Source organism: Thalia democratica, chromosome 4 (assembly GCF_965202585.1).
Source record: "Thalia democratica chromosome 4, ktThaDemo2.hap1.1, whole genome shotgun sequence".
NCBI classification, from domain to species: domain Eukaryota; kingdom Metazoa; phylum Chordata; class Thaliacea; order Salpida; family Salpidae; genus Thalia; species Thalia democratica.
The window spans coordinates 70182007-70326185 of record NC_139168.1 but is presented as its reverse complement, the minus strand read 5'-3'; the positions used below and the strand labels follow the sequence as shown (position 1 = coordinate 70326185).

Below are 144179 nucleotides of genomic sequence, written 5' to 3'. Positions count from 1 at the left end.
GTCTTATACAGTATTTTCTGTAGTGGATAAAAGCAAATATTAACAAAATGTAAAATTGTTAATATAAAAAGTTATCAAGTAATTAAAAAAATAATGCAAAAGCAAAATATTTTGTCAAAAACTTTCCAAAGTCTCAGAAATTGACTGTATAAAAGTTTTTAACTAGTCTAAAGTATATAAAGCCTTAATTTTTTAAAATCTCATATTAGTGGAAGCTAAATTTGATGTTCTCGCCGCAAGTTCGTCGTTTTGAAACAAGCAAAATATACTTTAGTACAAAAAACTTAATTTAATAAAACATGCTTGTGATATAAAGCATATATGTCTGTCATTAAATAAGTAAACAGTATACATGCACACCTTTCAATTATTATTTTTAAATCTTTAGAGGAGGCCAAATACCATGTTCCCGATACAAAGAAAAAATCATGATTTAACAATAGAAAATGATGGCATAGAACTCGGAAGAATTACGCCTGCTCAAGCAACTGACCAGAGATCGAGTCATGGAAGAATTCAGGTTAGAAACTTTTAATTTTTTTTAATCTATAGTTTTCCCTCAATTACTTTTATGTTTTTTTATTCAACGATTTTATATGTAAAAAAATTATTTCAAAAAGTTAAATAACAACAAGTAAATAAAATTATGGTTTTTTTAGTAGTTGATTACAAAAAGACTGACTAAATATATATAAAATATAAGTAAACAAAAGTGAAAACAATATTAAAAATATATAAAAGATATTAAAAAAATAATTGTGACTTAACCGTTAAACAAATACTAGAAATAAAATGCTAAAAAGTTTAAGCTATAACTCAAATTATTTTCTAACAAACTGACTAAAACTTAAATACGTGACTGTAAAAAGTTGTGTTATTAGTTTCAAGTGTATTTAAATTTTATTTAAAAAGTTCCTTTTAAAGACCCAACGATTCATTTTCGCCCGATGGATACCGAAGCAGGTATGACGTAACACAAGATGACGTCATTGAAACTCCCCCTCCTCGAATCGCTAACATGGGATGGGAGCAACACGACAGGAGACCAATCAGAATTTCCACACCACCTGCCTACCAAAGCAGAATGCAAGAGGACAGCACAAGAGGAAGAGAAACTGCCCACCGTCAAACTGGAAACCAGAGGTGGTGGCAGAGAAATGAGGATATGGTGAGTGACTTTTTACTGCATAAAAAATGTTTTGTTTATATTTCAAATGTTTTATTTGGTACAAACTGTTTTATTTGATGTGTGTAACTTTTATATTAAAATAATTATTTTAGAGAGCGTACAATAGTCAAGAACGTAACAAGAGTCAGCAGAGAGAGGCGAGAAGACAAGATAGATGGTGAAAGATGGAAAGTAATAGTTTCTAAGTTTTAAATATCATATATAGTGTTAGGGTTGGTTTTTTTTTCAGTTTTGTGATGAACTTTTACTAGGTAACTTTCTTTGTTCAAATTTGATAATACAAAATTCTTTAAAATGAATATTAATAAACATTAATAAATTCTTAAAAAGATTTTTTACAACTTTAACTTTTATGTTTTAGATAATGAACAGTTTATGAAATATATTTTTTTTATAATTTAAGTTATATGAATAAAAATAATAGTTTGTAAAATTTCACTGTCATAAAGTATTTGAGTAGCTTACTCTATTTTTTGATGAAATTAAATTTTACTAGGTGATTTTATTTGTTTACAAATGATAAGACTAAATGTTTAAAAATTTGTACATGAATTTAAGTTTTTCTAACTTTAACAGTGAAATAAAACCCCAAAAGTTTGAATTTGCTCTTTTACAAAAATAAAACTTAAGTTAAATTAATTTTTTTTTTGAATTATCTAAAAGTATAAGTTTGTAGAGACTAATACTTGTTTTCCTTTAGTAGGTTAAAATACTTTTACTCAAAGTTTCTTTAAAACAAGATATAAACACTAGAAGATTTAGTACAACAAAAAGTATGCTTACATTAGATTTTGAAAAAAAGTTACTGTTTTGTGAATCGATGAAAATAAATTAGTATTGTGATATTATATACTAAAAAAGTAGTGTCTTTTATTTTCTTATTAAGGTTTTTGAAAAGAATTGTAAAGTAGGTTACAAATAATATAATAAATAATATATAAAGTTTTATTTTAACAGCTTAACTTTATGTCTAGATTGTCTAACTATATTTGTGTCCAAGTGACGTTGAGGTTAAAAATTTTTTTTTTCGTCCTTTTTACTTTTTGCAAGTTTTTTAAGTTTGTAAAAAAAAAAAACATGAAATGATGGTTTTTGCTTTTAATTTCAAAATGAAGTTTCTAGAAGAATTCAGTTTTAGAGTAAAGCTTGTTTTACGACTTAGTTTGAAAATATAAAATATTCTTCAACTAAAATAGTTAAGTTTAAGATCTATAACGTATAACATTTTAAAAATATTGTTTACAATATCTAAAACTAATAAACTTAAAAAAGTTCTAACTGTAACTATAGCTTTTGTTAAGAGTAATGTAGCTAATAGTTATAAAGTTTCTTTGTTAAAATGGTTTTTAAAATATCAATTGGTATAAAGTTTTATATTTACTTATGTGAGTAAGTATTTCACTGATTATAAAATTATATCTATAAGACAGAATCTAAAATAATACATTTGACAATTTTCGGCATGTTTTCGTTTAAATAACATTTGTCAATTCACTAATATCCAAATTTGAATCTTTTTAAAGAAGAGCCGATAAAGAATATACTTTCTTGTACCTAGCTGTTTAAGTTTATTTTCACTATGTTTTCAACGATGTTAACTAAATATTAGTCTTAAAACTATCTTATCAAGGCATTTTAACTTTGTGTGAGTGCTTAGAAATTGTTTTACATAAAACTAAATTGTTTTTATTAACAAGTATTAAATCATGATAAAAAATCATTTGGTCGTTTATGAAATATTTCTTCATGAAAAAAAACTTCATTTTATTCTGTAAGTATTAGTTACAACCAGGGACGACGCGTGATGCCGTCATAGGGGCTTCTCATCATACTTAAACTACCTAAGTGTTGTTTTACTTTAAATGCAGTTTAAATTAAGTATTAAACCGTTCAGTTTACATCAAGGCAAAAGTATTAAAACAGAGTATTTAGGCATGAGGGCTTATGACGTAAATAAAGTTTTACTGCTAGCCTTTGACGTCATAACGCGTCGCAACTGATTACAACTTAAAAAACCCTACTTGTTAATTTTATGCTAAATCCATAAAATACTTCGCTTAAAGTCTTATTTTTGCTACGCTAAACCGATTGTAAAAGTTGTATTTATTTATAATTAGGTAAATTTTCGGCACTACCTTTTAAACAAAATTCGTCAATTCACTAAGCTTCAAATTTGAATTTTTTTATCAAAGCAGAACCGATATAGAACAATTTTTTTTGTACCTAGTAGTTGAAGTTTTTTTTTCACTATGTTTGTCAATAACGCATTAACTAAGATTTAATTTCTAAAAAAATAATCGTTTTGAATGCTGGTTAAAAAATCTAATTATTGTAACTATATCCCTAAAAATTTTTTTGTATAGAAAAGTTTCACGTGTTCGTTTTACAGCTTTTATGGTTTTAGGTAATTCCCTAATTACAACATTGCTAATAAATAAACATCTGTATGTTTATTTGCCTTTAGTTCGCAAAATTAATTGAATGAAGGTCAAGTTAAGAAAATTAAACCTTTACAAACGGTGTAACTTAACTTGTTTTATGAAGAAAATACCGTCCGAACCTAAATTGTCACAATTTGACTTAAGCTTTTTTGAGAATTTAACTTTCTTGTTTTACAGCTTTGCCATCCAAATGAATCACTCTCGTAATTACATCTATCATTATTAGAAATCGAGGTGTTAAGTATAACAAGTGAAAACTCGTCACTTTTGTATGATTTTTTTCCATGACAATAAGTTAGTTTAGTTTGTTTATGTTTAAAAAAAAAGTTATGCGTTTTTATACCCGAAAAAAATTCTTTTAAAGTGAATCTTAAATCATAACATCTTGTAACTATATTTTTAAATCAAGCGTAAAATTATTTAATTTTAAGTTTAAAAGACTACATATTCACTCAAATGTTTGTTTTATAAGCTATTTGTTTTGCATTTAAAAGTTTGTTTATATGTTATATATACATAAGCGTAAATCGTTTGTGTCAAAAGTTTTAAAAAACTCTTATATTCTTTAATCGCAGACTTAAAATAAAAAATATTTAATTATTGTACCTTTACTACTTAAATACCCATTTAACTTTTCTCGTATTTAGTAGTTATTGCCCCTGATATCATAAATCTGCCATAAAGAATTAATTTTTTACACTTTTAGAAGGTCTAAGATTTAACTAGAACTAAAACATAATAGTAGTATAAATGACAAGCGAAATTTGAAAATGCATTGTATTAACAAGCTTCTTCTGTTTTACACATAACTATTCAATGTCACAACCAAGAATAATTTTTGGTACTTTAATGAATTGATAATTTTCAAGTGTATGAATCGTTACGCTTTGTTTTATAAACCAAGTATTATTTTAACAAAACGTTGAGTTAATTTAGTTCACGTTTTTTAACCATACAGGTGAATTATTACCTAACGCATCGAAGTAAAAAACAATTATAACTCGTAGGCGACTTGAATTTAAAGGAGAAAATAATATCCTTGTTTTATATAAAACAATAAATAATAAGTGTAATAAATAAACTAAACAAATATTTCAGTCTTATCATGTTATAGATGTTGGTACTGTAAATCAACCTAATAAACCTTTATAAGTAACTAATATAGATATAAGAAACTAATAAATAAAAATTTCAGTATTAAAACTTTTCTCTTCAAAATAAGCTTAACTAAACTTTAGTATTAAACTCAACCATAATACTTAATAATTTCTCTAATCAATAATTTTAAAGTTGATCTCCATTAAGTATTTTTAACTTTACTCCATCTTAAACTTTTAAAAGTCAAAAACACTTTTGTTGCACAACTAAGCTACATAACTTACATTTCTCGCACAATAAAAAGTATAGAAACAAAATTGTATAGTTTTCTATATTACTGAGAAACAGTAGTTTTTAAAAAACAAAAGAAACGAACAAAAGTTTATATACTTACAAGAAAATTATATATTTATGATGTTACCAAAAATGTATGCTATTTGTATGTAAAATAAGATCATATTATCAATTTGTTGCTTTCTCTCAATACTTGTTTTTACTTTGCTACTAACACTTAATTTACAAACATTTTTAATTTTCTACTAATTGATATGTGTTTTTTTTATTAACTGATTTTGTTTAACTGATTGTTTTATTACTAAAAACTTAAATATTTAAATAATAGAAATAAAGTCTAATGACTAGTAAGAAATTTTATAAGTATGTGGTGTACGACTCGATAACGAAAGGTTCCTCTGTACACCAGGTCCTTAGATCAAACTTTTTGAGCGCTTTTTATTCATTAAGTAGTAAAAGTTTAACTTTTTTTTCAAATTAGCTTAAAGCATTTGAAATTTACAGAAGCAAATAAGTTTTCCCAAACGCTTATCGACATTTTAAATACTTTTTTTGAAAATTACGTCAATTTTGGTTATAATAAAACTAAATCATAAGTTGTCGGTTTTGATTTGTACCTTAAAATTTACTTTTTCTTATAACAATATAATCTAATCTTGAACCATTCATGAACTAATTTTTCTAATTTAGAAAACAAAACCAACAAATTTAAAAAAGTAGTCATATAGTTTTGTTTTATTTCGTTTTTTATAATTTTATATAAATGTAATTGGAAAAAAATATAACTGTTAGTCGTAGCTACTTAAAAGTACGGTAATTTTATTTTTTGTAAATCTCGATATCCACCGAAACAAAAATATAAATAGACTTTTTAATACAGTAGTGTAAAATAAGTTTTTCAAACTATCTACTAAAATCGTAAAGTAAATTTGTTACAGTAAATTGTTTTTTAAACAAATAGCTAGATTTGGTGCTGCCTTTATTTATTTGAAACGTGGTGGATATATTTAAAAAATTGAGTTTTAACGCAAACTTAAAGATAAGATGACGAATGATAATGTCAGAGAAAATAATTATACGTTTTCGATCTTCGAGCTTAAGTAATTTTAGATAAGTTGACTGTTTTTTGTAGATGTTGTTTAAGTAAATAAAAGTTAAATAAACATTTATTTAAAAAGTTTGTTTTTGTTACAAAAATAAAGTGCTTATATTTTAAAACGTATTTATATCGATATTAATTCACAGAATTACACTTAATAACAAAATTAGATTTAAATTAGAACAAATAATAGTATTTTTTTTTCTTTCTCGATAGTTTGCTTGCACGAACTACAAAATATTTTAAACAGATTATACATTTAAAACCAATAATAATTATTTATTTTATCTTGAGTCTGAATTTAAACTAAATGTAAACGCTAATCATTGAAAGTTATATTTAGATGCAGTTTTTTTTTTTTATTATTCAAGCTATTAATGTGAATTATTTAGATACATAAAGTTTTTATTTTATATTTATTACAAAACTAATTTTAATAAACGGCCTTTAAAGTAATAATTGTTTTTTTGAACTTTTCTTTTAAGTATAAATCAAAAAACAAAAAAAAGCTATAAGAGTATATAAATATCGCAATTCTGTTTCAGTTTTATATTTTGACTTATTTTTTATTGTTTCAATTGAATCGACTTGGATAATATTCGATTGAAAATTTTAAATGGTGAACATCAAGAACTTTGAATCAGTTCTCTAGAGAACAGCTACATGGTAAATAAATAACTAAACAAACAATAAATTGTTAAACAAATAATACTAGTTAATAAAAACTTAATTAATTAGTTTATTTATACATTATATAACAATTATTTTTATGTTGAATAGCACACTTATGTATGTATCAAATGAAGAATCTAAAGAATTAGAATTAGTTTATAACAGCTTTTTAGAAAATAATTCAAAGTAATCAATTAATAAAGTGTATGCGATATGAAGTAAAATCTATTCCTTATGAAATTAATTAAAGTGTTTTTATATATGTTATTTGAAGAGTTAGTTTAAAAAGATTAATAAAAAGACAACTTTGTCAAATGACTGAACTGCAATGCAACCCATATAAAAAAACCTATATTGTTAATTTTTATATGTTTTTTTTTATATTTCACTATACCACTTAGTGCTCTGACATTATTTAAATAGTATTTTTACTACTGATAATTCAAATAGTGATGTTGATTGTTTTAATTAAAAATGACTATTAAAGTAAGTGTTTTTTACAATATAGTTTTTAAAACTGTGTTCATAAATTTGAGGTTGCTTTGTTTTTAGTTTTTTAAAACTTGTTTACTTACATCTAAATAATTTTTTTACTAAGTTTTTGAAACATTGAAAAATTGATTTATGATTTAAAATTGGTGATGGCGTTCTCTTACTTAAAACAGAATTAAATACTACTAACATTACCACCGAAACAACAAAATACAGTATTAAATTACTACCCTCAAAAATTATAGTTTTATATTTAACAATATATTCATTCCTGGGTTTCCTAAATTATTTTTGATAATTCATTTATTGAAAGAATTTTAAACCATGAATACCTTTTTATTGGAAATCGCTTCTTTAACATTAGATTACTGATTTATTTTTTCTCATGGCAGTTAGTTTACCACTTAAGTCATACAAACTGTTTTAAATGTAGTTAAATGTAATTTCTTGTTTTAACACATATCTATATAATTCTCTAAATCTTTAAACATCTAGAATAAGTTTTAAATTAGTTCACTAGTTTGTTTTTATTCAAGTCAACTAATTCAAAAATCAGAGCTTGATTGGAAAATAAGTATAATTTGATAGTACTGTTAACATTTAAAAGACTAATAATATTAAAACATTCTACTTAAAACAGGTTTCTAATTTTTATTTTTATTCTGGCTGCTGTTATCATACAAACTTGTATATATCAGTTATTGTTGTCAATATAAAACATATATCCAAAAACTTGGTTTTACTCTCTATAAAAACACGTCTTTTTCTACGATGTCGCTATTTTTTAGTGTTGTCTTTTGTTATATAATTCAAAATTAATTACACTATATTCAAAAATATTTAATCAACTTATTTATGAAGTTTTTTATAAGTTGTTAGATAATTGGAATAATATATAAGTTTACAAACCAGCACTAATAAATTTTAATATCCATAAATTTTAAGTATTTAATAAGTTTGAAATATTAATAATTTAACAGAATTTTGTATATGTTGTAGGATAGTAATGTCAGTCTTTTCAAAATTATTATGATATGGTATCAGTATGAGTTAAGCTTAAAGTTATTTACTTCTATTAATATCAAATATCACTTTAACAAAATTAGTTTCAAAATTTAAGTTTATATATGATATTAACATTCGCTATAAAACGAGTGCACAAATCTCAATTTTTGAAATTTAAGTTTCGATTTTTTTACGATATTTTAAAATTTGAACAATCCTTTGTAAGTATTTTTTTCAATATTTCATACAAATAAACAAGAATTAGTAGACCTTTTGGTGCATTGTTTTTTTTTTCAGTTTCAAAAAATATTTTAAAGCACAAATTGCAAATTTTTTTATAAAATTACGTTTACTTACAAAATTTATTTAATTTTTCTTTTAGGCACTTTCTTTTAAATTTAATTATTTCCACATAATGAAATTATTTAAAAGATCTTCTTGTACCTTTTAAAGTTTTTGATTTTAAAAGTTTTATTATATAAGAATTTCAGTTATTGAATTAGAGTTGTCATGTTACTTATGAAACATATCGCTTAAAACGTTGCTTATACCGTAAATTTATTATTTTTCTTCGTATTTATATTTATTCAATGATATCTATTGAATTAAGATTTCAATACGAAATTATCAACAACTAAGATAAATTCCTAACTAAAAGGCTACTCAGTTATTTCTACATATACTACAGTATTGAATTTTACAGTATTTTTTTACATATGTCAAGATAAATTGTTTTTGTGTTCAATACAGGGTTTCCAAAAACCTGCAATCCTAGAAAAACCTAGAATTTGACAGTTAATGCTAAAAAAACCTGGAATAACCTAGAGTTTTAAGCAGTTTTACATTAAATGTAATAAAATCTTGATTTTACACAAAAAATCTATCATATAATCTTTTTGTTATTATTATTTTTTCATTAAAAAACGCATTTGAAGTAGCTTTACAGTATATTTTCAATGTTTTTATAGTATTTAAAGTATTTAGTTTTACTTAAATTTAGTTTTATAATAAATATGAACATTTAAACTTTAACCTTTAAGAGGTTTAGAAAACTTTGAAGAAATTTTCTCAAAAGTCAAAGACAATCTTTTCATTAAATTACAGACATCTTGCTAATAAAACTAGAGAAACTTTTAAATGCAAAACCAATCAATAATACTGTTCAGATTTAAATTGCTTTTAAATAAATTAGAAAATCTATGCGGAAACACTCGTTTAAGTTTTTAAATAAAAGAAATTTCTTAATGAATTTTAACTTTTATAAATTAAGTGTTGCATATATTATGAAATGTTTTATAAAGTTTGAGCACAAATTAATAAATGAGAAAAAAACGTGATTGTTAACATAAACATTTAAGTCATAAGGATATGGTAAAAGGTTTTTATGTTACAAAAATTAAAACTAGATTTGTTATAAAAATAGATGTATTACATATGATTCTTAAACCTCAGTATAGTTTTTGCACTAAAATTACTTATTTTTTCTCAAAATTGTATTTTTATCAAGTTCTTTTGTTATCATTTTGGTATATAAGCTTAACTTGTAGATTTTAATTTTATTTTACTTCAAATAGTTATACCTTTTAAATTTTTCATAATCTAAGACTACTTTTTGATTACTAAGCACCTCCTTTTTTTCCTTTAAAGAGTGGTAACCCTCTTACTACCACTAAAAACATAATTGCAATCAAGAACTATCAAAGTTCGAATTGTTAAAGTTTGATTTGTTTCCTTTCTACTAAATTACTCATGATGAAACTTGATTGTTGATAATACCTATTATTATAGAAAAAAGTTTAAAAGCTGTTGTTTTTTAACTAAAAAAACATGCTTGAAACAGCCATACACATGAATGTAAAACTAGTAAAGGTTAAAACGTTACCAGCTTCTGAACAACATAATCAACTTTGTTTAATTTTTCATTAATTTTTTATTCAAACTATTATAGAGAACTTTTTCCAAGTCAAATGTTTTAAATAATTTGCTTCAGAAAGAGATAGTTTTTTTTTAATTTACTATTGTTTACAGTGATTTTGGTAAATAAGCCTAATTTTGTGTAAAGAGTTTCTTTAAAGTATATAAACTTAAAAACTTTACTGATTTACTAAAAATGAAGTTTCAATAATAATAATAAAATAATAATAATAACATTTAGATACGTAAACTAAAAAAATCAAGAATGTAAAAATATCCAAAAGTTTTAAAATGTTTCCTGGATTATTTTAAACATATAAATAGCCGGAGTAACTTCACAGTTGTGTTTGAGGTTTCGAATAAATTAAAAAAAGAAAAAAATTGAAAAGTTTTTTTTTTTCATAAGTGTGTAGTCTTTTTTCTTAACATTTTACATTCAACAATTTTTTTTTCTTTAAGATTTTTTTGTTCTGTTCATTTTAATAAATCATTTCACAGAGTATTTCATATTAAAAACTTTTATACCTGATTTGTTTTTGTTTGTTTACACCAGCTTCAGGTGTCCGATTTTTATTGACATAGCTTTTTTTCTGTTATAGGGTATTTTTAATTGAGCAATCTTAATCTTTGCGCAAATTCTTATAGCTATTTCGCATTGGCATTTTAATTTAAACTAAAATGCACATAATTCTCTAAATTTATTCTTGAACAAAATGGTGACATTCTAAATTGAAAATTTATAAAGAAAGCAACATAAAAAAAAATATTTGTTAGGTGGAGCAGCTGCTTTAATGCACCACTCCATAAGTCGCCTTTGTTAAACAGTAGCATTATCTTAATATTTTAACATTTAATATCAGTTTAAATGCCATATAATCATTTAGTTTATGACGTGAAAAATATCGAATTATATAGTCTTATGTAAAAATTGTTTAGATTGTCATTTATGGGAAAAAAAGTACTTATAAAAAAAATTAGTAAGTTTTAAGATAACATTAGACTATAAAAAAGACGACTCAACAAAGCAATATAAGTATTTAGTTCCGTTTAATTATTTGTGTTTCATATAAAAGCAAAGTAGTTGTAAAACTTTTATAGTTTTAGTAAAAATATTTAATTTCTTCTATAAGAAAACACTAAAAGTTAATAAAAGAATGCTCATTTAAAAATTAGAAAATTTCTTTTGATAACCTTCATTCACAAAACAAAATGCATTTTTTTGTTTACTATACCTGTGAACATATAAAACAAATTCAAACTGATGAGTTTTTTGAAAGCTAAATAGTTCATCTTTTTTATTTACCTTCAGGATATTTTGACTTTTTTAATTCAGGATGACTCAGGAAAATTTTAATTATTTTTATAGATCTCAGGACAGTTCTAAGTTTTTTTTTTTTAAATCTTAGGACAGATTTATTTCTAGATATACGATGAGACTTAATTGATCCAGTTTTGATATTTTGTTATATTTTATAACCAAACTTTTGAAGAATATGACGTTTGTTGATTTTGAAACGCTAATTGAAAATTATTTAATTCTTTTTGCTAGTTCTTCACTATTCTTAAAAACAATATCGTAGTTTTCATTTTAATTCTTACTTAAATTATTTTATTTTATTTTAACATGTTAAATTTAAATTCATTAAAGTTAATACATATGTATTCAAGTGAAAATTTATTTTATGTGGTATGATTAAACTTAATCAATTAAAATGTCAAAATAAGGTTCATTATTTTCTATTATAAATAATGTTAGCTAACATGGGTACATAATGTTATCAAAAACTATTGTTTTTAATATCAATTGATAAAAACTATTAATTTAAAAGTTTTAAAAACAGTATTTATTATAAGTTTAGTAAACATCTAATACAGAATCATACACATAAACTTTCCTTTTGACTAATAATAGAAAACGATTATGAGGTATAAGTAGTTTCCTCCAAATGCAAAATATATTTTAAAGAAAAAGATATTCGGGACAACTTAAGGCAGTTTTTGATTTCTCGGGAAAGTTTATAGTCTCTAATACTGCTTTTTGGACTCAAAGAATGGTAATCTCTCTGAGCGTAAAGTGTTCTTGCATATAATAATGACGATATGATATTTATGCTAAATATAAAACTTTAATTTCCTTATAAGCAGTTATGTTTTTTTTTTCTAAGTAAAACTTTGTAATGTTAAAGTAAGTTCTATTCTAAGTTTATTGTCAGGTTGTACAAACTTTTCAACTCAAAAATTATCAACCAGTTTTAATTAAATGATATTTTGCTTTTTGCGATCTTTTACACTAGCTTGTTAAAATATTGTAATCTGTTATAAAACAAAGTTGTTTTAGAGTAAATTACGCTATATTTTATGAGACAAAAATGTTATTTACCTAGTTTTTAATGACAGTTAAAACTTTAAAATTATGAAAACTAAACGTGGAAGTTTTCATAATTTAATTTTTGTAAATCTAGCTGTTTTTTTTTTTGTATTTTAAACTTAGTGGATACAGGACAGGACATGTGTCTAGTTTAGAAAAAGTATAAGTTATATAGTTTTTTTAATTAAAACAACTGTTACCTAAAAACATATATAAAAATGTAGCCCATTTGCATTTTACTCCAATATATACTTCAAGTAATATTATCAAATAAAGTTCAAAAACAAAAGTCTATATAATATTAAAGCAAAATAATTTGTCATAATTTACTTAAGTCACTATTTTGGTTGACACAACTTTTTTTTGTTTGATATATGCGTAACAGGTTAATAACTTGCAATATTTCAAAAACTTAAATACAAATAAAAAAATTTGATTCTTTTAAAGAAGTATAGTTTCTTGTCTGTTTTTTATTTTATTATTTGTTTCAATCTTTGTCTGTTTTTCAATAATCAACTACAATTTGTTTTAGAAAAACTATAAAAAGTAATGACTAATTATTAAAAAAATACACATTTTCAATTTTTCTTGCTAATTTGGTGACGGCGATCACCCTTAAAAATTTCAATTATCAGTCTTTTTTTCTTAATGCAACGTTCTTTGGACAGTTATTTATATTAAAAGTTTTTTGTTACTCTAGTAATTTTTTAGATAAGATATTTAAAAGTTACACGATGGCTCGTAGAAAAACAGCCGCAAAAAAGAAGGCTGCAAATAAAAGGAGAGCAGCCAAGAGGAAGGTGACAAACAAGAAAAAGTCACGAGTAAGCATTTATTTTGTTTTAAGTTTTATCATTTTAGATTTTATAAAAAAAAATATTTAAAACACAGTCAACTTTAAAAAAGGTTTTTCGTATTTTATTTACGTAAATAACAACTTTGTAAAAAATCTGTTAAATAACCATCTCATCAATATTTACCAAGTATATCTTAAGACGTGAGTTTGTTATGTGAAACACTTTTCTAAACTTTTTTTTTTAATTTTTATTGCCTTTTCATTTTCAAAATTACCCTTAAGAGAAAGATATTGCCCAAAAATTGGAAACCCTGGTTTAGATGTTTAAGATAAATGCTTAAATGATCAAAATTGTTTTAGTTTTCCGATTATATTAGTTTCTTTGACTACACTGTTTCTGTCAAAAACTTTTTAGTTTAAATACACATTTAAATATTTTATTAATGTTCAGTTTTCATTTGTTATGAGTATACAGTTTTTAATTATTGCTTTATTTGTCTGGATTTTTTTTCTTATCAACATTACACTTATTTTTATAATTACTAGTCAGACTTGTTTCATAGAAGACTTTAAGCATAACTTTGTATCAAAGCTTTTTCGGTACTCTCATTATTTTTTAATTCATATAAAATTTTTAGTTTCGAATCTTATTTTTTAATTAATGACTATTCCGATTGTAACAATCCAGTGTTTCCCCTAATATGTTTGATGTTTAAGCATTTTTTTAAGGATTTTTTTTTATACCTTTATCCGTGACTCACCTAACTCAAACATATTAAAACTAAATCAAAAATTCAGTTTTATTAAGTAAAATTAAGAATAACAAAACAAAAAAGATTTTTTTGCTCACTCAGCTAATATTAAGGGAAACACCGGAGTATTTCAACACGATTTTTATTAATTTATATACCATTTGCAACTTAATATCAATAGATTATTCATTTTGCTTTTTATATTTTATTGCATCTAGTTTTAATTTGGTTACTTTTTGGTAAAGTTTTTCAAAACTTCTTAACTCTTTTAATTGTATACCTTCACATGCTGACCTTCCTATAATAGTACTTATGAAAAGAATTGCAAAATGTTACTCAAAAAAACAAAATGAATAATCTATTGATATTAAGTTGAGTTAGCAATTTAAAAAGTAAATTTGTACTTCACGTTAATTTTAAAGCTTTTCAGTTTATTTAGTTTTATGTAGAATTTAACTTTGCTAGAAAATCAGAAGCAAGACAAGCAGAAGCGAGACAAGCAGGAGCAAGTCGAGCAAAAGTAAGGCAAGCTGAGTCTAGACACGTACCAGAATCAATAAACAATCGCAACAATGGTGTCAATAGCAGTGCCAAGGTACCGGATGCCACCATTAACTTGGTGTCATCGGAGGATGAAGGAGAAATTCGACCACCGGCAAAACACAAAAAATCTAATTCCGGCTCTCAAAGGGTAAGTATAGTTTTTTTTTTGATTTTATTAACTTTCAAACTATAATTTAGGGTTTTATTTAGTTTACGTATAACTATTTGTTGATTGTATTAAACCTAACACTATTCTAGAGGCAACGAAGTGAAGGTACGTCGAAGCTTTTGCAAAGTCAAGTTCAACAAATAAACCAGATCGGTTCTGGATCGGAAAAGGTTAGATTTTCTTACTTATATTTTTTACTTGCAAATTAGTTTTTTTATTACAGTATATTTTTTTTATTACATTTCTTAGTGTGTACATCAGATATAACTCTGTTCTTATTAATTAAATTTTATTTTTTTGATTTTATTTGTTAATTTGATAGAATATGACAACTAATTTTTATTTAGTATTACAGTAGACTAGAACGCATGGTTTTTTTATTAAGCACTCTCTTACAAAATATTGTTGTAATGAATAAAAGTCGGCAAATTGTTTTTTTTTTTTACATTTTTAAATCAATTTAATAGTTGCCTACCAATAGAAGATCAACGTTTCTTTCGTCAACGCCATCACAGCAAGCGATTGGAAACGGAAGAGCCTTCTTTGGGTCAATGAGGGTTGGTAACTTTTCCAATTGTGTTATTTGAAGTAGAGTTTGCGCTTAAGTATGTATATAATGTTTAATTCAGTATGTATTATATATATGTATGTTTATATACATACATATATAGAAAATAAGGTGATTTTATAAATTCGAACTTTTTCCACAGAGCCCACTTGAAGAGTTTTTAAATAAATCCAGAACATATGTTTCATAAAGCTAAATGAAATAATCATTACATAGTACGATATATATATCATAAATACTTATAAGTTTTTTGTCAAATTGTGAAAAGAAAACTTGACTTTTTGATTTCTTAATTAAAAAAAAAACCGTAAAGAAAACTTTATAAGTTAGGAAAAACATCACGAAATTGTTTCGAAACAAGCACAAGATTTCACAGTGCAAAGTTTTAATTGTTTTCGCAACGTATAAAGTAAAAAAGGATTTAGTGTCTGTAAAAAATTTGTTTAATTAGTGGAAAGTGTACATGCAAGCAAACCATATAAGACGTTATTTTTTAAATCCTAATTTTAGGGGAGGCCAAGCACCACGTTCACGCCACACGCTCGCCACAGCGGAACCCAACAAACAGCAGGTTATGACGTAAGAGATGACATCATGCAAACTTTTCCTCCTCAATTCGCTAACCGGGAATGGGAGCTCCGCGGTAGGAGACCAATCAGAATTTCCACACCACCAGCCTACCAAAGCAGGGTTCAACGAAGGTTCGAAGCAACAGCAGCTGATGACGTCACACAAAGAGGACAAACCGCCCGCCGTCAAACCGGAAACCAGAGATGGGAGGACAGAAGAGAAGAGATGGTGAGACACTTTATACTTTATAAAGTTTTTTTTTAATTTTCATTATTTTTGTAGTGTATATTGTTTCGCTTAATGTGTGTAACTTTTATCATGAAATTCTAGAGAGATCACGGCAACTTGAGAGGCTACAACAGAAGTCAAACCGAAAACCAGAGATCGGAGCAAAGAAGAGAAGAGACGGTGAGACACTTTAAGTTTCATAAAATTTTGTTTTTGTTTATATTTTCATCATTTTAAGGGTATATATATATATTACTTATTAAGTGTAATTTTTATAATCAAAAAAACAATTTTAGAGAGGACACAGCAATTGGAGAGGACAGGAAAGTTCGAGAGGACACGAAAATTGGAGAGGGCACGAATACTGGAGAGAGCACGACAGAAGAACGTAAGAAGAAAAATGGAAAAAAAAACTGTTACGTCATCTTCGTATAATATTTAACTTTTTAGTACTACATATCTTGTACAGAAATCTAAAACAAAATTCATTCAAAAACATCTTTATTAAAGCAACAAACATTATTTTTGAAACAAATTTATTTTATTTTTAATGTTGCTTATCTTAGTTAAATTACTGATAAACTGTTTTATATATGCATTTATGAATTGTGAATGTCTAATTAATTTTGCTCAATTATGCTAATTAGTGTTAATTGATTTTTCTGATGTAACCTCTAACTATTTGTATAATATTACAATATAATTAAGTAGATTTTTGATAAAACACTAAATAACTTTTATAAATTAATAAATTTTTTCTAAAACATATATGCTAGAAACATTAGCTTGTTGACAGTTAATAATATTGCCTATATAGTTCTTAATGTATTTTTACTTCTTAGTTTTTGACTTAATGAATTTTTACTAAATAATTTTGTTTGGATGAAGTTTGATAATGTTTAATGACTAAAAAGACTATATTCAGATATAACTTTTGCTTCTTTAGTATTAAAGTATAGTGTAAAGAGTTTTATATACTAATTTACAAAAATTACTTAAAATAGTTTTACCTTTAGCTGTTGAGTTATCTAAAACGGTTAGGAAAAAGTAACTAACAACTGACATCTTTTACTAGCTTAATCTTTTTCAACGCAAAGTTTTCTTTAAATTAAATATAAACACTTAAAGATTTATTATAACAAAAGTTATGATTGCATTCGATTTTGAAAAAGAAATATTGTTTTGTAATTCGGTTAGAAAATTAAATGAATATGCTATAAAATACTAAAAAAGGTGTTTCTGTTATTTTTTGAATAAAGTATTTTTAAAAAATCATTGATCTTTTATATGCTTTAAATGTATGTCTTTTATTTTTTATTTAAGGTTTTTGATTAAAGTTGTAAAGACTAAACTTAAAACTACTAAAAATTAAAATCTTTTATTTAATAACATAAATTTATATCTAGATTGTCCAATTGATCTTGACATAAAACTAAATTTTGCACATATTTATACTTAATTTGCTGCAAGTTTCTAAAGTTAGTATAAAGTTAATGATGAGTTTATTGTTTTTCGCTTTAAGTTTTTTAAGAAGTTTCTAAAAGATTAGCTTAAAAGTAATTTTGTTTAAAAATTTACTTTGGAAAAATAATACATCTTTAACTTAAAATTAAGACATTTAGGACCTTTGACATAGAGTAGTTTTACAATGATTTTGTCGAAAGTTGATAAGTTTTTTTTTTAATCTGACTGTTAATAAAGCGATTGCTAAAGTACCGAAGCTTATAGGAAGCTTATGAAAATTTGTAAAACTTGTGATATTTGTTAATAAGCTGGTGGTTACTGTTTCAGTATTTTTGTTGAAATAGTGTTTGAAACATCAATTGGTATGAAACATGAGCTCTACTCGTATGAAAAACTATTTAACTGATTTTAAAAGTTTGAAGTTAAAACTTAGAGCTTTTTTTAAGACAAAAAATAAAACAATAAAATTGACACTGTGGCTAAAAAGACAAGTTTTGCAAGATCTTAAATCGAAACTGAGTTCTTAAATTTTGTCATCAAAACATTTTAAAATTAATTGACTTTTATAAATCGTTGTTTAAGAAGTACAGTTCATGCAAAAAATAGTTTAACTGTTCATAAAAATTACAATTTCTTTATAATTACAGCCGGGGGCGACGCTTTATGACGTCGTAGAGGATCTTGATGACGTCATAGGTGATATTGATGACGTAATAGGGGTTCTGCAGTTCTGGTTAAACATTAAACCTTTCAGTTTACAGGTAAATATTTTAAAGCAGAATATTTAACCACGAGAGATATGAGGTAAACAAAGTTTATCTGCGACCCTATGACGTCACAATGCGTCACCACTGATCACAACTGAAAAAGTTGTCACCTACCTAGTGAAAAACAGTGTGTTTAGTTTAAAAAAATCCCCGAAAGTAGAACTTAATTAGTTTAAGTTGTACTAGCGGGGATCTTTTGATATTAAACACAATGTGCTTGATAAATTCTCAAACTATTAGTTTTAAAGATCTATGCTAATTATTTTTGTTTAACCCCGCCTTAAATTTTTAAACGCGTAAGACCTTTCATTCGAGAACCTACATAACTTACATTTTTGCACAACAAAAAAGTAAACAGACAAAACGGGTATGATTTTTTATGTTACTGAGAAAAAGTTGTTAAAGTAATAAAAAATAATAGAATTGCAAAAATTCATAAACTTGAAATAAATTTGAAAACCTAAGATGAGTTTTTAAAGGAGTTTATTTTTTTTTAAGCTTACATAATTGAATTAGTCAAAAAGTTTTTATGCTTTATTTTCAAGTGCCGACAACAAAACTCATTATTAATAGAATTTCACAAAAAACCGCAAAACTTGATCAAAACACACAGTAAGTTAGAGAGTTAATAAAAAAAGTTGACTTTGTGCAAAATACACGTAAGATTTTACTCAATTTAGAGTATTTGCGCTTGAAGATGTTTTAAAGCCTGTTTCTGTTTTCAGTAATATTTGATAGATTTTCAGTTTTATTTTTTGTAGTAGTAAATTTGGTTGCAATAATCTAATTTTGTTTGTTAGATCATAATTTGTAAAGCCTACACAAATAAAAAGTGACAAAAAAAGGATTATCTTAAACATACTTGTAGTAAAGATAAAACTTAGCTAACAAAAGAAAAAAAATGGGTAAAAACAATGATCGTTTTATAAACTTGTAAATCCTTTTACATTAACAAAGCTTATAGCTTATAAAACTTATAAACATAACTTTTTATTTTTGAAAAATGTAAATAGCCGGTGATAACTAAGTGACTTTTTTTAGTTAGTATGAGTTTTTAAACGTATATAATACTCATCAGTACCTAACTAAGCTTTTTGTTTAAACTCAAAAACTACACATCTTTAAAGTTTTGGAGCTTTTTAAAAATACAAGTTTTATTTAAAACAACTATATTACATCTAGTTAGTCAAAATTTACATTGGTTTAAGTGATTTTTGTAGTAAAATTTGTGCAGATATAGAAAAGACTTTGTGAGCACTGTTTGTAGTTAATTTTCATTGTTTTTTATTTTTAAACAAATAACAATTTTTTTTTTGGTTTTAAGTCAATTATTTATTTGTTTGATTAATTGCTGTTTCATCTAGTAGATAAGATGAATCAGTTAAATGTAAATTAGCTAAAAAACAAGCTTATTTGAATAAAAAAATAATGTTGTAGTAACTTCAAAGCACTTAACTTATTTATTATTTTACCTACAAGGTATGCTAGTAAATAGTTGTTCGTAAAAAAATAAAAATTATACAAAATGTAGTAAATTAAATTATGAGTTAGAACATTGTTTTGTTTATTTATTTTTGTATTTCTACTTTTCAAAGCAGTAATTATTTTTACTTTTAAATTTAAAAAGGTCCTACACGTTATGCTAGTAAATAAGTTATAATAAAAGTTTTGAAAGTTGAATAAATATTAACAAGTTAAACTACTGACATAAACTTTTTTTTAATTATTTTTATAATTACTTGTATTACTTGTTTGTTGATAAGAATGGTAAAGTATTTTTGATTTTACTTATTTTTATGCTATTTTTTTCGGAAGCAAAACAGTTTTTTTTTAAAGTAGAAATTGTTTTGAAAAATCTTGGTCTTTATTTAAATTTTAAAATCAGTATTCTTGTTAAGGGAGCTATATATTAAACTATTTTAAAAATATACAAGTTTAGAGGTAACTTCTTAAATAGTGTTTTTTAAAAACTAATGTTTGTTATACAGAGCATTTTAAAAGTACAATAAAATAAAATCCCGTGTGATTCACAAAGTATAGTTTCAAAACACAATAAAACATGTATATAAATGAAATATGCTTTATAGTGAATAAGTTAGATTAAATTAAAATTAGTATACTACGAAAGTATAAGCTAAATTTGCTAATTAGGATATGATAATACATACTAACTATATCTGATTTATACTATGCAAAATTTTATTTTTTAATTTTAGTTTGAGTTTAATTTTAGCTACGTAACAAAGCATTTTTACTTTTTTATGGTTCATTTTTTAAGAAAGTTTTTGGTTAAAAGAGTTTGCGAAAAATATGTTAGTATGTGTATTACTTATACACAAAACTGATGAAAAGTATTTGTCTGAGAAGTGCACTTAATTATGAATTCTTCTATCTGAAATATTCTTATAAAGTATTTTTTCACGACAAAAAGCCTCAAGCAAAATTAAGTCAAAATTTAAAAAAAAGATCGTTTTTATGAAAAAAGTTATTAATTTTGTACTTCTCAAGCTTAGAAAATAAAATTGCTTGTTTTGTTTTAATAAAATGAAAAAAATAGGTTTTTTTGTTTAAAGTAACTTAAAAATAAGTTTAGAAGAAAAAAAATTGATTAATATAAAAATTTATTTGTGATAGAACACCTAGTTTTAAAATTACTATCTACTTTTGATATTTCTAAAAGTAAAATAATATATAGCTGATTTTTTTAACTTTCGGAAAACACTTTGAAAATAAAATTTTATTAAAAAAATATATTTATTAGTCTAAACTAGCATATTTTTAATTTAGTTTGTTAAAATAAACATAAAGTAACTACTCATGTAATATTAAAACGGTCACTATATGTTTTTTTCTATAACTTAAAATTAATTTTACTGTAGAATGTTTTTAAACTTATAGTTCAAAAATTAGTATGCTAATCATCATTTAAAAAACTTTATAGAAGTATTCATTATATTTTGCTACATTAAAAATTTTAATCTAGTGAGTTTAAATACAGTTAGATCTGATTAGCGACTTTAAGCAGCAAATTTGTGTTAATACTTTAATTTGTTGAATTTTGTTTGTAGCCGTTCTTTTTTTATTCATTCTAACTTCAATTTGTTTCTAGTGTCTTACTAACTTTGTTTGTAAACTCGTTTATTTTGTTCGATTTAAAGATTATGTTTTTTAAATAGTTTATGTTCAACCTATTTTCATTTTTCAACATAGAACTTGTTTTAGTAGTAGTTGAGTTGAGAAAGTAGTTTTCTTTTTAAAATCTATTTAATTTTTTTTTTTAATCGGTTTAAATTTTTAAGTACATACTTAAGTTTTTTATCGCTTATGTTTTTTAAACGCTTATGTTTCTTGTTTTTCTTTTTTATCAAGTTTGAAATCGTGTTGTCATTTTTTTTTGTTGAAAGTCACAATTCACTGTTCATTGTATAAGTAAAACCAGTCAACTTTCAGAATCTAGGTTATTTATAGTATAAGTATATGTAATTTGAAAAAATATTTTAGCCATATAATTATCTGTGTGTACTGCGCTTAAAAAAATTATAACGAATTTTTACGTCTTTTAAGAATTTGTCAAGTTTTAAAAAGATTTAGATTAAAAAAAAATGATAGGATTTCTTCAGTTTTAGTGATTTCCTTAGTTTGATAAGATTTCAACTTTATTTTTAGCACAAATTTAGCTAAATAGTACGAAATTTGGATAATTTTAATAGACTTTGATAGATTAATATATATTTTATATTAAAACTAAACTTTTCTAAAATATATTTTCAACTATTATAAAAAATACTTTCAAATTACTATAATTAAAGATTTTGAAAGTTTTAAACGTTAAAACTGTATTGTTTTTTTATTAAAATTTGTGAAGATTCTAATGAATTATACATACTTAACAGTAATAAAAAAAATTACAATGACAAATGAGAACAACCATTATTCTCGAGAAAGTTTTAAATTACTTAGGCAAGCAGAAACATATCATCAATTTGGAGAAAACAGATCTTATTTAAACCAGATTCATAAAGTACAAGAAAGATTTCTTCATAAAAAAACTAAAAAGATCAGAAAAACAATCAGGAATATTGGAGTAAGTTTGCAGTCCACTTAATTGATTAATGCCAGATGAAGTTCCAAAGTCATCTAAAAGCTGTTTTGTTTACTTAATTTTAACCATATTAGACAATTTTTTATATTAGGTTTTCGTTTTTATGTGTGGTTTAATCAAACTTCACTACCTAAGTATCCAACTGTTTATAACTATGTTTTTTATAAAGTTTACCTCGATTTGTTTAATCCATTTTAAACCTACTAAAAGAAAAAAAATACAGAGCTTTCTCAAAATAACGAATTAATATGATTTTTTTCCTAGCAAGTTTGCGCTACAATAACTTTATTTTAAACTATTAAAAAAACGATTTTTTTCGTATATTCTACTAAAAATGTGTTTACTATTAGTAAACATTTAAAAATCGTTAAATACAATATATAACGAGAAATTCATAAGTCTATTCATAAACTATACTTAAACATTTTTCAAGTAATATATATCTAGTTGTTTATTGTATTATTTAGTAATATCACCAACTTTTTACAGATAACAGCTGCAGCTTTTTCTCTGATGTTGTTTATCGAAGGTATCCTGGGTCTAGTGTATCTGGAAAAGTACCTCAGCGACAAATCGGAATGGTACAAGTATTGGTTTTCAAGAAGATACATGCCGTACTTGTTGCCAATACCCGATGGTAACGGAATCTGGTGTTCCTTAGTTGTAAGTTAAAATATTTTCTTCAATAAACTATTAATAAAAATGCTTATTATATTTTTAAAAACTACCCATTGGTAAAATAAATTCAAAGCATGAGATCTAATTTTTTTTCTTAAATATTTTTCAGCTACAAAAAAAAAAACAAAAGTATAGCAAAAAAGTTACTTATCTAAACATTTTATAACTATATAACTAGATGACTACTGAAATCATTTAACGATATTACAATAGCATTATAAGTGATATTTCTTTTTCATCTACTATTTAAGTGCAAAAAATGTTGGTATATAACTTAATTAGGTTCTTTCTGTCATAACTTACGAACTTAAATGCTTAATAGTAGTTGTTTTTAGTTTACTTAAACTATCTGAAAAATAATTTAATGCAAGTTAATTACTTCTTTATTTATTTTTGCAGCCGTTTATAGCTGGATGCCTTGCTGTTAAGATTGGCTGTCAAACTGATTTGAACAAGAGCAACGTTAGTTTTGAAATATTATTATAATATAAACTGTCATTTATAACAAAATTTTACTATAAAGTTAACTTTTCTGTTTTCGTATTATATTTTTACTATTTATATACCATTGTTATTTGCTAGCTTTTATTTTTTTTAAACTAAAAAGATTTTTATTGAACAAGTTCTTAAAAATAGACAAAAACTATGAGCTCTTTATTATGAAGTTGTTTATCAAAAATAAACAACAAATACACTAAGTTTTAAAAAGTTGAATCTAGACGTTTAAGTAAATTTTGACGAACAAAAAGTTTAACATACTAATTATGATTGTTAAAAACTTGAAGTATTTTTAATGAGTATTTATTTTTTTGATTTTATTCTTTTATTTATTAAGATTGTGTTAATTTTTTCAGGTCAAAAGGTTGCTAATTACAAATGGAATTGGACTTTTATTTTCAATCACACTATTAAATCTGCAATTGTACGTAGTTAGAAGATTGCTACTTTTTCAAGTTAGATTATTATGTATATATTTAACAACTTTCTTTTGATTTTAAAAGTAGTTATTGTTGAAAAGTATTTTTTTTGTAAAAAATGGCCTGAGACTTGTAACCAATCAGAATATGAAAATTTTAACACTTAATATAATGAATGATTTAGTTAGTTATTTCATAAAGTTAAACTCTTGATCTGGACAACTTGTTTAAATTCATCAGTAAACAATTTCCCAGCATTAATAGCAGTAAAAACCTTTGTTTATCTAATTTAAAAGCACGTATTTTTACTTTTACTTTGATATGAAACCACTAAAAAGTATTCATTTTTCAACAACTTTGTGATGCTAAGTTTAATTAAAAACTATTAAAAAATTTTCAAATAATATGAAAATTTTTCCAATTTTAAATTTGACATTGTTAAACTTGATGCAAATAAAGTCTTGTTTCTATTTTATTCATGCTTAAAATACTAAGTGAAACAACTTTTTTTTTCGAGTGTTTTATTTGTACAAATAATGTACTAATAACTTCAAATTTTGTTTAATTTTTACTTTTTAATTACGTAAAAAAACATCATTTAAAACTTTTATGTCAACTTTTAAAACTTTAAAATTGCGATATTAAACTGTTGTTTACAGAGTTTAATGTATGTAACGAAATATACATCAGTATAACATAGCGTAGTATATTAAAAACTACGTGATTTATCCGTAAATGCTTTAAGTGAGCTTGTCCCACAGCATACGAAAGTCTAGGTCCTGTAGACTTTTGTCGACGTTTTGTTGACTAAACGTTTAAATATTAAAAAATGGGTTTATAGATTTAAATAAAGTTCATTTCAAAAGGACGATTCAACTTCCGATCTTAGACACTGCTTCATGTCTCCGGACTTGTACGAGTATATAAACGTCGACAAATTAGTGATTGAATGCGCGGTTCTGTTGAAGAGTTTACTGAACATCATACTGTTGACCGTTTTGCTTTTCAAAACTTTAAAGCTCGGCAACAAGATTTGTGTGAGTTTTATTTAAATTAATTATTTACAAAAAGAAAGTTTTGAATTTTTACAAATTATTTATTGTGCAAATAAGTTTTTCTGCCCAGACTGACTACAAATTTCACTGAGCTTTCACTTCAGTTAATTTTAATTCTATAAGCTTCGCTTTTAGTATACTCGTGTATTTGCTTATTGAACAAAATTGAAGTACATTTTATTTTGTATTTGAAAATTTCATTAAAAGTAACGAAACAAATCTTTTAGTTTGTATTAAATAACACATTTAAACAGAGCTACTCGGGAATTGAGAAAAGTTTTGTTTACATCCCAGTGGCAAGTAGTAATGACCAAAATGAATTTATTCAAGGTAATTAAAGTAAAAACTAGCAGTTAAATAAAACATATATATATAAGTTTATGAGCTATAAAAAACCTTTAATACAATACATGTTTAAGTTGTTTAACAAGGTTTATGATAGTTAAAGTAACTTTTTAGAACAGTCAGTTTTGCACGAGAGTAGTAAACAATTACAATGATAAAAAATAAAAGATAAATAAACAAAAAAAATAACTACATTATTATAAAAAAGATAACAATAGTAAACAAAAAAGATTACCAACCAGGAGTAAAGGTTAAAGGTAACAGTAAAAGTAAAAAATTATTAATATTAAAATAAATTAACAACATTTTAAACCGGTTCTAAAACCACGCCGTGCAAAACTGTCTTCGTGAAAAAGGTCCCTTTGTGCATTTTTGACACCTATTCAACTTTTTTTAAAACTAGTATTACAGACTACTTAACAACCAACTACTTCTATTATGTTGAACTCCAGTTTATTTTCTAACATATAATTACAATATACAAAAATTCTTCACAAATAAAAACCTATAGGTTGTTATTCTATTGATAAGTAGCTTTAACTTGTAAACTAAATAAGCTTGCTTAACTTAATTTCAACCCAAATAAATATCTACAGATTGTGAAGCGAGCCGTGACATTGCACCTAGCGCTCCTGTCCAAGAACCAAACAACCAAGAAATATCTGGAATAATAGAGCTAGAACCTGGATTCAATGAAACAGAACCTGAGTTTACTGATGCAGAAAGTTTAATCAACGATGCAGAACGTGAATTCAATGATGCGGAACGAACTCGTTCGCCACCACCACCGTATCGATCTACATTGCATTTAAACAATTAAAAACTATAACTCAACAAACATTTAAACTATCTTCTACTTTCTGTAAACGTTGAACAATTTAAACTTGCAATTTACTCGTAACAGATGTAAATTACATCAACTGTTAATGTTAAAAACAATAAACACGTTTGGTTTGTAGAGATTGATTTTAAACAACATATGAAACAACAGTGAATTAAACATAACTTTTTAAGTTTTAAAATGTACCATAGGTTACGTTCTTGTTTGATTTCAATCTTAGATCTATGAATTTAACAAAAACCAGTTTTGTTTGTACTATTTATGTTGTAATTGTTAATTAAGATTTTCAAAGTAGTATTATTCTTTTTTTTTAACAAAACTTCTGTAGTTGTTTCTCTTCTAATCTCAATAATTTTAATCAAGAAACTAAGTTTTTTTTTAATAATTTTTTAAATGAAACTTAAAAACGTTTACAGCATTTTATTTACAAAATTGTTCTTGTGTTTACTAAATTTGACACTTGTTAACTTTTTTTGTATATTTTAAGCAAATAGTTTTAAAATTTGTTTTAAAAGTCAAAACAGTTTTACTTACCGTATATAAAAGTTCAACGTTACTTAAAATTTAATATAATTGCAAGTATATTTTTTTTTAATTCTGATACTAGTCTTATATTTCTTAATCAAACATGTATTATAAACGTTATCCATTTATATTAAGATAATTAATTAGAAAAGCTGAGAAACGCTTTTTATTCTAACTTAATCAAAGCATTTTTGACGGCTAAAACCAAGCATAAATATTTTAGTAGTTTAAAAGTTTCATTAAAATTAAATATCAAAAATGTTTAGTTTTTTTTTTCTTTTTATTACCTGTAACCATGTCAAGTATAAACTCTTAATTTTAAAAGTAGCTCAGATATATTTTCTTAAATTTATTTTTACCATAAATGAATGTTGAAAAATGAGCTTCAGACGTGAAAACCAACGCTTGGCTAGCAATCGAAACAATATCGAGTTGTTAGAAAGACCGCAGCAACAGCAACTAGATGAAAACAGACTCCACTTAAATGATCTTCACAGGGACAGAAAGATTTTTCTATTACAAAAAACTGTGGAAATCAAAAAAGTTATCAGCAATGTTGGGGTTAGTAAAATTTAATGAAATACAAAAAAGTACAATTACAAAAAGAACTTTTTTTTGTATATTATTTATTTCAATTACTTTTAAGAATATGTGAGTATTTTATTTACGTCAGAATTTCTGGTATTGAAATTCTTCATAAATCTAAAATACTTTTTAACTAGTATCGTTTTGTAGTAAAAACATTACGGCTAAAAATAAAAAGACAATAAAAGTTTATGAATTTTTTTTTGCTTACTTGTTTTCACAGTGATAAATTTTCAGCTTATAAACGAAAAAATTAACCTACTACGCTTCTTTTTGAAGTAAAATTGTTTTGATAATTTAAACTAGTATATAATCATACATTCAGATGGCAGTTGCAATTTGCTCTTTTTTGTCGTTCATTGGAGGAATTCTTGGAGTAACATTAAGTCATAAAGTCATAAAGATCATAAAGTCTTTAAATAACAGATACCCACCCAGTTTCATATACGTGCCAGGTGGTAATGGTATTTGGTGTTCGATGTTTGTTAGTTTTTAATATTTTTTTGAATAAATACTGAGTACTTCAACATTAAAAGTGACAATTACTACTTCTAAATATATTATTCTAGTGTGAAGTAAAATGAAATCGTACATTTACTAACAAAATAATTTTGCATATGAATTTAAGATACAAATTATTTTTTAGCCTTTCATAGCGGGATACTTAGCAATAAAACTCGGCAGTGTATCTGTGAATCTCACCAAGAAAAAAGTTTGTTTGTTCAATTGTTTTAATGTGAAAATTTATGTTAAAAATGTATACTTAGTACTGCTTTTACTTCATAACTATGATAGTAAACGATATTTTGTCAACTAATTTTTATGCATTGTTATTGTAATTTTCTTGATTTAATCTAATTAAGTAAACTATTTGAGCATGTTAAATACATTTCAAATGTGTTCTTACCATTATCTCAATAAATTATATAAATATAGTGTTTTTCAAATTTATTTTACTGTCTGATTATTCTAATTTTTCTAAAATTCTACTAGGAATTTATTTTACAAAAGTGGTAAATTTTAAATATAGCATAAATCCTGAAAAGCATTGTTTTTAATTACTTTTTTATTAATGGCTAAATTTTAAGCTTAATGTTAGTTAAAAATTTTTTTTGGTAAATAAATTAAGTTTTAGATTAAAGACTTGGGAATCATAAGCACGATCGGTGTGCTTTTCTCAATCACGCTCACAAATTTGCAGTCATTTCTAATAAGAAGATGGTTACCGTTCGCAGTAAGTTAACTTTGTTTTGTGTACAAAAAGTATGCTAAGTTTTGAGTTTTTTAAACTAGTTTGCAGTTTACTGAACGACAGAAAATACGCTCAAAATATTTAATCCTAGGACCTGGTGCATGAACAAACCTTTTGGTTATCGAGTCGCACACCGCGGATACCTTTTAACGTCTTGTCTAGGACAGACGGTAATCTGTAACTAAATACTAGTTACAGATTAACGTAATTTTTTTTCAAAAACTAACAACGAAAATATATATGTTTTTTTTTTCATTTTATAAAAAGCACAATAAAATGGTACATCTTGACGAGACGTTACACTGTGTACAAATAGTGTTCGACTAGGTAACCGAAAGGTTTTTTGTGGACCAGGTCTTGAAACCAACTATTTTTAGCGCTTTTTTTGCCGTTCAATAAACTGTAACTAATTTTATAACTAAACTGTACAAGAAAAACAAGGTATTTTAAAATCTGAAAAAGTTCAATAAACAAAAACAAACTTGAGCAAAAAGTAATACGCTTATTTGATATTGATTCTTTGATGCTAATTATTTCTTTAAAATTAATATTTTATTAAAACCCGAAAGTCATAAATGTCAAATAAAGTAAACATTTCAACTGGCTTTAAAATCCAGATGTATTTGCGACAAAAGCTGCCTTTTAAACACAACATTTTATAATTTTTTCTTTTAACACTTAAAACTAATACAAAAACTGCTTGAATTAAACACTTCTTTTTTTATACTAATCCTGTGTGAAAGTATTACTTAGCTTACTTAATTAATACTTAGCAAAAGTATTACTTAGCAAAAGCTAGACGTACTATTCATTTAGTTTAACTTCTAAAAGAAAAATTTGGGCTTTTTTTTTACCTGAAATGTTAATAAAATTTACATAGCATTAATACTCACAGCAAAAAAAAAAGGATAACTTCGTTGTATTTAACACTAAATACTATAGTGCAATTATTGAATGGTGTATACGCAGTTCTTGCTGCTATAATGTTGTTATCCGTTGTTTAGATTTTCTCTAACCTAGTAAGAAAAACAAACTAGGACGTTTTAACTATCGACCGACGGATTGTTGTTATTACTTATATTTGTGCGAAGCTGGTTATTATCTGACTCCGTGCGTTGTAACACTATCGGTGATGTTATTTAAATGTTTAGAAATGATTTAGCTAAGTTATTTTGCTAAGTCGACTTAATGAAATGTGAGTTTAAACTTAGACTGTCTTTTAAGCTTAGCCTTATTAGATAGTTAGATTGTTATAATACTTAAACTAATTGTATATAAGAAATCGAGTTCTAGAAATAAAAGCTGTATTATGATGAATATAAACTGCGATAAACACATTAACAAAACATAGCAAACTATACAAATAACTAATTCAATTCAAAGTTCATGTAACAAGCAGTCGCCTTCGTACAAGAAGTACGAGGCGAACACAACCTTTTAAGCACGATATTACTACAAAGCTAAAAACTAACTGGCCCAAAAACTTACCGCTTTACTGAGTTTAAGCGTTTTTAACTTTGAGAGAAAAGAGAGAAAAGAACAGTGCTAGCTGCTCAACGTTCATATAGATTTTAAGCGTTGTTTTTAAATAAAATAAGCAAACAACAACAACAAAAAACAACAATTTTAAACAGTTATTTTTTCTTTTTTACTAAGTTCATTAGTTGTTTCTTAATATAAAATAATTAAAAAAAAAACATTTCACAGATATTTGAAAGGAAAGACATGAGTGAGTGTTCATTAATTAAAAACGGAAGTAATGTTCTCGGCTTGGCAATTGAAGGTTCAGTATTCGCAATTAGCACATTGAATATTTTTCTGTTGACTTTTTTGGTTTGCAAGTGCCTGCAACTTGGAAATAAGTTTTGTGTAAGTTTGTTTTATTAATATTTTAGTTAATTTTGTTTTCAATGTTTTTATTGCGAGTTAGAAGCTTTTTTTTCACAATTTACCAAGTTAATTGTTCTTATCTTGCAAATTAAATTCTTTTTTTTTCTTTTTTAGAATATTTATATGTCACCAAAAGCTTTACAAAACCGTTTAAAACTATAAAACTTAAAACTTAATTCACTGTAAATTATTTTGTCTGTACATGATAATTTGTAGAACATACTTTATTTTGTGCTTTATAAAAGTTTTCATTTAGTTTGTCTTCATTTTATTTATGTTTAGTTTTACTGTAGATCAATTATAACGTAAGTGGACTTATTTGATTTTAACTTTTACTAATTGCTTTTGTCTTTTACTAATCTCTTGATTACTTTAAGATTACTTGATTACTTGTTAAATAATACTTTATTACTTAGTTTGTAAAATCTTATTATTTGTTAGCATTGTACTATACTGAAGAGAATCGATCGAAATATAATAGTGTTTTTGAAATTGTGTGTCTTGTGTAACATATTGTATATTTACTGGTAACTTATGTTCCAATATCTTTAAAAAAACTCAGATTTTTATTTACGGTAAGTAAAAGTTTCACGTTAAAAATATTTTTTAATTAATTTAATATACAGTAAGTACTATAATGTCTTTATTTTATCGAGAAACCGTCACCGTTTTTATCAAAACTTTAACGCATATGTGTATGTGCTTGCTCTTTTTTTATATTTTTTTTAATTAAAACTTTTATAAATTAGAAAACAGTTGTATGGTTAATATTTTTTTCCTCATATGTGCTAAACCATCTAACAAATGAACATTACAATTACATTATATTAAGATACTTATTGAGATAAACTAATAAAAAGTTGCTACATAGTTTACTTGTTATTTTTAACAGATGTATATGGGTATGGAGAAAACTGTTGTGTACGTCCCATTGAAAAGACCTGAAAGAAGACAAAGACTTTTTCAAGGTAGTTTGTTACAAAAATGTAAAAAATAGTAGCTAAACAAGTGTATTTATTTTTCAAAAACTTAAGTTTTGCTTCAAAGTGTAATAAGTTATTACATAATACAAAATTTATTAAGTATAAAATATTTGCTATAATTTTATTCTAGTTATTTTTTAGTAAAGTTGATGACTACATGACCGTCGTTTTTTTTTTTCTCCATCTGTTAAATAAAATGAGTTTAGACTTCTGTTTAACGGATTGCTCATAATGTTTTTTACAAGTTTTCTAACAACTTTTAATTACTTAAATTTGTTTTAAAGCGTAAACTAATATTGATATTAACTCTACAGTTGTTGAAAATCTTGAAGACTTGCCGCTGAGGAGGGAATCAAGTTCGGAGGAAGTTTATTATTCGAGCAGCGATGCGGAGAGCGATTATTTGTGTCCTCCGGATTACGAAGATTGCATTTAACTTGTTTACATGTTCACCAAAATTGTTTTCATAAACGCCTCCATATTATTCCAAACTTGAAAATAATCATCTTGTATGTAAGATGACGTCTCTTTTATATTTAGTTACCAATTTACTTTTTGGCCACCTTACTGATTAGAGTTCCTGATAGACAAAATCGCCCTAAAGAGGCGATATTAAGAACTTTTGGAAACCCAAATATACGCAGTTTGAAGATTGTAATTAAGTAATTTTTAATTTGTTAGTTTAGAACAATTACAATCACTACTGTACAAGAATTTTTTTAAATATATTTAATTCTTGACTTTCAATATGTTTCATCAAAACCTTTTTTTACTCTTTATTCGTTTTAAATAGAGTTTTTGACACTATTTAAAAATAATTAAAGACATTTTCAGTGAATTGTTACAGAAGCAATTATTACTTTTCCATTATCGGTGCTTAAAAACTGAATTACCATACTTTGTTGTTAATGATCCAATTAAGTTGTACTTTTAATTTATTTTCTTTTATGTTAGTTTAGCTTCTAAAAAATAAATTCATTTGTAAAGTAAACTAAACATATTACAACAAGTTCTTTAAAAAATTGAAATAATACTAACATGGTATTTAATTAAATAATATTTCAAAGCATGTTTTCTGTAAAGCTTTATATTTTTAGGAATTAGTTTATTTATTTTTATTTCATAAACTAGTTTTCAGTACTTTTCAAATAGTATGTTTTTTATCCGTTTTTTTAAATTTTGTGAAGTTTTTGTTGCTAACATAGACTTAACTTTAATTTTTTTTTTATAAAAAAGTTTTTAATAGAGTTTATAAAAAATATTTCAATGTTTTTAAATTACATGAGAATTCAATATTTTTTTCAAGATTTTTAAACTTTTTCATCAAAATTTCTGTGGTAGTTTAGAAAAAACATTTTATAATCTGAAATAATCTGATTAGTAATTTAATAGTTTACTAAGTTAAAGCGAACTATGGAAAAAGAAAAGGAAATTTTTATCTTATATTTTATTATGAATAAAACTGTTCAATAAAACATTACTTTTACAATAGACTTTTTTTGTTTCAAAATTGTTTTAAATAAAAGAAATGTCTACCAAATAAAATTTAAATCGAGTATTTTCTATGAGCTTAATAAAAAATGATGTTACAGTAATAAAGCTTTTACAAAATCCTGTTGACTAAATTAAGAAAAGTTTAATACAAGCTGTAAAAGCATCTGTGTAACAGTAAAAGTTTAAACTTTAGATGAAAACGGTATAATCAATCTTATACTTATCTAGCAAAAACAAGTACAATGTACAAAAAACTCTAAAAAACTACTTATATTACTTTTGATTGTGCTCTTTTATAGATCAATTTTTCCAGTTTTTTACGAAAATAGTATTCAAAGTTGGTCTTTATGAATAGTAGGGTATCTAAAAAAACAAAGGAGTGTGCAGTAGTGATACAGTAGAGTTATTTTGGTTCATTTAGGTATTACTACATTTAGTTACATTAATATGAGTAAAAACGTTGCAACACCTTTTTTATTTATAAATTATTACCTAATAGTTGTTATTGTCAACAAAATAGCAGTTTCTTAAACAGTTCTAAAGTTAGTTTAAAATAACAAACTTATTATCAAATCTCTAAAAGGATAAGAGTAAAACGACCAATGACATTAACAAGAAATTCTCAGAAACTTTTACTGATCCTAACTCCTAAGCTAAAAAAACCTATAAAAGCAAAAACGCGACAAAACATACAGTTGAAATGACTTAATTCTCATATTTTTCATAGTTTATTGGCTAATTGCGCGACAAAACAAAACATTGCACAAAACATTTGTTTCCAAGACGTGGTGCGTATAGAACCTTTCGCTTATCATAAGGGTGGGCAACGTACGGCCCGCGGGTCGGATCCGGCCCGCAGAGTGAAACTGATCGTCCCCGACCTTTTCCTAAACTTTGATGGGATCCGGCCCACAAATGAAAATGACCGGCCCGCGAGCAAAGTGACAGGCCCGCGAAGGGTCAATATTATAAAATTTTCTTAAAACACTTTATAATACTTTTACAAAACAAAACTGTAAGAATTTGACTTTAAAAATATGATAAAAAATGACTTAATAAATTAATGTGTACTAGTAAATACACCATGTTGTCCTAATATTTTGTGTTGTTCTAACTTAGTTTGAATATATTTTTGCTCAATTACACCAAGCCAAGTGTTTCTATAAGTACGATGTTTGTCAATTACAATGTAAATTTTATTTTTACATTTAAACATCTGACACGTCTCAATCTACATCTTAAGTTGTCAGACTTGTGAAAAATTTGTGAATTTGAAGAATTCAAAACAGTGATCAAAAGTATCCATAAATTTAGAATACGGCCAGATCCAAAACTTTTTTTTTAAATTAAAACCCGACCGGATCCGGTTCTCGACTATATATTAGAATTAATTCGGATTCGGATCTAAAACGTCATATTTTGGCTGTATCCAGATACTGGATGCGGTAAATCTCTAATTCGAAGTGCTCCGGCCCGCAAAAGACTTAATTTTTCCGGATCCGGTCCGTTGATTGAAAAACGTTGCCGTCCCTTAGCTAATCAAGTCGCTTACTTTTTGGACATTTTTTAACGTTTTATCCAGGACACTTTACCTTAAAGATTTCTACAACTCCTTCTACTAGCTAGCGATTAACTATTTAAAACCAATAAAGAGTAAAACATAATGTTATCAGTAATGATACCTATAAAATTAAAAAAATATCATTCACTATTTTTAAACATATTTTCTTTTAAACTGGTTTGAACAGCAACTTGATTAATATTAGTCCAGAATAGTCTTAATTTTAATATTTTTGTTAAACAAGGTTCTTTTATCAATAACCAAACAACTGAAAATGCAATTGATTCTAAATTTTACATATGAGTAGTTTGAATCAAAGTTTCAAAGATAAAAAACATTAATTATGTAACAATTTAAATGTTGTTTTTCAAATTAATTTTAATTTAAGTGTATTTATTGTTCTCAAAAAATACATTTAAACTCAATACTGTAACTATTAAGAAACTTATTGATATGTTTCATAAGTGTAAACTTAAGAAGAAGTTTAAAAAATATTTAAAAGAAAAGTTTCCTCTAACTTATAATTGTTGTAAAATATAGTTACTACACTGATAATATATATTTCTTTGTATGTGTGTCAACCACTTGGTTTTGATCTTACAATGTTTAAGTGACAGTTTTTGAAGCAGTCATTAAGACCCCTACTTTCCAATTTTTTAAAAACCTTATAAAAAAATCTACACAACCAGTAACAAGGTGAAAACCAGTAAATTTAATGTTTATCAAAGAAATCCTAAAATATCTGTCATTTTGTAATTATGTCTGAACAATAACTATGTGTAAAATGATGGATTTTAGAAAAGATAAGAAATAACTTTTATAAGCAATTATTCAAAGGTTTTTTATACATTTAAAGTATATTTACAGTTTATTTTCAGTTATTTTAGACCTATTTATTTATCTTAAGTTTAGTTTTTTATAAAAAAGGGGCTGTAAAATTTAAAAACCTGTAAGAAAATTAAAAAGCCTTGAAAAAAGTTTAACAAAACACACCAAAAAGTAAAGTTTCACCAAAAAGTTTCACACCAAAAAGTAAAAAAGTGTGCAAATCCTGAGATAAAAAATGATTTTATTATTGAACAACATAAAATTATAAACAAGTTTTGAATAGATATTTACTGTACATGTTCAAGTTTTCATAACTGTATGAGCAGTCATTTTAACAAAAATAAGGTTTTTTCAGATCTTCTTTTAACCCTTTTTTTATTGTTCTCCAAAGTAAAGTGTATAGCTCATACTAGTTTAAATTAAAAAAACAGGTATTTTTAAAGTTTTTTTAGAGCTCAGGATAGTAAAATAAATATACTTTTTTACATAATAATTCCATTGATATTACTATAATTTTTCAAGTATTAAAGCTAATTGTTTCATTTTCAGTTTTGACTCTTACTAGTTTTTTCAGTTTTTTAATAAACTCAGGCTAGTTTACAATAACTCTGACCGGCTATTTTTCTTCAAATTGTAGCTAACCTGAATAATTTATGCTAAATTTATTGCATAACTATATTAATAATTTTAGAAACTACCTTTAGTTATTTAAGAAGTTAATTTTTTGAAAGATTTCAATTTAAAATATATTAATTTTGTGATAAAAAGTTTAAATTTTTTAAAGATTTACCACCAAAATCTATTCAATTATATTACAAAGTTTTGCACCATATATTCAATACATATTCATAAGCTTACACATAACTGTATACTTAAGAATGTTTCAATATCACTAGTTAGGAAAGTTAACAACTTGTTTGTTTAAAAACTTTCAGATTTATTCTTTTTTTTTAAATTTTTGTACTCATAGTAAAACAATCTCAACCACATTGTACAATGGCTCTTAAACAATTTGCTCATAGTTTAAAAAGTTCAACTTTTCCAACTTGTTTTTTCTTTTTGCACTTTAACAAGTCAATGTTCATGAATATATAGAATATTTGAGCAAACAAAGTCACACACTATCATGTGACTAAATAAGTATATATATATATAGAAGTGATCCAATGTAAAAGTAAATTTCAAAACATTCAAAGTTTAAATCATGAGCATCATGTTTGAAGACAACTTTTTTTTTGACTTTAAAAATATATTCTAGAAACTTGGCAAAAGGTTAAAAAAGAGTTTGTTTGTTGAAATCAGTAGTTTTCTCAGGTAAGGTGGAAATTAGAACATTATGTTTTCCCTTTAAAAATATTTTTCATAGTTTAAGTTTAACTTGTGGCGTTTTTTTTGTTATCATTGTTTATATAAATGTTAATTGATTTTTTTGTTGTATTTAGTTTTTGAAAACAAAGTTATAGCTTTTACATACAGATCAAATATTTATAAAGCAACATTGTTACTTAATTTTAGTTTTTACTCATAAAAATTTACTCGAAAATTTATTTTGCTTTCATAAGCAAAGTGTTTAGTATAAAACCTTACAATACTAATTTGAATTGAAAATAATTAAAAAAATATTTTTATATAAAAAAACAAGCCTTTTATTCTGGATAGATCAGAGTTTTGTATTTGAATGTTTTTCAGAAAAACTAATTGTTTTTTCACTGATATATAAACTTTAGTACTAAGTTTATCTTCAGTTTTTGATGGAAAATTAGTGGTGAGGTTAAAATGAGAAATTAGCTTGATATTTATTGTTTTTTGTTTTTTTTGCTTAAAATCACAATGCTGACAACCAATTTTGTTTAACAGTTTGTTGAACTCTTTCACAAACACTGATGCACAAAAGTATCTATATAAAATGATTTTTCTTCTCTTTAGTTCACTTATTATCATAAATTTGTTTTCTTAAAGTTGTATGATAAATCAGGACCTACTTTTTATTATAACCAGGGTTGCCACTTACTCAGGGAATCTCAAGGAATTTTCAAACTGTAGAAAATCTCAGGGAAATTTGGCATTTTTCTTTTAACTCAGGGAAACTCAGGGAAGTTTTGATTTTTTCTCTAAATCTCAGGGAAGTTTTTGAAAATCTCAGGGAAATTTTTTTCTAGATCTAGAATGAGGTTTACTTAATCCAGTTTCAATATTTTGTTCAAAAGTAGTAATTTTTATTATTTAAGTGGTTATTTAGAATTTTTTTAGCCTTGCGGCTAGTTCTTCAATATTCTTAGTATTAACATTGTAGTTTTTTTAAGTTTTAAATTTATATTTACTTAAGTAAAATCAAACAGTTTAGAGAAATGAAAGTTGTTGTTAACTATTCATTGAAAAGTTCTAATAAACTTTTTATTTTTAGTTACTTATGTAGTTTAAAAACACTATGTTGCACTATTAGTTCTTATTTTTTAAATAATAAAGTTATTTGTTATTTGTTTACAACTACTTGTTTTCAGTAAAAAAATTAAAATGAATACAGATTAGTGTTGTATTACTTTTGTTAAAAAAAAGAGGTTAAATTTTTAATTTTAGATTATTTTGTATCAGTTGTTAGGTATTAAGTTGTACTTTGATATGAGATATTTCTCTAGCTATTTCTTTGAACTTTCTTTTTGCAGGTTTTTTTACAATAATGTTAAGCTTTTAAATTTTATTTACTGCATTCAGAACAGTTGCTAGGAAAGACATACAAGTCATAATGAAGTTATTATGTATGCATTTAAGTGAGTTCTTCATGTGAAATTATTATTATAGTATAATTAAATTTTGTCAATTAAAATGTCAAACAAATTAAACTTTATTCTTTTATGTAGAAAGTTAACTAACAAGTTTACACAAAGTTGTGCAATAATTTAGTTTTTAATTTTTAATTGGTTTAAACCTTTTAAGATTGAGTTTTCTGAAAACAGTTTTTTTCATAAATTTAATGCAGAAGCATACACATACAACCTTCCTTTTATTATTAAAGAAGAAAAATGAGAATGAGGTATTAATAATTTGTGTAAGAAGAGAAATTTTTTTTTTTAAGATTTGAAAAATACTCATGGAAACTCAGGGAAATTTAAGGTTACTCAGGGAAATTTTTGGTCACTCAGGGAAGATTTTTTGGCCCAAAGAGTGGCAACCCTGTATAACTCTTTCTTTTTTAGTAGTTCAATTAGTTTAATAGTTTTTTAATCAAACTTTATTATGCATTTTGGTTTTATGACCCTCAACTAATAAATTTTGGTTTAAAACTCTATAAGCTTACAAAGTTTTGTATATTTAATATAGTTTTTGATTTTTTAGACAAAAATAAATTTAAATGTAATATGAGATCCTTGCCTCTTTTTGTACGAGCATTTGAAAGCTGCAGCCAAAATGAAACTCCTGAAAGAAAGGAAAAAAAGTGAGTCTTTTAATTTATTTATTTTATAGTTCAATAGTTATTTATGTTATTATAAAGAAATTGCCTTTTTTATATTTATTTAAGTATTTTTTTTTAGGGAAAAAAGGTTAAATATATTTAACAACTATTATACATGCAGAAAAATATATCCTTTATATAACATATGATTTGTTGTAAACATATTTTTTCAAATATGTTAGTGTGAAAAAATGCTACTGTGATTTTTTTTATTTTTTTTTCATTTTCTTATTTATAAAAAATAGTAAAATAAGTAAAAAATATACACTACAAGAAATCTCCTTTTTTAAAATGTATAAAATAAGACTTATAATACACATATAGAACAACTTTTTTAAACAGGTACAAATATGGGATGCTGGTTCTCACATTTTTCAGCTACATGTCCTATCACCTTAGCAGAAAACCTCTCAGCATTGTAAAAGTTTGTGTTTGATAATTTGATTTTTCAAATATTTTATTGTTGAGTTTGAAATACACTTTTTTATTAATGCAAATGTTGTCAAAGTGGCATAAGGGGGTCTGGCATTTTTTTTACTAAAAATAACATTGGATCATATATTAAAGTATGAAGTACAAACTACAAGCCAGTTTTTATAGAATTAAAACATTTTTTTAACTTTTGAGATATTATAATTTTTATAAAAAGTTTCCAATACAAACATATGGACCGCAAATTTTTTTAAGGTCAATTTTCTCAAAAATTTAAAAAATTGCTAAAAATCTATCTTCTTCATTTTTTGAGCTAGAGACCTCATGCTTTTAGTAAACATTCCTTTTATAGTTTATAAGACTTTGATTGTTGGAGTTTTTAAATTACAAAAAAATAAATGTTCAGATTAAAAAAACAAAAAAATGGGTGGTTGTTTTTTAATATAAGTATTGTTTTTCGAAGTTAAAAAAAATATTGCATTCAATCTTTTTAGATTTTAATAATACATTTTCTGTAAAAATTTGAAGAAGATTGCTTAAAAAATGAAGGAGGAGATATATTTTTAATAGAATGGTCTTTTTTTTTGCGTTTTTAGTTGCCTTCTATTACAAACCTATTGAGGTCACCGACTTTGATGGCTCATATCTCAAAAGTTACTTTTATATTTTTCAAGCCGTTAAAAATGTCTGATAGCTCACTTAAAACTCTATAAAATAAGATTAATTTGTAAAAATCAAGGTGGGCGCCCTATGCTTTATTGTTTTTGTACTATATTTTTTATACTTAAGTTTAAAACTAGGTGTTTAAACATTTTACTTTATGAAAGTTAAATATTTTATAAATTTGTTTTTATAGAAATTGATATATAATTTGATATTGTTCTATATTTTTGAAAAAGTTTTCGAAACCAGAGTAAATTATTTACCAGTTAGTTTAATAAAATGAACAGATGTATTTGATTTAGTTTATTTTAGGAAAACATCATGATATTTTCAAACATTTTGAACAACGTATTTTTTGATAAACAGTAAAGAGTTATAAGATGTTTTCCCCTTTTTTATAAAGAAAAAAAATCAATAATAATATAGATTGTGTTAATTGTTTGATATTTTTCTACCATGCAATTATATGTGCATTTAAACTAACAGCTTATTATAACTTTTAAAAGTATAAGCTTATTAAAAATTATAGTTTATTAAAATTGTTTTGTTGTTTACTTCGTAGTATCAAGGTTGCCACTTTACCTGGAATCCTGGAAAAACCTGGAATTTGATAATTTAGGCAAAAAAAACCTGGAATTTAAGAAATTTTGAAAAAAAAAAACCTGGAAAAACCTAGAATTTTGAACAAAAAACCTGGAATTTTTAAGAATTTTAACATTTTCAATACTAAAAATTTCGTTTGACTCAAAAAATTATCATATAGATAAAAAAAATTTGTCATAACCAATATATTTTTTTTATTAAACAACAGATTTAAAGTAGCTTAACAGTATCTTTTTAATCTTTTTATACTATTTAACACAGTTCCATACCTTAAATTTTACTTTAAACTAAAAATAGACCAAAAATGTGTACTTTTAAAAACCTGAAAAAAATTTGAAAAACCTGGAAAAAATTTTGAAAAAATGAGTGGCAACCCTGTAGTATAGTTTTTACATTTTTTTGTTGAAGTTTGGTTTGTAAAATTTCAGTAAAATATTTTAAGAAATATCTTCAAAAAGCTTTAAATATAAGTAGATTTATTTTAAATTTATGTTTTCAGTAATTAAAAGTATTAAGTTTAAAAAAATCCATGACAGTTTAAGTTTTAGAAAAAGTGTTTTTACATATATATTTAATTTATATGAACTAAATATCTTTAACAAAAATTTCCTTTTATTTTACCTGTTTTATCTATTTTATGCTGATATTTTTAGGGTGAACTGCACCACAACTGTACAAATATAAAAGAACATCACAATTCAACAACGTGGTGTGATTTTGCACCTTTTGGTAAGCTGCTGATTTATATTTATTAAAAACATTACAATTACTTTGTGTTTAAATAATTATTTTACTAATTAATCTAACATATTTTCACAATTCAACTACTTGGTGTGATTTTGCTTCTTTGGGTTGGTTATTGATTATATAATAACTAAGTTATAATTCGTGTTAGTTGTTTATATTTTTATCAAAACAGTTAAACACCATTACTATTAATTCAAAATCAATGTTATTAGTTACCATTATATAGTGATTTTAATATAATTCAAATTAAAACTAAATTGTTTTCGAAAACAATGTTTCGCTCAAAAAAAGAGATCATCAGTTAATAACAAAGTCTAAAATAAAGTATGGTAAACATGACATTATGATATTAAAATATTTGATAACTTTTTTTTATCAACATAATTAAATACCATATGTGTTGATTTAAAATCAGCTTAATTAAATAATCATGCATTTACAACTAATTATAATTGTAATGTCTTACAACTGTACTTTTATACATGCAAATATAGTTTTTTTTTTAACTATCTTTGTTCACTTTTGTAATGTTAACATGTTCAAAACTTAACATTTACAAAAAAATGTGAAGAGCAAAGAATAATTGTTTGTTTGTTTTTGTATAAGAACTATTTTTAAGCTAAAGTTTTGAATAGATACTATATATTTTTGTTAGTCTGTATAAAAGTACAATTTTAACTTCAGTTTTGATCTTGTATAAAAAAGCTTATCAACTTTTTATACTAAATACTTCAAAATAAAACAACAACATTACATAATTGTGATAATATTATTATTAAGTTCTATGTTTTCAATTAGTTTATTTTTAACAGATCAGCCAGATTACAAAAGTTTGTTTGGGGAATTGGATTATGCATTCTTATTTTCATATGCCATTGGAATGTTTATCAGGTTAGAATCAGGTTTTTATAATTATATTTTGTTGTCACAGTGGTAAGGCACCAAAATAATTCAAATTTTTGTTTCCATTATATTGTTCTTCATATTTTTGTGTTTTCTTCTCATTATATCCTATAATTTTATCAATAAAGTAACATAATATTGATAATTCAAATAGTTTGTATTTTAAATCATATTATATTTCAGCAGTTGAATGGTAGCACGAAATAATAATGTTAGTATTGTTTTTTTATAATTTTATTCTGAAACAGTGGCATGGTAGCAGAGAGAGTACCGCTTAGGTACTTTTTGTCATCAGGAATGATTTTGAGTGGAATTTTCACCGCAATGTTCGGACTGGGCTTCTTTGCAAATATACATGCATTCTACTATTACATTATTGCACAGGTTTGTTAAATAAATAAAAATGTTCACTAAATTAATTATATATTAACTAATTTTGCAAATATACATGCATTCTACTATTACATTATTGCACAGGTTTGCTAGAATTAAAATAAGTATACATTAAATTAATTTTTATATTTTAATTTTTGCAAATCTACATGCCCTTACTTCTATATAATAGCACAGGTTTGTAAAAATAAAACCAAAAGCAAATTAGTTTTACTTTGAAAAGTTGGGCTTTAAAGTGACATTAGTGCAGTCTGATTGTACATATGCAGCCAAAGGAAATTTAAATGAAGTTTTCAATGTTAATAAAGTATTATCATATAATTAAAAAAAAAGTTTTTAAAAAGAAACATTGCCCAAGTTTAAATTAAATTATTACAAAAAAAAAATGTTTTTTAATGTTAGTGTTCATTGTTTTAGTTAAGTGTAAAACAGTTAATCATAGTAATGCATTTAATGCTCCATTAGTCATACTAAGCTTAAACAAAAAAATGTGAAATAACAATTTTTTTTTTGAATTTTGTTTGCTTTTACTGATTATTTTCTGTTTTTTTTTTATTGTTCTCAAAAAAATATGTTGAAAAAAATTTATTTAATACATACTCTTAAATAAATTGTTTGAGTTGAACAGAATTTTTATTCAGTCCTAAACTATTAAAAATAAACTAAGTAACTAAGTTGTAATATTTTACTGTTTGTTTTATACTTTGTGTTACTTGTAAAGTTATAAAGTCGTAAGTTAGCAATTTAAAGTTTTGTTGCTGTGTTGTATTAAGCTAAAATTCAATATTAATCACTTAAGCATAAACAACTTTTAAGTTATTCTAATATCCAATACGTATGTTTTGTTCAATTTTGTTTACACTTACTGCTTGTTTTAACTTGATTATACTACACAAGATTTATATAAACATTCTTAAATCAGTCCAGGACACAGTCAATTTTTATTTGTGATTTTTGTTATGCATCAATAATTAAAAAATCAAAAGATAGTTTTGAAAAATCTACAAATTTTTGGATATTACAAAAGGTTGAAACATTTTTAAATTGTACTACGAAAGATATAAAGTCTATAATTGTCATATTTAAATTTTAAATCAAAATAAAAATTAAATTTTATTTGTTTTGTAGAAGCAGCTTTTAAACTTGAAAATTACGTCACTAGCCTTATGTTGCCCACCCTTATCTTAAATTAACAATTCTAAATATTATTAAAACATATTTGTTTGCTTAAAACACATTTATTTATTGTTTGCTTAGATATCAGTGCGTTTTTCTTGACGTTTGTTCTTTAAGTTTTTCTCCTAAATTTGTATTTAGTTAACATATGTAGAAAATAAAAAAGAATATAATGCTGTTGTAAGTAGAAAAGGTAAAAAAATGTAAACATACCAAATGTCTTATCAAAGAGATACTTATATGATAACAACCATATTATCTTGGAACTAAAAATGTATTAGAATTTATATTTAATACACTGACATTTTAATTGAATGTATTTTACTTACGTTTCTTATCAGTTGACAAAATCATATAAATTTTTGACAGCTGTTTCCATAAGAAGCAATTATTGATTTTGTTTGAAACTTTTATTAAATGTACAGGTGTATGTTTGAAAACAGTTAGAAAATTTTTGTATATTTTGCGAAATTAATGGATTAATTGTGTTATTAAAAATTTATGTGGTTTATTATTAAACAATCCTACATACTATGTTTCCATAAGAGGTAAATATCAATTATTAAACAAAAATTTGAAATCAGTAAAACTAATAAATATTCAAAAAAAGTTAGTAAACAGATAATATAAAGTGTGTTTTACTATTTTTGCAGTATAATTGGATTAATTATCTAGTTAGTCTGTTTAATATTTAAAATATTAAAAATTAAGATAGTTTTGTCATGGTTTTTTCTCAAACTATTTTTAGCTATTAAAGAACTTGGGCCTGAAGCTGAGATTTTTTTGTAATTGAATAATTTCAAATTTATATGAATAATAATAAAATTAATTTTTATGATGAAAAATCTGTAAAAATAATATTCAAACAACATAGTTACTGTAAATTATAATAGAGTTGTAACATTTTTATATATAACATTGAAAATGAAAAAGTTTTATGAGTTTAATCTTATAAATTATTAAATATTATAAAAACTTTAAGGGTGCAAAACTTTTAAAGTTATCAATAAATAAGTGTAGCATATTTACTTTATTAAAACTATGTCGTCTTCTTTAATCACCAGCTTTTGATCTAATTGAACTTTAAATCAACAAATTGATCCATAAACTATGTATGTACTTAAATTGATCCTGGTCAAATTAATTGAAGCAAATCGTTTTGTAATGTATTTTTAAGCTGAAGCTTTTTCAAAGTAAAGTGTAACTGATGTAGATTGTTCTGAACAAAATAAACTTGTAAGTACTATATGTAAATTGTTTCAATACTCATATTATAGCAGTTTCTAAAACTAGTTAGTAAGCAAAACTAGGTCTTTTTTTTTACGCATAACTATATATTGAAAAAATTTACGATTGTACCAATAAAAACAAAATAAAAACTTTACTATAACATATGGGTTTTATAGTTTTTAGTTTTACAAAATCTAATTTATATTTATTATTAACTTAAAAAACAACTTATCAAATCAGGTACTGAACGGATTCGCACAAACTACTGGATGGCCAGGAGTTGTGACATGTGTTGGAAATTGGTTCGGAAAATCTAAGTTTGTTTTTTGTTTATATGTATATATATTTTTTAATTAGTATATAAACTAGGAGTGATTCCCATGAAAATCTAAATTTGTTTTTATTTTAGTTTGGTTTCACTCAAAAACTATATTTGATATAAACTAGAAGCGTATTTTTGTGTTGGTAGCTGGTTTGAAAAATCAAATTGTGTTTTTATTAATTTAATTTATGTAAATTTAAAGTTGTAATTTATATTAGTACTTGATTATGATATTTAAAGTTTTCTTTTAAAATATAAAATCAGTTATTTTCTAGTATTTACATAAACAAATAAAGTTTATTCATTTTATTTATTTATTTATTATAACTTACTAAATGAGAAATTATTACTTGTGCGGAAATCGGTTGGGAGACTCAAGTTTATATATTTGAAATTAAAAAAAGTAACTCATTGAATGTTTTAAAACTGTTTGTTTAATTGAAAAAGTGGCAAAACAATTAGCGCGTGCAACTCAAGTGTTTTTTTTCAAATCATCATATGGTTAGTTTGATTTACGTACGCAATGTTGATAGCAGTTATAACTTTTGCTCCGTGAATACAAACAGTTTGTAAAATATTGTTAAAGTTGTGTTGTATTTTTGCAATTGAAACATAAGTTTATTTTTCGGTCAGTATAAATTAACTTAAAATCCTTGCAGTGTTTGGTTGAAATTTAAGGTTTAACTAAAACTTATTCACGTTTTTTTACCTTTTGAAGTAAAATTTTTTTTGAATTAGTATTTGTCAGTATCTATGTATTTTCTACAGTTTAAAATTTTCTAACATTTATAAATTGTTTAACATAAAACTGTGAAATTAGTTTTTTGTACTTTGAAGAGATCTATTTGATGACAGTTAAACAACAAGTTGTTAACGAAAATCTTAAGTATAAAAAAAATTCCACACTTTAGGAACAAATAATCATAACAGTTAACTAATATTATGTATGCCGATGGAATTTATTTAAAATAAACTTTAAATAGTTCAAAAATAAATAGAAAAATTAATATAATTAAACTTCATACAACAGACGAGACTCATAATGGTAGCATTGATAATTCACACCTCGTTAATTTATATTTTGGTAAAACTTATCTAAGATTAAAAATCACTATTATTGCATTTTGTTTTTCCATGGATAAGTCTTGATTATGGGAGTATAAAAAATCTAACTTCAACAATATAATACTTGACAGAAAATTAATATATTTTTCCAACTGACGAGGCCTTATTACGGGAGTACGGAACAGTCACACTTTAATAAATTAAAGTTTGATAAAAGAATTAAGATCTAAAACCTTATTTGTTACATTTTGCTTGTATAAAATCCAACTCAAACAATTTGAAATCATTTAAAAAATAGATCTCAAATTGTAAACTATTATTTTTCCAACAGACGAGGTCTCATTATGGGTGTATGGAACAGTCACACTTCGATCGGCAACATTTTGGGTTCGGTCATCGCCAGTTTGTTTGTGACGTCAGAATGGGGTCTTTCTTTCGTCATACCGGGTGCGATTATCGCGGTGATGGGAGTGATTGTTTTCCTAACATTAGTTGAAAGTAAGTAATACATATTCTTTTGTGTAAATGTATTTTTTTACCTTGTAATTAATTGATGATAGTCATAATGTTCCTCACATTAGTTCTGAGTTTCAATTCTTGATTTTATGTAGTTTTTATCAATTTTGTAAGTTTTCTTATATTTTTTCTAATCAAGAATTGCCACCATAAAACTTTCTTTGAATTGTCTTAAGTTGTGCACAATGTTTTTCTGTAAAAAAAAACAGCCAAAAACTCAAAGATCGGAAAAGAATACAAAGAAGTCTGTCAGATTTGCTTATTTGCTGAGTCAGCAACTTTTTTTAAACTTATAACTAATTGATGGGAGTCGTAGTGTTCCCCACATTAGTTTGAAGTAATTTTTACAAATATATATTTTAAGTAGAAAAAACAAGGAACGTTTTGCTGAGAGCGTCTTTTTAAGTTAAGTAAACAAAAGTTAAAATTGTTTGAAAATGTACGAAAAACAGATTGCACAAAAAAAATGTTGATATTGAAATTCGAAGTGACGTAACATAATTCTTTTAACAGTAAAGTTTTTGCATGTTTTATGTTTTGAAATTAGAAGTGTTTATCTAAGTAACGAAAAAAAATGACACCAACTATTTAAAAGTCTCAACATCTGTGACTAGTAATTTATCATTCTATTATGTACAGCTACTTGCAAAATGTATAATTTTAAACAAGCTGCCTAAATTTGTAACAAATATTTTTCAATCTAAGAAGTTTCAACTTTAACTGATTGCTTGTTAAAGCTGTTTTCACCACATATTTAACTTTATGTAAGTCATATAAGCAACAGTAAACTAATACTACAAAACAAAAACAAGTACGAAAAGTATAAATTCCATTTTAAATTAATTGAGTTCTAGTAAGAATTAATGCATACATATTAAATTACACCTACGTAATTAGTATTTGTGATAGAGGTAAGAAAGTTTCACCAAATAAATTTTCTTAATTTTACTGTTCAAACCCTATTGTATAATAACATACTTAGATGTATCGAAATTGAATACTAATAGTACAATATATAATTTCTACAATGCAATTAAAAAGACTTAAACAAATATTTATTAATATGTATAAGTTGTCAATACGAACAAACTTTGAAACAAAATATAGAAAACTTTTTATTTCTTGCTGTTAGGATATCTCAGTTACTTCCAGCATTAGAAAGTACTTAATAATATTTTTATGTTGTCGTGCAAAATAAATATATACAAGCAAGAAATGTAAATATCCTAAAATCAAAGAGTATCAATTTTCTTAGTTTGGCAAAAGCATAAAACTCGTTCCAATTACTTTTAATTTACTAAAAGATTTTACACAAACCTATATGACTAGAAAAACTTTGTCTACCAAAAAAGCTTCGTATTTTTTTTTTCTGTGAGTTTAAATACTATTTTTTATAAACTTACTAATAAATTTTAAATTTAACACATACAAAGTTTTACAGTTTTAAATACATTTAAATAAAGATTAGTCAACTTAATAAACTAAGGTATAAAAACTTATATTTGTTGTTATAATAAAGTGATTTTTTCTATTACTTTGTTTATCTTATGATCATATGATAAGAGTTGTAGTGTTTCATCCTGGTTTAAAGCAAGAAGCTTGATATTTCTTTCAGTAATTAAAAAATATGATGTTTCTTTAACTTGGGAATATAACGAACGTTATTTTAAGTTAAAACGAAGGAAATTGCATGAATTAAAAATTGTACAAAAAAAATGCACGAAAATAAAAGTTGATTATCGAATTCTAAGTGACGTAACTTGATTTTTAATAACAGTAAAATTTTTACCTGATTTTATAAATCCCAATTGGGATCAAATCTTCAAATACATTATCAAGCTTGCTACCTGATTCTTATTTAAAGTTTACAATCCTTTGTGAACAATAACTAATTCATAACTTAACAGCAATTAATAAATGCATATAAGTTGCAAAACCAAATAATACTCATGTACAATAAATTCAAATAAACTCGTTATCACATAATATCAGTACAAATACGAATATATGTACTTCCTTTTACATATTTATTAAGTTTTTTTACAAACTATTGCATAAAATTTATAAGTTAAAAATACTGGTCCAATATATAAAAAATGCTTTATAGTAATAAACTGAGTACTAAAGTTTAAACAAGTTTTACTATATAAATTTACATGCAACTAAGAAAAGTGACTGCCCTGAACTTCAAAGACACAATCATTTTAGTTTATTTTGGCGTTAGCCGAAAACTCGCCTCAATCACATTTTATACACAAAATTTAAAAGTTAGGTTATGAAATTTGAAAAATTTTGTCTGCCAGACAATCCTTCTTAGATCTGTTTATTTTTTTTTTCGGAATATAACTTAGACTTTGTATGTTTCTTTTGCGAAGTAAAGTAATACTTTATTTTTGTAAACTTTTTACACCATAAATTTTAAAGTGTAATAGTTTTTAAAGCATTTTGATACCGACTAGTCAAATTAATTGAAATAAAGTAATACAGACTTTTAAAAGTACAAGTTGTTTTTATTGCATTTTTTTTTGTACTTTGTTGTCTAATACTGTGTACTTTAAAATGGTTCGATAAAAAGAACATTTAATGTTGTTAAATTATTACCTGGTAGTTTAGTTTCAAACGTTTTACTTATAATGACTTTGTGACACGTTCAAAATCCACACGCGATTGGAATCAACCCAGTCAAATTCGAGAACCGCTTACCGATCGAGGGTAAGGGTTAGGGGTAACATTAATAGTAAAAAAAAATGCAAAAAAATGTAAAATAATATAACAAATAAAGAACGAAAAAAAATTGGAGGATTTTGATCGGGTCGATTTCGAACGCGGGTGGATTTTGATATTATACCAATGACTTTATACCTTCAAAAGATTGTCCTAAGGTTAAGGTGAAACTGCTCGTAAAAAACTGTTTTTATATACAAATTCCTTTATTATTAGTTTTTATTAAATATAGTAGCGTAAAAAGCAATTTAACTTTTTGAGTGTTTTAAAAATTTTTAATTCTAAAGTAAATTAATTAGTTTATTGAAGTTTTGAATAATATAATATAAGAAGTAACATTACAGAAAAACGTTATTTTGTTTGTAAGACACTTTTTGTGATATATTTACAAGAAACATTTTTACTTTGTGGCGTCTTATTGAGTTAAAGCGAAGTAAGTTAGATTATTTAAATTTGTACAAAAAAATTATTGAACAAAATAAGATGATTTTTAAATTACTGGTGACGTAACATAATTATTATAAACTATAATTTTTTTTTGCATAGTTTTTTATTATTGATAAAAGTATTTACAACCAAAATTTCATTGTGTTTATTGTATATATAATTTCAAAGTCACTCTTTGTGACTGATCATATTTTAGATGAACTTGGATTTTGCTAGTTGTTACAAAATTAAGTTCAAACTGTCTTATACTTTAAATGCTACCGAGATCGAACCACAAAAAATTTTTTTACACTTAATTTTAAAAAATCAACTTGTAAAGTTAACAAGAAAAAAATTGTTTTATTTAAAACTTTAATAGTCTCAACAGCAAAATTTCTAAAGTATAACCATGCAAATGTTTTTAAACTTGTTCGTATAAAACAATAAGGTTATCATAATTTATAACCTTACATTTTTATTATAATACAATTGTTAATCATAAATGTTAACAAGCGTATGCCTTAAACTTGTTTCCAAAGTACATCTAGATTTTATTTTTTAATTACTTGTACTTTTATTTGTTTAATCTCGTTACGCTGAAAAACAGATACAAAAAAAACAAATACAGACTTACATGTGAATAAAAAGGTTACTATAGCCGAATTGTATATGTTATGCCTTAATAGAAAACATATTGAAAACCATACCCATTTTACTAAACACACTGTTCAACAGGTCACAAATTGAACAATCTTAATTTTTATTATAATATAGTTTTTCACATAACATTAAAAACAAGAAAAATTTTCAAATGTATTTATTAAAAAGCACAAATACACTATTCTACAGGTTCACCAGATTTGGGACTTCAAACAGCGTTAATACGTGCTTTAAATACTTTTTTAAACCACTTTTTTTTTTAAGTTTTCATTATTCAAATCACTCCAAAGACTTGTTCTGTACATAAATAATCTTTGTATATATTACATGATCTAAAAATCAACAAAAAACATCGGCGAAAGTCAGCAGTGCCAAAGCCTGGACTTTCGTTTGCCGTGAGACAAGCTCAAGTTTAACAATAGGGTTGATCACGCCAATTCGATCATCAGACCACAAGTTTCGGTAGACTGAGACCGGTTTCGTCCTTATTAGGACTCATGAGTCCTAATAAGGACGAAACCGGTCTCAGTCTACCGAAACTTGTGGTCTGATGATCGAATTGGCGTGATCAACCCTATTGTTATGATCTAAAAATTTTACAAAACTTTTTTTTTTCAAACAGGTCCATCAGACTTGGGAATTCAAACGCAATCAACATCGGTGGTCAACTGCAACTACCAACCCCTGCCAAACGAGGTAGCCATTCGTTTAAATACAACAAATTCAACTCGAACAGAACATACCCAAGTACCCATTAGTAATGTGAGATATATATAGGGGCATGTATTTATAGTGGTGCACATATTGCTTTTCAGTTCACTTTTTAAAGTTTTAATGCTGAGATAAGTGTGCCTTCAAGCTTTGAAAGATTTGTTCATTATACATGTTTGTCCTTTGTAGCTAGTGTTGTGTAGCTAGATCAACAAAAGGTGCCCATTAGTAATATCTTTATGATATATGTAGGCATGTATAGTGGTGTACAATATGCTTTTCAGTTCATATATATAATATATATTCAAAATATAAGCTTTTCTTTTAAGTTGCTTGCAGTTTAGTGTATGAATTGTCCCTGTAAAGATTGAAGAAAAGTCTGTTAGCTTAGTGATTAGTAAGATAGAGTTTGTTATGAGTACAAAAAATCTTATTACAAATTCAACTCAATCAAAACAAAATCATTAGTATTGTTAAGTGGGTATAAGAATGCGAAAATTATAGAGGTGCAGCTTATGGCTCTTTACCTTTTCTTAAATTTCTTAGTACCTTAGGTCAATTGATGTAAATCAGGTCAGGTTTTGTTTAATTAAGCTGAGTTTTTTTACATCTAGAAATTGCAACCCTGAGTAATGCAGAATACGATAAGCAAGGTATACTCTATAAGTACGTTAGTTAACATAACTAAAGTTTTATCTTTTTTTGTCCTTACATAGTTTTGTTTGGAGTAAGAGCTAGGTTTTAGATTTTATTTCTAAAAAATCTAAGTAATATTTGTGAATTTTATGCCATTTTTAGCAAATTGTGCTCAAAACAGATTAAAACTGTAAGAAGATTAGAGTAAATAGTTTGACACTTGTTAAATTTCAGCTTGCAGCTTTAATTGGCTTTTCAAATTTTGCTTTCTAAACACTTTTAAAAGTTGTAATGTGTTCTAAATAATGTTTAAAAATTTTTTTCACAAGTATTAATTTAAAGTGAAATTCATAGTTAAATTAACTAGTTTTTTGAAATTAATATAATAATTTTTATATTAATTTTTAGCTTTATTAGATTTACAATAGTTTTCAAAGTTTTGAAGCTTAAAACTAAATTTCAAAGAAAACTATAATTTATCATAAGAACTGTTTAATGCAAAATTTTTGTTTTCAACTAGTAAGTAGTAGTGACAGTATACAACTCTTCAGGCGTAGATTAAACTTTAAATCAGCTTTAAGTTTTTCATCCATCGAACCGCGTTAGACCACTGAATAAACTAGCTTCAAGCTTAATTTTACAGCCTTTGGTGCTTGAACTTAGATATTTTATTTTGTTTCAGCGCTAACAACTTAAACTTAACTGATCTTATAAAGTATAAACACACAATATTTTACTTATAAGAGAATACTCATATGGTTATATAAGTTTAAAGGAATATATAATACATAATGTGTTTAAGTAATACATGCAATTGAAGATTTAATGAAAGTACATGTTATCTTTTAAAATTAAAGTGTTTTAAGCGTTGCTAGTCGTTACATTTACAAAAAATTAAAATTATTCACAGCCAAGAAGGGTTCCAATAAGAAGTTTGACTTTTAATCAGGTTCATATTGAAACTAACCAAATATATTCAATTTTACTTAAATAATTTATAACTATAATACAAAATATGACTAATTTTTTTTATTTCATAGTGAGTCTAATAAGTATAGAAACTTAAATATAAATATTTAAGTTTTTTTTCATTACAAAAAAGTTTTTGTAGTTGTGAAACTTTTAAGAATTTATCAAAGTGTTGTTAACTTGTTTTAAAAAATTTACAGTATTTATTTTAGAGTGAAAACTATAAGTTGTGTGTGAGCATGTAAACGTACTTATGATTTATTAATGTGTGAAAGTATTAACACCCTAGTGTTGGCTTTTATATCTATAGATCATTTAGAAAAAAATTGTATATTATTTTGCTTTTATAAGTAAAGCATAAGCTAATGTTTTACAATATGATAGTATGTGTTATGTGAAACTATTTCACTTGTATAAAATACTAAAGATGTGAAAAAAAAAATCGGTTTTTTAAACAGTTATTGCATTTTATTTTATTTCTTTACAATATCAAACTGATTCAGTAACCTAGTTTTAAATATTTTAAAATAGTTGACTTAATTTCTAGCATAGTTAGTATAGCATAATTTTTTTTTTTAATTCACACCAAGTAAAAGTATTAAGTATGTTTTAACAGTCAAAAGGTAATTAAATTGTTTTAGAAAATAAACAAAATTAAAAAAAAAAAGTTATTGATGTTTATTTTCAAACAGTGTCTGTAACATTTGGTAAATAAACTTTCAGTTTTTATTTAAAAGAAAAAATTCTAAGAATTTTATTTAGTAATTTTAAGAAATTCATAATTTTAAAATATTTTAAAAGTTATTGAAGCTTCTAAAATTTTTCTATACATTCAGATATTCAAAAAAATCTAATCTAATAGATGTTTGAATTCAAAACTTGAAATTTTTTAATTAATGATAAAACTTATAATTTTTCATACCAGGAGTGTACTAACATTTAAAAAATTTAAACTCACATTAACTCATTAATTATGACTTAATATAACTTTTAGATTATCAAAAATATTTACGACCACAATTTAAAGAGATTTAAGTTTAAACAAGTAAATAATTATTTATGGTGAAATTATCTTTAGTTAATGTTAAAAATTGTATAGCAATAACCAGTAATTAAAAACATATTTCCATTTTATCAATATTTAAACTGTTATTTTCACATATGAGTATAATTTAATACAATGTATAAAGTTATTAGCATAAAATAGTTTACCCCTACTGATTCAAATAAGTCCACACAAAGACATATTTCAAACTTTGTTTTTTTTTTTAGGAAAAATATTCAAAAAGTCATTATAAAAAATTTAATTAATATAAATACAAAAACCGGAAGTTAATAAATTAGGTCATAATTTCAATCAATTACAAAAACTATTGAATACAATCAATTTTATTTATACAATCTTTGTTAAATTTTGTTTTAAACTTGACACAAATGTATATAATCGTATATGATTGCATAGACTTTTAATATTAGTCAAACTGATAACAAATTAATTAAAAGAGTTTAACTGAACTTAAGTTTAAAAATAAAAGCATTGTAGCGTAGTTTTAAGATTATAAAGTGTTACTCATATCCTCTAAATAAAAATTTAAAGCTTAAAAGGTTAAATAAGAATTTACTTGAAATATATTAAAAATGATGAAAAAAAGTAAAATGAAACCCAAATTAAAAAAAAAGACTTGAAGTGTAGTTAAAAACTTTGTACACACACAAGTTGCAGACTGAAATTAAAATAATAAGTTTTTCTGTTTATTATTTAAGTTTTATAAAACAAACAGGATACTGATGACGAAATGAAGAATCGACCGTTGTTAGAACACAACGATGAAAAAGCCATTTCCCTTTTGAAAGCAGCTACAATACCAGTTAGTTTAATTGTTTGTAAAATATAAAATAAGGTTTCCTTTTTAAAGCAATTATTTGAAGAATTTTTTTAGTTTCAACTATTCCTGTCAGTTTAACATGTTTAAATAATATAATATAGTACTTCCCTCCTAAAATCAATTTTTTTAAATTATTAGAAATAGTTTTGTTTTTAAAACTGCTACTATTCCTGTTAGTTTTAAATAAAGTAAATATATGAAATATTGGCCTATTGAAAGCAGCTACTATACTAATTTGTTATATTTTTTTAAATTAGCAAAATATTTGACTAAGTTTATCTTTTAAAGGCAAATACTATACCTGTAAGTTAAATCTACTTGTTTTACCAATCAATTTAGTTCCCTATTTTCTTGATAATGTTTAAAAATATCGTTAAGTTTTACGTAAACAAAGACGAATTACTATTTCCTTTAAAAGGTGAAGTATACCAGTCAGTTTATTTACTTGTTTTTAAAAAAGTACCTTTTTCCTTTGGGTTACATTTAAGTATTATATTTTTAAAGTTAAGAATTTTTTATGTGTTTTTGAAATTTTGAATAAAGTTTTATTGATTGGCTATATATCAAATTTGTTTACAAAGGCTCTCAAAAAAATCTTTTTTAAATTTACTATCTGAGGTAACTTATTAATCATTTTTCAATTTTGAAAACTTCAAGTTATCGTTCATAACTTTTTATTTTTGAGTTGCTGTTACGTTTCGTTTTGAGAGAAAAACTTTATTGTATTTAATAAACTTTACATTAAGTATAAAGAAAAACTTTGTTGTATGTAACAAAATGTTATCATTGCTACAGTTAGCTGATTTAAAGATGAAATAGTTTAGAAAACCAAACTAAAAAACATTTATTTAATGTCGCAAGTAATTCAATTTGTACAAAACGTAAATTTTGACTAATGACACAAAAATATTTGAAAAGTACTAGTTTTTACAAAACTTTGTATTTTATCTTTGATCGTTGTTTTAATCTTCCAACCATGATATTTTTTAATGGTAATAATCAGTAGGTTACTATAAGCTACTACTGAGGTCAAATACGTTATTAACACGAAGATTAATGATTTTTTCAACAATTTACAACCAAGATTAACGTTGTTTAATAAACAAATGTTGGTTAACACAAAAATTTTAGTTTTAAGCAGCTTTAAAAGTATTTTTCACATAAGATTTACTATTTTATTAACAATTTGTATATTGTTTAAATTTTGGTAAGTTAGTATAATAAATTGATAAACTTATAAACACAGAAAATATTGTAAACAAATGTTTATCAAACTAATCAAATCTTAAAGTTGTTTTTTTTATAAGTTCAGTATTTTTTTACAATGTGTGTATTGTTTAACTCCTACTTAAGTTATCATAAATTTTTGGTAAAGTTGCAAAAGGTTATCTTTAAATTTTGCTAACATTAAGAAGTTATTATGATGTAACGCAAAATTATCTTTTTTATCTTTAGCTTTATCAGTGCTAAACTTCAAATTATTTTTAAGTTCACTTTTATTCTAAAAGAAAGTTATTCATAAATAAAAATATTTTTTAAGTAACGAATCTGAGTTCAAAAATAACAAGACTTTATTGTAAAAAAAATAATAGAAATATTGTTATGGAGTTTTCTACTTTTAACTCTTATTAGCAAAGTTGTTTATGTATATATTTTTTTTGAATCTAATTTTGAAAACGTTTTCCATAAATTCAAGCAGTAGTAGTAAATAAAGAAATGATTTAATAAAACATTTTTTTTAACTGACAAAAACAACATTTTACTCGATCCACATAATAACAAAACTTTAAAAAATAGCTTTTTAATATTTATTAGTTTACTATTTGACAGAATGCTCTTTCTATCTATTTTAATATTTATTAGTTTATTTATAAAAGGAGTTATGTAATTCTGCTTACGTCTACTTGATTATTTTAACTAATTTACAATAATATTTATACAGGGTGTAATAGAGTTCTCATTTTTATTTAATTTTTTAATTTACAATATTATTTAACAGGGTGTTATAGAGTTCTCATTGTGTTTGTTCTTCGCCAAGCTGGTCAGTTACACATTCTTGTTTTGGTTGCCACTGTTCATACAAGCCCAAGGTGAGCGTGCATATAATATAAATAAATATTAAGTAAATATAAATTTACTTAATAAAGTATAAAAAATAATTGTCACTATTCATACAAGCTCGAAGTTGGTGCTTTCTTATAGAAATTTTAATAATTAATTTAGGTTAATTTACGACTTTAATAAATTCTGTTATAAACTATTCAAGTATTTAAAACAATTTTGTTTTGATGTTAATTTCATCATGTTACGATTTGTTTTAAATGAATAAATTTTAATATAAAATAAAATCGAAATATAATATAACAAACTTGAAATCGTTATTGAAAATGGCTTCCAATATAGTAAATAGTTTGAACGTACTTACTACATTCGAATTTTTAGTATTTTAGATATTATCCATTTTCTTATTCGTTTTGGGTTGGGCTTAATTTGATTTATATAGACACTTATGTTTTGAATACATCAGTTTTGTTCAAAACTAGCGTACATTACCTTATTAGTGTTAAAAAAATTGTATATAATGGTCAAATAGTCTATAAGTTTTATACTTGAGTATAGTTCATATTACTAACTTCAGGAAAAAAAAACTGTTGTTACTTTTTTTTTGATTGAATGACTTATGAATGAATGGGTCTTAATCAATAGCACTGTATTATAAACTGTATGTTAAAAAACAATTGCTCAGTTTTTTAAGACTTTTTATTTAAGTAATACAACTTTTGTTGAGTATATATTAATATATATGTTTTAATTTATATTTTAATAATTGATTGATTATATTTCAAAATTTAAATTTTTATAATAAATTGATCAAAATATTATTTTATGACTTTTTGTTGATAGATAGCATTTTCTTATTTTAAAAGTATGACTGTTTTTTCTAGGCTTTAATATTTAGAATGGTATGTAAGTAAATAAAGTTATTTAGTATAATTTTTTAAATTTTGATATTTGATACGTAATAAGGCTTAGTTTATCGGTAAGTAAATCGGGTTTTTATATAACCACGCTATTGTTTTAGCTAAGATAGTTTCTAGAAAGTTTTGATTTATATCTTGGTGTATCTTAATGTCATTTTTGTTTTCTGTTTAGTTATTTCTGTTAAATTTCAGCGTTTATTAATTTTTTTGGTATTTTTATCTAATGCTTCGATTTGCTTTATTAAACCGTTTCTTATTTTTTCTTATTGCATTTATTTATTAATTGTTTGTTTGTCTACGTTTTCGATAAATATATATACATTCACAATCATTTTGATTTAAATGATTTTTTTTTCAGTTGTAAATAAACATTTCGACTTAAAACAGTTTAATGTAAAACTTAAGTATTTATGTAAATGGTTAATTTTTACATCTTAAAATTTCCGATAAGATCAACATTTATGTTAATTTTTTACCATCGTATGTTCAACTACTACATAATAATACAAAAACACATTGATAGTCTCTAATTATTTTACATAATAGTTGTTTGAAAATATTTTAGCATAAAATACTCTTTAGTTTAATCAAGTTAATTTATTTTACGGTGGTAACAAAACAGTTGTAATTTATATTTAGTTTATGTAATATTATGTATAATTAGAGTATAAAAAAACAAAATTGCATCTTAAACCTTTTAGTATTTTATCTGAAGATAGTTATCTATTTTTACATTTGATAGTTAGGGATTACATTGTAATCTTGATGTTTTTAATATTTTTAAAAAACAGCAAGTATTAACCTATAATTATACTCGATTTAAAAATGACGTTATCTTTAATTATTTGATTGAGTTGTTTGATATTATAGTAAGTAATGTTTCTAATAATAGCTAACATATTTTGATCTGTATATTAACTGTGGTAAATTTAAAAAACATTTTCATTTGAATACTTGATTTATTGTTGAATATTTTAGTTATTGTTCAAATTTGTGTTGAATGTATCTAAACAATTTTCATACTAAGTTAATAAAAATCTTAATACTTTGATTAATGTTTAATATATATATTTAATTATACGTTTTTAATGTTTAAGTTCTAAACAATAAACTGTATATATAGATTTTGAGACATTGATCAAGAATTGATTTTGATAATCTTGTAAGTAATGTTTTTATATAAACTTTTTTTTTGAAACGCGTATCTATTATTAAATAAACCTGTTGGCTTATTCTATAAGCAAACAGGTTAATTTTATTTTTTATCAAATGTTTTTATTCTTCTTTATTTTTGATAGAACATTAAACTTATCTAGCTTTATAAAACTAGCTTAAGTATATAATTAAAATCTATATATTTTGTTTATAAAATAAATTATTTAATTTCAGGCACACGATTTAAACACGATATGTTTTAATTATTATATTTATTTACTTTCAGGCAGTCTCAAGACTGCAGATTGCTGATTACTGTCAACATTATTCGATATTTTTTAAATATTGTTAATGTAACTTTATTTTAGGCAGCTTGAATACAGCTGAAGCGGCTTGTTATCTACATTGTTCGACATACATATTAAATGTTTTTATTATTATTTTCAGGAAGTCTAAACACAGCTGATAGTGGATTGTTGTCAACATTATTCGATATCGGAGGCATAGTTGGAGGCATAGCAGCCGGAGTTATCAGCGATAAAATGGGAGGGAGGAGTTTTACTTGCGGAGTCATGCTTGTAATTGGTGCTGTTATGGTTGGTTGTTTATTTATTAATAATGTTTGTTTAATTAATAAATTGGGAGAAAGGAGTTTTACTTGCGGAGTCATGCTTGTAATTGGTGCTGTTATGGTTGGTATTCATTAATTGATAAAAAAATGTCTTATTTTAGATGAAATTGCTTCTTTAAAAATTCTTTTATGGTTTTTGAAACTAATTTATTATTTTCTGCTCATTAAAAGCTTGAAATATTCTTGTGAATATAGTATACTATATAATACTAAACAAAAAGTTTTAAATGTTGTTTTAAATATAACGTATAGTTTGTTATTAGTTATGTAATTTAACTTGTTCTACTAAGATGATAATGGGATTTTTTTTTTTGTTTCATCTTAGTACTAAGTTTTGCGTATACTTTTTATTTTATTTTACAATATTGACTACTTTATAAAAATAACAGCTTCTTTATACTAAAATTTACACTAAACAGTTATTGATGGCATTGTACATTTGTGAATTTTTTCATTATTATAAATATTGTATTTATTTCTCAAATGGCACTTTACAATGCATACGGATCAACAAGCATTTAACTAAATATGGTGCTTCTTATAATAAATATTAATTACAAATATATTATATTAACTTCACAGATGGCATTATACAACGCATACGGATCTACTAGCATGACACTGAACATTGTTCTTCTCATTATAACCGGTGCTTTTGTTAATGGACCATACGCACTTATCACAACTGCTGTGAGTGCTGATCTCGGTACTCATGAAGGTAAGTTGAGTATTAAAATAAAAATAACATTTGTATGGAATAAATACTTTTTGAGAAAATTTTAACTACATACATAATTATTACCACTGTTGTTAGTTCTTTTCTTGGTACAAATTGAACTTAGTTTGAAATAATATACCGCAAATTTTAAATAATAATAAATAAACTCATGAAGATAAGACGTAATTTAGTAACATTTATAATATTTTTTTGTTAATAATCATTTGTATATTTGTTACTATTAGAGTTAAAGCTGACCTTAAGCGCAATATGATAACTATCTGGTAAATAATAAATATTGTTTAATCTAAAATTAGTGCTCATAAATGTCAGTTAAATAATATTATTCTTCTTAAACGTTCAGTTTTGAAAAGACTTTTTTATTCGAAAACAATCTAAATAAATTGTTTTGCATTTTAGTTTAAAAAAATATGTATTATTTAATTAGCTTATTACAAATGCGTTTAATAAATGTCGTTTTTACTTTACATTTTTTTTTGTACTAAACAAAAATTTAATTTCTTGTTTCATGAAACTTTCCTATTTACATAGATACAACTTACAAACTTAATAAATTTTGTGTTTATACTTGAACAATGTTAGATTTAGTGTTTACTCAATTCTTTGTAGCCTAACTAAAAGTAAATAAACATATAGTATTTGTTTTTATTTGTTTACTCATTTTAAAAAGTAAACAAAACGTTTAATCAGTAATACTGCTGCAAATATACCTAAACAGCTATGCATTTTTGATTTTATACAGTTTGTTTTATCATTAATTTTACTGTATTTTTTTTACTATATATATACTTTTTTATAATTTTTTCCTAAGTAAATAAAACATGTTTCTCTTAAATCAAAAACTTTAAACTTATCTTACACAAAGTTAAATGATATCATATATAAAATGCACAGAAAAATATAGACTTTTATTATTAACTTTTTATAAAAAACATTTACAGTTCTCCAAGGAAATTCAAAGGCCTTGTCAACAGTCACAGCAATTATTGATGGAACCGGCTCTATAGGTAAGTTATTAAAGTCAACTGTGTTTTTTTACAAGGTTTTTTAGCTTTTTTGGAAATTTTATTTAATTCCTGCAATGAAAAAGTTAACATTTAGTTTTATTTTGGCTTTAAAAGCAAAATATATAGTATAGTGTACACTTATAAGCATACTTTATATTGATTAATTTGTTTTTATTGATTTAAAGTTTTGAGTTTGTTTGTTTGCTTTTATCCTTTTTGTTTATTGGAACGTTGATCAAGGACTGTTTTAAAAAGTAAATATTTGGTAAGTATTTAGGTTCACTTAAACTTTGGTGTTTTTTAAATACAAGCTTAAATTTGATCATTTGGTAATGTCCTGGAGTTTCTAAAAACTTTAAGACACATTATTACACAGTACTGTTTTATTCACATTATTTATAAATGTTATCGCAGGAGCTGCAATAGGACCACTACTAACTGGTATAATATCTTCTAGAAGCGATTGGACCAACGTATTTGTTATGTTGATTGCTTCTAATATATTAGCAGTATTGGTAAGTTTTTATTTTCAATCATTATCATTTGTAATGTTGATTGCTTTAAGTATATTAACTGTATTGGTCAGTTTTATTTTTTTTATTTGATGTATGTATAATTTTAAAGTTATTTACTGTAGTTGGTTATTCGAAAATTGAATTTAACATAAGATTGAACTATCTTTTTAATAGAAAAAATAAAACTAATTATATTATTTTGTTATACGACTGGTAGTTTTAACAATAGATTTCAAGTTACTTATATGATTTTAAATGCAAATTCTCACTTTTCTTTACCTAGCTTTTATAAGCTTTCAAACCTGGCATTTAAGATCATTTACTTGGATGACTTCGGACAATACTGAAGTCTTGAAAAGCTTAAGTAAACATATCAAGTGTAAAAAGTATTGTAAAAATTAACTTCTTAGTTATATCTTATACAGTAAATGTATATTTGTTAAGTTGTATAAAAAATAATTCAATATACATCATATTCAAGTATATAACTTAATTTTAAATCAAATTCTATTTTTTAAATGTTTACAAAGCTTCAAAAAAATACTTTTAAAAAAACTTTCAAAACTCATATAAACAAGTATTCTGTAAGTCTATGTTAAAGTGTTTTCTGTTTAAATTTCATATTTGCTACAGCTAACTTATATTTATTTAAGTAATTTCATTTCAGTGTCTGATCAGACTGATGGTGAAAGAAGCGAAATTATTACGTCATAATAACTCAATATTCTGCAGGTGCTGTTCAAATGACGACAGGTAAATAATTTTATATACTTATATTTATATAGTTTTAACAAGTTTGTTAGAGTGGTGTTTTTGAACATTTTATTAAAATTTGGAGTTGGTATGGCTATTTACTGCACTGATATTAACAATTTAATAAGATTATTAAGTTTAATTCAAAGTTAAAAATTAACTAAAAAAATATACTCACTAAAGCTTATAAAGTTACTAAATAAGTTAAATAAGTAACTTTTTTTTTTTAATGTTTAAGCTTTTTAAACAAAATTAATCTTATAAAACTTTATAAAATTGAATTACATCTAGAACCTTATATTTTCATTCAAACTCATCATGATTTTTTTAAATTTTATTTGTCATAATTTTTCCATTTTTTACTTTTAAAGTTGTAGGGATTAATTTTATCACAACGTTAACATTGAGTAAAGTGATTTTTTTATTTCATGTCTTTATCCATTTTAAACCAACCATTTCACAGTTAAAATCATAATTTATTTATAATATTTTTATTCTATTCATTCAAACTGTAGGGAATCTTTAATATCAACAGTTAGACGAAGTTCAAACCGAAAAAGTGAATTTAAAAATAAGGTTTTCAAATTATTTGCACATCATTTTGCATGTTTTTACGTTTTAATTTGTTATTATTTTTATGTTTGGCTGCAATTTATCTGCTAAACTCTTTAAAGAAAATACACATATTTTTTTACACCACTTTAATTTATTGGAATACATATACTTTTAAAAAGTGTTTTGTTTTATTACCTTAAAGTCACATGTTGTTTTTTATTTGTTCAATTGGCTGTAATCAGGCATTTCAATTATTTGTAAAGTGCTTTTTTTATTCTAAAAGTATCAAAGTTATTTGCAATTTTTGGTTATTTATTGTTAATAAATTACCTAAGTTACTATCATTTTAACTTGTGATTTCAAATGATGCCGATACGGATATGCATATGTTCTTAAATTATGTGACTAATTTGTTTTTTCTACATTTGGCTATAAGCTAGCGCTAAGTTTTTCAAAATGCTCAGATTTTTTAATAAGGTGCTTTTTGTATTGATTGAACACACTGCAGTAGATATGCTAGTACAAATTTAATTTTATGTTTTAATTTAGTTTTAACTAGCTTTGTTTCAAGAAAAAAGTTTCTGAAAAAATCTAAACAAAGATTTATAAAATTCAATAAAACTTTTTACTAATTTATCTTATAGTATCAATTTTTTTTGGTTATTTAGGTCTAACAGTAGTCCTTGGAATAGAAATGATCAAGAATACTCTAGGATTAAAATCATGGTTCATTAATCTAGTTGTGTTTAGAGTGTATGTAGTTTATAAGCAGTTAGATGGGTTTATTTAGGTATTAAAACTTTTGATTATATAGAAACATAAGTGTTGAGTTTTCGTTTATTGCTTAAGTTTTGAGTTTGTTAAAACATTTTATAAGTATCACTAGTATATACTTTTTATCTTCTTCTTTTTGTAAGAGTGTTTTCATCATTTAAGTTAAGTTATCAACATTTAATAATACATATAGTTGAGGATGATAAGGATAAGTTTAAATAATGATAAGTTTAAATAATAAGGATAAAAATAAACTGTAGAATTTGTTTAATTCTAGGTTAATTTAAGTTATACTAACATCAAAATTGCAAAAATAAAATTTAATTGAGTTTTATAGCAAGACCAATTGAATAGATTAATGAATCTTTTTAGACCTGTCTTTTGTTAAACCAGCCAGTTTTTTATAACTAGTAAATGCATGAAATTAATAAAATAAATTGTGTTACATATTTAAGTTTACAAAATATGTAATACTAAAGAGTTTTCATAATTTATTTTTTATCAATTTTTTTTTTTTAATACATTTATATTTTATCCACACACGATATAGTGGTATATGATAACATTTCAAGCTGCTTATAAATTTTTTTTTCAAACTCTAAAGTTTGTATGTAATTATAACTTTGAATTAAGTTTTTAGTTGCTAGATATTTTCTTATTTCGTAACAATACTGTTTGTTGTTGCTCTTTTTTTAATTTGTGCTTGTTTCTATAACTTCAATCATAAATCATTACAAAAAAAATTCTACATTAAAAGTCATAAAAAATTTTACAGTACTATATTGATTTGTAAATACTTTAAGTGTTATTATTAAATTAATCTGTTAAGTTATAGAAACGCAATAAGTTAACTTTATTTTTTTATTAATTATAGTTTAGCATGGTATATTTTTAATGCTTATGTTCTTAAACGTTTGTAAACTTTTTATGAGAATGCAAATTAATTACTTTACTTATTTTATTATTTTCAGTTTATATAAATATAACCTAAAACTCTTTTTTGTTTTAATTTAAAACTGATAATTTAAAATTTGTATTTTTTGTCAACTTAATTTCCTAAACTAGGTGTTATTATTACATTACACATGTTATATTCAGTATTAATATTTCTTTTGTAGCATTTAATGACACAAACTAAATATTTTTTCAATCTTAAGTTTTAATTTTTCAATGCCCATAAAGATGAAACACTACTAATTACCAAATATTTTTTTTAATAATTCTTTACATGTTTTAATTTTACTAGATCTCGTTTTTTTTAACAACTCTTACTCTTATTAAATAAAACTTTTGGTATTTAATATAAAAATAAATTTGCAAACAAAACCTCTCAAAAGTGAAATTAATCAAAAAAATTTTTGAGTACTAAATAAAAAAATGATAGTTTACAAGTACAAATAAATATTAACGATTAATAAACTTTCAGTAGCAGATTTGAAAGACTGACAGACCCTGAAGTATGACAATGAAAATAAAAAGTTTGTAGTGAAATATTATTTAAACAAGTTACACATGACATATAAACTTTCATAATAGTTTATTTCAAGTTAAAAGCTTTGTCTTTAAGATTACTCATTTGTTATTAAATCTAGCACGATATTGTTAATAGAATTTCATTAACATTATTTTTTGTTTGATCTTATTAAATTTGAGGTGCAGAAAAGCATTTGATTTTTACAAAAGGAATTTATAAACTAAACTGCTGTTAAATTTGTTTATATTTTGAAATACCTTACTGATTTTAAATAAAGTACTTGATTTAAACTGTGTTTGTTTTCATGTTTCAAAAATATCGAAGAAAATAACATTAAGTGCTATTTCAACATTTTATTGAAAACTTTTCAAATAACTATCTGTTTGAATTTTACGTATAATGATATGAAGTTGTGTACTAAATTGTTTCATTATTGTACTTAAGCACAAAACCATAAGTACTGCTTTTTCAGATAACTTAAAAAACTGTTTTTTTATCAGTAAAGTTGTTTTTTTTTAACTTAATTGAAATTAAATTTTCTAAAAATATACACCTAGTTTGTATAATTTATTTTTTTTGCTTAATAACTAAATTATAATCAAAGTTGTTACTGAAATTTAGTTCTTTATTTATACTTTTGCCATAGTCTTTTGCTGATTTTTTTTTTTTTTGCTTTTACCGTTTTATAAAATTATCAAAGTATACTATGCTTTATAAAAAATTATTTAACTTTAATATTTGCTTTGTAACATTTTAAATACATAAAAAAATAATTAGCGTTTTTGTGCTACTCTTTTCAAATTATCTTGAGCTTTCAGAAGACTTTTTTTCTATATCTTAATTTTAAACATTTATTTTCCGTTAAATAAGATGCTAACACACTTTTTTAATTTTATGTGTGCAATTTTTGTATTCTATTTCTATTTCTAATCGCCAAATTTATGCAAAAAAAGTTACACTTTTGAATAAAAAAGTTTCTAAGCTTTGAGTCGTGTTTAGTTAAATCAAGTAACTGTAGGACTGAATTAAAAAGGTGAAAAAAATACTTTTTTATTTTAAATATATATTGCTCTCCAGTTTTTCAGCAATCATTTTTAAACTTTATCAGTCTTTATTTATTAATTTAAAATCCTGTATCAAATAAAAAATCTTAAATACAATCTTAAATTTTTTTGGATTTTTATCTTTTTGTGGTCATAACTTTATATCGAGGCTATAAGGGGAAATTTAAATTATTTTTTTTTACTTTTTTTTATTTCGTAAAATTTTAATTAATCTAGAAGTTGCTTTTTAATCGAATTATAATTTTTGAGTTATAGCTGGTTAAAGTCGGATGATTAAGTAAAAGCATTAAAAAAATATATAACCCCTCCTATTTAAAAGATAAAAACATCAAATATGTGCAGGAAGTATTTCTTGCAGTATTTATAAAAGTCTGTAAAAAAAGTTTTATTTAAGTAAAATTTTATGACCATAAAACCTTAATAAATATTTTTTGTTTGTTTTGAAAAAAAAAAAGTAAAACATTTTCTTTAAATATTGCAATTAAAGATCTCAGTTTATTGTTAAGGAGAGTAATATAACTCGAAATATGTTAAGATGTTGTTTTCATAACTATGTTTCACTCAAACAAGGACATATCATAAATTAATAACAAAATCTTAACCAAGTAGAATTAAAAAAGATTAGTTAAAACTACAAATTTCTTACGACATATATTTTGCAGTATTCCAAGAAATAATTCCTTAAAACATGAGGTATTTTTATCAAAAAGCGTAGAAGGAGATGTATTTTTAGGAATTTTTGTTTCTTCACTGTTTTAGTTTTCTCCTCTCGTGAGGAACCTATACTACTCTCTGACTTTAACTGGCTATATCTCAAAAGTTTGTAAAAAAAAGTGGATTCTTAAATAAAGTTCAAAAAGAAAACTTATCTGCCCTCATATTGGTCTCAAGTCGTTGCAATAGAGTTTTACTTGTAATGCAAAAATATATACAAATTGGAGGTCAGTTGCTTACAAAAATAAGGAGAAAAATGTTTTGCGAATGTTTTTAAATTCCTAATAAGCTGCAGCTAAAAAATTTTCTCCACACTCTGTATGGAATATTTTTTTTTTACTTTATGTCGAAATTAACATAAATGTTTACATTCTATATATATCTTTTTATAAATTAAATCTTTCATGTAACGGCAAATGGTAACTTCTGTAATCAAAAATGTTGGACACCCCTTTAGCTAGTTGTAAACATCTTATCCTAAATCAAACACATTGTAATATAAAGTTTTTTTGGCTGCTTATTTTTTACTAAATGTTAATCTTTTGTTATCTACAAAAAAAAATTTAAAAGTATCATGTAAAATTAGGCACTGTTCAAAGTCTAAAGTTCCTACAGAAACTTTTGCGTTTCTGGTTATCAAAAAAAAATAAACTGAAAACCTTTTTGACCATGAAATAAAATGTTGTTAATTTACCTACAGCTAATTTTAATCGTTTATTTCTACATAAAATATGTTTTTTTTATTTATTTTTTGCAGTTTGGAAGCTTTAAAGGTATACAAATACTTATACAAAAAACTAAGAAACAACTTGATATTATTAGCTTAGACAGTTAACAAAATATACTTAAAATATATTTAACCTGTATAAATTAGTAACTTTTAGTAAAAGCTCAAATTCTTTTAAACTTAAAGTATTGTATGGTAAACAAACTTTTGTAAAAGTAATTTATCTATATTTTAAGAATCTTTGCGTTAGTTTTTTACATTTAAATTAACAGTCTAATAATGTTGCTAATTTTAATTTAAAACTGTATAGGTTGTAGAAACGATAAATTTAAGTAAACTGATTTGAAATCAAGTTTTTAAATGGCTACTAAATTTTACCCGAATGTAATTAACATGAAGAGAAGTAATCACATAAACAAGTTTTAATTACAGTTTCATGCTATAACCCAAACATACTATTTTACTTGCATAAAAAAAATGAAAATTTTTTCACTCTACCATTATTTTTTAGTTAATGTATGTGTGATTCTCTTAGAGAGTAAACTTAACATTAGTCTTATGAAGCTGTTTTCCTTAAGCTTTAAATATATATATTATTCTAGTTCTAGAATCACATACAAGCTTTATAGTAAATGTTATTTGTAAAAAAAACTAAAAAAGTTATTAGAACTTTAATCTTATTACACTGTCATTAAACATTTTGTTGGTTAAGTTTCAGCTTTAACTTTTATATTAAAAATACATGAATAACAACTAAAATGTAACTTGTATTTATACTGTCAGTTTTAGCACCATTAATTTTAAAACGACTTATTAAACAAATGGTTTGTACTTCAGAAAACCTAGATAGTTTTCTAAAGTTTCTTTCATAATTAAAGTTTTAATTGATAGTTTTAGTATTTTCAAGTTTGAGTAACATATAACGGTTAGCATTTCAGAAGGTAATTTTTTTTTCTGTTTAAAACTTCTTCTTAAAAAATGTTTGAAATACCACAAGAATAAACATGCTATTATATTTAACCTCAACGAGTTTAATAAGCTAATTTTTTTAAATGTCAGTTAAGTTTATATAGTTGTTATTTTCAACTTAAAAACTTACTTAAACAAGCAACACTTAACAACAACTATAAAAAATGTAATAAAACTCCAATATAACCTACACGCCTATTTTAATATTTATATAAGATTATATTAAACTTAGAAATCATTTACAACGCACTTTTTTTTTATTTTTTTATACAAATTTTAACTCGAGACAAAAAAATTATGCAATCCTTGTTTTAAGCTAGTTTTTAAAAGTGTTAAAAACTTTCAAGTATTCGTTGTACTGAAGCTTCTTACAATTGAGCAACCTATAACCTTGAATAGTACTTTTGTGATTGCTTCATTTTTACTAGTAAATAAGAAATATAAGGAATAATTGGCTTTATCTTAGGATATATGTTAACTAACTATTAAGAGCTGAGAAGTTTTAATTACGTTATCCAAACACTTTATTATTGCTTTAAAGTGTGTGCTTAAATGGAGATTAAAAAACAAAAAGTTACAAATCGAATGGAAAAGTTTTTTTTTTCAACTACAAAGTTACAAATTGCACACAGAATTACCTTAATATTTTCTCTTTCAAAACAAACGTTATTGTGTCAACCTAAGAGTATAAATCTACAAAAACAAAAACGGTCTTTTGTAAACAGATTCTATAAAGTTATCCTAAACTTTTGCAAAGACAAACAGCTAAGAAAAATAAAACTATTGCAAGTAACATTTGCTGAAACATTCGTTGCAAAGGGTAAGTTTACGACTATTATTTCACTATAGAAAATATAATTTATTTTTTAATTTGGTGATACATACTTGCAACTTTTGTTCAGTAACTTCTTTGTTTGAATAAGTTTTCATATTAACAAGTTGCGCTACGCTTGCTGGTTATTTTAATTTTGTGTCTATAATTACAATCTTCATTTTTTTATTTATGCAAACTAGTTTCTATTGAATTAAGATTTAGTCAAAGTCTCAGTGACTTCTAAATACTCCATTATATACGGTTTGTGTGTCATATCATTTGCACATCAGAATTTATTATGATCAAATTATTTAAAATTTTGTTGATATTAAAAGTCAGTTACGTCATTTCTAAATTCTGAAAAACATTTTTATAATGCATTTTTTTCGTTCTTTTTTTTTTTTATTAAAACTAGCAACTTTTATTTTAAAGTTGCTCTTTATTTTAGAAACATTACAAAAAAGTTGATCTTTCGTTTTTGTTTAAACTCAACGCTCTCTAACTTATAACGTTTTTTTGCATTAGTAAAATCACATCATATAATTTGATACACTTATTGGATGCGATAATTTTTTTTATATTTATTTTAACTTCATAATTTTTTGTTTATGTCAAAGTAACTACGTTTTATTATATCTAAATTTTCAGTCACTGTTTCAGTGACATTAAAATTATTGAAAACTTCAACTATCTTAGATTATATAATTTTGAAACTCCGTTTATTTTATAAAGTCATGCAAAAACTTTATTTAAAATATATCAAGTTACGTCATTGTATGATACAGAATCTTTTTTTAGTACAAATTTTTTTATTCCAAATATGTACTAACTTCAAGGGTCCGCAGGTCTTTATTCTAAGTGACGGGCTAGTTTTTCTACAAATAGTTTGCTCGCAGACTGCAGTTACTTAAAATTGTTGTAATAACCAATAAAGACTTTTTTAACAACAAATAAAAAAAAAAGTAATAACAAAGCACTAACAATATTAGTTATCAAATCAAGAGCCTAATTGCAAGTTTTTCAGATAAAAACTATTTTTTTAAACTTTATTTTCTGGTGAAAAATGCATCGTGGGTCGCAGTTTGCCTATATTGTTCTACTCTGCTTAATTTAGCACAAAACAGTTAATTTAACGTTTACCTATAATATCGTATTCCATACTATATCACTTTAAGTAATTATAATATTACTTCGAATAAGAATAGTTGTATTACTGTTTTACTATGAAGAGAATGTAAGTAGTTAGAAAAGTAAATTCTTAACTTTAAAATTAACATTTTTTTTTTACTTTAATGGTATCCGAACACATAATTTTGGTATTTTTTGTTTATACTCGTCGGTAGTCAAAATATATATCTTGATATTTTTGCATCCATGCATACATTAGAAAAATTAAAAAAATATTGTTCATTGGTTATTAAAACTCTATTTTTACATGTTGAAGGTTTATTTGATTATGTATTACTATGAATCAATACTAGTCACAGTTTCAGTGACTTTGAAAAGCTTAAAATTAATTTTGAAGTGTACTACAAATGTATATATTATTACCTTAATTAATATTTATTTCAAGTTACGCAAAAATCATAGAACAACTATGTTACGTCACTACAAGTTTCAAAATGTCTTTTTTATTGCAATTTTACACGTTTGAAAGGTGAAACCTGGTGTTAAAAACAAAAGTAATAATGTTTTAGTTTAAATTTGCAAATTAGAGGTCGGCAACGAAGTCGGCAAATGCGGTCCATGAAGGATAAAAGTGCGGCCCGCAAGCACGTTTTTGCTTTAAATTGGATGCCGCCCAATAAAGGTAATACCTGCGGTCCGCAAATATGTAAAGAAATTTTAAAACTTACAAAAGGTTTTTTGAATTTGAAAGTGAAAAAAAAATTGTAAGTACATCACATAAGAAACTTTAAATTTACACCACATATTTCGTGTCTGTAATAAAAAACAAATACTAAAACTGCGGCCCGCGAATATTTTGGTATTCGAAACTTTTCCCGCGACCACTAAGTAATGCCTGTAGACCCCTGCTGGAATTGATTAATAAAATACTTTAAAGTTTTCTAACAATAAGACAAAAAGCTGCGTCATGTAAAGGTTTTGGAACTAAATGTTTACCTTTACAAAGTACTCGTTTTTACTGTTCAGATATATTTCACTTTGTCTTTTTCAAGATAAACGCTAGTTTTTTTCATTTAGTACTATAAGATAGTTTATATTTTTTGAACTAATATATTATTTAACTCGTCGGTATGTAGTTAAATCATATATTCATCAACCATTTTTTTTAATTCATAAAGATAGAATTATTGAAACGCTTACTGGATTAAAGTTATAGATTGAGTGTAAGTTAACTTGTTTATCACTATCAGTAGTCACAGTTTCAGTGACTTTGAAAGATTTAAAATCTTTTTTAAACATGCTACGAAATACTAATTTAAATGTTATTAAATTCATATTTTAATCATGCAAAAATTGTACCGTGAAAATAACTAACTTACGTCACTAACGCTTTCAGAATCTCTTAATGAAATTAGTGCAGTTTTTTCACATATTGTAAATGAAACCAGGTGTTCAAATCAAATATAAAAATATGTTATCTTCTTAAACTTTATTAAAACAATAACAAAAGTGCTATCCAACTATTCTATTTAGTTCCGGTTTCGGTGAGAAAAAAGTTCAAACCTTGTCGAATATTACCAAATTGATTAAGTTTTTTTTTTTTTTTGATTTAAATAGCTCATTAGTCAGTAAATTGAGCAATATTTTATAGTCAACACACACAGTCATTAAGCTTAATTTAAAAACTGTAATTGTTTAATTATAAACCAGTGGTCGGCAAACTGCGGTCCGCGGGCCAAATGCAGCCCTCAAAGCCAAAATCTGCGGCCTGCGACTTATTTTTTAGCTATAAATATAATTTAATAAGACCATAAAGATTAAGTTATGTAACAAAACTTCAAATTACGCTCTTAATTTAATAGGTACTCTCTGCTAGTGCTTTATTATGGCTTATTTTTCATATTCTTAGTTTATGCAGTATTTTAATACTTATAATTACAATTATTTTAAAATAACTGCGGCCCTCGGAGACTTTTTTATTAATAGTGCGGCCAGCGAGCAACTTTTTATAAAAAAATTTGCCCACTAGTTACAAAAGGCTGTCGACCCCTGTTATAAACCAAATAAAATACTTCAAAGTTTTCTAATAACAAGACAAAAAAACTGCGTCATATAAAGGATTTGGCATTAAACGTTTACTTTTTGAGAATATTTTTTTTACTGTTCATATACAATTCACTCTGTATTTTGTATGTGTTTTTTTTTTCTTTGCATTATAAAATAGTTTTTTATATGACTTTCAAAATAGTATTTTTGTTTTACGTTTTGTATTTTTTCGCACTGTGATTTTTATGTAAAAAAAGTTACTAAAACTTTTTTTCTAGCGTAACAGAACGAATTTAATATAACTTTTAATCATAATATTGTAACTTGTTTTAAATTAAGCAATTTAAAGTTCTCGACTTAGATGTCTTTAAGAAGATTTTATCTAATATTTATTTTAACAGTTTGTTACTAACAAAACAATGTTTCACTCCTATATTTGCATATAGGAGATCCTCAGTTGTTGTAATCTTATTCAAATAGAATTTTGTTTAAATCCTATTTGAATAAGATTTGTTTACAACAACATAGGATCTCCTATATGCATATATAGGATAGAAACATTGTTTCGTTAGTGATAAATTGTTAAAATAAATATTAGATAACTTTAAATCAACTTTTGGTAAATTATTTTCTTACAAAATAATAGTTAGTTTGACTTACACTTAAACTTTATCACATTTTTTTTTCTGACCAGTTTATACTTTGTTTATAATACTAGATAAACTTATCTTATTTTAAAAGTTCATCAAAGTAAAACTTTTATAGTTTAACATTTCTACTGTTTTTTGTTATAAAACCGTTTTATAATATCTTTAACAAGTAATTGCAAGTGCTAGAACATTTATTTTATTAGTATATAAATAATTTCAATATTTTTTGAAGAATTTACTACAGCAGGGTATGAAAACTGTGAGCCATAGGCCAAACCAAAAAGTAAACAAAAACCTCGTCAAACAAAATTTTTGTAAGGTTAAACTAACGCAATAGAAAAAAATAAGCTACTTCATACTAAAAATTTACAATTAAATGTTTGTGAGTAAACTGCTGCTTTTATACGTTAATACTTAAAAGTAATTTTTTTTAAGTAAATTACTATTAAGGGCTAAAATCTACTTTTTTTTATTAGTTTATACCCGTTCCTCATAAAAGATTGCTGGTCCCAGGTTTTCAATAACAACTAGATTTAAAAGATACTTAAAAAATTTCTATTAGCTTTAAAGTTTGTATTAAGAACGCAGTAGGCTGGTCATTGAGTTTATTTTATGATATCCAAAAAAGTGATAAACGTAATTGGGTACAACTGAGTTTCCGGTTTTCATAACTATTTAAGTTTTTTTTTTTTGCTTCAAAGTGGGGCAACATCTTTTCTTTTTAAAGTCAATATTTACCAAAAATTATTTCATATCTTCACCTCAAAATTAAGACTTGATTTCTTGACATAAAAGTACTTACAGGCAATTAAACCACTTTAAAAAAACCTTCTTTTTTCTTATTGTTCTTGGTTCGACTTTATAGTCATAAAAAAGTCAATTTTTGCTTGACCTACATTTCAGACTTATATTTTTCTGGAATCCACTTGTTTTTAATTTATGACTTATTGTAGTTAAGTTTTTTTATTATTGTATTTATTTAAAGCCATTTTTTGGTATATCTTTAACTTTTTACTGAAATCATGAAAACTTGCAGGACTTACCTGAAAATTTTGACAGAAGGGTTTTGTTTCCTCACTTTAACCTTTTGAACAATGATCTCTGTTTAGTTTAAGAAATAAAAACAGCTAAAATTTTTTTTAGATGACTAAACAAGTAAAAATTGAGTATTTTTATACTAAATGACATAAATTATCAACATTGTATTTTTAAATATTTGTTTCGTTTGTGCCTGTATTTTTGCTTACGTAAGTTAAATTCAAACTTACGCAGTGTTTTATTTACAAAGATAATTTAAAACAAGTAACATTTTATCTAAACAAAGTTCAGTAGAGTCAATTCTCAAGTTTTTGTAACCTTTTCGTATCAACATTAATTTTGTATTGCTAAATTTTGTTTTAAATTTTTAATTTATCGATACAAACAAATTTCTTGAGTAAGAGTAATCTATCACAGTCACAATTATTTCGGTTTACGTTTAACTGAAAACTAGAATTGAAGCTCTGTTGTTTTTAATAATAGATTTAAAACTAGCTAAAAAGTCGCAAAAACACTTTCTTATACATATATTTTACCTTTAAAATTGTCTGAACAACATTTATTTACAAAAACTAAATAGTTACTAAAATCTTCGTTATACAAAGCAAACAGTTTATTATACATCATGTACAAAAAAGGGTGTCGTTTTTAACAACACTTCTATTACCTACAGAAAGGATCATAAAACATTTTTTTGTTGTATTTACATATGACTCTAACAATACGTTTCAAGGGAATTTTAAAAAGCAAAATACTTTTATGTTACTATTAATTTGTTAATACTAGTTTGTTAAGGTATTTTTCAATAATTACCAATCTTTGATTCCAAAGTAATTTTCAGGAGCTTCAAGAATTACTTATGAGTGTACTTTGAATTTAATTGCGCTTTCTAAAGAATTGTCTTTTTATCTTCTTTATACTGATATAAAATATCAATACATTATAACAAGAAAAAATATTTAAATGCACCTTAAAACAAACTTCAAGTAAAAAACAATTATTATTGTTAATAAACTAACTTATTCAACAATGAATTACATTCTAATACTTTGGTGTATACTTTATAGACATATAGTATAAGTTTAAATTGATGATAACAATAAAAATGATCACTTTATTAGTAAATACATTTACTTTTACAATAATAGTTGATCCACCTTAAGTTATCAGACAATTGCTATTTTATCTAGTAAGGATATTATGTTTTTTACTAATAGTTGTTTGTTAAACTTTTGAACACATTTATAATTATTTTAGTCTTAATTTTTAAATTCTTTTTCAATAAAAATTGTAAATAAAAGGTACAAAAAACTACTAACTCTACATATGAAAACTTTGTATCTTTTAAAGACAGTTACAAAACTTTTTGTTGAAAAAAACTAAGTAAAATGTGTTATTAAATATTTAAAAAGTTTTAATATATATTTTAATCTGGTTATTACTAAATGAAAGTACAAAAAACCAGTACACAACACACAAAAATATTTTATTCACAAACACATTAGTACCAGTATTAAACTACTGTTATTAGTATTATTTTCTTTTGTACTAATAAAAAAACGTAAGCTAAAAAATGCACTAAAAGTTAAGTTTGATAAAATTACATATCAACGGTTCTTAGATTCTTATCCAACCTTCAAAAATGATAAACCTTAAGTTACACTAATATCAATAACAAACTTTATCAATAACCTGTATATAAACAATACATTTTAAACTAGGTTGTGTATATTTGTGAAACTAAAAAAATATTATCTAAACACAGCTCAAAAATCTTACAAAATTAAACTGCACAAAAATGATTAGATAAAAACCCACCCAAAAAAATTATATTGTTTAGTAAAGCATTAAACTAATAAGTAAATCGTACTATAAAGATATCAAATCGTTTTATAACAACATAATAACTATCACAACAAAAAAAATATTGGGTTTGATTTTAAAAACTACTAAACTTAATATTAACTTTAATGAAAAACATTGAAAAAAAAAGTTAAGTTTAAACTGTTATAAAGTTTATAGTTTAAAAATTGCAAAACATTTTTTTTTAATTACATGTAATAATCAAAATAATAAATCTTTAGTGGTTTAGTTCAGAGACATATTATTTTATAAAACTCCTGATTGAAATATAAAAAATTAATTTATAAATATAAAACAAGCTTTTATAATGAAAAAAATTTTCAACTTTTGAAAATAGCACCAAATTGAATACATTAATTAATTCTACTGATTATTTACACTTATTTAAAGTTAGTTTTAATAAAAATAATTATAATCTTCACACTTTATAAAACATAATAAGTAAATTAGATATAAATTTTAGTAATTTGGAAATAAAATGAAAAATTTCATAAATCTCTTGGCTTCTTTGAAGAAATCTGTGAAATAAAAATTGTTATTTAACATTTATAACTATTATATCACTTATTTTGGTAGCTATGGTACAAAAATAATAAAAGATTTCTTGTAAGAACTTTACAGATTTACCAAACAAAGTTTATAGTATAGTATGAAGTATCTTTAAACTGATTACTAAAGTAATTGAGAATAAATGATTTTTTTAAATTCATCTCAATATACACAATAAAATACAAAAAATATAGTCATTTTTGTATGTGTAATATCATTTTTCACAAAAAAATTAGTATGCTACTCAGAAACATAAGAAAACACTTCTTAACAAAAGTAAATTGAATGTAAAACAAGTTACAATTAAAAACATCAAAAACTTTAAAAATAAATTGTTTGAAAAAAAAAATCTCAATAAATTTAGTAACAATAAATTGTTATGTAAAAACTTAAACATTTACCTTAAACAAAATAAAACCACTTTCAAAAAGTATTTTTATAAGTTATTTTATATTTTACTTAAACAAAACTTTTTTTTTAATTTAAACTTTACGAATGTAAGCTTAAAATATTGAAAATTGCTTTAAATACGAAACAAACAAATGAAATTAAACATAATTGACTTAACATATTAAAGAACTATTTTTTTATATACTTATGAAACCACACAAACCAGTTTTCAAAGCTTATGTAAAACCACAAAAAAAATTATTGAATTTTTTCATGAAAACATGAGTAATCTAAACTTTATTAAAAAAAGTATTTCAAGAAATATTTAAAATTATTTGGAAGGGAAGTAAAATATTGTATCTAGAAAAGAATACAACAAATCATTAGGGAATTCCTTTATTTTAACAAAAATATTGCTAGTGTTGTATATGTTTACTTATGTAAAACACTAGAAATATGTTTGCTTAATATACATACTTATTACTTGAAGTTATATTTACTGAAAAACACTGACTAATGACACCATAAACTTTATATATTTATTTTTTAAGAAAAATAAGCTTATAAAATTTAATAAAACGAAAATGTGGCTTATTTACAAGAAAAATGTTTTATTTAGCATAAAGTTCATTTAAAACCTCAGCTCACAAAAAAAATTATATTTTAAATAATTTAATGACAAATTCATTTTTTATAGTTCAATTAAAAAAAAGATATTATGTCTCTGTATACAACGATCATGCAAGATTTTAATTTTTATTAGCTGAGAAGTGATATTACTTACAGATGTAAGTCAGAAACTTATTTGTATTTAAATCAATAAGAAACATGTTTTTCAACCAATTTGGTTATAAATTAACAAAATATTGAAAGTAAATCAACTAAATCTTATTCAAAATTTATAAAAAAAAACTGGCCTGAGATTTTCATAAATCTTAAAACTACCCAGAGTTAAAAAAAAATAACTAAACTGGCTTGAGTCATGCTGAGGTTTTCATAAGTTTCAAAATATCCTCAGTTATCCTGAACGCATGGCATCCTTGATTTAATAAATGTTAAATAAAAATTTAAGGTCACTAGGTTTTGAGAAAATTTTCAATTTTTTGAGAAAAAATAATGATCGATACATATTTATCAAAAATTTTATACAAAAGTTTATATAACATATAACTCTTTATTTAAACTTACTTATTGTTTTAACAACACTATTCATGTGTATAAATATGCATATTAGTGTAATGTAGGGGTGGGCAACGTAAATAGTTGACGGGCCGGATCCAAAAAAATAAAGTCCTCAGCGGGCCGGAGCATTTCGAATTAGTGATCTACCGGATTCAGCTGGATCTATTTTTACATCTGGATCCTAATTTAAAAATATTATCCTGATCCGGCTAAATACTAATTTTAGACAAAGGTCCGGATCCGAACGTATGCTTATTTGAAAAAGATTTGGATCCGGCCGGGTGCTAATTTATTGTGTATTTCAGAAATTTGAATCAATATATTAATTACCAAGGTTCTCAAGTACGAAATTTTGTTTTAATTTTATTAAGTATTCATAACTATATATTTATTATAACTCTGGATCGAATTAATACTAATTAGTCTTATAAAATCAATAATTTACTTTCTAAAAAATACTCGAGCCTAATATTTCAAGCTAAAACATTAAAAAATTGTAAATTACTCGAAATTATATAATTTTGGCAATGCTTGGCTGTAGTTTTCATTAATAATATTATTTAGAAGTTAACATTACAAAATTAAACTACTACCTTTTTATTTAAACAAACTTATTAAGATTCATTACACATTTTTGCACGTATAAAAGAAACAAAACAACAAATAACTCTGATATAATAAACAGTTTTACCGTAAAAAGCAAAAAAATTAAATTAAAAGATCTTGATGAAACACTTAAGGTTAATCATATATCACAGTTGTTTAAATCTAGTTGCATGAAGTTTTGGGAAAATCTGCAAGTGCACTAAAATACCGATAAGGTTTGAGATTAGCTTATCCTTGTTAAAGTTAGTGGTCGGAAATGTTTGTTTTCAAATGTATGAAGTTACGAACAAAACAACTAGGTTCATGGTCATATTTTGAAGTTGACAAACTTTGGCTCGTTCAATAATACATAAAATATATCTAAAAATCTACTAAAAGCAGCGATATTGTATGCTTGATTTAAATTTTCATATCAAAATATTTAAAAAACAGTTAAACCTAGATAAAAAAATACTTTTACTTAAAATTATAGTACTTTTACTTTCAAAATATCAAACAGTAATGATCAACTTATGAAACTTAACTAAGTTCTGTACTCAAAAAATAACATCATCAAACAATTTATCTAAAATATTTTTATAAAAGTACTAACATTAAATAACGAAATACTAAATAAAAAGAGATTAATTAATACTAAACATGATAACTATAACAATTTAATAGACTTTTAGACTAAGATCAGTTTCTCTAATGAAATTAGTACTAAACGAAAAACTAACATATAAAACTGTCATATTATATATCAAATGTAAAGTTTAAAGAGTTTAGGAGGAATAATTACACTAAAAAGAAGTCAATGAGACATTTGTGGACCATCAAAGTTTTTAACAAGTTGTTTAAAATTTGGAAGTATACAAGAAGTAGATATTCTCAGTAAAAACTGCAGATTGGTATTAGTAAGACTTGAACGCAGCTAACTTTTGTTTATATACATGGTTGAAAATGTTTGTCTGCAAATATATACAGACCCAATCAGAACAAGTAACTTCATTGCCATCTTTTTTAAATTAACAAACTTTGATTTGTTACGTAGGGCATAAAATCTGTCAAAATTTTAAGGTTTGAACTTTTTTTTAGTGTACTGTCTCATTTAAGTTTAGCAGTTCTAACTGTATATTACTAGGTGCATTTTCGGTGTCAAACGACAACTATGATGACACAATATGAAATTCTCCTATCAGTTGTTGAAAGTCTGCAAAACGACGACCAAACTCATTAACAAGTGAAACTATTGTCATCAATTGGTCATCACTAAACTTAACCATAAAGTTAATCAAAAAGTCATTAATAAAAAAATTAATAGCAGAAAAGAGTGCAGTTTGTAGTCTCAACTTAAAATGTTTTACTAAAATTTAATGTTGAGCAGTTTAATTTCAAATAATTGTCAATGTTTTAAACGATTTTTTTTTTACTTTTCTAAATAAGTATAAAAACAACTCACTACACATCTGGGTTTTTTGGACTTTAATTCATCTTGGTTAAAAAAGACAGCAATTTTTAACACGTCCATTATTTAAAAGTTATTATGGTAGGTAAGATCATCAAAGTTAGTTTAGCATACAATTGTTTTTGGATAATTTGAGAAAGGATTACTTCAACTGACTCGAAACAGAAAAAGGTACTTAAACAAAAGAGTGTTTAGATCACCACAAAAATAAAAAGCTAATTTTACAAACGTTTTCAGGGTCAAAGTCTGATTAAAATTTATTTTTTTTTATTAAAATAATTCTTAAAAGGTTTTGTACAAATTTTGTAATATTTACATTGGTTGGCCGGATTTCATATAAAATTGAAAATGCTTAGCGGGCCGGATCATCTACTCGCGGGCCGGATCAATTTTGTCCGCGGGCCGGATTCCATTGAAATTTTAAAAAGGTTTGGGGGCCGGTCATTTTCACTTCGCGGGCCGGATCCGGCCCGCGGACCGTACGTTGCCAACCCCTAGTGTAATGTAACTACTTGAAGATTTAAATATAATTATAAAACAAATTTTTACAAAAAAAAAACTAACCACTCACATCGTATCCGAAGATCAACAACGTCATCAAGACTTTTTGAAAAAGTCCATTATCGTCTTCTGGTTTTTCTCAACTTTTGTAAATTCTTCACTGACATCATCCATTCGATCTTCACTTGCGATCTGACCTTCATTCATTTGATCTTCATTCTGATCTTCACTTGATTGTTGGTTTCTGCTGTAGAATTTCTTTGCTCCCTCCATCAGGTCTTTCACTGTTTCATCTGCAATAGTTTGTTACTTTTACTTCAAATATTTGAAAACTGGGTAAATTTATTCGGTAGAGTTACCACCTTTTTAGGCAAAAATAAACCATTTCAAGCAATTTTGATGGTTTTAATTAAAAAAATAAAAAATTTAGTTACTTATTTTATATTTGGAAATTTTGTAGTGATAAGTATAGTGATATAGTTTAAATTTTCAATTTTCTAATCAAGAAGCCGTTTACTTGGTTTCCCTAAAACTAAAAAAAAAATTAAAATAAAATTTAGTTTTACTTTTTATTTTAAAAATGCATCAGTTTATTTTGAGAGATAAAAAAAGTTTCTATAACTTTATGCAAAGTTATTTTAAACAAAGCATCAATAACAATTTTGAAACAAGAGAGGATACTCAAAAATTTTAATTTGAAAAGTGAGCACAAATAATGAGTTTTTTAAACAGTTTATAACAAAAATTAATTCAACTATCTACTAAAAATAAACAAATCAGACAAAATAACATAAACTAAACACTACACAATTTGAATTCAAATCATTTATTTCCAATCTAATGGTCAAGCTCATGGGAAGAAAATAATGGATAAGCTTAAGAACAATATTTAAGAAAAATCTTAAGAAACTCAAAGAATCTATTACATAAAAAAAAGTTTAAACGTTTACTTAGTTTGTTTAAAAACTTTGAATTTGAAATGAAAACTAATTAGAAACAAAATTTATAATAATTTTCTGATAGTTTTAACAACTGTGATATGACTAGAAGATTATTGTGAAAAATCATTACAAAGTATAAAAACTACATGGCTCCTTAAAAAGCACTAGACAGTGACAACATACCAGCGGACTTACTCCACAATTGTAAGTGGTGCTTATTATCTCACCTACATGACATAATCAAGTGTTAGGCATGATGCCACAAGACATGCGTGATGCTAAGATTATGACCTTATATAAGAAAAAAAGTTTAAGATCTGACTGCAATAATTACAGTGGAACTTCTCTTCTTGCAATTGCTGGTGAAGATTGGATGTCCTCCAAATTTATTTAACGCTGTGAAAGTTTATTACACAAACACAAGGGCAACCATCCAAGATGAAGGTAGTGTTTCTGATTTATTTGAAATCAAAAGTGGGAGTAAAGCAAGGCTGTGTACTTGCTTTAACTCTGTTTTGAATCTTCTTTTCAATGCTATTAAAGAGTTCTTTTGGTTCCTCAACAACTAGTATTAAGCTCTATACTTACTGATGGACAACTTTTCAATCTTGGAAGTCAAAGAACAAAGCAAAATCTAATATTGTCACAACACGTGATCTTCTCTTTGATGATGCTGCACTCAAGGCTCACTTTCCCGAGACCTGCAAACACTACTGAGTCGGTTTTGATCAGCATGCTCTGATTTCATACTTAGTATAAGTTTTAAGAAGACTAAAGGTCTAAGTCAAGAAATACATATTCTACCTTTAATCTAAATAAATGGCAGGGATATAAAAAATGTAAAAAAAAACTTTAGTAACCTTGGCTCAAATGTTGCACCAAAGGCATTATTGGGCACAGAAATAAATAGTTGCATCGGTAAGGCCTCAGGTTTTTTTTGTTTGACTGCAAGAGTTTGGGATAACCAAAAATAAAGCCTTTGCAAAGGCTAACGTTTATTGTACTTATGTATGCATTACTCTGCTATATGTAGTAAAACTTGGACACGTGCAGGAAAAGAAAACTAATATCTTTCACCTACAATGCCTTTGTAGCATCCTTAGAATTGCATGGCAACAAAAGATCATCAACAAGGAAGTGTTGAGACGTACTAAGTCTTACCACCATGTACTTTACCTTCAGTTAGCACAGGCTCAAACATGTTCTGAGGATGGCGCTTAGCAAATTCCCAAGTGTCTGTTGTATAGCAAGTTGGTCATTAGCATACTCAGCCAAGGTTGTTCAAAATTACGTTTATAGGGTGCTTGCAAGCACTACCTAAAAAGCTTGAATTCAAGATATGATGACTTAAAAGTTGTTTGCAAATGACCGAGTCAAATGTAGATCTACTGTATATAAAAGATGGAATGAAAGGAAAAATAATATTTTAAGAAACCAAAGAAGATAAAAAAATCAGAAGAAGAATAAATTTCATTTGTTTTTATTTACTTGTATTTTTATTTATTATCTATTTGTTAAAATTATTGCACCACTGTGCTTTTAAATTATCATAGTTATTTGTTTTTAGCCTTCATGCACAAATACGCATAGCAAATAGGCCTTTCATTATTTAGATTATTATAAAAGCTTAATTAATGTTCTATTCATAAAATACATAAAATTAAGAGTTAGTTTAAAATTTATTTGAAAGCATTTTAATCATTAATGATGTGTTAACAAATATTTGAACACAAACAATTTGATTAGAAAAAAATATCATGTATAATTACAACTCAAACCCGCGAAAAATTCCCATCCAAAAACTCTTGTAGTTTTCATTATTTACTTATTTTACTTTTTAAGTTTTCTTATTTATTTTTTATTATCACCGTTACCCTTAACCCTGGTCAGTAATAAATTTTTTGCTTTGATTAGGTGGGAATTGTGCAAAGGTGGGAATCAATCAGGAGTTGGAATTGTAATTATATCAATAATAACAACTGTGTAAAAGTACCAATGGAAATTATCATATTTTATTCAACAAGAACTTAAATATTTTTTCACACACAAGCTATAAGAATAAAAGAACTCGCAAAAAACATTCAAGTTTGAAAAGAAAGGCAAAATAGAAGTTTTGCTTTTTTATTTCACAGAAAATAATAAAAATTGTAATTGACATTTCTATACATTATTAAAAAACTAATTTTTGTGTTTTGCTGTATACTTTTTTGTAAATTATAAACTTTCTAAAGCTTCTATATGTTTCTTTTGGTAAAAGTTATGGAAGAAAGTTTGAAACATGTAGTCACTGTTATTGTAACTACAATTTTGTTTTCGATACTTGTTTCTATAAAATTGAAGATTAATAGACTGTGCACATTATAAAGTAGCTATCAAGAAAAATAGAAACTTTTTGAAGTCTTTAAATGGTTTTCAGCATGTTAAAGGTCATAGATCTAAGCAATTCAAACAAAGGTTTTCAATAATTAGTTCTCAAACATACATGTGCAATAAGCATTGTATGTAAGTAATTAGTATGAAAAAATAAATTTCTAAACTAACTATTTTTAAACATGTTATACTTAGAATTACTGTTAAAAAAAAAGTATGAGGGAATTTTTAACCAAAATTTTCAAACTCAACAAGCTCTTTTGAATCAAGAAACTTGAAAAAAGAAGTATTATAATTGTGTTTGATTTTACTTTTATCAATTAAATTTACTTAACTTTTTCAAACATCATGTAGACCTAGGGTATCCATAAAATTTATTCAATTTAAAACTTCAACATAGCATTGTCTGAGTCACTAAAAAACCTATAAGAAGAATTTTGGCAGATAATAAATAAAAACTTTAAGTAGGCCATAGGGAGGGGTAAAGTATTTTTTTCTAATTGAACTTGATCTTTTTTTTAGTTTTAATTAATATGTAAGTTGCTTTTTACAGATTTTAAGATTGAAAATAATTTTTGAAATATTGCTGGTTGTAGTTGCAAAGTACAATAGTTTGCTTAAGAAAGAAGAAAATTAAAACAACAATTAAGTAAAAATCACTAAAAATTATGTTTTCCTAAGTTTTTTGAGATAAATACTTTAAATTTTTAGGTAATATTCTTAACAATTATTTTTTGATGAAAATCTATTGTACTTTTTTTATTTAGAATAAAAAAAGCTTTATGAAAAAAAGTAAAACAAAAACAGTTATTTTTGGTTTGTTTATGTCAAATTTTTTTTTTGTTTTTTTAACTTTTTTTTCAATTATTTGTTGCTTTAGTATTATTCTCCCATAGATAAAACACCTATTGTATTCTCCAATAAGAAATTAAAGTTTTAAAGGTTGAGTTTAAAATGTGACTTAAGTTTGAGGTTTCAATTCAGTACAAACAAAATAAAAGTAGATGACCATAAAATAGCCTAAATTTATTAAAAATCTCAAAAACAAGCATATGGTGGAACTATCTTTAAACAAGTGAGTGCTAACCCACAGAATCCTGGGCAACAAAAACCAAGTCCTTATTTGGAAAGAAATTTGAAACTTAACAATTAATTCAGAATAAAACAAACTAAAGTTTACTTAAGAATTTGTAAAATTTTCTTAAATTTGTACTGACAAATTCAGATGTTTTGCTAATGAGGTTACAAAAATCAAGTATAATTTGAAGAACTTAATTAGTCTAAAAAATTTATTTTCTAAATTTATTTAAGTATCTACAAAACTGAAGTTTTGTTAACATTTATAGAGATATGATTTAGCCAAATGTGTATGAAACATTATTTACAAAACAAAAACATTTTGAAAAATATTTTTAAAATTTACTTATTTAAGTTAATAAACATAAATTAGCCTGATGGTGTAAGTTAAGGGTCCTGATGACTGCTTTGAAAACTTTCATTACAAAAAAGTTGAACATTACAAAACTCAGTAATCAACATGTGTACAAAAACAGTAGTATTTAAAAATACTTTATATAAATTTTACAAAACTAACCATAGAATCCTTTTGTAAACTTGTCACTCTTGGTTATTTCCTTCAAAGACACATGCACTTTCAGCTGGTGGGGAGACCAGTCTTGTATTTGGTGGTAAGATCTCTTGGTCATGATTTTGATATGCAGCTTTCAATTTGACTATTTGCTGGATTTTGTAGTAAATATTATGATTGCTCTCTTTTCAGCTCTCAAGCGGGAAATTTTTTGCTTTCAACAGTTCTGACTTTTATGGGTTTTTAAAGAAAAAAAAACTGAATAGAACAGTCATAATTACAATTCTAAATTAAATGATTTTATTCTAATGTCGGAAAAATCGTATCGTAAGGAACTCTGTAGTCTGTATGTTTGTATATATACTTTTTTTAGTTTTTTAAACGTAAAATCTAGCGGTTTGTTTAAACTAAAAAGGTATATAATAAAGTAAAAAAAAACACTAAACATTGTTTTAAGATATTTTTTATATTAAAACAAAACATTGCGTATTTATCAACTGATAAGTGTAATAAAACTATTCCTGCTATGATATAAATTTAGAATTTATTGTTTTTTAGCTTTAAGTAACATAACCTAATTATATCAAATAAGAAACGAAGGACTTAAAACTTTAATTTATTTAAATTATTTTTTCTATGATCGCTGCAAATTTAATTAGGTATACTGTTGATGATGCCTCAGTATTGATAACTTTAAACAATATAATTTTACAATTTGTTCGATAAATTTGTCAAAAACAATTTAAATAATTTTGAACTTTTTATTTTTTATTTATTACTTTTCTTGAAAAAAAACAGTAATAGTAGGGCTTTAAAAATCTTGATGAAATTTTATGAATTAAAATGTCTCAGTTTAATAAAATTAAATTATTTCTGCTTTTAACCGAAACCGGTAACCACACAATCGATGTACTGATATGATCAGAACCAAACACAACACTTATAAAGACAATAAGGACTAAGTTTGACGGCAAAGATTACAATAAATAATCAAAATTAAAGTTTACATACAATTTTTTAATATACCTAGGCTTTTAATGAATTGATAAAATTGGTATAATAAATATAAGTATAGAAAAATAATTAATAAACACTAAGCTTTTTTTTATGTACATGAATACTCTCTTAGGCTTTAATGATGACGTTTATAGTTATCCAAAGTAGCATTGTCCTGGACAACACAGTAAAAGGTATCTGTTCCGTGGTGTACGACTCGATAACCGAAACGATAGGTTATTCGTGCAACAGGTCCTAGGACTAAATATTTTGAGCAATTTTTTATCGTTCAACAAACCAAAGTATACAGCTGTTCAAATTAATACTAAAACTTTAACTTTTTATACTTCAACTGTAAATTTGAAGAATAAAAACATAAATTGATGTTTTTAACTTCATTATTACAAACATGTTTTAAAACTAAAAAACTCAAAAGTATTCAATTTTTTTTTATGTTACATAAGTTCATATTAATTTCTAGGGATATCATATCAGTTATCTAGCACGGTTTAGTTTGTTTCTGTTTTATCTTTTTGAGATATTTATCGTGAGTTTATCTTTCTTAAAATATCAATTTTTATAGTTAAAGTTATATTTTTCTAAGTTTATTTTAGATGCCTTAAACAGATGGTATATGACTTGAATCTTGATGACTTGGTAATTTTGTAAACAAGGTTATTATACCTTTTGTTTGTTGATTATTTTCTTTTAGTACTATATGTTCAATAAACCGTTTTTAGTTTTTCTCTTATTTGCTTATCTTAAAAAAAATAGTTATCTGATTACTTATTTAAGAGTTGAATTAAAACGATAACTAAAGTTTACAAAGGCCTGAACATTCCAATTAACAATTAAGACTAGTTGTTTAGATTTCGTGGATTTTTAATTATTTTTAAAGCTTTTTTGAAATTTTTAATATTTATACTCTAAAACATATTACCTATCGTTTTACTAAGCCAAGTTAGTATATGATTTTTGAAAACATTGGTTAGAGTAACTTTTGTGTTGTAGTTTAAAAATGAGTATTGCAAAACGTGTTTTAATATTTAAAAAACACAGTTGTCAAAATTTTACTTCTTTTAACATTGATGAATAAGCTTATTAAATGTTTTAACTTTTAGAAAACAAATAAAAAAATCTTAACTCTTAGAGGAGAATCAAAAAATTAATTCTCCCATAAAGTTAACCATTAATTCAACCTTATGATTAAAGTTTAGTTATTTTTTCTCAGTAAAATTTAGATTTTTTATTCAAGCGCTGACGAGTTCTTTAACCGAAACTAAGTTTGCATAATACAGTTTCAAAAGAGTAAATATATTGCTGAATAAGCTGTGAAATAATTTTTCTCTAAAGTTTAAGACCGTATCTTTATATCAAACGATAGTTTAGAAAAATTAATAACAATCATAAATCTTAATAATTCTAAAGTATTACTTTTTCCTATAGAATATTAATTATCAAAGTAGTAGAATAGTAATTTCCTATAAATATAGCTATTAATTAGACTTTAGGTAATGTCTTAGAAATCTAATTAGCAAATCTCATAAATATAGTTTTCAAAATTTATTAGATTCATATGACAATTAGGTATAATGTTTAAAAGTACAAAAGAAAAGTAACTAATTTTCATTTATTGGAAAGCTATATAACAGACACAAAATTTCTCCGTTCACTTGAGTAAGATATTTGAGTGGGAAATGTGCAAATTGATTTTGTTCTTATATTTTAGAAAAAAGACTCAAAATAATATTATTTAAGTTTTTTTGTTGCTTTTTGAAAGTCTGTAATAAAAAAAGAATTGTGACAGTTTCTGCAATGTTTTTAGTTTTACATGAGCTTGAAGTGTATAATACTTCAGATTTTATTTTTTAAATGAGTGTAAACACTAGTTTTAATGGCTAGAATGGGCAATAATTTAGAGTTTTCTAAAGATTAGCAAACTTTAATCACATATTAAAAATAACATTTTAATATTCATTCATTGAAAAATTGAATTTCAATTCATTAAAACTTTTATTTAATACATAAAATAAATCTGGACAAGACGTTAAAATGTATCCGTTGTGTGCGACTCGATGACCGAAAGGTTTTTTCGTGCACCAGGTCTTAGAACCAAACATTTTGAGCACCTTTTTTGTCGTTCAATACACAATGCATTGCATATGTATATCTTAGAAATAGTTTAAAAAATAGTATATAATATTTGAACGTTGTTTAAGTATTAATGTTTAACGTTTGTTGTGTAGGAAGTTACTAATTATTTTACAACTTTAGTTATTGTTTGATGATTATAAAACTAATCAGTTAAATGTAAACTGCCCATTTCGAGGTTATTAAGCATTGTAATTATGTTATGCTTCAAAGTGTTTTTTTTAATTGTAAACTAATTTATCTAAGAAACTTAGATAATCAGTTTCAATGTATTATATTTCTATTTTTGAATAGTTCATTAGGAAATTATTAGCTGTTTAGCATTGATAAAAAACATTAGTTTTTATTTTGCTTGTTTAATATGTTTGTAGTTTACTTTATTACTGGTATTTTAAACAATGGCTTAGTATTGAAAATTAAAAAAATGTTGTTTATGCAGTTGTTCTAATTAAAACTTAGTAAAAATGTTTTTTATTGTGTTATACAAACTTTAATAATTAAGATTAAGCAACCTGTTTGACAAAAATCATAATAAATTTGTAAAAAACTTACTAGACTGCAGCTATAATCCAACATAGTTTTTGAAAATTAATGACCTCATTTACTATAATCTATGAATTAAAAGCTTAAAAGGAATTATGGATTACCAGTGTGTTAGTAGCTTATATTAACTTTTTTTAGTCAAACTAAGTTATAAACGTGCAAATTCTGTTTGTTTTGATATTGTTTAAAACTTGCTAAGGCGAAGAGAAAATATAATATTTGTTGAGCTGTTTTTAAAGACTTTATTAAAAACAATTTTAACAGTTTAAAAAAAAGTTTAGATTATCTATAAATCTTAAATTAACTATAAGTTTATTTTTGTGTAGCAAAAGTTTTCAAGTAGTAAAGATTAAACTGAAACAATAAACTAACTTAGTTTAAATTGTTCGATTTTTTTCAACTACAAAACGATAAAAAATTATAAAATTAAAAAAATATTTAGAAGATAACTTAAATTTATTTGATGTCAGGCCTCAACAGAGACGAGCTGGTATCTCTTGCGTTTTTGGCAGAACTGTCAGAACTTTACAGAGATGCCATAGGATACATGAAGCAAGTAATCAAAATTGGCATTCCTCTGAGCAGGGATGAAAGGCATATAATTATTGACAGCTACAACTGCTTGAAAAATCCACTTTTTAAGTCTTTTTACTACGTGAACGAAATGAAAAACTTAAAAGTGAAGCGTTATTTGGGTGACAAGAACAGAGCAAAGTTCAAAGAAATTTGTGATGAGCTTTTTGAGCTTCTCGACAGCCAATGGATAAAAAAAGACGAAAGTGTGGAAGCCGTAGTCGAGTACAAAGCATTCAGAGCTGCCCTGCACAGCGACAAAGCCACGTTCGCAGAAGGCAAGCAGGTCGTGAAGGGAAACAAAAAAGCGTTGGAGGCGTTCGAAGAAGCTTGGAAAATTGCGGAAGAGTCATTGGATGCGGCTCATCCAATCAGACTCTCGCTGGCAAGAAAGTTCGCTTCTTTCTTAAGTAGCACCAATAAGTTGATCAGAAATAAGAAGAGAGCTGTTTCCATGTTGTCAGAAGCCCACGAGAAAGCTCTTCCTTGCCTGCCAGATTTGAGTGAGGCTTTGAAAAAGGACGTAGAAGAGGTACTGAAGAAGATAAAAGAGGACTTGGATAAGTATGGTGCTGAAGAAAAGTAGGGTTGAATATGTTGTTTTCACAATATTATTTTACTCCATCATGTTTCTTAGCTACTTCGTTATTTTATAGTCGTATTGTACTTTGGATCAATTTTAATTCTAAAATTTCAAATTATAAAGCAACTTTAAGGAGTGCTTTATAACATAGTTGAAACATGTTTACTTAATGTATTAATTTAAAACCGAAATTAATAACACATGCTTATAGAGTTTTGTTTTTTTAAATATTGAATAGCAATCTACATTTAAAGTTTTTTGTAAAAAAAACCATTATTTTAAACCGCTCTTTGTTTGTTTTAAAAAAAAGTTTAATGATATCAATAAAAACTTTTTTAATAGTTTTAAAAATATATATATTTTTTAATGTTGTTTAACAGAGTCTGAACGTAGTATTAAAGAAAAACATAGTTTTTTTAATTACGTTTTTTTGGAATCTAATGCTTAACTTTTAAATAAATAGAATAAAACAAATAGAGTTACAATTAGTATATTTTAGATTAACTTTTTGTTTATAAATATTTAACTAAGGTTTAAAAAAAAAAATATCCCAAGGTCTCTAACCATTATCTTAGTTAAAAAAATCTCTAATTATTATCTTATTTAGATAAATTTTTATATTTGCTTTTATGATAGTTAATATAAAACAAGGGTCGGAAAACTACAGCTAATAATTCTGCGGCCAGCGGCGTTAAGGGAAAAAACTACTTTTTCAAAAAAGTTCATTTGAGCATTATGCATAAAAAGTTAAAATAAAATGTGATCTAAACTTGTTTTGAGTATACGATCAATTTAGCTTTATCTAATACAACTTTAAATTACTTCAGCCCGCAAAAAACATTTTCTTGTTAATAATCTAACGGCGTGCGTTACTGCTAAAGGCTTTGATAGAGATAAGTTTAGTATAAAAATATTCAAAGTTATTACGAAAACTCCTGACGAGAAATCTGCTTAGATATAATAGACGATATTTGTAACTTTTTATATACTTTAGTTTTTGTTTTACAAATGTTTTAGTACAAAATTTATAATAAAAGATCTTAAAAAACCAGTTGCATCACTTCTGTTACAATTAGTTCTATGATTGCGACATGTTGCGACATGTGTCTATCTCGAAAGCTCATTTTTTGTTCGAACCTTAAAGGTAAAATGGGCATTTACAGAATTTAGTTCATTAATCAGTGTAATTTTTGTTTTTGTCCGTGATGTATTACTAGGAGTTTTTTGTACACCAGATTTTTAAACAAAACTTTTGGAGTGTTTTTTTGTCGTTCAATAAATATTACTATTAGTATTGTACAGTTGTCACCGTACAAATTTTATTTATAATAATGATGATAAATTAAAAACCATTTTGACTGAAAATGTTTACAAACTATCGCTAATGTTACAAACTTACCCTGAAAATTTTAAAAGAACTTTAGTTAGCTAAGTAAATCATTTTGATACCTTTCATTAATGTTTGTGCTTCTATTAAAAAAACAAAAACAATTAGCTGCAAGACTTTGCTTATTTCAGAACAAACATTCTAAGAGAATGCTTATTAAAATAGATACAACCAGCTAACTGTTCAAAATATCAACATACAAAAATTTTGACTATCGTTTTAGCTTTTACGCAGAGAAACCTAAAAAACAGATAAAATCAAAAGAGTTTATCTTAATGTAGTATAACTTTTCAGTCAGTGGCAAGATTTTCCACAATATATTTTTTGCAGCCGGACTTGTTTAAAAGTCTTTGCTGGTCGCTTAAATTCATTTAAAAAATAAAACTTTTTAAATGCAAAGTTGTGATAAAACGAGAAGTAGGTACAATAATGTGAAAAATCAAATATAGAGTACCTAAAAAAATATCTGTTTTTTTAAACTTTATAAGCAAAAACAACCTTAGCGACTAAGAGATTTCCGCTTCGTGAGCTGTAGGCTGCCGAATTCTATTAAATGCATAATTATTTTTTTTGGACTATTGGATTAGATTTCAAGAAATTATATATGGTAACTAAATTAAATACAGTTCTTAACAAGCTATGTATTTGTCCACATCAGATGCCATTTATTACGTACAGTATCACAAGTTGTCCCAATAATTTAAGCAGGTTTTGGCTCAAAAAAATAACTTAACTAAAATTAATTACAGATCATTTGTATAAAACTAACAAGATTAAAATTGCTTTAAGTTTGAAAATTTAAATAGCTTATTACACTTATTAACGGGAAATTATCTGACTATAATGTTGGCTAGACAAAAATTTTGTAGGTAATAGTCAGGGTTGCCGCATTTTGAGAAATTTATTCTAGGTATTTTGAGTACAAGTATTTTGTTAATTTCTAGTATAGAATTAAATGTAAAAACTGTCTTATATAGCATAAAAATATTCAAAAGATACCAAATGCTACTTTAGATGTGTTTTATAACAATTTTAAATCTAAATGACCGAAAACAAGTTCATAGTATACGATATATTTTTTGTATATAATCTAAACTTTATTATTTACTTGTGAAAATTTTCTAAAATTTTTGAGTTTTCAGTTGTTTTTGTGAAAGTTTCTGGTTATTTTTAAAACTTCTCAAAATTCAGGTTTCTCAAGGGTTTCAGGTAGTTTAGAATTAAAAATTCATTTTAAAAAACGCATTTGTAGCTTCACTACCAACAAATTAACAACATGAACATAATGTAGACAACAAACAACAAATTTAAAAGCGTTTTTTTTTTTTTTTTTCATGAAAATAGTACACCAAGTCGTAAGTGCGAAAATTCGAAAAGTTTGCATTCAGTTAATATAAGAGGTAAAATCTAATTTAAACAGCAAAAACTGCAAACAGAAGAATCAAATTCACATTTCAGAGATAAAATTATTCGTTCTAGAGTGGCAATTACTTAATTGGCAGTATAAGTTTCAATTCGCCCTCTCAAATCATTCTATCTCATGTTCGTTTGCTTTTCCTGCTTGGATTGAAATAAACTGTGAGTAGCTCGAGACAGCTACTTTTTTATTTAATCTTATTTTGAAAAGTTAAATTTTTACCACAGTTTTAAAACAATAGTACAAGTGTTGTAGAGAGTTTAAAACTCAAAAAAAATTTTTTTTGAAGAATTTTTCACGTTTTTGAGTTTTTTTGAAGATTTTTTCTGTAAACACATAAAACAAAAACTTTTTAAAAAAGACAAACAAAGCAGTGTCTTTATGAACGTTAGTAATTTTTACGTAAAAATCAGGTATTTAACTAAATAACGTATTTATATATTTCGACTAATTTGTTCTGAAATAAAATAAAAAAACAGTTTTTTTTGAAATTTGTTAGTTTGTTAAATCAAGAAGCAGATGTTTTTATTTCTTGTTATTTTAGATAGGAAAAAAAAAGTACTTTTAAACATAAATGGCTAATAGTTCCGAATAAAACTGACTTGAGAAAAGTTAACAAAAAGTTATTCGAATGTTCATTTAATTTTTCAACAAAAATGAGCACTTACTAAACCAGTCGAAAACATTTAAAAAAAAACAAACAAAATTTTACTGAAAATCTTGAGGAATTTTCAACATTTATTTATTTATCATTAATTAAGTTGTTATTTTCAGGAAATTACTCTGGCAGAAACTCAATTACGTCACGACTTCCTCCCACCATGGGTTTGGTTGCCATGGGAACTGTTTGGGTGCTTTCTGGCAACCGTCTGAACGCGGCATCTGAAGAATGTGCAATCAACCGGAACGTTGAATCTGTTGCAAGAAAAATTGAAGAATAAAATAAATAATTAATCAAAAAAAAGTTTTTATCTTGTTAGCAAAACTAAAGCTCATGAGTATAAAATCAATTAATCAAAATGACTTACATAAAAAAGTACAACAAAAACTAAACAACTGTAACTATATTAAACACCGAATCTATGCTAGTTTATGTTAGATACAATGTGCTAATAAACAATGATTAAATTAATAGTAACCTGTTGTGAGCCCTCTTAGCTTTGCAGTATTCTTTCTCTATGAACCTTGCTATAACTCTGGTTGTTTTGTCTGTAAAAAAGAGTTATATTGTGCTTCAAAAGACTGATTTTTTTGTTTTTAAAAGAGTTTAGTTTATATTATAAACTAGTTTTTGAATTGTTGCTTTTTCATCATATTTAAAAATTAAAAAAAATTATTAAAACATTATTAACCTCCTAAATTCAAAAATACTTTTTTATACGCCTAAAATTAAATTGAACTCCTATATATATAAATATTTTAAAACATCAAAAAAAATTAACCTCCTTTACTGATACCAAGTTCACGCAGCGACTCCGTGTGGATGAAATATTTCGTTGAATTGGGTGAAAATATCACGTGGTTGTTGAACTTTTCATCGAACACTATCAACACTAAATCGTCCTTCTGAAAACTGTTTAAAAGTATTTTATATAAAAAAATTTGTTAGATTTGTTGAAAATTAGTCACTAAATGAAACTTCTGAAAGCAATGGAATGAAATAAGTTTTTTAGAACATAATGTTAAACTAGGTCAAAAGAGTTTATATTAAATATCAGCACCGGCTTGTCATTCAAAATGTGGGACAAGATGTAATGTTTTTATTGGTAACTGTTAAAAAACAAAATGTTTCAGAATAAAACCTGAGCTTCTATGTTTAAGCTTTGTACCTTTCTAACGCAAGAAAGCAGAATAAAAAGTAAAACAATAAATTTTCGACCTCGTATGTAAATCATTATGCTCAGTTTAGTATTGAATCTAAAATAATTTGTGATGTACTTTTTAATTTAAGCTAAATGTTTTTGTTTCAAAAATAAAAAAGTACAAACTTTAAGAAGGATATCTTTTCTCTTTCCCTTTGCAAGCTTCTCGTACTGAAAGTAGATGCAGACATCTGCAGATCATTTGGATTGAACTGATTGGATGATTGCAATAATGAAGGGATCTGATTGGTCGATGCGATTATGATAGAGCTCTGTAATTGGTCCCTCAGTTTCTTGATTTGCTCGTCTTTGTCATCTGTCTGTTTGATTTAGTATTTTGTAAATAGTTTTAATATAATGTTTAACAGACTTATGTGTTTTATGAAATATTCTAGTACAAATATTATTCTAGTGTGTACTTTAGTTTGAATTAACTTTTTAATGTTTTATTTGTTCGACTTTACCGTTGAGCTGTCTAATCTACAAGAACTTTTAGTATATCATATTAACTCAAAAATAAGTTTTTAATAATAGAAAGAAATCTGATAGATATATTAGAGATATACATTATATATATAGTTTAATTAAGTAGGTTGTTAAACTGTATAAGTTAGTAATTTAAACAACGTAAGCTTGATGGTTTAATTAGTTGCTACTTCACTAGACTATAATTTGCAAACAAATAGTTACCTTATACGAGATAAAGTTTAAAGCTAAAATTTATCAGACAACTTATTATTTATTTTAACTAGCTTAACAACTATTAACAACCTTTACATATATCTTTAAAAACGAGCCGTTTATAAAAATAGCTATTTTTATTTTTAAGATTTTATAGTCAGAGTGAAGTGTTAAGAGGTTGTTTAAAAAAGTTGTACACTTTTTTAAGGATATGTTAGTATTAAGTAAACGGTTTGCAGACTTAAATACACATAAAAGTAATAAAAAGTTAACTGCATGTTTATAAATAGTGTAACATTTTGTACTGTAAACTTCAAGCTTGTAATAAAATAAAATAAATAATAAAATGATACCAGCTATTTTACATTTAAACAATCTTTAATATATAAAAAATATATATTAATTTTGTTTAGTTTGAATTGAAAATAATGCTGTTAAATAGTATTTTCAATTTCAAGTTTGAGTATATTTAAGTATATGTCCCAAAACGATAAAAAAAAATATAAAAAAATGTCATCTATTTATTATTATTTCTAGATTATGTAAAGACAATAATTTTTGTTTTAAACAGTTATACAAAATATAAAAATTCTGACGAATTGCATTGAAATGAATACTAGATAGTTTAATATATAATTGCATACAGCTTTTTAATAGAAAATAACAAAACTGTGTGAAAAGGTTTGAACAACTCCATCAAAATATTTTAAAAGTTAAATTTTTCATATTAAATCATACTGATCAAAATAAATGGATACATTATTAAGTACTAAAATAAAATAGCCAAACGTTTAAATTCTATCAAAAAAGGCTATTCGAAGTACCATAAGTGTAAAAACCAAAAAAAAAGTTAAAAATAACCATCAAAAGCTTTAAACCGGAAAAATTTTGTTCTCAAGGGAAATAGTTTTCACTTTCAATAAGGGCAATGCGATAAATTTCACTCATAAGGAGCAATTCAAGAAAGTGAACAAGTTCAAGTTCAAAAGCGTTACGTAACGAATTCCATAGTAAATGGAAATTTGCCATTGACACAATAATGCCATACACAAGTATGTTTTAGAGAATGCAGCAGTATGTTTTGTGCTTTGGAAAAATTCTTGAGTATTTTTAATGCAGCGCGCCTTTGTAAATTATAAAAACGAATGCTTTGTTTTTATAGTGCTTTTTTTATGAACGGGTTTTTGTATTGTATTGTTTCGTGCTAAGTTTTAGATTTGTTGGTTCGAAAATTTAGTGATTTTCCTATTTAAAACTAAAAGAACTTTTTTCATAGCCATTGACACAAGAATGCCATGTGGGTTGCAGCATTGTGTTTCGTGCTTCGGAAAAACTCTTGAGTAAATTCAGCGCATTTTTGTGATTTTGTAAGTTATGCAGATGAATGCCGTGCTTTTACAACGCTTTTGTATAAGAACGGATGTACTTATTGTCTGATTTTTAATGAAACTCCAACTTTATGTATTTTATATTTAATTGTCTTTTTCAGTTCTGAAACCATTGGAAATTCATTGTCCTTTTATTGTGTTATAATACTGTAGCAAACTCAATGCTGTGCTTTTTTGCTGGCGTAAACTAAAATTTATTGTGATTTTGTAAATAAATAGGCTATTTTAACTTCAAGTTTTATGTATCTTAAATCTAATTGTTTTTTAACCACACATAACAATATGATAATTTCAAGAAAACTTTCAATTTAAATGCTTTTTGTGCGAGGATACAATGTATTGTAATTTTGAAATTAATTGGTTTTTTATAAAAGAACTGATGTACATATTGTTTTACATAAAAGTAAAATTGAATTTTTTTTTAAAGGATATTCAAAATATTTTGTGCGATGTTTGGTTACAAAATATAAACTAACTACAAAGATAAATATAACCTCACTTATGCACACTTTTTGAGATAAACAATATCAAAGATTAATTACAGTAACCTCTCGCTTATTTACGCACATTGTGTCCACAGAAAAATTTTTGTAAAGATATGAGAGATCGTAAAGAAACGAGAGCTACCAAATATACTCACTATAATGGCTGTTTTTTAATATTGCTTCTAGTTAAAAACAGACTGGGCACTTTCCATATTTTAACTATTTGTTTACTCAATTTATAAATATGAAAACAACAGTTAAAACTATACATATATTAAAAAAAAGGATTTGAATTTCTATAAAATAATAATACGAGTAGAAATAGTTTTAATATTTTAATAATAAGTAGAAATTATCTTTATCTTTATTCATATGTGACATTTATATTCTTTTCTACTTAGCAAATTCAATTTATAATTAAGCATTTCTTTACAATTATAAAATGGTGTTTATTAATATATAGGGCAAGACTGCTGTATTATTTCTTTGTGTTTTAAACTCTCATTATTTCATTATACTTTTATTATTAAACACAGTCATGTTTATTTCAGAATTTTGATTTAATCTCTTATTGTTAACAAAATTTTTGATATACTGAGGTATTACTAAATGTTTATCAATTAGTCAAGGAACATAAATTTACAAAGTCTAAAGATATAGAGAGGTGTGTTAGTATTCAAAAACATATTTTAATTCAAATTATACATTAAACCTAATTTGTGCAATATTAAAAAAATGAAGGTTTTTATTTTCTGAATTTTATAGAATTCTGAAATGCGTAACTAAACGAGAGTGCGTAACGTCACGAGTGCGTAAAGATCCGAGAGGTTACTGTACACAAAAATTGAAATGCTTATCTAATTTAGAGATTAGTTGCGTAGATAATATTTCATGTCTGTCAACACAGTTTAAAATAAAAACATACATATAATCTTGCTTTAAACAATACTTTAATTCTTTTAAATTCAATTATAAACAACTACGGATACAAAGAAAAAAAATCAAATCCACTTAATAAGCTTCGGATAATTTATCCATGATCTTTATATTTAAGAAAATTTAACTATCATAGAGATAAGTGTAATCTTTTTATGTCTGTCAACACAAATTTAAACTAATATTCAAATATACTTACACAACAAATCCTGTTTTTGAAAAAAAAAAGCTATATTAAATTTGATAAACACTTTTTAAAAGTCACAAAACTTGTTATATACTTTTTTGCGTAAAACACCGTAAAATCAATATTAAAAAAGAGCACTCTGCAAAAACAGTTTAATGTATTTTTATCCATGGTAGAAAATAAAGTATATATAAAAAGGCTTTTTTATAAAAACTAAATCGTGTTTAAAATTTTTTTTTACGAGAAAAACCCCAAAAATACAGCTTGATTTCGGTAATAACCATATGGATAAAATTTACACAAAAATAAAATCAATAAACGAATCTAATTATACAACCAACCTTATGATCACAATATTATAAATTATGTTTCTAAGAAAAATCCTAAATTTAAACAACGTAATATCTGTAACAACAACGGAAAATTACAGCGATTATTACAAAATTACTCACGAAAAATTCGCAACAAAAATAAAACCAATTACACAGCAGAGCCTACTACACACCTCTCAAGCGATGTAATCTCGCAAACAGCGACTTTAGTGGCAAAAATATAAATAATTGTGTGGTTTTTTCAATGGATTTTAATACCACAAGAGTTCAATAAAAAAAACAAGTAAAATTTCTCAATGTTGCTTATCTGTAAATGTGGTATTTGAAAATCAAAACTGATAAAATCAAAAGTAATCTACAGTACAAAATAACTAAAAAGTAACAACGATAAAGGTTGCACTTTCTAACATGTTTGTGAATGTGTGGTTTTTGGTTTGGGATTATAAAAATCACAATAAATAAAGTCAAACAGTACTATGAAACAATACAAAATAATACTAGTATGTTGGTTGTAGTGTGGTTTTTCAATGGGGTTTTCAAAAGTATTTGTTTTCGAGGTTTTTGAAAGTTGGTTTTTGTACAACCACAAAACAGTTACGAGTCAGCTGACTTTCGAACTTGTCTGAACTTTTACAAGGGCGATTATGACGTAACAAACAATTATGACGCAATAAAACACTCTGCAATGCGATGCAGATTTTTAATAGTCTGGATACGTGCTTACAACTTGATAGAAAGTATTATCAACAATTGTAATACTTCACAGTTTTCAATTTAAAGTAGTGGTTTCGATGGTACAAATCTTATTTGTTAATTTAGCTTATGGTGACAGATACGTTATTTTTAATAAATTTTGCAGTAATTCGGTAAACAAGTAGTGGTTATAAAACCTTTATAATATATACCTTTTTATAGTTTCATAACTATTAAATGAAGACTTTATGTATTGGTGTGCACAAAGTTGTTATTTAGTCGTTTTAAATTTTCAAATAAAGAATGTAAATGTTTGGGTAAAGAGGTGGTGAATAAATTTGTGAAAAATTAACTTGTGTTAGTTCGGAAATATTAGATGAATTACTTTGTGTTCGTGTGCATTAATTGCTATCGAGTCGTCTTGGGTAAATCATGTTGCTTATAAAAAAAATAAATCTCCAAATTTTGAAAACTTTAGCCAAGAAAACATGTAATAATAAACTTTTAAGTTAAATGGCGTTTTAATAATCCAAACAACTAAGTACATTTCTTAAGTCATTTGTAGGAAACAAAACAACATAAATAAATATTTATATGAAAGTTTACAGGTACCAAGAAATGTTGCAAAATTACGAAACAATGATGTCATTAGAAACAATGAGTACTTTATTTTCCCAACTTATTTTTAGTATTTTTACAATTTCGACCATTAGCGGAACAATTTAGCATAATTTACGTAATAGTTGTATCATATTACAAATTTTTAAGATCTTTGTTAAATTTATCAAAAAGAATTTCAAAAAGATTTAAAACGATGCATTTTGTCTTGAAACAGGTAATCGTGTCACTATTTAAAAAAAGTTCTCTAATCTAAGACTTTAAATGACTAATTTATGACTAACAAAACTAATCAGACATTTAACTCAAAAGTTCTGTCTAAAATAAGTTGTAATTTAAAAATATACAAAAAAATTAATGGCTTATCTAATAATACTTTTAAAATGATGTTTATAAAACATTATAATTCAAAAATTAAAAAAGAAATTAATTATGAAAACAAATTTTAAGTAGTGTTGCTTTATTTTATGGTCTTTACAAACTCAACTAAATCTAATTTTAGGCATTATCAAGTTTTTAAAAATTATTAAAGTTAAGTTTCGGACAACTTATTTTCAAACTTTACATAAGAGATTTATACTACTAAACATTTTAAATTGAAATAAACCTCTTAAAAAATTAGTACGTTGATATAAAATTAAAATGAGGCAAAAATCGTGATAAAATGATATTTCAACCATTTGTTACTCAGTATTTTTTTACATGAGAATTTTAAATAGCTCTCAGATAAAACATAACAAATTGAAAACTTGTACTGATTTTTTTTCATTTCTCATGGGTTTTACTAAAAGGTTTAAATATATTGGATTTAACTTGTTTAGTTTTTATTTAAAAAACATTTTAATCATTTTTAGTTTATTAAAATTGACTTAAAAAATATTTAATTTAAATGTATCTTCCAATTACAAAGTCAACATATACTTTAATAGTTTGCTCAGTTTAATTATTTTTTTAGTTTTTAAGTAAACAGAAGAAGATATTTAAGTTAGGATAAAATTTAAGGTCAAATAGGGACACTGAAACAATGTGTATTTAAAATAACACAAAACCGATGTGTATACAAATAAGAAACATTTAAATGTACTTAAATGAACCATATAAATTAAAAAATAGCATTTTGTGTATTATGGAGTTAAGCGCTTGTTTACAACTAGATTTATAAAAAATAACATGATATTTCGACGACTAATCAACTTAGTGACTTTTAAATAATGCTTTAAATGTTTAAGTAGTTACCTTAGTTTAATAATAAAAATCAATTAAACAAACTCGATTAAATTTTTAGTTTAGAGAAAACATTTAAATACTTTTGCTGATATAAAAAACTCAGATTTAAAACGTTATATGACTAACAAAAATAAAAGAAAACTCCAGATAATTTTTAGTTAAAAAAAAAAAAAGTTTTATACTTTCGTGATTGATTTTACTTCTCAGCAAAAATCTAACTAGTATACTGTGCAGCATTAAAAAAGTAACTAAAACTATTATTAAATACTAGACTGAAAATAAGAATCAATAGCAAAACCTATATTAAATAGAATGTATTTGTGAAGGCTGTTTAAGTTTAAGTAATCTTTAAATAATTATGACTAAAAGAACTGACTAATTTATGACTAAGAGAACTAAAAGTACTGAAAGTCTTTTTTTAAATATCAGGATTTCAAAATGTTTATTTAAGCGGACCAAAAAAGGACTATAACACGTTTAAAATTGTTTTCTAAGCTAAATAAACAAAGAAATATAGTTTTTGAAACAATGATAAAACGTTAAGTGAGTTATTTTTTAAAAAGATTAAATAAAAAAAAACTGTTTAATATCACAGCTAAAAGGTATTTTAAGTCCTAGATTTTATAATTTTAATACTGAACAGCTAAACCTTTTTTTAATAAAGTAATTAGATATTCGTAAAATAAAACTTTAATACTAAATAGTTAAAAAAATCTGAAAATAAATAGAAATTGAAACACTTAAACCCAGCCTTCAAAATTAATCTTTCCCCTATTACGTAAAAGCACTTCAAAGTTAAGTGTTTCTTTTATTTACCTTAAATAAATGAATATACATTGCATCAGTTAAAGTTTACTTGGGTTAGATTTCAAAGTTACATTAGAACAAAATAATGTGTTGTACGTATTTACAAAAAAAACATGTGTATTTAGAATATTGAATGATGACCCTATATGAACTTTTTGGAAAAATTATCAAAAAGAAAGGTTTCAAGCAAAATTTGTTATTAAAAAGATTTAAAATAAGCTATCTCAGCTGTTTAACTTTGTTATTGATAGATTAACTTCAGAAAAGTTTTGTTTTAAATATTTATATTTTTGTAGTATACTTCAACAGGTAATTAAAAGGTAGATAATGAATTAAAATTGTTTTCTTTTCACACGTAAAATGGAAGCACTTCTCATATATGAGTGTTATTTTTATTTACCCTTTACCTTTGGACAAACATTGGAAATGATTCAAGGTTAAATAAGAACACTTAACATGAATATGTTTAGTATTTACAGTAAAACCAATGTGTATTCAGTATTTTAAATGCCCCTATTTGAACTTGAATTTTTTTTTTAAACAAAGTAAGCAATTCTTTTTTTCCCTTAACCGTTTAATAAACATAAAAGCTTCATATTCCAAGGTTACACAACAACACTAAGCTAATATGTCTTAAAATTTACAAAAATAAAAACTATGTATATTCAGAATAACAAACAGTAAAAGTTCTTGGATGAACTAACAGATTTGTGTTTTGTTTGTACTATTTACAGTAAAACCAAACTGATCAGTAAAACAAATTGATGTGTATTCATAATTCTAAATGTCCCTATTTGAACTAAAGCTTTATTTTTAAAATAAAGTAGGTTTTTTCTTTTATTTACCCTTAACCGTTAAGTGAATATAAAAACTTTGAATTCCTAGGTTAAATAAAAACACTTCTCTAATATGTATTGAAACTTACAAAAATCTATGTGTAATAAGAATAATAAACACTAAAAGTCCTTGGATAAACCAAAAACTGCATTTTTTACAATCTAAGTGTTTGCTGAGGAATATATTTTTTACTTAACAAATTTATCATGTTAATTTACATACATCTTAAATTTTTACAATTTAAGTGAAAAAACTGCGTTTTTATAAATCAAGTGAATAAAATGTTTGCCGTGAAATATATTCTTTACATAACAAATTTATCATGTCAATTTACATCTCAAGATGCAGCAAAATCAATCTTGTTATAAAACACAAAAATGCCTTGTGAATTTATCTTCGATGAACGTAACTAAATTGAATTTAAATGTTTTATAATGTTACTCCAGTCTGCTGTTTTATAGAATGTAAAACTGAATTTATAAGAAATAAATTTTGATTTTTTTTGTTAGTTTTCTACTTTTTAATTTTACTTCTTAAAATGGTAAATATGATTTAAATTTATAAAAAGCTTTTTAAAAAGTTTGACCATCTTATTTTCTTTTACATTCTTCTATTTACATAAACAAATATTCTCATAGTTAGTATTTTTTTTTTAATTTTTTACTTACAGCATTATACAAGCTTTCCACTAAATATTAGATTAAGGAATTTAATTTGAAAGATTTTTTAAAAACTGCAAATTATATAAACAATTCTTTTACTTCAAAATTCGATACAAAAAAATTCGCAAATACATATAACAAAAAATAAAAGAAATATTAATTCTGCAAAAACGGAATTAAAAAAAACTATTAACACTTTTAACAAATATGATATTTAATTAGTGGTTAAAATTAAGCGTTTTTAATCCGAAGGTAACCAAGCTTAGAGTTATTAAATTTATAAAATCAATCAAACATAATAACAAAACTTAAGAGGTCTAACCAATTATTAAACTAAACACGTTTTACAACTTAATCTGTTAAAAAACACATTAAAACTAACTAGTTCTGCAAAAAAAGATTTTTTCGAAGTGCTAAATAATTTAACTTAGTGATCAAAAGAAAATATTAAACATAATAAGAAACCACACAAAATATTTATCACAAAAAACTCAAACAAAACCTAGTCAACATATTCAAAACCGTCCAAAAGCCACAACAAAACAAAGCCTAGTATTAAAACAAACAGAATCAACACACTAATATACAAACATATCTTAACAATTAACTTATTCAGTTTGTTTGTAATGACTTTCAATTGGACTGAGTGCGACTCACGAGCCTGTTTTTCACAAAAAAAACAAGAAAAAAAAACATTGTTATTTTTTAAAATAGTTTTAAGGAAAAACCGTTAAAATGTATCAGTCAAGCAGACTACCAACTAATTAATGATAATTCTACCTGAGTTTATATATAAAATTTCATATGTTCTCTCAACCACATTAACTTGTTAAATAAGATAGTAAAAATGAAAGCTAAGACTTTTAAATATATTATGTTACTAGTTAAGTTAATAATATTTACAGCTTATTAGATCCTATTGCATTTAAAAACGACGGTTAACAATAACAGCTTATGCCGAACAGCTTTTAAAATGATAAAACAGCTATTTAGACGTATTTGATAGTTATAAGTTAATAATAAATTCATATTGAAGCAATTGAACAAAACTTAATAACAACTTAAACTATATATAACTTTGTAATATTTTTAAATTTAAACAAATACAAAACAACTAACTTGGTCTGTTTTCATTGAAGCATTCTTTGATAATTCTGTTAAATTTATTTTAGTTATTTTGTTAGTTTTATTTATTTTGCAGTTTTTTAGTTAAATTTTCACATAGACAAAAAATATTATATTACTACGTTAATGCTAATTTTTTCTATCGTACCTTAACACAGTTGACTTAACTAAAAAAAAAACGTGTAGTGAGCCTCAAAAAAACATTGAAAAGCCTTGAAGACATAAATTACATTAATTATCAATCAACAATTGTTTATGTTAATTTAACAAAAATTTATTTTTTCTTTTTGTTTAGATACATTAACCAGGCAAACATTGTATTGTTATCTTAACCCATTTACTTTTTAAACAAATTGATTTATTTCCACGAAGAGACATGTGATGTTTATAAAATATAATGAGCTTAAAACCAATACACTAATAAGTATAAATGTAATTATAAAACTAAATTACTTTATTTTACTTTAAAAAACACATTTAAAATTTCTAGGAATAACAAAACGGTTGGACGTAATCAATCTTTTTATTTAATGGATTGAATGAAAAGTGTTTATTAACTTTATAAACTACGTGCACAAACTTATATAAATATTTATATGTATTTGTTTAATACACGTAAATTGTAACAAACAGTTAACTAAAAATAGAATAAAAAACTTTAACTTTCATTAAAAATTTGCATGAGTTTCTTGGAAGAATGGAACAATTCAATGTTGTTGATATTTTCATAATAATATATTTTAGTGGCTCTAAAAACTTTCAGTACTCGAGATAAACGTGCAAATATATATATATATATAGATTATTTATAATTTATGAGACTAATCTACTCACCTAATGGCATTAGTAAAAGTACTTATCGCAACAACAATTGACTATGTATAGAAAAAAATAATAAAAAATAAATGTTTGGATAAGGATATACTTAATAATTTCTGAGAACAACGAACTTTTAAATGGAACTTATTCTGTAAAAGGTCATCAAAAATATTTAAGTGTTTATAATTAACATGCATAGTAATACAAAGGAGAAAAAAATCAAGTACATCACAAAAAAAAACTAAAGTCTGTTAGATTTGAATTAACATCTCATTGAAAATTTCAGGAACAATAAAAAATTCGATGGTGATTTATTGAATATTTACTGAGCATCTTACAGTTATAAAAATTTACTTTATGGATGCATTGGTCTCTTTGGAAATTTTTGTGGTTTTAAAAACATACACTAGTAAGTAACTATATAAGATACACTTACAAAATCCCAATATATTGAACTTATGGTAGTTACAAATGTATTCAGTGCAACAACTTGTGTTAGTATTATAGTAATAGTATACATGTGTGTTGTGTATATGCATGGCAAGAATTATAGCTTATAATTTCAACTTCATTAATAACTTTTTTTGGAATTAGTATAATTTGAACATAAGTATTGACTTTAACTTAGTTGTCTATTGAATTAGTATAAAATATACAAGTAAGTATAAAATACGGCTATTAATTATCAATAAATTAAAATTATGATAGTAGTAAATGTATTCAGTGCAACAACATGTGTATACACGTGTATACGCAAAGTAAAAATAAAAAGTGAACTTAGTTTTCATTTTATTTAATAATTTCGGGAACGATAAAATATTCCAGTGTAATTTATTGCGGTAATGAAAGCTCGTAAATTTAGTTTTTATTTATTGAACTTAACATAGTTATAAAAGCTTGTAAACAACAGCCACTGTACAGGAGAAAAAGTTTATAAATTACCACATAAGTTACCAAGTTTTCAAAAAATTGAATTTTCACTTTCAAACAAAAGTTTCTTAGAACAATAAAATATTCCAACATAATTTTATTGCGGTTAAAAAAGCTCGCAAACGAATTTATAGTGTTCACAAAAAACAACGTGCACTATAGTAAGGAGAAATTTTAGTGGCGTGATTATAACATCACATGACTCACCTGATGTGCTTCGCTCCATTTCAACTTTCCTATATATAAAAATTTACTTATTTAACATGTAGACTTCTAAAAGTAATTACATTAATACTTCTATACAACTCAAAATTTTGGTGTTTTCAAAAAAGTAAATATTTTATTTCAAAGTTACTACTTTAATACTTGTATAAAACTTAAAATTTGATTTATTTTAAAACTACTACTTTACTACTTGTATAAAGCTTAAATATAAATTGTACTTAAATGTAAATTTCAAAGTAAATACATTTAACATAATTTTTAAACTTTAAGTAATAGCTACTATTAAAATTGATTATCACACAATTCAAAATGTTAAGTATTTTTTATTAAACAATTCATTCACAGTCTATGTCCCATATAAAGTAAACTATTGTTAACATGCAGAACTTTTTTTATAACAGTTTCAAGCAAACTTACATCTTTGAATATACGTAACTTTTAATAAAAAGATAATTTAAAATACAAATATAATTTGTGTTAAAATTAAGTGCTGCGTACGTTTTATTATAAAGTTCATCTAAAAATGTTTAACTGTAGGCGAAAATAAATATTTAATTGTAACTAGTTATATAACTTATAAAATTATTGAATCATAATAATATATTTGAGATTTTTTTTGTTAACTTTTATTCACTAACGTGTTAATTGAACCAGTAAACCCAATAACTTTTATACATTATTAACCATGTAACTGAATAAAGCAATTTTATTTTAACAAATGGTGTATATTAGCTTATAAAACTTTTATTGTCAATAATAAAATTTCAACTTGTTAAATATAGATGATGTTAATAAAATTACTAAAACAGTATTTGATTAAAAACAACTTACATCTTTTCCATTTCTTCCACATGATTTTTCAACTTATCTGTGCAAACAAATAACAATGAGTTAGCAAAACTTAAAGTATTGTTTCATAAAAATTCATGTACAAATCTTTTATTTATTTTGGTATGTTAAGTAAAACTGGATGTTTAAAATTTTCAAAATGAAGCATTCAATAAATTTCTATTGGATAAAATATTCCAAAAGATATTTTTATAAAGTTAAATTAAATTGTTAAAAACCTTGCAAGTTTTTGATAACTTCATTTTTTTCTCCAATATTCTTTTCCAAAGTTTTTACTTGCAAGATTTCACCAGTCAAATTATCTCTTGCATTACTGAGAAAAAAAAAGTTATGAATTATATATTCAGAATCGTTTTTTATTTAAAAATTAATCACAACCTAAACTTTACTAATCAAAGACTAAATATATTTATTTCACCATAAACATAATTATGTACATAAATCTAAAACTTAAAAGCTATTCTTCAATTAACACAATATCTCCCAGATATTAAAATTAGTTAAAAATAAGTAAACATAATAACAAACGTATTCTTAAGTTTAAAATTTTAAAGTTATTCTTCAAAAACCATAATTTTTCCTAGATATCAAAAATAACTTCGCTCAGTATAAAATTTGCATCAGTTAGCAGAAGGCTCTTTATGACGTCATAATAATAATGCAGATGTAACTCACAACAATTTGTTATCAAGCATGTGGCTTGTGTAAAAATTTTCAACTTATCAAACTTTATGTTTACTTTTAAGGTATGTCATTAATAAACTGTATCGTGTGAATGACAAATTTCAAGTTTGTTTTAAAGTTAGTGCGACTTAGGTTAGCTTTGCACACTCAAACACTTAAACCGAACAAGTGCTCTTTACAAATGCATAGTAACCATGTGTATTCGTATGAAAAATTACATAAAACTTCTATCAGTTTTAAGTCTACTCATATTTTATTATTTATTAAAAATATATTTTCTTTTCTTTAAATTGCTGTCTTGAGTATATTTTAAATAATTTGACTTTTTTTATAAATATAATTTAACTTTTAAAGCTAAAAACAAGTAAGTCTTAATAAATAAGATCTTAATTTAATTTATAACTTCTGCTTGCAGATTTAAAGGTTTTAACTTTTTTCATTTAACATTCATAAAATAACAGGCAAAATATGCTTATCTTTTGTTACTTTCAATCAGCATAGTTTATGACTTGTTCTACGTAACGTCTTTTAGTATATTTCTAATTTCAACTAGCCTAATAATATTTCAGTTTAAATGTCATTCTAAGCTGAAGTGTGAGATAAGTTCAAAAACTGTTTCAAGAAGTATATACAAGAGGTAACTTTAAAGATAAAAGATAAAATTTATCTTAGTTCAGAATATCAATTTTTAAGCCAATTATATTTTACTACTATTAAAACTAGTTTTATCTTATCTGCTGGTCAAAAAATAAAACACAAGGCGATAAGAAAATATCTTCTAAAACAACTTTAACCAATCAAATTTTAAAACTGACTAAATCAATCTTGAATACAATTAAAAACTCCCTATTACACTTAACTTAGATACAACTCTGGCAAGAATTTATCTAATAACTATTTATTGTTCGCAGCAAAACGTTATCTCTCACCTACTTACAAAACGACTTATAAAACTAGAAACTGATTTCTAAACAGCAAACAGCTTATTAGATTTAACATTCGAATTCACTTTGAACAGCGCAGACGGTTGTTTTATTGCTGCATATTAAATCGTGTCTGTGGCAGCATTATTTAGCTTATAACACATATTTGCAGCAATATAAATGTTATCTTTATTTGTTTAGATCTCAATGTTAATATAAATATTGAATGCTCCAATTTCGTCGTGATAAAACGCTTAATACTCAAATAAAACTAAACAATGTTAAAATACGCTTTACAAACTGATTAGAAAACGTACACATAGAAATTAAAGAAATTTATTGGTGGGCATAAGAACTAACAAGCTATTTTTGATATGCTATTTTAAAAAACTAAACTAAATTTTGAAATATCATTTAAAGTTATCTCAAAATAACTAATAAGTTTGAAATACTTTTTGATGGACTTTTGCAAAAACTTTTAATCTAATTGCATCTTTGCAGCAACTAGCTTTGAACAATGTCTGCATCCTTTGCAGCAATATACTTTCAAAGTAATTGGTGGGAGTTTCGATTTAATCTTTTCAAATAGCTGCAATGATAAAACGCTTATCAAAAGCACCTGTTTAAGTTTATCGCAACTTTTTATACTACACTTTGCTGTGTTGATTAAGCCATACAAATTTGATTTTTGTAACACAGAGTATACGCATAGTTATTTAATATAGTATTTTCTTTGGCACATATACTGAGTGATTAGATTTCTAATTTTTATTATAAGCACCTGCTCAAATGCGTTCAGCTGAAATTTTTCACTTTATTTGAGTAGAAGTTAATAAATAAACAGTATACTTATCTAAGTGGTTTTTTTTTTAAAGAATTGTAATTGATAAAGCTTCATGAGATTAACTTTATACTTTTGCAAACTAATTTAATAAGCATTGTTACATGATACTACTTTTTTTTAAGTTATTTTGTAAGTTTTATAACCAAAGCATTTATGAACTTAAAAATTAACAGTTTAAACTTGAACTTGATAATTAAATATACAAAACTATTTTTAAAACAGTTAGATTTTTGTCAAAAAAAAAAACAATTTACTTGAAGTCATCTTCCATTTTCATCAATTCTTCTTCGTATTTGTTCTTTTGTTTTGCAATTTCAGTTTTGTGATTACTGTTTATTTCTTCTATTTTAAATTCGTGTTTTTCAATAAGCGCTTCGATTTCTTCAATTTTGTTTTCAGCATTTTCTTTCGTTTCCAACTCGTGTTTTTTGACGAGCTCACTGTAAAAAATATTTAAAATAAAAGACACTTTACAAATAGTCCAAGGCTAATTATTTTAAAGAATATAAGATACTTTGGTATAATGGCTCAGAAATTAAGCTAATTACTAAATTGTCATGTTTTCCAATTTTTTAAACTTTAACTAATTTTGTTTTAAGGCCGTCAGCTAAAAAGTTTAATTACCTTGGGATTTTTAATTGACTGTTTTATTTTATCATGTACATGTACCCTAAATGTAATTTTTAAAACTAAAGTTTATACTTTGTAAAGTAGATAGCGTTCAACAGAACCCCATTAAATCAAAATGTAAACACATAACTATTATCAGTTGACTTAAAATAATCATTATCATTTATACACTCTTAGTTTTAAGAAGCTTAAGAAAAGTTTATCTACAAAATTTTAAAATCAAAACATGAAATAATTGTTATATTTCCCTTTCTTTATATAAAATATTCTACCAGAGATGTTCTTGTGTTAAAACTTTATTTCAACTAACGGCGTTTAACTGCTCAAGTGAACGCCGTGAGTTAAAATAAAGTTTTAACACTAGAACATCTGTGGTATATATTCCGATAAGCTTAGCTTATCAGGATTTCCAGGATTTAACGCCTTTTAACGTTACATCTTATAAAATATTCTATTATACTTACAGTAAATTTATTCAGAAAAAATCAAAAAATAGGCATGAAACTATTATCTGCATTTTTCACTTATATGTATATACATACTAACTTAAAGCTTCTTTTAAACATTTAATATTTATATAATTAATTTATAGTTCAAATTAAATCAAAACAAATCAAAAAAACAAATATGAAACTATTTTCTGTACGTTACACTTCTCTAACATATGAATTAATATACATTATTTTAATATATATTTTATTTACTTAATATGTAACAAATATCAAGAAATAAACATGAAACTGTTCTGGGCATCTCTAAATTCAAAATATTTGTTTATATACTAAATTGTATATATCGAATTTTACCGCACTTTTTACACCTATTGCTATTATATTTTATTTACATAATATTTAAAAAAAACAAATATCAAGAAATAAACATGAAATTGTTCTCGGCATCCTTCACTTCCCTCTCGCACTTCACCCTCATCCTCTCCATCAGCATCTCGTGATCGTTTCCCAGCTCGACCATCCTCAATTTATGTTTCTCCACCAGCTCCTCAATTTCCTTCTTCTTATTTTCCTCAAACTCCCCCATTTCCAACTCGTGCTTCTCCCGCCTCTCAACAATCTCCTTCTCTTTCAACACAACCTCGTCTCTTAATATCTGGACCTCCTCTTTGTGCTTCATGTCAGAATCGGCCATTTTCGCCGTCAGCGCCGCCAGCTCGTTATTCCTTGCCGCCAGTTTTTCGCTGACGTCAGCGCTTTTCAATTTAACCTCCTCCTGCTTCATCGAGATTTCCCGCAAAATCTTCATCTTGCTCTCGTTCTCCTGCACCTGCGCCTCGCACGCCACCCACAGCCCGTTGTACTCCTTCGCCTTCTTCTCCGCTTTTTGCAGCTCCTCTTCGACTTTTATTTTCTCCTCCTTGATCTCACTGATCAGAGACACTTTCTCCTCCAGGGAGAAATTGAGATCCTGAAGATCGGCTCTCAGTTCTTTCATTTCTCCCTCTCTCGAGGTGAATTTCTCCTCTTCTTCTTTCAGCTTGATCTCCGTGCTGTGGAGTTTGCTTTCGAGTTCCTGGAAAAATATCAAGAAATTTTATAACATATCTATTAAGATAAAACAAATTTCAATTAGAAGTTACGTCATCGTAATTTAGAACCGGGACAATAAATTTTGTTCATGAAAATTATAACTTTGAATTTAGTATTTTATTAGAAATACATAACAAAAAATTGTTTTAAATTTAAATCAACACAAGTATCAAAATACTTTTATTAAAACTTAAAAAAATAAATAGCAACCTGCACTCTTTGCTCAACCTCCTCCAATTTTTGGTGGTTTTCTGAGTTGATCTGGTTTATTTTGGCCGAGTGGTCTTTTCGGAGTGTTGAAATGGACGTTTTTGATTGGTCAAGGAGTTTTTGGAGCTGGGAGTTGTTCTTCTCCAGTGATTTCATTTTTTCGCGTTCGGCCTAAAAATATAAAAATAAAAATTTTATTACAGTAGTTGTTTTTATTTTAAGTTAATTGCATTTTATTAAAACTTTAAATAGTTAAAAATGGTATTCACAGACACTTAAATTAGTTGTTTTAGAAACAAAAATCAAACTAGCGTATTAAAATGAAGGAAAACCTGACGCTAAAACATCAAATTAATTTTTAAACCAATCAATTATAAACTTTAATTTTCTGAGAACCAACTTATTAATACAGGAAGTATTTAAAAGTGTAAACAAGTTTAACTTCAAGGTTAAAGAAGTTTATTCAGTTTGAAAACTTGGGTGATAAAACACTAAAATACATTCAACTTTACCTAATAAAAGCTGATGAACATAATTTTTACGAAAATCACTGGTAAAAATAAGTTGGAAGGTATCAGTTATTGTATTAATTTAAAGCAACTTACTTTTAGTTCGTTTTCCAACTTATTGCATTGCTGTTTCAATCTGTCAACTGTATCACTGGTGTCTTTATGCGTTGTGAATTCACTGCAAGCAAGTTGTTTGTTTAGTAATTTCATACACATTGCGAATATTAAACATAGAGATACTTAAATACGGCTTTTTTTAAATTTAGAATACAAGAAAACATAGTTTAAATAAAAAAACTTGTAATAATAACTATTGTTTTGTGCTGAAATTGTTGGTTTTCATATTTTGGTTTTAATGAAATTCTTGATATAAACACTTAGTATAACAGGATGTAATATTTTAACAACTTCTTAGAGATCAAACCAAATATTATAAGTAACAGGTGTTTATCTATCAATTGTATTTGTATGTTAAATAATAGTTTTATAAATACCTTTTAAATCGTTTAAAAATAAAAAAGTTTAATTTATCCTTATAGTTATATAACAATATGGGAACTAATGTAATTAGGACATTATGTTAATAACAATCACACTATTCTAGTTACAATAAGTTTGTTTACTATATTTTTTTACTATTCACTAAACTTGTTTTTATTTCAACGCAATGTTTTATGACTCACACTCAGCATTGTTGAGAAAGCAGCACCAAGTTTAAATACGTAGTTGTGACGTGTAACTTTATTATGACGTAACAATACGCGCTTGTTGCATACTTACATGAAACGAAAATTTGAAATTAATAAAGGGTATTTGTTGTATTGTAATGGTAATTATATTTTTTATTTGTAAGTGCTAGCTCGTACTTTGAAAGCAGTTTAGGATAAAACGTTCTTAGCAAACACTTAAGTTTAAATACTGCTTCTATAATCTAAATAAATAGAACACTCCAAGTTACAATAAAACAACTAAAAGTAGAAATTTAAGTTTTAATACTTTTCGAAAAAAAAAAGTTTCTTTATTTTATGCTGTTTAAAATTTCAACTTTCTTTTAAGAATATTAAACAAATTAACTCACCCTCTTTCATTATTTTCATGCTTTTGAAGATTCTCTCTTGCAAAGTTAGAATCTCTCTGTGAATAATTAATTGATAAAACATTAATACTGTAAAAAACACAAGACTTACATATAGTTTAACTAAAATAATGCAATTTGTTTAAAATTAATCAAAGTTTTTAATATACTATGTAGGTTTAATAGTTTTAGATACACCTAAAATTGTTTTCAAATAACAAAATGAATTACTATTGGGTATTTATTTATTCTTTTACAACTTGAATGAATATAATTAAAAAATTATATGTGTATATAAAAATACCAACTTCAGCATGTACATTTTCAATTTCGTTGTTAATAGTCGTGAAATCCTCATCTGAAAAATCCTGGTTATTCGTTGCTGAATGAAAAGATCCGTCCGACCCATCGCTAGTTTCTGATAATACTATGTATTGGTACAAGAAAAAATAGGTAATATATATTCAAATTTTAATTATCTTTTTATAGTTTCTGATAATACTATGTATTGGTACAAAAAATAATAGTTAGTTTTGTGATATTTCCGATTTAATTATCTTTCAATTAATATTTAGATATTATTATGTTTTATAAACTATAACTCTTAAACATGATTTGACTCAAAAAAAAACATAAACCTTTTTAAAATTAACTATGGTTAAACAGCGTAAAAATTAAGCAGAACAAATTTGACATCTAACTTAAATAACTTATACGTGGTTTTTATCATAAGAAAAACAATTCTTATTTTAATTAAATATTTTATATAGTTATAACAAAAAGGTATTGTAATTGGTAACAAAAAATTGATAAACAAACTTATTAATGAAGTTAAAAACCAAATAAAACAAACTTCTGCTTCTGAAACTGCTGCTTCTCAAGTCGCGAGGCTGGTCATCCAACTCGTCGTCCTCCGACGTGGTTGCCATGGTAATGACGTCATCAACCACTCCCACCTCCTCGATGATGGAGGACTGGTTGCTATCCACTCGGTTGCTAGGTGATACGGTTGTTATGGGCAGGTAAGTTTGCAGGTCCCTCATCGACTTCTTCATATTATTCAGTTCGGTTTTTACCTGAAAAAAAAGTAATAAATTTTTTTAATATTTAAAAGTTTGAAAACTCAAAAAATGTTTTACCTTTTAGTTGAAAAAAACAAAACAATTACACATGCTTGAACTGTAAAATTAATTAAACAAAATATTAATAGAATACAAAAAAATCTGAGGTTATATATATAGATTTCATGGTCTAATATCAGACCTACAACTCTATTTGTTAAACAAAAAATTGCCACAAAATTATATTTCATTTTTCTATTTCACTTTTTATATTTATTTAACAGTAACAAAAAAACCATACATAATTAATTAAGCTATAAAGTTTGTTTTAAAGTTTCGTATGCCAAAAAATAGATAGCAATCAAGAAGTGGAAAAAAAAAATATTGATTTTATTATAACTGAAATAAGAACTTTCCATATAAAATATAATTCAATTTTTCAAGTAAGTAAATATATTTTAACTTGCTACTGGGTTTCGACGTATAATCTAATCTAAGTTGATCTATTAGTACAAGTTCATCTATTTACTTTAAATAGATTGAGGCAGATTTACTAGGCAGTTCAAATAACTAGTTATAATTTAACAAAGATATTTTTTGTAATTTAAGATAAAATTTTCCTTTTGCATCAAAACAACATTATTTTTTACAATAATTTTTACTAAAATATAAAAACGATATTTTTCAAAAACATTTCTAAAATATAAAAACGTAAAAACTATTTAAAGGAAACTAAAACTATAAAACACTGATTACTGAAGATAATTTAAAGAAAGCAGAATCAAAATAAATTCTACTAAAAGTAACAAAAATTTTAATTTTTTCTTGATATAATAATTCAGCAGTTAATTTCAGATTTAAAAATAATTTCAATTCAAAACTATTAAAAAATTATATTTTTTATTTATACAAACTATTTTTAATTCTAAACAGGTTTTAATTCTGTGTATTTTTACTAATTTTACATACTGTTGCAACTTGTAAGCAACTTGATTAAATAAAAACTGATGAAGTAACATTTAAATATTTGAATCTTTGCAAGGTGCAAACATTTTAAATAATGTTAAGATAACATACTTCTTCAAAAGCTTTTTCCGATATATGTTCCTTGCAATGTTCAACAATGGTTTCAACATCTTGCACGGATATATCTGGCAGGTCTACATCGAAATTATCTGTTTGATTTGTTACTACCGGTGGCCTGCTTTGGAATCCATTGAACATTGTCTGAAAGAAAAAGTTGAAAAATAAATAAATTTGATGATATAAATTTGAAGTTTTGTTGAATAAGTTTTGTAATCTGTATATAATTAAAAGTATTTGTAGTTTGTTGAGTATTTTAAGTTAACTATTATATTTATAAATTTAATTACTGGCGGCCTGTTTTAAAACGAATTATTGTGAGAAAATAACATTGCATAAGATTTTATTTATATACATTTATATTTCTAAGATGTTAACTTTTATAAACCATTTAAAAATTGTTTGTAACATAAGAAAACTATCTGTTTATCTTTTTTCTTTAAATTCATTGTACGCAAAATAACAATAATAAATATTTTACTTTATTTTGAACACTTTTAATTTATATGGTTTTATATTTAATTCTTATTTAAAAATCTGAAAATATCGTATTTGTAAGCTTGTTTAAAAATATGAATTGTACATTGAAATAACTACGTTTAAATTCAGTTTTAGCAATTGATTTTTTTTTAAAGAACTGTACACTTACTACACTTTTAAAACAAAGTAAATTACGAATTAATTTACATGTGTAAATTAAATTTGAATATTTAACAAAAGTATTCAAAAGTGTAATTTCAAACTTATTAGTAAAATCAATAGATAGATCAATATCCCAATGGCCAGAAAATACTATAATAATATTATTCATAAAAATCAATAAATTTTTAGGTGAGAAATAGTAGAAGGTATTGAACTTAAATTACGTTTACTATATTTAATCCATAAACTTTAAGTTTGTTATTTAAACAGTAACAACAAAATTATAAAAAATGTATATAACACCATAATTTCCACTACACTGGTTTTGAATATTTTGTTATAAACACTTACTTTTGAATTTAGACGATTTAACTATAATATTACTAATTAATTAAACTTATTTGTGTAACAAATATCAACTTAAAACTCACAAAAATAATGTTAGCACCATAGTTGTTATTAAATTTTTCTCTTTTTTCGTATTCTTCGTTGTAAGAAGCACTTGATTTTCCGTGGATGTACTTGCACCACTGAAAAAATAAAATTGATTGATTAACCAAAAAAAAAATATCAGTTTATTATACAAAACAAAAGAATATAAGTGTTGAAATAAGATGATAATTCGAATTTTGCCTTGTCTTAATATAATCAATATTTTATTCAAAGTGAAACATATACATTTATAGAACCATGAAAATGTTGAAAAAAGGTAGTAATCTTTCAGTGTAATTAGAATTACAGATATGTATTAGCAACAATGCTAGTAAAAAACTAACTTTTTTATAAATGCTTAAACTAATTTTAATAAACCTGAAATTTATATAATTAATTTTCAACACAAAACCATAAATAACAAACAACAAGTATTTTTTAGCTTGAATTCATCAATCCGAAAAAAAAATATAGTTTTAACTTTGACATAGTGAAACTTCATAAATCATTGTGGATAAGTTTATTTCATTCAAAATGCCAAGCATTTGAAATCACGTGCTTTAGGCTGACCAAAGAAATATTTAAATCTTGTTAAATTTTTGTTAAGCACGCAAATATATTTGAAAGTTGCACGACTTTTATAAAATAACGTTTTCTTTTAACAAAATAAACGCAAGGATGTGACGATTTATATATAAAACTTCCTTTTAAGTACATGAAATGGTATTGCACTGAAAATAAACTTTTAAATTTAATTTAAAATTTGTTTATTTAAAGCTGAACTATACGGTAAAACCTATATGAATTAATAATAAAATCAGCAAGTTAGTATAAAAAAATTAACGTTTTCTTTTAACAAAATAAACGCAAGGATGTGACGATTTATATATAAAACTTCCTTTTAAGTACATGAAATGGTATTGCAATATAAAGAAACTTTTGAATTTAATTTAAAATTTGTTTATTTAAAGCTGAACTATTCGGTAAAACCTATATGAATTATTAACAAAATCAGCAAGTTAGTATAAATTATTTAGGTTATAATCTTTTATAAAAATAATAAGCTTCTAAAGAAAGTTTAATTTTTAATTTAATCATAAAAAATTATCAATCAAGAAATTATAAACAGATTCTTTTTAAACTTTGTCAACTAAAATAGAACTACGTGATTATGCTAATTGCTTACAAGAAATTGGACAGATAGTAATGCTTAATAGTTCAAGTTAGCAAGCTAAACAAACAGAATAAAGGGAATGCTATCTGTTTTAGTTTGGAGAAACACTTGTAAAGTAAATATTAACTTTTCAAGGTTAAGTTGATGAGTTATTTATAAAGTTTCAGTATAAAATTTATTAGGGAATTTTAAAAAGGGGAATTTATGACATGAATAATAGTCATTTTAGTTTTAGCATATTTAATTTCAATGAAGAATTTGTTGGGGTATTTTTTATGAAGGAAATCTAATTTTTATCACTCGTTATAAAATAAATTCAATTTGATAGTTTTAGTATTATAAATTTCACACCGTTTAGCTTCAAATAACAACCTAGCTTGGTTAGAAACAAAATATCTAAACTGTTTTCATAATAAATTGATTTGTAAAACGCTTGAAAACTTATTCGTTGTAATTTTATTAAGTTTTTAGAATATTAATGGCTAATAAATGTTTTATTATGGAAACTTTATTTATTAAAAAGGCTATACCTTACTAAAATTATTTTTTATTAGATGGTATGGTCAGTCAACAAAAATAAATAGAATTATTGTAACTAATTTAAAACAACAACTTTTTCTATTGGCTACTTCAACTGAATGAACTTGACATTACATATAAATAGAATTGGCAAGTTATTAAAAGGCCAATTACACATTGGTGAGTAATAAGTTAACTTATTACACAACTTAAGTAGGTAAATAATTACTACTATAATACTTACTTATTATACTACTTCATAAGTAAATGCTATTACACAACTTACACAACTTATTTAGGTAAATACTGTACACGAAAAGTATTTAATACACTAGTGTATATTTGAAAGAGAAAACTGAAAGTGCATAAAACTGCTTAAATAAATAAGTTACAAGCAAAACCTTTAACAACTAAAAGCTTAAAAAACTCATGTTGTTCAAAATAAAACAGTTGAGCTATCTAAAAGTTTTTAACAAGTTTTATTGCAACAAACTATAAAATTTTACACATGTTAGTTTTTACAGTAAATATTAAACTTTTCTGTAGTTCTCTACACAATTTCTTATAAACAATTTCAATAAGATAGTATAAATCGACCTTGTATTGATTTATATTTAAAAACTTTTTATTTTTATATTTTTTAAATAAAACAAACTTTTCTGTAATGTTCAGCAAACTTTCTCCTCCTGACGCTTTCGATCAGATACAGCAGATAGCAGTGTGCGGCCCTGTTGAGTTGCTCCAACACTCTGGATGACTCGTTCATCTTGTACAAGGTTTTCTCGAGCTTGGACAAGTCCACGTGACCACTGTGCATCTGATACTGCATTGATGACAACCACCTGGTAAAATTTATTTATCAAAACTATTTAATTTTATTTTTTTAACTATAAAATAAATAATTAAATATTATTATATTTTATTATTGATATTTATAGGCCAATATGACCGATGTGCATCTGCATTGATGACAACCACCTGATGAAAAAATCGGTTATTTTTCAATCAATTAAGTTAATTATTTATAATTTTTAAAACAAACAAAAAAAATTTTTAGAAGTTGTTGTAAATAATTTTCTTATATCTGTTTATTTATACTATAATTTTGTATTAAAACACAGGCCAACATGGTCACATTGCACTTGATACTGCATTCAATAATACTGCATTGCCATCTGATGATGAAAAAAAAATGTTAGATAATACTGTAAGAAAACTTAAAAGAACTTACTTAAATTTCTCATACAATTCTTGCAATCTGTTGTATTTTGATTCATTCACTTTCATTACAGCAATTTCTAGCATTCTACAAAATATTATATTATATTAGTAAATTTAATATAGAAAACTGTTTATATAAAAGTATTAAGCTTTTAAAATAAATATGTCTAAAGCATTAAGTTATAAAATAGAAAATACTTAAATTGATACAAATTGTTATATTTCAATTTTAAGTACAAATATACTAGACTACACTTAACACTATGTTACTTTTTGTAGCTTAAATCTTCCAAGTAAAACCAGTAATTAATACAACTTTAAAACCATCAAATAATAAAAACAAGTAATATCCTTAGAAATTTTGAGATTCTTTAAGAGGTCATTAAAATTGACAACACAAATATTCCTTTAATTTTAAGATAACAAAAACAACTGAATTACCTGTGAAATTCAGATATTCTTTTCAGATGATCCTTCAAATTGACGAACATGGTTTCAACAGAATTTTCGAACACGTGACCCTGCACTCTGTTAGCTAATAAGCTGCTGAAATTAGACTGCTGTCTGCGTATGACCTGTAAAAAAATCTATAGAAGTATTCATAAAATAAATGTATTCAAGTATTGTATATGCGTACTGCCATTTCGAAAGAGTGTTTATTTATACACAACAAAACTAAAACGTTTTACAGATTTAACCTTTTCAAGTAAAAATAGAGAGATAAAAGGTGTATAGTAACTGATCACTGTCACATATAACTACACAAAAGTTTAATCAACATTTAGATTGTTAAAAATCAAAAATTAATACTCGTCAAGTACACATAAGCTGAAATTAGACTGCTGTCTGCGTATCACCTGTAGATAAAAACCTATATATTCATTATCAATAAAATATAATAGTTTAAAACTAACTATAGGTTGAAATCTTTTTGATCTTAAACTAACATAGCAGAACTGATAAATTAGAGTGGTGTATATTTCTTATTGCGATACTTTGTTATTAATAAAACAATAATAATTTCAATAAAATTATATTTAAATTGTAATTGGAACTTATTAAACATAATAGATAAAAATCTATAGAGGTATCAAAAACATCACAAAACAAATGTATTCAAGTATTGAATATGCGTACTACCATCTTAATATTTAATAACAGCACAAAAACCACATTTAAATCAAATAATAGGAAGTAGTCTGTAAAAATACTTTTAAAATTGGGAGTTTTCTTGTTAGCGCTCAACTGTTGAAAACTGCTATGTCGAATTGCATAAAAATTTGTAAAAAATATAACTGAGTACATAGATTTATTATTTTGTTTGGAATGTATATTTTTTGATACTTGCATTTTAATAGAAAATAACAGCTTAACAAAAACTAATTAGTGATAAAAATATTAATAAAAAAAGTAACAACTAACAGTGCAAACCTGATGTTCTTAAGTCACGTATCTTATTTATTTTTTTATTATGTTTTATTATAAACTAATGAAGAAGTATTTTTCAAAACAAATTAGTCAGAACTAACAGTGCAAAACTGGTTGAGTTGTGCGGAGTATTTATTTTTTTCTTCCGATATTTTATCATAATTACTAGTATCCTGCTCATATTCTTTCAAATGAATTTTGTCTTTACTCTCTATTTTGTTAACAACTCGCTCCAAACTGTGCGCCAGGCTTTGAATGGAATCTAACAAAAAAGTTAAGTTTTTAGTTATAGATAAAACAAATTACCAAATCTAGCATCTTAGCTAAACTAAAATAAACTACTACAAAAGTAAAGTTTAAGTGCGATAAGAAGCTAGCAGCCTTGCAAAAAATTAGAAAAAAAACTATTGGCTTGGAATATTAAACTTTACAGCTAACATATGAATTTATTATAAATTATAACTAGAAAAACTAGTTACTTTCAAAATAAACCAATTTAGATCCGCAACTGTCGACAAGTCTACTTAGGTTATTAAAGTGTATATGCTAAATAAAATGAACATTTTTCGAAATAAGCCTGAAAAAGAAACTCTACAGCCGATATCATGTAAAAATATCAATAACAAATAAAAACTAACTGTTTTCGAAATAGGCCAATTTGGATTCGCAACTTTCAACGAGTTTATTCAAGTTGTTAGCATGTATATATAAATATTAACAAATAAAACCAACTGTTTTCGAAATAGGCAAGTTTAGATTCGCAACTTTCAACGAGTTTATTCAAGTTGTTAGCATGTATATATAAAAATATTAACAAATAAAACCAACTATTTTCGAAATATGCAAGTTTAGATTCACAACTTTCAACGAGTTTATTCAAGTTGTTGGCATGGCCATTCTGCGCCTGCAACCAGTCGTACAAGTATTTCTTTTTCTTGTTGTCAACCAAGCTCGGTAGCACTGGTATCTTCTGCAGGCTGGGTATCCTTTCCCTAGATCTGTGTAGAATAAAACAACATTGTTTTTTTTTATATATTTCTTAAAAAATATTTCGTAAGTGTATTTAGTTGTTTATCACATTTTAATAATGAACAAAAACACGTTCATTATCTAAAAGTGGTCATTTAAAAATTTAAAACAATTTTGTTAGTGAATTTAATCTAAAATATCTAGTTACTTTGTTTTAGTTTTACTAAAAATTACTCGGTTCATTAAATTTTACAATATTGCCATCAAAAAAAAAACTAAGAACAAAAAAATGTAAGTAAAACTTTATTTCAGTTTAATTAAGTAAAGTTTCAAGAAAGTTATCAAATTTATTTGACCTTTGTTTTAAATGCCATTTTGAAAGAGTATTTATTTATACACAACAAAACTAAAACGTTTTACAGATTTAAGCTTTTCAAGTAAAAATAGAGCGATAAAAGGTGCATAGTAACTGACCACTGTCACATATAACTACACAAAACAATTAACTTCAATATTTAAATTGTTAAAAATTAAAAAATTAAAAATAAACGTAAATCATGCAGGTGTTATATAGAAGTCACAAGGTAATTGAGTTAGCAAAAAACAATGAACGTTTTTAAAAAACTCTATTGTCTTTAGTTTCAAAGCAATTGAAGCCTTTAAATAATTAATTTCAGTAATTACACAATACACGCATAAACATATGTACAACACATATATTCTTTAAAAAAGTATCTAAAATTTTCTGTTACGTAGTTTATCATTTGTTATGAACTTGAATTTATTTTTTTTTTGCAGTATAATGGAAAATTATTATAAAAAAACAATGACGTAAAACTAATGACAGATAAAAATTATTTTTAGAATACATATTCTATTATTAAATGGTTAAGAATTTTTCAAAAAGGTGAAATACATAAGTTTAAGAATGAAATAATGATAAAAAAACTTTTAATATAATGTACATTCTACAATAAACATAAAACCTTCATTGTAAATTTATTTTAGTTGTCCTTAAAAACCTATAAGTAAACTTATAAAAATTGTTGGAAATAGTTAAGTTCAGTGTTTGATTCAATCTTATAGCAGTATATTTTTCTCAATAAAATATTTTATTTCAACTTTAAACTAATAATCCTTTTAATATTTTTTTCGAAGTTAGTTCTATAAATTATAACCAAAACTAATTTTCCCATTTTTTGCTTTTTCATTTGACAAATAATTTTGAATAAATTTGGTCAAAACAAAATCAAAAGAACAAACGGCTATGTGGTTATCTTGAAATTAATTAAATTAAAATACTCAAAAAAAATAAACAACAGTATACAATTATAAAACCACAACAAACTTAGAAACATTTAACTAAACGATACCATCAGTCTGATAACATACTGAAAAATTAAAAGATAGTAAGTTAGAAGATTGTAAAACAAAAATAGCAGATAAAATATCAAAAGCAAATAAACAAAACTAAATTAATAACAGCCTGCCTGATAAAAGTGTTTGAAAGGATCTTAAAAACTTCTTGTATTTTATAAACTTTAAATTATTTCTACAATTTTATATTTCAAGTTATTACAAAAACACAACCAACTTGGCCACATTCAGCTTGATGTCGCTTCTGTTCTTGTTGACGGAATCGATCAATTTCTGCAACTTCCTGCTGCACACCTCCTCGAATGTCACTCTGGAGTTCTTCAGGTGTTTGAACGCGCACCCCCACACGGACCTGGTCAGCTTGAACTCGTTCAGCCGTTTCTCGAACAAGGGAAATAACCTGTTAATTTTTTTTTCAGTATTTTAGAGCTAAGTTTTGAACGTCTTCAGAACTTAGGGAGAAATCATATTAGAAGTGAAACATACATACTCTGAGACACATATTAAAACCTTTTTTATTTCAACTTGTTTAAATAATTTATAAACATCTTCAATATACTAATTAAGTGTAAAATTTAAACAATTTAAAAAAAAATTGTGATATTTTTATTAGTGAGCCTTTTCTTGGAAATCACCAGGTTCTCAAGGAAAAATACTTAACTTAAATGTTAGTAAGTGCGAACATCAGATACAGATTAAATACTTTTTCTATCGAGATTTATTAAATAATATGCACATATTGAAAATACTTATCAAGTGGACAATAGAATTAATTTTGTGACTAAAATTTATTCATTTTCATATCATTGAAGCTGTGCACAATACTTTTTCAATAATGTTTCAATAAACAATTAATGCAAAATATGCCAAACCTTTTTTATACGTCATTAAATATTTAAAACAGTTTTGCATATTCTAGAAATTATAATTATTTTCATAGAGTCAAGGTACAACATTTACTACAAACATTAAGAATACTATAAGCTATCAATCAAAAACGTATAAAAACAACTAGGAAGCTTGTATAAAATACTTAAAATACGCACAAAACAAAACCTGTTTTAAGCCAGCTTAGTTTACACATATATAATATCTTACTAAATAAATACTGATCACAAACATCAAACCTGTTTTCAAACTCTGACTTGAGTGATTCAGCCAGCACCGCAGCTTGGTGAAAGCACGTTTTTAATTGGTCGATACTCTGGGTTTGTTGGGCTTGCGAGAAGTGGTGACAGATATCGTTGTAGCGTCTTGTGGCGCCTAATAAAAGATAAAAGTTATAATAAAATCTATAGCTAGATTCAAAACTCAACATGCTTGCAAAATAAGTAATGAAAACTTTACAAAATGACTGCTTTAAATAGTTGTTTTAATTTTGTTAAGATATGTAATAGGTTAAAAACTTTAATTTAACTAACAATTTTTTTATGATAAAAAACTAAATACAAATAACATAAAAACTGATTAATATACGATAAAAAAACCAAATTATTTATATCAAAACTTACAAATACTACTCAAATGTGTATAACAAATACTAACTGTTCTCAATATTTCTGTTAGGCGATGTGACTTCGCTCTCCCTCCAAGTTTTGTCCCAAACAATCACAGGGCTGTTTTCTGTGTTGTTCTGGCAACTACCCAGCACTGTGTTGGGTTGAAGGCTGCAACTGTCAGTTGTCATCAGGCACTAGAATATAGTCAATAATTACTATATTTAAATAATGTACTTGTAAGAAATAACTATAAACATGACTTATTATTTAGAGGCTGATAAACATTGTTGGTAAGATGAACATTTTATTATAGTTTAATGAACTTACTTTACAGACTAAAAAACTATTATCTTATTTTATCAAAAAACTTGTAGTTAAATTTAAATTTTTTAACAAGTTTGTTAATAAAAACCTTATGATTACCTTAACTTTTTTTTTAGAAGTACATAAAAACTAATGAACTGAATTTATTTTCAGACTACTAATATTACAAATAATTTTTTGATTTACTTCAATAATTGTATATAACTAAAAATTTTTATAACTAACAAATCACTATAAAACAACAAAAATTTATAGTCAGCTTGATTTTTTAAATGGAATATGCAAAAATAATATTGTTTTATCAGGGTTGCCACTTGCTTTTTCAAAAATTTTTCCTGTTTTCATAATTCTTCCAGGCTTTTTAAACTACACATTTTTTGGGTGTATTTTTAGTTTAAACTTAAGTTTAAGGTAAGAAACTAGGTTATACAGTATAAAAACATTTAAAAGATACTGTAAAGCAGGGGTTGGCAGTTCAAAAAAGAAACATTTTTTATGTGCTTTAAAAAACATATTTAATGATAATTTTTTTGAACAAAAAAATTTAAGAAATAGATTTTCCTTTAAAAATAACACTTAAACTTTATTTTTGTTTTTTAAGAATATTAGTATATTAAACTAGTTGAAAAAAAATCTGTAAAGCTACTTTAAGTATGTTTTTTAAAAAAGAAAATTTTTGATGATGACAAAAATTAATTATTTTTATGATTGATTTTTTGAGCCAAATTGAAATTTTACTACTGAACATGTGAAAATTGTTTAAATCCCAGGTTTTTTTAGTGATTTTTGTTCAAAACTCCAGGTTTTTTTTCAAAATTTCTCAAATTCCAAGCTTTTTTTGCCTAAATTGTCAAATTCCAGGTTTTTCCAGCATTCCAGGTAACGTGGCAACCCTGTTTTATGATCCAGTATCAACAGTTTCATTTTTTAGATAAAATAGTGTAAAAATAAAAAAAGTCAAGTTATTAATATTATTTTTCTTAACAAACTTTAAAATATGTATGTTCACACATTTGAATTCTATAAACTAAATTTAATCAAATAGAAAATAAAGCAACGTATTCTGTGATCATTATATCAAATAATATTAAGATTAAGTTGTATAGTATCAGTTGATAAAATTTAAATGATCAACTTACTTGATTTTCTATTGGAATATCATACCTCTTTTGAACAAATTCTTGCAGATGACTCACACTGTTTATAAGTTTAATAATAAACAACTAAAACCATACTAAAGTTTACATATAAAACTGTTTTATGAGTATAACTTTAAACTATTATTAACAGTAACAATATTTAAAAAATAATTATACAAAAAAAAAAATATTAAACATGGTTTGTTTGAATTAAATACTTTTTGAAAACTTCTATATGGGGGTGAAATATATTTTTCAGTCACATTACTTTTTAGTAAGCTACCAGTTGTTTTTTAATGATTTCAAAAATCATTTCTAATTATAAAAGATCATAAACGAGTTTTAAAAGTTTTTAATGAAATGTGCAAACTATAAAGGCAAAATGAAAGCTCTAAATACTACAAATCTATTTCTCTTACAATTTTCAACAATTATTTTCAATTTTTTCAGCCTAATTTTTAAATTAATTTACAATCCATAGAAAGAAATTTTAAAGTATTTAATTAAAATAAATTTTGTACAAATTAAATGAAAACAACTACACTTTCAAAAATATATCTGTTATTACATTTCTTTTACTTTTACCTTTTTTGAAATTTATTTTAACAATACTTTCTAAATATTGCATAGATCACTAGAAGTTATTCACTCACAAAAAAAGTAAGACATATTTTTTGTAAATTTTAAATTTTTCAGAGATATATGATGATGATGAAAATTTTGGTTTGTAGGTTTGACTATATCACAAAAGTAAATTGAAATTTTTTTATAAAAGAAAAAATGATTTATTTTTTAAAATTTCAAGGTTTTATATATAAGTCAATGTTAGATTTATTTTAATAAATGACATATCCTCCTATGGCCTTGAATGTTCTAAAACATTATTCTTAAGGTATTTTCTGATTTTGTAAATATTTTATAATATTTTCTAATTTTTACATTAAACATTAAAATTAATCAAAATTACTTTTTCTTTACAAGCTTAATTTCTAAAAGAAAAAAAAGTTTAAATTCAACAAAAAAACTTACTTTTTTGTCACCCACGCAGGATTTTCCAATTCAACCAGTGTTGCATTTTTCACAATGAATATGTAAAACATATATGACTTTCAAGTTCTCTTTTCAGGCAATTAATTTATTTTGTTACAATTTACAAACTGACATAAACACAAACAACTAAGGTTTGCTAATCTGGAAATTTATTATTTCTATTTTATTTTATGAATAAAATGTTCAGTAGAAAAAGATTTTTTAGAGTTGTTTGATAATAACAACAATACTTGAAAATTTAAATTATAAACATAGTAAAAACAGGTTTGTAAAACAAATGTAAAAATGTCAAAAACTTATTTTAATCATAAGTAGTCAAAATCATTAATGAAATTTTATAAAAGTAAAAACTATTATCAAATAAGTGACTAACATTTGAAACTTTATTAATAAAATTATTTATTTAGTAAATAAAACTTTTCCCATTCAGTAGCCTTATTGATTTTATAGAGTTTTCTTAGAATCAGTAAATGATTTTATTGTTTTTGGATCTGTTATTCAATAACAGATCAAATGAACTATAAAACTGGATTTTGGTTTCTAAATTAACTTAAAAAATTATACTAAGTGGTAAGTCAACACAAATTTTTTTTTACTTTGCAATTGTGGCCTTGAGCAAAGTGTTTTTTTTTATGACCAAACAGTAGTATGTTATAAAAAAAACTAAACGTAAGGATAAAAAAAGTAATTTATTTTAAGTATAATTATATGACACAGTACTCATAAAAATGTACCTCAAACAACACTTTATGAATCAAAATAAAATTTAACTATTAAAACTACATAGTTACACAGGCCATAGGTAATACAGATTATGTACAACTAATCCTAGCTACACCTATTTTGCAAGTTCTAAATAGTCTAAACAACTTTTCAATTTGGCCTAATTGTGTAAGGGTCTTAATGACAACCTTGAAATCACTATAAACAGTTAAAACTAAGTGGCCATCACATATCCAAAAAAATATGTAAACAACTCCAATATTTTTTCAAACCAGATAAAATTTGGAAATTCAGTCAGTTAAGGGTTGAAGGAGCAAAATTAATCATCAAAAAAGAATATACGCCTAAGAATATGATATGTGTTTAAACACCCTACCCTATCTAATATGTATAATGGTTAAACAAACTCTTGTGAAGTTTTTTTTTTTAATTGTCAAATACACATATTAAATGGGAGGGATAAAGGGGGGAGAGTAGAAAACTTTACTATTAACTAACAACTTGTGAAAATGAACATAATGTATATAACTTGTTTGTTATCACTATTTTTGGTTATGGTTAACTTTAGGTAAGCATCAATATTAAACTAAAAATATAATATATTCGAAGTCTTATTTAACCATAATTTTAGACTAAAAACTATACTTTGTTTTAAACAAGCTGTATATATACGTAGAAAGAACTAAATTAATACATTATAAAATAAAATATTTAATCAGATTTATTTTCCAATATCATAATCAATATAAATTATTGTTTTGATATAATCACTTTTTAATGTAAAAAAAAAGCATTTAAATATTTATGTTTGTTAGTTTATGATATATAAGCTCTATTTTATTCATGTATTTATAAAACATAAATTTTTAGCCTAAAATTATGATTAAATAGAACATCAAATAAATTATAATTTCAGCTTGATATTGGTGCTCACCTAAAGTAAACCATAACCCTATTTTCTAAGGAAACAGGGTTGCCACTTGTTTTTTCAAAAAGTTTTCCAGGTTTTCAAATTTTTTTCCAGGTTTTTAAAAGTACACATTTTTAGGTCTATTTTTAGTTTAAAGTTAAGTCTAAGGTTAGAAACTGTATATTTAGTATAAAAAAATCAAAAAGATAATGTAAAGCTACTTTAAATATATTTTTAATTTAAAAAAATTTTTGACAATGACAAATTTTTTGATGATGACAAATTTTTTTTATTTTTATGATATATTTTTTGAATAAAATTGAAATTTTACTACTGAACATGTGAAAATTGTTAAAAATTCAAGGTTTTTTAGTGATTTTTGTTCAAAATTCCAGGTTTTTTTCAAAATATCTTAAATTCCAGGTTTTTCGAGGTTTTTACTGAAAGAAAAGTTTTGTTTTACAAAAAATATTTATGAAAATAAGGTATGTCAAAAACTAAATACTTGATAATTAAAACAAATAAAATAAATTGTGTTTAATTACCCTTTAGAAAATCTAGTACTTTAAAAACTGTGTTTTACAGCAACACTGAAAATGTGTAGGATGAAAATAGCTTGGATTCAATAACTATTATCCTTTAATTTTGAACTCAAAAGCATTTGTAAATGAAAAGTAATTTATTTTATGCTTTCTAATTTACTTCAGTACTATTATGTTTAAATTTTAAGTATGTGTTTTTTTTAATAATTCCAAATAAAACATTATTTTATGCCATATATGAACTAATAAATCCTATTTTTCTTTTCATATATTAGCACAGATTTGAATAAACACTTTTGAAAAATTAAAACATAGCAACTGTATTAACAATTTCAAGCTGATGTAACATTTCTTTGAGCAAAATAATAATGACTGGTAGCATGCTAAACTTAAAATAAATCTTAAAACACAACTGTAAATTTGTTATTATAAGTTTTAATTCATCAAAAATTTTACACACTATATAGCGCTACAATGACTGTAAAGATTATCAGTTGCCGGTAACAGTTTAAATTACTTAACTTTTAATGTCACCAAAACATTTTTGATTCAGATAACTCTTATAATATATAAAATAACATACTCTTATATTTAAACCTAACATTTTTGGATAACATTTAACTTAAGCCTTACAATGGAAATAAATTGTGATTTGATACTTGATACAGACAAATCTAAAGCTACTAGAAACTCGAGATCAAGACTTAATAAACCAATAAATTTAATATATGTGTTTGTCTGTACTTAAACACAAAACCAATTTTTGAAATATTCTAACTGCTTAATTTTTATACAACTGTTGTAATATGATTTTTATTTCGTCATAGAACAGTTCAACAGTTGTACTAAAACTTGACACTTAAAACATATCTTGGGTATAATTAAGCTTAAGTCAACAATAAGTAACTAAAAAACTACTTTTTACAGTAATGTAAAGCCTAGATAAATTATAAATTAGTTTTTAGTTTTAGTAAAACTGCTGAAAATATACTGAGAAAACAATTAAAAAAATAATAATTTCGCTTTTCGCTAAATTTGGTAAGTTTTACCTAAAAACCAACAATTTTTTAACAACTACAACTAACTGTTGTAAAACAATTCAAAGATGATTAGACAATTAAGTTATAATTACTGTATTTTTTGATAATCAATTTCATTGACATACATTTTTAAAACAGCGTCATAACATAATTAAAGTATAAAACGATTCTCAAATATAAATCGGCTTTTATACTATTAGCTGCAGAAGTAAGATAGTTTTTTTAATAAGACTGAAAACTATATTAGAAAGTATATATACAAAAATATATTTTCTATTACACATTTCGACTATAAATCAAATGAAAAATAATAATTAAAAATACAAGTTGATTTTTTATTAACTTATTCAGACTTAAACTTTTTTTTAACAAAATCCAATAAGTAAACAATTTATCTAAAATAATTTATTTGTTCTACTGCAACAAAAGTATGGTAAATCAATTCATTTAAACACATGTAACTGAAAATGCTTGTCAGCAGTTGCTAGTTAACTAATCTTTATTTTGACACATTAAAAGAAAAATAACTGTCTCGAGAAACTTTCGTCTTTTAATTTAATGTTTGAATATTAATTTAAGTTTTTATTATTACAAAACCATAAATAGGTTTTAAGAACAAGTTATATTGTTTGAGGAAATTGTTTTTTTTAATAAAGATAAAAAATGATAAACAGTATTTCGAAAAAAATCTTAATAGTTGAACAAAGCAACTGTGAAAGCTTCAAATATAAAACAACCTTAGAATTCTGATTTTAAACATGAAATAAAAACAATTTAAAACGTTATACAAAAGAGTTATAAAAATGTCTACAGTCATAAACATACATATTTGAACTAAAGAAGTGTTTGTTTTAAAAATTAATGTTATTTATATAAATGTTTTAATCTTAGCTTAACTAAATAATACAGTTTAGACATAGTTAAATAATCTTACTCTATTGTAAACCAAATTTAGATTTACCAAATTTAGATTTACCAAATTTAAATCATCTTAGCAAGAAACTATTTAACGACAGTGTCGGTTACTTAAAGTATTTTGTGTATTAAATTTTAAAATGAACTTTTGATCATACCACTTGGATCATCAGACCACAAGTTATAAGTAGACTGTGACTCAGGCTTTGTTCTAGTTAGCTAATTAGTGGTACAGTTATTTTTAATATAATGCAATCAAAAACTACTTGTATAAATATTTAAAAATTTTGAACGCAAACCTTTAGAACTTATAAATTGAGTATTAAAAATAACTTGTGTAAGGTAAACACTTTACTAATGATAAGCATCAATAATGGAAAATTAAAGAAAAAAATAATTATTTCAAGAACTCATAAATGTATTTATCTATTTTTGATTTATTTAGATTAGCTTTAAAAAAATTCAAAGAATTTCATGTATAAATAATATTGGTTTTAAAAAGTCAAAAGTATTAAGAAAAAAGATACCTAAGTATTTATTTTAATATATTTTCGTTTACTGAAATTAAAGTAATACTTATAACTAAAGATTTCAAAGTCTATAATAATACTGTAAGAAATTAAACACTTATTATCTTACCGATAACTAAATGACGATTTGCCATTAGCCGAAATCGATAACATCATGCTTAATTTAATACTAGGACTTTTCTTAGTGTGTCAACCTTACAACTCAGAGAGTTCTTAGTTGATCATTAAGACATTTATTTTACCAGGACGAAATTTGTTTTGTGGTGCACGAGACTTTTAGGGTACACGAAACTCATTTAGGGGTGTACAAAATTTTTAGACTGCAAAAAAAAATCCAGTTTTTACTTTAAGATCTATCTATTTTAAGCAACATAAAAATATTAAATACAACATTTTAAGAGTACTGTACTGGGAACTTTGTAATGATTGCGGAGATGTGTTCAATTAATAAGTATATAAAACAATACCATCTAAATTAAATATCATTGTTCAAACAAGGTAAACCAAATAGAAAGGTTTATTAAAAACAGGAACAAATGATAAATTATAGTTTTAGTTGTTAAACGGTTGCATGTAAATATAAACCGAGTTATTACTTTAAAGGAGAAATGCATTAGTAAAAGTGTTTACGTAGCGACACCACTAGCGGCACTTATAAAAATTAGATCTTGATTTTGCATTTTAGTGTACACAGATTTTGATTAGCTTGACGACCACTGCTTTACATAACAAAAACTAAACAAAGAAAACAAATATTGTATATGGCGAGCTAGATTAAAAAAACTACAACAATAGTTTTAGTACTAAAATAGTTTACTGAAATACCACTTAAAAACATTTTGACAGATCGTGTCTTTAGAATGCATTGGTTCTAAATACCTATAAAACTATATAAAGACTTACTAGAAATTAAACTGGAGCTATGTAAAAACTAGTCAACAAATAAATTAATTCAAAATAGAGCATAACAACCAAGTTGCTATACGCCAATCTAACTTCAAACACGAACTTGAGTATGAAAACAAAACCAGCCTTGCAGACAAAAAGAAACAAAAACGACAAGAAAAGTTATTTTTTTCAATCCCCCATACTGTTAATCAGATAAAACTAACATTGGGAAAAAATTCCTGGATCTAATTGACAAACATTTTTAAATAGAGAGCATGAAAAATATTTTTAACAGAAACAATTGCAAAGTCTCGTACTGTTGCATGAAAAATGTAAAATCGTTAATAAGCGGTTACAAAAATAAGATACTAAGTGAATTGAACCATAAGAAAGACCAAAAGAATAAGACGTGTAACTGCCACAACTCCTGCCCCTTAAAAAGGCAAGTGCTTGCAGGAAAAAGTTGTATACAAGACAACAATAACTACTCAGAACGAAACCAAGGAATATATAGCATCCACGGGAGGCCAATTCAAAAAGAGATGTTACGCACACATTAGTGATATCAGGAATGAAAATAACAAAGGGAAATAACTTTCGAAGTACATTTTGAGATTAAAATAAAATAGCACTTGCTACGAAATAAAATGGAACATCATGCATAAGATTAGAGAAATAAAAAATGTATACGCGAAAATTGTCAACAAACTGGGTTTTTCTTGTCAATGTGGAAATAAGCTTCATAGCCAAAAATAACAGAGTTTTGCGTTTTAATGTTAAGACCATCAAGCGCTTAGTAGATACTCAGAGTATACTTTCATTATGAAAACTTTGCATTGTAATACTTATATTTTTAAAACGTTGATTATATCAAGAACTTAAATTAAGTTTAAGTAATTTTAAGCTACAAACTTACATTTTTAGTTTAATTTTAAGTTATCATTTTATACTATACACTACGTTATTGTAAAAATTATTATTCTCATTATGTGCTGTTATCTTTATACCTGGTGTTTACTTAAACAGTTTTACAGTAAATATTTTTGTTTTTTTAATAAATATGCAAACTATCCTTTACTTCTGCATTAAAGTTTTCGTATTCTGATTTACTTAGAATTCAAAATAATAGATTGTTAGCAATTGATAGTTTATTAGTTTAACTTTATTAAATTCAATACTTATATTTTATTTTTACATTTTGTTATAAAACATACAATGTTTAATTTTTTTATTAAGGTACAAGAGATCATCAGTTATCAAAATAAATCTAAAAAAAGTGTTCTATCATACAAATGGAATAAAAAAATCCATTGTTAATCCCTTTAAGGGTACTTAAATTGAGAACCTTCAATTGTTTAATCTAAAGCAGATTATAATATTATATTTAATAAAATAATAAAAATTTTAAGAGTTTAGATATGAAATAAAACTTTAAAATTATAAAAAAAGTACATAATTATAAATTATTTTTTTATAAAATTATTTTTAGTGATAAAATACATTTTTTTATATTGTGATAGAAAAATCTAAAAAAAGAAAAAATAGACAGCACCAAAGTGTTTTCAGAGTTTATTTTTCACCCATATGTATTTTTTCATACTTTTATGTGATGTTTATTAATTCTCTAACAGTTGGTTGTCCTCTTATACTGGTAAGAGAGGCATCTCCTCTGCAATAAAAATCAGTTTTAGCAATAAATAATTTTTAATGTAATACAATAAAATATAAACTTAGTTTCTAAATAAATAATTTTTAATGTAGTTTACTAAAAAAATAAACTTGGTTTCCAAGTAAATACTTTTTGAATAATATCAGTAACTTTAACCTGAGTTAATATAAAATAAGTACATATTTTATTATTTTAACAAAAAAGACTTAATATATTAATGAAATTAAACCACCTGATGATAGTCTAGCATTTTTCTTGTTTATTTTTCTGTAATACTTTATGCACAACTGAACAAACAACTTGATAAGAATTCCCGTAAACCCTAACACCAACAAGTAGAGTACTGGTTTCATCCATTTCATATACTTGCTTGCTTTTTTGTCATCATTCGTTTGTAGAGCATAAAAGGTTCTACTTGTATCTAAAGTACACAGGTTATGTTTGAACTTAGAAAAACTAAGTTGAAGTATATTAACTACGTTTATCATTTTTCGTGAAAAACAAATTATGATATTTTTAGGCTAGCTAGTTACATATATATATATATATATATATATAAAATAAGGTTAATGTTTAAACGTAAACACTTTTAACTGAGCCCACTTGAAGGGCTTTTAAATAATTTATTCAAATGGCGATTTTAAAAATTCTGGAACATATGTTTCACAAAGCTTTAATTTTTCATAAAGCTTTGATCATCAGCCAGTTAAATTCAAAATACAAAGCACTGTACTAAACAAAGATACAAAAGTTATGCGAAAAAACAAAAAAAAGTATGACGTAATATTGTACATTACAAATATTCAGTACAAAAATCGATCTACCTTCTAACTAATTAAACAACTAAAATTAACGAAAACAACAGCTAATTGACTATAAAATGCTTAAGCTTTATAAAAAGCATTTTTTAGTCAATTAACTGTTGTTTTCGTTAATTTTAGTTGTTTAATTAGTTAGAAGATAGATCGATTTTTGTACTGAATATTTGTAATGTACAATATTACGTCATACTGTTTTTTGTTTTTTTGCATAACTTTTGTATCTTTGTTTAGTACAGTGCTTTGTATTTTGAATTTAACTGTCTGATGATCAAAGCTTTATGAAAAATTAAAGCTTTGTGAAACATATGTTCCAGAATTTTTAAAATCGCCAATTGAATAAATTTATATTTGTAACTAGTAACATACTATATAATAAACACAAAATAAATCCAAACACAAGAACAAAGCAAGAAAAAATAATTTAAATTGTACATAAGTTGTTTTTAAAATAGGCTAACTAAAATTATTCAATTTTAGTTGAAACGTCACAATGTGTTTTTTTGTGTGATTCTTTAAAAATCTTACTTTGTTCTTTATTTCGTTCTGAGGAGATGCACAAGCATTGAAACTAAGTAAACGAACTGAAAATTAGTTGTTTTTTTGTATTATAGATATATATATATAGTTTGTTGAACGATAAAAAAAGCGCTCAAAAAGTTTGATCTATGGACCTGGTGTAAGAAAAAACCTTTTGGTTATCGAGTCGTACACCACATGCTTTTAATAAAATTATACGAGCTAAGAAATTATAATTCTCTTAAATCTGAACTTTTAATCTTAAGAAATAAAACAACGAGTAAAATGAAAGAAAAATTAAAGAAAATTAACTAATTTAAGTATTTACTTAAAAAAGTTTTATTCATAATGTATTCAAAAACTTGTCTAATAAAATAAAAATAGAAATACATTCTAAGCCTTAAATTATAAGAATAAACATAGAAGTAAATGATATTTATAGACTTCAAATGCTTAACTAAAATGTTATTAATAAAATGAAATAAACAATACTAATAGCAGTCATGAAAGTACTTGAACAAAATGTCACAACATTTTAAATAAGGTAAAATAGTAAAAAGCTGAATTACTTTTACGATGAATTTTATCAGTATTTTATACTAAAATTTTAATTATTTTTTTAAACTGATTGAAGTAGTAAAAGAAGTTGATACTTGAAAAAAAAAAAGTATTATATTAATATTTGACCATAAACTCAATTTAATTTTTTTAAATAATATAGATAATAAGCTCTTTACATGCCAGAAAATTGAGCATTCTTTTTTAGTTAAGGCAAACAACTATATATAAATAATATAAAAATAAGTACTGTAACATTTATTCACTGTGCACTTAATGAGAAAAAAACCAACAAAAAATCAAATAAAATGAATAATGATAACAATAATATTTTTATTTACTTATTTATTTATTGTTTTTCTGAATACTTTTCTAAGCCCAAAAATAAAACTATAAGGAAGCGAATAATGAGTGCATACTTAAAAAGGAAAGTCTTTTTAGTTTTCCTCAGAAATTAGATTTATTAGTTATAAATTAACTTGAGATAGTAATCTGAGCTTACCACTTATTTATATACTTAACTCTCTGTTAAAAAGTATATCTATATTTAATTTTTATATGGCTATACTAGAGAAATAAATAAACATATCTATGAAGAAGTTTGTGAAAATTATAAAATTAAATAAAAGTAGTAATCTTAATAATATGAAGAATAGCCAGATATAAATTGCTGTAATTTAGACTGAACCACTGTAAACTATAACCACTGTATAACTGTAACCATACAAATCAACTTTTGAACTTTTTTTTGTAATAGATGACAATTATTATTAACTCCCTGAAAAAATGTGAATTAACCAGTAGCAATGATAACTTACGACCTTAATAATCATTATCTAATAAATTGTTTTTAAATTCATCAAGGACCTTTCAAAAATGACTTTGAATTTTTAAACATATTGGTAGCTCAGTCCATAATTTATTACCTTGGTAAGCTAGTAACTTGTGACCACTCTTGTTGTTGAATCTAGGTAGAAAATAATCTTTTTTGAAGACCTCGTACGATAATCATGGGTATTTTTAACACTTTTAAAGTAGTCATAAAAGCCAACTGGTAGTAAACTATTGTTAAATTGAAAAAGAACTAATTCGTATAAATACAGAATTTCAACATTTTTCTTCGGTGTTTAGTTCTCTAACACATATTTCTTATAGTTTATGCATCTAAGTGCTCTGTTTACAAGAACATTTATATCATTTATACATTTTTTATTTGCTTTTCCCAGCACAAAAAACTATATCTAATATTGGTCATAAACAAAGAATTAAAGATTAAATATAAAGATTTTTCGTTTAAGAAATGTCTTTTTCTATGTAATACACCCAATGTTTTTTGTAATTTTATTTTTATAGTTTCTTATATGTTCTGGCTAACTTAAACTTCTGTCTATAAATACTCCGAAATATTTATAACTATTTATTTTTTTATTATTGTTTTACCTTTTTTTACATTAGAATGTATATTTTTCCAAAAACAATTTTTTGATTGACGTAGAAGCATATGTCTGGTTTCATCAAGGCTTAGTTTGAGTTTATTTCCCAACCTGATACTTTGCTAAGTTTTGTGTTATAATTTTAATGTCATTTAGGTTTGTGTTTTTTGTGAATGCTTTGTATAACATTGTATGAGGTACAAATTTAAGAACTTTAAGACTAATGTTATTTTCTAAGACATTTATGTGTATTAGGAATAACAACGGTCCTAATACTGAGCCTTGTAGTACCCCAACTTCAACTTTTCACTGGCTGACTCATGTCCTCTAAAGTTAACAAACTGCTTCTTTCCATCTAGATATGAACTAATTAGTAGATGCACGTTGCCTCTTACACCATACCATTCCATTTTTCTTAGTAAATATTTCTATCTACACTATCAAATGCTTTACTTAAATCCAAAAAGCCTGCACAAACTGCGTTTCCTTTATCAAAATTGTACAAAATCAGTTAAAAAAATTCTGACAAAGATAAAGTGATAGAATGTTTCTTTCGAAAGCCAAACTGAGAATTATTTTAAGCATTGATTTAAAAAGAAAAACTGTACAGGTGACTGTAGATTACTTTTTGATTATTTTATTTAAATTAGATAGAAGTGAAATGGGTCTATAACTACCTTGTAAAGATTTTGATCCCGATGTAAAAATTAATATTACTTTTGCAACTTTTAGGCTACTTGGTTATACGCCTTCATAAATTGCTCGGTTAATTAATTCATTTAGTATTGGAGATATAAAAATGTTTATTTTTTCAAGGATCTTTAAAGATATACTATCCTCTCAACTGGCTTTGTTCGGATCTAAGGTTGTAAGTAATTTTAGAAACTTTGGTTTCTGTATCATCAAACCAAAAACATACTATTACTAACATTTTTTAGATTGTCATTAAAACCTAGGGGTTTATCTTTGTTTGTTGAAGTCTGCCAATTATAGAAAAATGAGTGTTAAGTTTGTTTACTTTATCTATTGGTTTCGCATAGGATTTTTGTTTATTATATATTGTTATTTATTGATATTATTATAAAATAATCTCACTAAATTTTCAGCTTTAAAGTATAATAAAATGTACTTCACATAACTTAAGCTTTTTTTAATATATTGTTTTTTAAACAAGATAAAGCAATTTTTTTTTATTTTCTTTAATTACAGTGTTTTTTTAATAGTTGTTTAGTTTTTAAAATTTAACTATAAAAACTTACCAATGAGCTCTTTACTCAATACTTGTTTTTCTACATCAATATCCTTTGTTTCTTGTTGGTTTGCTGATGTAGCTTAGAAAGATAAAAAATAAATATATTTTGAATATTTAATAGTTTTTATGCAATAAGATTACGTAATATATAACATATGGTAATTTATTAAGAATAATCCAGTACTTTTCTATTACATTTTTATGTTTTATATTTATACTTTGTACAACATATATCTTCTTTTAAAAAAATACATAGTAAATGTATACTTTAAACGTCAAAACTTTTCGTATTAGTTAGACTTTGTTTGTAAATAAAACTTATTTTTAAGTTATATCAATTGTTTTTTAAAACATCTAGTATTATACTGAGATTCCTACATACATGTGATATAAGTACTATAACACAATATCATTATTTCTAAACGTATTGGGCTTTAAATTTTTGCATAGATATTCAAAACTTTTTTTTTAATTATTTTAATTTTAAAAACTTACAAAGAATCGGTTTATTTAATTCTTGTTTTTCCACATCAACATCGTTTGTATCAGTTTGACAACCTGGTTTGACTAAAAAAGTTGTTGTTTAAATAATTCTTAACTTTTTTAGATCACTATATAAGTTTTTTGCTACTCTATAAAGGTTGTTCCAATAAATGTTTTATAGTAAAAACTAAAAAGTAGAACAATATGTTCTACTAGAGGAGAAAGAATATAAACTATACTATTTAAGATTTTCAAAAGAGATATGTACTGCTTCTGATATCAACAAATTTTTAAGCTAATTTTTAAAGATTCTGAGTTAAATATTATTCAACTGGCCATTTTAATGAACTTACAAATGATCAAAACATAACAATTTCTTTCCCATAACTTCCTATGGTTAAGTTGTTATTAAAAACATTTTTCGATATTAAAAAATTATTACCACATGTACTACTGTTTTTTTAGACTCATGCTCTATAAAAACGAAAATAAGTAGAGATAATTCTTAAATGATACACGCACTTATTTCAGTACTTATGAAACTGATTGATATTATAAGATCAACAGATTGTAAAAAAAAACATTTAAAAAAATCTAAATTAATTAATGTTAAACTTATAGTTTAAGTTAGAACATCTTTTTATACACTTTAGCGAATAAACAACAACTTAATTAAAATATACAAAATTTCCATACACAAACGCTTTTTAAGTTTGTTATGTGCATCTTAATTTATTACTTATATAAACTTTCAAAATTTCCATCTAAAAAGTTGCACTAAACATCTAAAGTTTAAATGTTAAGCATTGATTATAACGGCTTTTTATAGAGCAGTAGATATAGTTTAAAAAAAAACTAACTAAATTCGGTTTTACCCAGGTCAACATTACTAAAGATTTCATATTCATCTGTATTCATTATAAATAATTATATACAATTCTAAAAATGAATATTCAGTAATGTCTTAATGAGTGATTTTGTAAAAAAAAAACATATTATTTCTAGCAATTTTTAATTTAATAATTAACCATTATTATCAAAATACAGTTAATTAAGCTACCACAAGTAATGTATTTCAATAAATTTAATGAGCTTCGTTTTTACTTTATTGTAAGTTAATTACTAAAACACATAAAAGTAGTAAATAAACCTTTGAAAACTTAAAATGATTTATTTTTCTTAATATCTAGGTTAATAGTCTCTAACCCTTTTAAAAGGTAAGATATGTGAAATAACAAATGTTAAATATTTATAAATAAATTTTTTCAAAATACTATACAATTCTAGAAAAAAAAAATTCTTAAATTTATGTACAGTCTACTCCAGGGGTCGGCAAACTGCGGCCCGCGGGCCAATTGCGGCCCGCGAAGGGTAAATCTGCGGCCCGCGAGCACCTTATTTTTTTGAATGGAATGCGGCCCGCGAAACAAAATTGTGTGGCCCGCGAGCATGTAAATGTGGCCCGCTGAGCAAAAAAATATTTCAAGTTAAATTTCTTTCAGTAATTCGATTTAATTTAATTAGTTTGGTTTTAACTCTCTGTATTACATTTTAAAAAGATTATAAGAAATCACTGCTTTTAGTTTTAAAATGTAAAAAAGACAGATTAGCATTCTAACAGGATATTTTTCTTATTTTTATAATAACTTCTTTTTTACAATAGCAATTAATTATCTGAAAAAAGAGTGTAAAGAGTGCTTGGATTTAATAAGTAGTTATATAATACCTATTTGTTAAAAAAACTAAATGCAATTTTTTTCCATTTTTTACAAAAGTAATGAACAGTAATTAACAAAAGATTCGTTTCTTTATAGCTTAGATATTCTTTCTCAATATTTTTCATACCTAAGTTTAATTTATAGATGTTTTATTTGTAAAAGTTATATTTTAGTGTAAAAACATTTAAAATAACATAGTAATAAGAAATAAGGTTGATTTGATTTTTGTTTTGACATATTTTAATTTTTTAGAAGTTTTCCTTGCCATATAAAGTAATTTATATGCACACCAACTTTAAAAAATGCTCATATTTTTAATCTCTTTTTATTTAATACATTAGTTAGTTAAACTTTAAATTATGCATAATTTTCTAACATTGTTGTTTCTGCATGTAGTATCTAAATTTGTACAGACACATTTTAAAAAAATATATATGATGTAAATTAATACAGTTTTTGTTAGGTATACATTTTCATTTTTCAAACATTGTTTTTGTCAAACTAAATTAATTTTTATGCCTTGCATATGTATACATACAATTGCTGTTTTTTCGAGCTACCTCTTTAATATAAACTAGATTTAGGGATGGTAAATTTATTAAGTTTGTACATTGTTATTCAAAATAGTTCAAATTCAAGCAAATAAACAAATAAACATAGCCACAAACTCAGACTATCACTATTTGAAGACTTCAAATCTCAGGCCAACTAAGTCATTTTTTCAGTTTCTGCTAGAATTACTTTTTATATACAAAAATATCAGGAATGTTTTTGTTGACTCAGGCTGGCTTTTTTGCTTGAAAGAGTAGCAAATTAAACTTATGATTATGTTTTGCTTAATCCACAGTGTTAGTTTGAGTGATATTATTTGTTAAATTTTAAGTTTTGTAGCTGATATAATTCAAAATGTTATTTATATTATTGTTTACATTAAAGTATGAACAATCAGTGTTGCCAAAAAACTTGAATACCGGAAAAGCTTTGAATTTGAAAATTTGTGCTTAAAAATTCTGGAAAAAAGCTTTTCAAACAATTTTTATGTATAAAGTAATGAAATTTCGATTTGACAGAAAAAATTTACCAAATAAATATTTTTTTATTAATAAATATATTAACGTAGCTTAACAGTAATATTGATATATTTTTAAGACATTTTTTAACTTTAATTAAACTTTATACTAAAAATAAAAGAAGGAGTGTACTTTCAAAAGCTTTGTATTGGTGCATTGCTATTGCACCTTTACTTGTATATTTCACCGATTGTTGTGCTTCGCGTTGGAACTAAACCAAGAAGTTCTACTAAAATGTCAAAATTAGTAATAAAAATTCTCAGATGAGAAATAGGTTTTCTATCAGTGCTCT

The 144179-nt window shown here is 24.7% G+C and overlaps 4 protein-coding genes across 10 annotated transcripts; 2 read left to right on the top strand and 2 right to left on the bottom strand.

Annotated features, from left to right (window-relative positions):
• The first annotated feature begins 38822 nt into the window (after positions 1–38822).
• On the top strand, positions 38823–65917 carry LOC145834910 (glucose-6-phosphate exchanger SLC37A2-like). 6 transcript variants are annotated; one of them, XM_082942443.1, is made up of 17 exons: positions 38823–38918; positions 39279–39360; positions 41288–41363; positions 42194–42272; positions 42533–42668; positions 45324–45400; positions 46802–46968; positions 51419–51492; positions 54894–54980; positions 56998–57088; positions 59582–59730; positions 60348–60483; positions 61446–61511; positions 61926–62026; positions 62694–62779; positions 63295–63355; positions 65535–65917. In XM_082942443.1, exons 1-17 carry the CDS (start codon positions 38842–38844, stop codon positions 65535–65537), a joined length of 1548 nt encoding a protein of 515 aa, XP_082798569.1. In that variant the 5' UTR covers positions 38823–38841; the 3' UTR covers positions 65538–65917. The 6 variants fall into 6 exon arrangements, with proteins under 6 accessions (XP_082798569.1, XP_082798565.1, XP_082798564.1 ...); XM_082942439.1 differs by having other exon boundaries at positions 51419–51543; XM_082942438.1 differs by lacking the exon at positions 63295–63355 and adding an exon at positions 64003–64060 and having other exon boundaries at positions 51419–51558.
• A 10905-nt stretch (positions 65918–76822) lies between these two features.
• On the bottom strand, positions 76823–86315 carry LOC145835059 (uncharacterized). Of its 2 annotated transcripts, none has more exons than XM_082942598.1 (3): positions 86176–86315; positions 81334–81563; positions 76823–77113 (listed from the first exon to the last, which is right to left on the bottom strand). In XM_082942598.1, exons 1-2 carry the CDS (start codon positions 86285–86287, stop codon positions 81367–81369), a joined length of 309 nt encoding a protein of 102 aa, XP_082798724.1. In that variant the 5' UTR covers positions 86288–86315; the 3' UTR covers positions 76823–77113; positions 81334–81366. The 2 variants fall into 2 exon arrangements, with proteins under 2 accessions (XP_082798724.1, XP_082798725.1); XM_082942599.1 differs by having other exon boundaries at positions 81341–81563.
• Positions 86316–90322: 4007 nt separating this feature from the next.
• On the top strand, positions 90323–91018 carry LOC145833620 (14-3-3 protein beta/alpha-like). The gene has a single exon (XM_082940773.1). The coding sequence runs from the start codon at positions 90323–90325 to the stop codon at positions 91016–91018; it is 696 nt and encodes a 231-aa protein (XP_082796899.1).
• A 2733-nt stretch (positions 91019–93751) lies between these two features.
• On the bottom strand, positions 93752–128955 carry LOC145833882 (uncharacterized). The gene is made up of 27 exons (XM_082941121.1): positions 128799–128955; positions 127770–127827; positions 126353–126500; positions 125935–126070; positions 125025–125207; positions 123290–123459; positions 122563–122723; positions 121475–121608; positions 121044–121118; positions 120468–120654; positions 118119–118217; positions 117040–117189; positions 115755–115977; positions 115210–115319; positions 114905–114960; positions 113923–114004; positions 113318–113488; positions 112444–113090; positions 111188–111373; positions 108701–108795; positions 108465–108501; positions 107616–107644; positions 105654–105688; positions 95808–96001; positions 95262–95392; positions 94959–95028; positions 93752–94734 (listed from the first exon to the last, which is right to left on the bottom strand). The coding sequence occupies exons 1-27, from the start codon at positions 128867–128869 to the stop codon at positions 94623–94625; spliced, it is 3750 nt and encodes a 1249-aa protein (XP_082797247.1). The 5' UTR covers positions 128870–128955; the 3' UTR covers positions 93752–94622.
• Positions 128956–144179: the final 15224 nt, after the last annotated feature.

Excerpts from the sequence above, each read along its gene's own strand:
- LOC145834910 (XM_082942437.1), top strand. The coding sequence starts at position 38,842 with ATGAGATCCTTGCCTCTTTTTGTACGAGCATTTGAAAGCTGCAGCCAA. Across the intron at positions 41,364-42,193 it reads GTGTGATTTTGCACCTTTTG|ATCAGCCAGATTACAAAAGT; the intron begins GTAAGCTGCTGA and ends TATTTTTAACAG. Across the intron at positions 51,559-54,893 it reads CCCAAGTACCCATTAGTAAT|GATACTGATGACGAAATGAA; the intron begins GTGAGATATATA and ends TAAAACAAACAG.
- LOC145835059 (XM_082942598.1), bottom strand. The coding sequence starts at position 86,287 with ATGACCAAGAGATCTTACCACCAAATACAAGACTGGTCTCCCCACCAG. Across the intron at positions 81,564-86,175 it reads GTTTACAAAAGGATTCTATG|ATGAAACAGTGAAAGACCTG; the intron begins GTTAGTTTTGTA and ends AAACTATTGCAG.
- LOC145833620 (XM_082940773.1), top strand. The coding sequence starts at position 90,323 with ATGTCAGGCCTCAACAGAGACGAGCTGGTATCTCTTGCGTTTTTGGCA.
- LOC145833882 (XM_082941121.1), bottom strand. The coding sequence starts at position 128,869 with ATGTTTTACATATTCATTGTGAAAAATGCAACACTGGTTGAATTGGAA. Across the intron at positions 126,501-127,769 it reads ATATTCCAATAGAAAATCAA|TGCCTGATGACAACTGACAG; the intron begins GTAAGTTGATCA and ends ACTATATTCTAG. Across the intron at positions 96,002-105,653 it reads CTTCAATGAAAACAGACCAA|ACAGATGACAAAGACGAGCA; the intron begins GTTAGTTGTTTT and ends TAAATCAAACAG.